The sequence below is a fragment of the Armigeres subalbatus genome, chromosome 2 (assembly GCF_024139115.2).
Source record: "Armigeres subalbatus isolate Guangzhou_Male chromosome 2, GZ_Asu_2, whole genome shotgun sequence".
In the NCBI taxonomy this organism is placed as follows: Eukaryota; Metazoa; Arthropoda; class Insecta; order Diptera; family Culicidae; genus Armigeres; species Armigeres subalbatus.
In genome coordinates, this window is record NC_085140.1 from 314,583,659 (window position 1) to 314,702,610 (window position 118,952).

Below are 118,952 nucleotides of genomic sequence, written 5' to 3' on the forward strand. Positions count from 1 at the left end.
TAAAAGGACGCATGTGTGCATCGAGAAAAAGCGGTAACGCAGCGTCGCCGCACCGATGCACACCTGCGTTTTTTGTGGGCAAAAGCGCTATGTGGGCATCGGCCCTAAGGGTTAAGAAGTGTAAAATAAGTACTCATGCTTCGATATAACGTACAATTCGATATAACGTATAACTTTGAAATCGATATGTGCGTTATATCGAAGTTTACCAGTAATATGTAGATGTATACTGGTAGATGAATCTGAATCAATTGGATTTATCTCGCTCATCTATAGAATCCACTATATCTATAATTTAGAATTTTCAGATTTCATCGCCGCGATTCTCTCGTTGGGTCGCTGCAGGCAATGCTCCACCTACACGGAGATTCTTGTTTACCCATTAATGGATACTTTTTTGCTATCTCTTTCTCTCTGCAGAAAATTTACCCATTTTTCCAAGTTCGGCGACATAACCCATTAATGAGTTATGCCGCCGAACTCCAAAAAATGGGTACATTTTTCTGCAGGCAGAAAGAGATACTAAAAGTATCCATTATTGGGTAAATTGAGTTTCTCCGTGTACGCTTCCATACCAACGGGCCCCAATCGCAGTCACCAAGCGATAGAATCGCCTTGCGTTCGTCTGGGGGGAGCTTTAATTAGTATCAATTGACATTCTTGGTGATTTTTTTCTCACACTAAGTTTGCAGCCTTCAAATCAAATGCTTTTTCTACGCTTTGCACTTCTACAGCTCGAAAGCATCGGAAAGAGTTGACGCTCGCCTGAATTGCGGCGAACAGCGATGCATAATTCTTTGTATTGCCAGCTTTTCGTGTAAGTTTCGGAGTGTTCACCGTCAGATGGCGTTATGGTAGAGCTTTCTTCGAAAGCTTCAAACACTTACCTACACGATCATACAATCACACGCAGATATGTGTTTTGTATAACTTCTGCTGAGATCTTTGCCTAGCCATCATCATACGATGGTAAAAGGTAAACGAGGTAGGGGGAAAGACGGCTTTGGCAGGTTTTGTTCTATTATTGGCAGGGGGGTTTTTGTCGACCAAATTTTATGAAATTTGGCCACAATGTTCTTTGATATGCAAAGAATGTTTAGGCCAAATTTAAGCATAGTCAGACATAAAAAACCCCCCTGCCAATAATAGAACAAAACCTGCCAAAGCCGTCATTCCCCCTAGTTAGTTTCTGCCGTGCAGTGATTTTTAATTAATCCACGTGTGAAAATAGTAATAGTTTGTTCCAGAGATGAACCATTCAAAGGCTCAAAACCTCTATAATGAGGAAAAAATAATAGTTTAAGCAACAGTTTAAGGACAAGCCTCCCGGAATCCAAAATAATTTTACTCGCATTTCCAAGGGCACCCCATTCAATACGGAAGCAACGCACAACTGTCATTTTTATTATTTCAGCTTTGCTGCGTCGCAGTATGCGTTTTCGTTTTATGTTTTTGCTGTATGCTGCCGTAATCTGGCAAAGTGACGTATACGCCATTTTCAAAAAACGGTGGTAACGAGTAATACTCATCGTACTCTTTAACAGAAAAATGAATGAAAAACATGTATGTTGTAAAATGGCGCATACGTCACTTTTTCAGATTACGGAGGAATGGTAACCGATAGTTGCAAACTTAAGTTAATATCTGTAGAAAAGATTGGATTGTTTTTTATTTGTTTGAAAATCTGATTAAATTGATTCTAATTATTTAGAAGACAACTATTCTTCTTTGACAACTTCTCAAATCGTTATAGGAGTATGTGGCGGGACCATGGCCATCAAAATCATCATCAGATGTTGCTGAAATAATTCCGGTACAAGTAAAGATCGATTGTAATAGAGAAACAATAATTCTTTTTGCACGGAAATAATGTTATTGACTCGCATGAAGCTAATTTATAATCGATTCTTTATAAGAGGACAAAGATCTCTATGTTGAATGTTGTCTTCTATGTTGAATGTACTTAATGTACTGTAAAGTTTTCTCCAAATCGTCAATACATATCGTGACCAACGGTAATACAATTCAAGAATATGAATGTCATCCTTAAAAAATATATAAACATAACTTAATTAGTTTACTGTTTTATTTAGATTATTCACTCCTTCAAAGAATTGGTTTTCCAACATTATTTCGAACCGCATAACAGGGAACGTTTGCTTATCTTACTATCTGCTTCATGGTACTACTGCACTAATGGATCGCTCCAAATCTGCCATGCATATTAAATAGTTTCTGGTAGTAGTTTTTTTTTGCATTTTCTACATTGTTTTCAGCGTTTCGGTTACTTATTGTAAACAGCCCTCAAGTTGGGATTCCGGCATGGGAATCCCGTTCGCCCTAATGTCCAAAGACTATTTATACGTTAAAAGCTTTGTATAAAATACTAGGAACATTACAGTTCATGAGTTCAGCATCTGGTTTCAAATTTAAAGCTTCTGCTAGCCCTTTTTCGTAAAACTAATTTGTTTTGGTTCAAGTTTTAAAGTCGAATTCATTGTTTTGTGTACTAGCTTAGAGCAATTGGTTGGAAGACGTTCGCTTCAAAGTGTCATAGGTATCCTAAATTCGTGTTTTATTTATGTTTTAGTTTGTTATTTTTTGCTGTGGGTTTCGATATGGCGGTCTTTTTCTGTCTAACAGATTGTGCTATTTTTATTTGTGTCTCACAAAGTTTCGAGAGTTTTTTTATTGGCTTCGTTTTTTTGTTTATTTTTCCAGTTTGCAAAGCAGCTGCTCAGTTTTAAATAATTGAAACACGGTGTCTTACTTTTGTATTAAAATACTAGAGATAGGTTCAAAATCACAATTGTTTCGGTTCTAAATCTAAATACTCAGCTACCATTATTACAATTAAGACTAATGAAATTCTGCTTCTATGGTTTTTTTTGTTATGGGGTTAATAATATTTTTGGCGAATGAAACAATAAAAAATCGAATTTGATTCGAACAACACTTTATCAACTTGAACTAGCTTTAGTCTTGAATTTTCGAATATAACTTTCAACGTAACAAATAAATTAACGCTTCCCACAAAGGAAGCACAACTGGGTAGAAGTGACACGTGCATCTGATACCCCCGAATGGTCCAGATGGCGAAACTGGCTTCCGAGCAGTTCGGAGGAAAGTCCGTACCTCTCGGCAGCTCACGAGAACCAGTTTCGCGCGTGGGTACTGTTTCGCATGGCGCCGCAGCGCCAGGAAGAAAAAAGGAGATTCGGGACACCACCACGTGCACTTCCGATCTTATACTGCGTGCACTTCCATTCCTCAGCGAACCCGCCAGGTTTGAAAGTGAACTCAATAGGCCCGATGCTGAATGGGGCTGTAAGTCTTCGTTTATACTTCCTCCAGATGCTGCGAGAACTCCTCGATACTGACGTAGGTACCGGTGATGAAGCCTACCACGCCGAACAGGATCAGGAAGATGTTTTTCCAAAGGATCCAGTTGAAGCGACCGTAGCCGGGTTTCTCGTAGAAGGTGACCAACTCGATGACGGCCGGGAACATCATGCCCAGGGTGCTGAGACAAACGGCACCGATCAGCGTCACGAATGGGCCAATGTTGGGCAGAGCCGCTGCTATGATAACGGTGAGGGCCTGTGATTGGAAAAAATGAAGGGTAAATTTTATTACATCATGGAGTACTTATACAGTTTGACATGTTTCGCTGAGCTCAGTCTCTCATGCCTTACACCGTTCAAAGAGCTATACAATACATGAAGTTCATGATACTACATGATACACTTACCACAAGTCCAATTCGAATACCATATTCAGCTGCATTCTTATGTTCGTTGAAGTTGTGTTTAACGTTCTTCCAGATGATCTCCATTGGAACGTAGAATTGCAGCGAGTAAGTCAGGAAGATGGCAACCGCGATCATAATTTTCACCAACTGGGCCAAGCTGAAAAACGATTACAAATATTCTGTTAGCTACTTTCCATACCATTAAAATCTTTCATCTGACTTACATATCCTCCACTGGCAAGTTCAGCGTTACACTGCCCTTGGTATCCTCGCCATACTTGAGATATCCGAGGAATCCAACCAACGCGTACAAAACCACAACCACGGTCATGCCAATGTTCAGCACTCCGGGACAGCCGATGAAGTGCTGCGGGGTCTTCATGTTGTTCTCCAGCGACATCACTACACCGATTCCCTCCAGGGCAAAGATCACCGTTCCGAAGAACATTGGCATGTGATGCAGATCGGCGATGCCTTTGCGCTCCGAGAATTCCGGAAGATCCGTCACGATGTAATACAGAGTGATACCGACGCCCGCTCCGATCAGTATATTTGCGATCATCGAGAATGGTGTCAGATATTTTAGTTTCCTGTAAAGTTTTCCAGACGAATAAGAGCCAGTTTTTATGAAAAAGAGGGATGCGACTCACCTTATCAAGTTAATCAGTATTAGAGGAATCAGCGATGCGATAATGTAGTATCGAACATCGTAATGGCTGTGAGTATAGTAGTCTACCACCTGCTTCACGTTGGTGGCCACAAACACGATATAGATGCAACAGCATCCCATAAGGTCCAGCACGAGGAACAGATTGATGATGAATCGAGCCAGCCGCGAGTATTTCTTCACGCCGTCCGGTCCAGCTAGGAAAGCCGTCTCCGCCACATCGGCAAAGCCCAACGAGGGAATCTGCGCCCTCCGGCAGAGGATGTGCGAACACTTAACTAGAACATGGATACAGTAGGTACAGATGGTACCGATGGCAAGCGTAGCCCCTAGTCCAAACCATAGACCGGCATGCAGAAAGGCCAACGGCATCGCCAAAATTCCGGACCCGAGAGAACCCTTGAGCAAATGCACCAACGTATCCACGTTCGAGGTGGGGTGGGTCAGTTTCCGGTGCTCGAACGGGTTGTACGATCCGGCTTCCTCATCTTCGCGGGGCATTCCGACCAGCGGCAGGGTGGAACCGGCCACCGTTTGGGCGGCCACGTCCGTCATGCTGTCTTTCATGTTGCCGAAGATGTAATTGTTGACGTCGGATTTGCTCGAACCGGTCCATTGCGGTCGGATGGGCTGTTTTGGGGATAAAGATAGAGAGAGGGGAAAATAAACAAATTTATTATTTTGGCAATTGAATTTGATGCGAATTTATGTAAACATGCCTATTAGATGATTTGCTTATTCTTAATTGACCCGTCAGTTTCGCGAATCAACGTCGTATATAAATCATAGATGGGACGCCGTTCTAATGCACATTGCACAATATTGACTAATATAAGCGAATCAGTAACGCTACTACCGGGAACAGACTTCCACAGCGCCATATGCGCTTGACGGCATTGTAATGTGCAATTATCCGGTAGAATGGGATTTACAATTGGAGCAGCTGGGTCGTGGAAGTTGTTGAGCCGCAACTCTCTACACTGATTGTGGTTGTCGCAATAGTCAGTAATTGAATACAATGTAAATCTATTTCAACAATTCCAATGGTGGATAGGGACAAGCTCAATACGCAGTAGCTCAATTATCATTCACTGAATCATTTTGGTTAAAAATTGTAAATAAAAGCTATAACATGTTTAACACATTCTGATCGAATTTGTCAAAAGTTTCCTACATTTTATAGATTTTCTGAACAGGTATTCTATAATAAACCATTGAACAAGTAGAAGCGCACGCGCATCCTTTCCTACATATCATGCGCAGATGCGTAATGTTTCCCTTCCGCTCCCTTCCATATTGATGCCCCTCTAGCGACAACACAATGAGAATATTTCTAGACCAACATTTGAAAAGGGCGTAACAGCCAAAATTTATTCCTTCTGATTCCTTATCTACATATATAGCTATATATGTAGACGAGGAATCAGAAGGAATAAATTTTGGCTGTTACGCCCTTTTCAAATGTTGGTCTAGATTTATTCCAATTTTCTTTAACACCCCACTCAATATTTCGCTCAGCAAATCTAAAATTAGTGCCCTCGTAAACAGTGATCCCACTCAAACGTGAATGTAGCTACCCACCCATAGCGAAAATGTGTTTGCGTTAGGATCAACAAACATTCCGGCTAGCGGAGCATTTTTCTTAATCCTACCACCTAGATCCGGGAATGCAGCGGAGCGCACTTACGGGAAATGAACGGCACGACGCCGGCGCCGCTAGCCGTCGTCGATTGTTTTGCACGTGCGCACTTGTCGGGGCATCTCGTGTCGTGACCACTTGACTATAATACACTGTCGAACTGTCAGTCGGAGTGGTTAATGACCTAGATTTGATCATCATTCCCACAAATCCCGCGCTCGTGCTCCATATGTCTTCATGCACGAACAAAGTACAACTGCAACAAAAGCACTCGTTGAGTGCTTTCATGCACATGAGTGATTTTAGTCAAAATGCGGATCAAAATCAAATCTATAGGGTAAGACGGTATAATGCGCCTCACCTGGCCACAACGTCCCCCTTTAATTTCTAGAAAACTATAACGAACTAGGGGTAAAAATGAGTTGTTACCTTTAAATATTGGTAAAACCATCATACTATGTGAATGTGCAAGTATTTTTGTACAACATAATAAAAATAATAGCAAAATACAAAAAGTTACAATTTGATGTAACTTTTAAGGCTCCCCCAGACCTAAGCGATTTCATCGCCGCGACGGCGACAACTAGTCGCTGCGATTCTATCGTTGGGTCGCTGCAGGCAATGTGGTATTTACGCTTCCATATTACCGACGACAGAATCGCTGTCGCCAAGCGATAGAATCGCGTCGCGACTATCGCATCGCGTGTGTTTGGGGGAACCTTTAATGTTTGTTTGCTCAACATTCTGGAGTGACTCTAGCATGCTGTCCGCAAATTTTCACTGGAACGCTTTTTGGGTAACAAAACAACTTTGCTCATTGGTTAATCTTCTTCTATCTTCTATATAATAAAAATGAAATGGTCTGTGTTCGTATCCACATAACTCGAAAACGGCTGGATGGATTTTATTCATTCCTTCAGCAGCTACAATCGTTATAGTTTCCGACGGGTTTATATGGTATTTCCTCATGCGAAAATTATTAATAAAGTTGAGTAAATCGTGAAAAACTAAAATTAAGATTCGTATGGAAATTTCGCAAGGGCAGTTCACAACGCGCATTTTCGCCTACTATGCAGGACAACGTCTGCCGGGTCGACTAGTATGATATGAAATTGCCTCCATCTTCAAAAAAGTAACGATTTTCGAAAACATGTTTCACTGGCCAAAACGCCCCAGTGTAGGCAGGACGATATGCCCTTACCAACTGGACACAAGCGCAGCGAGCCTGCAGCAGTTGCTTCCAAATGATACAGAAAATATTGAAATGTAATTCAAACCTGGAGTTATGTTGGTTTTTTTTTAATGTCAAACACATAAGGATTTGTAACCTCTTTATTATGTGATAGATAAAATACTAATGAAGGGCTATAAAATGTCTTTGGTTACGGTGGGGCGTATTTCCCAGGCACTTTTTGAAATCCATTTTTCACGATTTTTCAAAAAGCTTTATTACGTGTTCTCAGTGATATATTTAATTACTACACAAAGATAATGCATTTGCGACTTTTTGGACTACCAAATAACACAAAGTTTGCATATATTGCGTTGAAAAGTAAAAAGTTTTCATGGATATTGCTATAAGGGGGGGGGGGCATATTATACCGTCTTACCCTAAATGCCAAATTAAAGGGCAGTCACAGAACTACACAAAAGCTTAAGTATAAAAACATTATGCCAGAGTTTACTCATTTGTTGCTATCTGTGGTTTCTATTTAATCTGTTTTCAACGTAAACTACGGTTAAGGGGGAGCCTCGAATACACAGCGTACATAAAACGAAAATTTCCAAATCCGAGACCCCCACGGAATTATGCAATATTTCGCATACTACTAGCGCCTTTATCTGCTGATGGGTTTTTGAGATTGATTTTTGCCTTTCTCGTATACAAAGTATACGTAAAGGCTATATGTTCGCTCCAAAAACGAACTTTTTATGGGAGCCCCGGAGACCCATAGTGTTATATACCGATCGACTCAGCTCGACGAATTGAAGTGATGTCTGTGTGTATGTGTGTGTGTATGTGTGTGTGTATGTGTGTGTGTATGTGTGTGTGTATGTGTGTGTGTATGTGTGTGCGCAAAATAATCTCACTCATTTTTCAGGCACTTATCATTAACCGATTTGCTTGCAACAAGTTGCATTCGACGCGGAATCTTGTCCCATTGTTTCGTATTGAAAATTGGCCGAATCGGACTATGGGCTTCGGAGTTATGGCCAAAATATATTTTTTTACAACAAAAATTCTCACTCACTTTTTAGACACTTACTCTTAGCTGATTTACTCGCAACAAGTTTCATTCAACGCAGAATCATGTCCCATTGTTTCGTATTGAAAATTGGACAGATCGGACTATGGGTTTCGAAGTTATGGCCAAAATCCACTTTTTCACATGATAAACACGTACAAAATTCTCACTCATTTTTCAGGCACTTATCCTTAACCGATTTGCTCGCAACAAGTTTCGTTCGACGCGAAATCCTGTCCCATTGTTTCGTATTGAAAATTGGTCGAATCGAACTATGGGATTCGAAGTAATGGCCAAAATACATTTGTTGACAAGAAAAATTCTCACTCATTTTTAGGCACTTACTTTTAGCCGATTTGCCTGCAACAAGTTGCATTCGACGCAGAATCTTGTTCCATTGTTTCGTATTGAAAATTAAACAGATCGGTATTAAACAGATATGGCCAAAGTTTATTTTTTTGCCTTTTTTTCACATGAGAAACACGTACAAAATTCTCACTCATTTTTAGGCACTTATGCTTAACCGATTTGCTCGCAACAAGTTGTATCCGACGCGGAATCCTGTCCCATTGTTTCGTATTGAAAATTGGTCGATTCGAACTATGGGATTTGAAGTAATGGCCAAAATACATTTTTTTTTCATTTTTTAGGCACTTACTCTTAGCCGATTTGCCCGATGCAGAATCTTGTCTCATTGTTTCTTATCGAATATTGGTTTAATCAGACTATGGGCTTCGGAGTTATGGCCAAAACATATTTTTTACTTACTCTTAACCGATTTGCTTGCAACAAGTTTCATTCGACGCGGAATCCTGTTCCATTGTTTCCTTCTCGGTTTCCTTTTGAGTGTCTCGAGAAAATAATATTATAGAATATTGCGGCTTCCTGTTGGCCCCTCCGGTAATCGCAACAATCACTAATCAAAACAGAGTCAATGAAAATCTTACCCACCGTATCCACTTGCCATGAGAAATACTCTCGATGTACTCAGTGACATCGGCTGTCATTTACCGAAAAGCCCGCCCCTCGTAATGTGTTTTGTATGGAAGGGTTCTAAAATTTGTATGGGCCGTAACGCTCGCAGAATCATCAAAGACCAGTTATTTATTCCAGTTATTTAGACCCGACGAACTTCGATTCATCTAAAATTGATTTATTCTCTGATTAGTTCTCGAGTTATGCAGAAATTTATGTTTCATTTGTATGGAAGCCCCCCTTTCCTAAGGGGGGATGGGTCTCGAATCATCTTAAGAACCTTCCCAGTCCCAAAAAAACCTCTGCATACAAATTTTCACCCTGATCGGCTTAGTAGTTTCGGAGTCTATAATGGTCAGAAAGACAGAAATTCATTTTTATGTATAGACCTGTACAGTTGTTTTCGAATTCACTCACCCGATGGATTTTTACTGAGCCTGTAACAAGCGCGGTTTCATCATCATCAATAGACATAGACCGCTGTCATCATTGAAAAGTAGTATGAAAAAAAATATAGCCCGGGACATCCTGGCTACGATTTGGCGATGGGCTAAACAATAGCATGACAGTAGCCTGATTTTTACATTTGAGCGGCTCGTCTTCTCGAACAAAAGTTCATTATGCGACCCGCTCAAACGTCATAATTTCTTGGGGGAGTTCATTTTGCGTTAGTCTATATAGAAGATTATCAACGTTTACGAGGCGAACCTGTCCAGGGCCGAAAACCTCATTAATAAAGATATTAATAATAATAATTATCAACGTAATCCAAGAGCAGGTATTTATGGCAATTAATCTAGCCAGAGGCGGCTCTTTCCCAGTGTGGGGATGTAATGCCAATCAGAAGAAGAAGAATCTAGCCAGAAGTACAAAAATGCAACAAAGTTACTCCATTGTACCTTTACTGACCCATCACTCCAAGCTTCCGAAACAGACTAATAACATGTTGATATCGTTTCAATTTAAGGACAACTATGCGTCCATCGTCAGTATTACCGAGTCAATAAATCCATTCAAGTAACCCCCAATTTCCCAGTCCTTTTTTGCAGAGTAATCACTCTTTGTAAGCGCTGTCACTCGTAGAAATGGCACAACGTCAAACCAGGCAATCCGAGATCTCTCGCTGCTTCAAATGGTCGATGGTCATGGTTCGGTGAAACACCTTTTTGATGAATTTGCGATACTTAGTCCGTAAAAGCCCTCCTTAGCCGTGCCGTAAGATGCGCTGCTACAAAGCCAGACCATGCTGAGGGTGGCTGGGTTCGATTTCCGGTGCCGATCTAGGCAATTTTCGGATTGGAAATTGTCTCGACTTCCCTGGGCATAAAAGTATCATGGTGCTAGCCTCATGATATACGAATGCAAAAATGGTAACCTGGCTTAGAAACCTCGCAGTTAATAACTGTGGAAGAGCTTAATGAACACTAAGCCGCGAGGCGGCTCTGTCCTAGTGTGGAGATGTAATACCAATAAGATAGAGAGAGTCCGTAAAAGCAAACGGAAATAAACAATAACTTTTCAATGGCGCTTGGTGCGATTTAGCATAACTCAGACCATATATAGCTATCTCATACACTGGGCTGGAGTAACCTGTAGCCGAGAATAGAACCATGCTGTCAATACAGTGGCCAAGTCCTTACCCGCTAGTGTAACCATGAGGTATAGTTGGTTGGTCACGCTACCCGTTCATAGCTCACATACGTACTAAGTTTCATAAAGAGGTCCTATAGTATCCGCGGTAATATCATGGGGGTTTCCCGAGAAAATGGTAACTGGATATAGATGCGAAAGATTTAGAAGACATTTGGATTTTTGTAGGATTGATTGATATGTCTACGCTCATAAGTTTTTTTTGCCTTTCTCGTATACAAAGTATACATAAAGGCTATATGTTCGCTCCAAAAACGAACTTTTTGCCTTTCTCGTATACAAAGTATACGTAAAGGCTATATGTTCGCTCCAAAAACGAACTTTTTATAGGAGTCCCGGAGACCCATAGTGTTATATACCGATCGACTCAGCTCGACGAATTGAAGTGATGTCTGCGTGTATGTGTGTGTGTATGTGTGTGTGTATGTGTGTGCGCAAAATAATCTTACTCATTTTTCAGGCACTTATCCTTAACCGATTTGCTCGCAACAAGTTTCATTCGACGTAGAATCTTGTCCCATTGTTTCGTATTGAAAATTGGCCCAATCGGATTATGGGCTTCGGAATTATGGCCAAAATATATCTATGTATGAGATAAATTCTTACTCACTTTTTAGCCACTTACTCTTAGCTGATTTTCTCGCAACACGTTTCATTCGACGCAGAATCTTGTCCCATTATTTCGTATTGAAAATTGACGGAATCGGACTATGGGATTCGGGGTTATGGCCAAAACATATTTTTTATAAGAAAAATTCTCACTCACTTTTTAGGCACTTACTCTCAGCTGATTTACTCGCAACAAGTTTCATTCGACGTAGAATATTGTCCAATTGTTTCGTATTGAAAATTGGCCCAATCGGACTGTGGGTGTCGAAGTTATGGCTAAAATTATTTTTTTCACATAAGACACACGTACAAAATTCTCACTCATTTATCAGGCACTTATCTTTAACGGATTTTCTCGCAACAAGTTGCATTCGACGCGGAATCTTGTCCCATTGTTTCGTATTGAAAATTGGCGGAATCGGACTATGGAGTTATGGCCAAAAAACATTTTTCAAAATCTCACTCATTTTAGTCACACATGTACCCTCAGCCGATTTGCTCGCAAGAAGTTGCATTCGATGCAGAATCCGGTCCCATTGTTTTCTGTTGAAAATTGGCCGTATCGGACTATAGGCTCAGAAGTTATGGTCAAAATACTTTTTTTTCACCAAAAGTGCGTAGAAATTACTTACTCGAAAGAAACGAGAAAGGCACCATCACCGCTAGGTGGATTAATCTGGGTTTTTAATCGTTCAGGACTCTTCTGAAATCTTCCAAATCCATTGATTGTCAACGTAAAAGCATTGAAAATTTTAATTTCTTCCAAACCTAGACCGAACCCAGACCAAACCCAAAGCCAAATTTCTTGTCTCTGTGCACAACGCCTTGGAAAAATCGTTCAATACAAAAGTACGCTTCGTTTCTAGCCCACTCTAATTATCTTCTACATACACAGTAGAGTGGCCCAGCCTTGTATGGGGAGAAAAAAAATTGTCGAATTCTACGGGGCACCCCCAGGATTGTGCCTTTGGGTAAGAAAATCAATCTCTGAAAATTTCAGTTCAATCGCTTGTTGCATAAGCTGGCGCATTTGATTTGAAGTTTGTATGGTGGTTTCAGCCGAAATGCATAAGAAAATACACCTCCGTCACTCTTTCATTCAGGAAATTGGTTCGGTATGCCCAATTGAGCTCAGAATTGCAACAAAGGCAGTTGATATGTTAAACATCATTTCCACAGAACATTATACGATGATTCAATTACTTTCTATTAAGTTTTGTATGATTTATTGAAAGTTGGGCTGTGCACTTTGGAATTCATTGATTGTCATGAAAAACGTGCGCATGTTATCAAAGGTGGCTGAGATATGTGCTGTGGCGCGCGTTCCTCTGCATATGTTGGAGCGCGCGCAAAACCACACATCGCAGGCATCTTTGATGGCATGCGTATGTTTTTCATGGCAATCAATGAATTCCAAAGTGCACAGCCTAACTCTCAATAAATCATCCAAAACTTTATAAAAAGTAATTGAATCATCGTATAATGTTCTGTGGAAATGATGTTTAACATATCAACTGCCTTTGTTGCAATTCTGAGCTCAATCGGGCATACCGAACCAATTTCCTGAACGAAAGAGCGACGGAGGTGTATTTTCCTATGCATTTCGGCTGAAACCACTATACGAACTTCAAATCAAATGCGCCAGCTTATGCAACAAGCGATTGAGCTGAAATTTTCAGAGATTGATTTTCTTACCCAAAGGCACAATCCTGGGGGGTGCCCCGTAGAATTCGACAACATTTTGTTTCCTGGGCCAGTCTAATACACAGTGACGGAGTGAAATTGTATCCAGTTTTCCGCGAACGGTTTGCCTGTGGGCTAGTCTCTGATTTGACGTTTGTGGAGGTCAACTGCACCCACCGCTTCGAGCATTCTGATTAATATGGTGAATAAGAAGGTGCTGATGAAGTAGATCACAGATAAAAATATGTTGTGATTTTAAATGTATTTTCATGCACATATTTGGAGCATGCAAATAAACGTAACATTCAATCGATCTCACTATTCTTTTAAATCAAAAAAAAAATCCAAACGGTGCTTGATCGTAAAATTCAATCAAATTTAATTGAATATCGAATGTTAATTCGTTTGATGGGATAAGCTGCAATTTTACACGTCGTTGAATTTTCAAAATTATTTGCCGTGATTCACTCCTTTTTATTTACCACATTTATCAAAATACTAGGAACGGTGGGTGCAGTTGACCTCCACAAACGTCAAGTCAGAGACTAGCCCACGGCAAGCTGGCGGCCATTAGGGCTCGCGGAAAACTGGATTGCCTTCTTTTTTTCCACGAAAATTTTACTCAATTTATATCAAAATCGGGACTACTCATAGTTTTGAGTAGTCTTGCTTTTGACGGAAATTGAATGGAATGGGAAGTGGGAAAAAAGGGCTCGGCCACTGAGTAGATGAAAGTTAGCGTGCCCGCTGTAAGGTTTTAAAATCGGTACCTATATCAAATCATCGAAAAACATGAAGGCCCCAGGCTTCGACAGCATCCTGAATCTCGAACTCAAACATATGAGTGCTCCGTTTTGGAGCACCTTTCGCTGATCTTTAATCAGTGTCTCCGTCTCAGCTACTTCCCATCGTCCTGGAAGTCAGCCAAAGTCATCTCCATCCGGAAACCTCTCCGAAAAGCTATCGCCCCTCCAGCCTGCTGTCTGGGTTATCCAAGCTGTTTGAAAAGGCGATTCACAACTGGTTACTTGAGTCTGCCGAACACCACAACATCTTGCACAAGGACCAGTTTGGTTTCCGGCGCGGTCGTTCAACTGACACCAACTGACCCGAGTTACCAACGTCCTCAAACGGAACAAATTTGTCTCATCCCCCATTACCTTACTCGATGTTGAAAAAGCATTCGACAATGTATGGAATGATGGCCTGGTGCACAAACTACATCGCTACAATCATCCCTGCTACCTGGGGAAAATCATAAACAATTACCTATTGGCCAGGACATCCCAGGTCTCAATCAGCGGAGCGAGTTCCAATGCGCATGCTCCAGGGCAGTATCCTGGGGCCCCTGCTGTTTAATCTGTTTATCTTCGACATGCCAGAACCTCCAGAAGGCGGCATTCTGCCTCTGTTCGTGGATGACACCTCCATTGTCTACCAAGGTAGAGTAATCAGAGCGCTTGTGGCAAAACTCCAACGAGGCCTAGATGCCCTGACAGAGTATCTCACCAGCTGGAAGATCTGTATCAACGCGGTAAAGACCCAGGTCATCATTTTCCCACATGTTCGCCTGGGGCCTGGGACAAATAGTCGGGTCCAATGAGGCCGACTACCTTAGATTGACCCTCTACAGCAAGCTTATTTTCCGACAAAAAGTTGACAAGACTGCTATTTAGACACAACACGTTGTTTTGTTGAAGCTACTGTACCCTTTGATCAACAGTCGGTCGTCATTTTCCCTGAAAAATAAGCTTGCTGTCTACAAGCAAATCATCCAGCATGTGATTGAATACGGCATGCCGGTCTGGGAGAGCTGCGCTAAAACCCATCACCTTAGACCTCAACGGGTCCAAAACAATTTCCTGAGGATGATCTTCAACATCCCTCCCAGGACAAGAACATCTGAAATTATATGAAGATGAAGGGCTTCAAGGCCAACCACTTGTAAATGTATAAAATATTGTTAAAACGCAAGAAAAAATTTAAATAAACAAGAATTTAAGTTTAAAAAAGTTAATTTGATCTCTTTGCTCTTGAACCGTTTTGTTCAACCACATGGAGCGTGCAAGCATTTTTCTCTGTGCACATTAAAACTGTTTTCTCATGAAGCTACATTTATCTTCAGTGTCTGTCTCATTTTGGGAATTAAACTTAAAAGTGCCAGTTCACCAATTAAAAAAAACACCCGGTATTAAGAATGGCTGGTGCTACCAAGCAATTCCAATTAGGACTTCGATGAAAAATTATTCCATACCTGTCAAAAGCAATCTTGCTCTGCGAGCAGGGTTATTTGATAACTATTGAAATATTATTTTAAGTTTGATTTCAGTTTAATTCTCCAAATGAGACAGACACTCAGTATAGCTAGGGCTGAACTGCCCATGATTTCATAGTTGACTTAACAACCATTGCACTTTCGCATGCATTTCGAATAATTTAGGGACAAACATAGCAAATTAAAAAAAATTCAACTCGTAAGCACTCAAATGAGGCAACGTATCGATGTTGCAGCGGTTGAATTACCCTAGTAAAAGCGTAATAAGTCAAACTCGCTGAAATTTCGAATGGTTGATACGTCAACTATGAAATCATGGGCAGTGAAGCATCGCTTCAAATCTTCATTGCTTAGTTCATCGCGACACACAACACACAACTGATGAAAGCAAATAAATCTTGGGATTTTAAAAATTTCTAATGCCACAAACTAAGTAAACATTGTTTGACTTAATATTTCTAATAACGATTTAGAGGAATTTTCGAGCTTTTCTTGGTGGCAGCTCCGATGAAGGAGCGTCTATATAGGGAACTGCACCAATGAATCTTTTTCTCTTTTGTTCTTCACAAAACTTAGAAATCAACAAGGAAGAGATTTGACATGGAAAAGCTGCCATCTGCAAAAAGTGAAATTTTCTCGTAAAATTTTGTTTTTGGTTTTGTAGCTTTTAAACTTCTGTCTGTGCTCCAAAATACTTACGTTGTGCCTTGGGGTGATATTGACTCCAAATTGAAATAGCTACAACTTTTTTATTGTTTGGCCAATTTTGAATTTTTGAGCAGTTTTGAAACATAAATTATGTTTGGACGTTACCAAAGATTGATCATAGGTGAGCGGGTACCTTGCGGGGAGGGGTTTTCGTGAAAAAGGGTTCAAAAATAGTGATTTTCTAAGCTAATTTTGCTTATATCTGAAAATCCTACCTATTTGGAACTGCACCGTTTCAAAAAGGTTATGCAAGAGGGCGTGTGCTTGGACATGAGGCATTGATTAGCTTAGAGCTTGGCCGCTAGATGGTGGTATTAAATTATTAGGCTAACTCAACATATTCCGATATATGGAATTTTCTACATTATAAATAGGAAGCGCACAAATTTGAAATTTGTTAAAAATATGTCTTAAGTAAAGCAACTGGCGGGAATGGACTGTTTTGTGATCCTTCGCATCTACGGCCAAGTTGTATTCGGCAAAATTATTCAGGATGCCCAGGACTCAGTGATCTCAGCACTTCTTCCAAGAGGTGACACTATTATTTATTTAATCAGACTAAGGCCGAAGTGGCCTGTGCGGTATATAAGAGTCTTCTCCATTCGGCTCGGTCCATGGCTACACGTCGCCAACCACGCAGTCTACGGAGGGTCCGCAAGTCATCTTCCACCTGATCGATCCACCTTGCCCGCTGCGCACCTCGCCTTCTTGTGCCCGTCGGATCGTTGTCGAGAACCATTTTCACCGGGTTACTGTCCGACATTCTGGCTACGTGCCCGGCCCATCGCAGTCGTCCGATTTTCGCGGTGTGAACGATGGATGGTTCTCCCAACAGCTGATGCAATTAGTTGTTCATTCGCCTCCTCCACGTACCGTCCGCCATCTGCACCCCACCATAGATGGTACGCAGCACTTTCCTTTCGAAAACTCCAAGTGCGCGTTGGTCCTCCACGAGCATCGTCCAGGTCTCGTGTCCGTAGAGGACTACCGGTCTAATTAGCGTTTTGTAGATTGTCAGTTTGGTACGGCGGCGATCTCTATTCGATCGGAGCGTCTTGCGGAGTCCAAAGTACGTACGATTTCCAGCCACTATGCGTCTCCGAATTTCTCTGCTGGTGTCATTTTCGGCAGTCACCAGTGAGCCCAAGTACACAAATTCTTCTACCACCTCGATTTCGTCACCACCGATGCAAACTCGCGGTGGGTGGCTCACATTGTCTTCTCTTGAACCTCTTCCTATCATGTACTTCGTCTTCGACGTGTTGATGACTAGTCCGATCCGCTTAGCTTCCCTCTTCAGTCTGATGTAGGCTTCCTCCATCTTCTCAAAGTTACGTGCCATAATATCTATGTCGTCGGCGAAACCAAATAGCTGGACGGACTTGTTGAAAATTGTACCACTCGTGTTAGTCCCTGCTCTTCGTATTACCTTCCAGAGCGATGTTGAATAGCAAACACGAAAGACCATCACCTTGCCGTAACCCTCTGCGGGTTTCGAAGGGACTCGAGAATGCCCCTGAAACTTGAACTACGCACATCACCCGATCCATCGTCGCTTTGATCAACCGTGTCAGTTTATCCGGAAAACCGTGTTCGTGCATTAGCTGCCATAGCTGGTCCCGATCGATTGTATCATATGCGGCTTTGAAGTCGATGAATAGATGATGTGTGGGCACGTTGTATTCGCGGCATTTCTGCAGTACTTGGCGAATGGCGAACACCTGGTCCGTGGTGGAGCGTTCGCCAAAAAACCCGCCTGGTACTGCCCCACGAACTCCCTTGCAGTTGGTGCTAGTCGACGGCATAAAATATGGGAGAGTACCTTGTAGGCGGCGTTCAGCAATGTGATTGCGCGGTAGTTGCTACAATCCAGCTTATCGCCCTTTTTGTAGATGGGACACGACACCTTCCATCCACTCCTGCGGCAAAACTTCCTCCTCCCAAATCTTGGTAATGACCCAATGCAGCGCTCTAGCCAGTGCCTCACCACCGTGTTTAAAAGCTCTCCTGGTAGTTGGTCAACCCCAGGGGCTTTGTTGTTCTTCAGCCGGCCAATCTCCTCCTGGATTTCCTGGAGATCCGGAGCCGGTAGAATTATGTCCTGCGCGCGTTCTCCCAGGTCCATCACCATACCGCCATCTTCGTCTGCCACATCGCCATTCAGGTGTTCTTCGTAGTGCTGCCGCCACCTTTGGATCACCTCACGCTCGTTCGTAAGAAGGTTTCCGTTTATGTCCTTACACATATCAGGCTGTGGCACGTGGCCCTTACGTGAACGGTTTAACTTCTCATAGAACTTTCGTGTGTTATTAGCGCGGTACAGTTGCTCCGTTTCTTCACGGTCTCGATCTTCCTGCTGGCGCTTTTTCCTCCGGAGAATCGAGTTTTGTCTGTTCCGCGCCTGTTTATATCGTGCCTCGTTCGCCCTCGTGCGGTGTTGCAGCAATCTCGCCCATGCTGCATTCTTCTCTTCCACTAACTGCTCACATTCGCCGTCATACCAGTCGTTTCTCTGATCCGGGGGCACCGTGCCAAGTGCAGCGGCTGCGGTGCTACCAATGGCGGATCGAATATCTCTCCAGCCATCTTCAAGAGACGCTGCGCCTAGCTGCACTTCCGTTGGGAGTGCCACTTCCAGCTGCTGCGCGTATTCTTGGGCTAGTCTACCATCTTGTAGCCGCCCAATGTTAAGCCGCGGCGTCCGACTTCGACGCGTGTTGTACACCGGTGACACTAGTGAGCAGGTGAGGTGACGCTAGTGAGCAGTTATATTTGAGTACATTGTTCCATGCGATATCGGTGATACTACGCCCTTGGCAAAACTTGGCAAACATGAATGATATAGTAGTAGAGTAGACTCAAGTTTTCTGCTTTCTATTTTGTTTTTTTTCGTATATTTATTTGGAAGGCACTCTGTGTTCTTAACCGCTACTGTGCCGTGATCTACTGTGGTACTCTGCTGTACAGAGTTCACACAGAATCTATTTTTAGATGTCAATAATTCGTTATTGTTGTCGTTGCCAGTCCATATCATCGTGAGTCCATTGTGTTCATTTGTCCATGTGGTGAATCTAGTGATCGTTGCTTTGTTCGGTTGCCATTAATCGAAGTACGTTGGAGGAATGCCTCCGAGAAGAACAGATTTGTCAGTCGTCATTAGGCAGCCGTGTCGGTGAAGCGCGATCCCCAAAACGCCACCGTACGGACTGCGCTTCTGGCGATTTGCAAGGGTTTGGTGGAGGGGCTGGGAATCGAACCCATGATCATTCGCTTATGAGGCGAACGTGTAGCCAACTACGCTACGGGACCCCCACTATTTTGTTTTTGGTTACGCGTGTTTATTCAAAGTCCTTAACTCTAGGGATTTCTAGGATGACGAAGAACATATTCCGAGAACGCATTCTAATCTTGGTTCTACAAAATGGCTGATTTTAGAATAAGCGTGTACATAGACCCAAAGGCCTTAACTCGAGAGTTTTCTTGGAAGACCTAAACATATTCTGTTGAGGTTGAATACGAAGAAAACTTTTGGTAGACTATATCAAGATTTTTTTAGGTACAGGTTATCCGACTTCGTCAGTAGATGGGAATAACCAGCGCGGGAGGGAAACATACATTTTTAGTGCAAAACGTAAACAAACGAGCATAAATTCCATACAAAAATCCAAGATGGCTGAGTTGGGGATATTGACAAGTCAGAACATCCCCCAATAAATGCATCCTGGACTATATTACAACATTCATGTTTGCCAAAAATATACTCAAATAAAACTGCTCACTAGGAAGAAGTTTCCGTTAGTTTTGTTGTCATGGATATCCTGAACAATTTTGCCGAATACAACTTGGGTGTTGGCACGAAAGATCTCAAGCTAGAGCAATATTTCACAAATGCAATGATATTGCAAGCACACTAGCGCCTCCTTATTGTAAAATTCTATCACAAGACAGTCTATCCCATAATCTTTACAAATTTAAAATTTTTGCGGTGAGAATATTTATAATGTTCGGAATTTCTTGAATGAGTCTAAAAAATGATTTCATATATACCACCATTCAGCGGCCAGCTTCTAAACTAACCAATACCTTATGTCAAAGCACGCGCCTCCCAACATAGCATTTTTGTAAAGATGCAGTTCGAAAAGGGTAATCTATGTTTTTGTACCCTTATTTACAAAAAAAAAACCTCCCTGCGAGGTACCCACCCACCTATTATCAACTAAGGTAACGTCCTAACAGATGATTGAATTATCTTATGAAACAGCTAAAAAAAACGATATTGGCCAAACAATAAAAAAGTTATAACAATAAAAAAGTTATAGCTAAAAAAATCCGAAATTGACCAAACAAAGTTTTTTGATAAAAGTACGCTGTAGCACTTATTTTCACGATTTTTCAAGGGAATTTGCTGCTAGGGGACAGACATCGGCAAGTTTTACCAAACTACCAAAAATTAGAAAAAAGGAGCAACAATCATGATGGGGGCTGATTTTCGGAAGTGACCATGATAGTTTCGGCGTTGTGTACAAATGTCTGACCAGAAATTTTGCATTTCTTAGCTCTTAGTGCATACAGTCCGCAACTGTAAATCGGAGACATGGTGGAATTATGGACTTCGCGAGGAATTCAATGTAGAATTTAGTATTTCTGAAACGATAATCAATTACATTATCTGTTTTCTTTTAATAAATGGAATAACAAAAATTACCTTTATTTTTAATGAAAGAAATATCATGTTGCTAATGCTTTAACAAATAAAACCACAAAATTTTCTTTTATTTTGCGACGTCAAATAAATGTCATTTGTCTCACAAACAATTTTTTTTTACACAACAATATAGATTTTATTTGTTGAAAGCCTAATAACTTTAATATGTCCCAACAATGTATGTAGTATATATCCGTATATATGCGAAAACTTGCCTCGGTGTAGTTCCTGCCCGAATTACCTTGAATGAAAATAAATCGATTCTTTTCGGGACCACCATTTGTACAAGAAAAAGTTGATCCTAGACGAATTTTACTCACAGAACAAAACACAATGGCTTGTCAACGGCAGACAGTATTTGGAACGATGCCATCGGTGCGGAATTTAAAAATTTCCGCAATATAGTGACAACAATTGAAAAGAGAGAGTTTTGACGAAGAGAATCTATCAATGCAGTTACTTAAATGCTTACTCTTAGAATGTAAACTATTGCCAATATTTTTCTATTTGGCCGTGTATCTGATACTGAGTATCGCATGCTGGCCCATGTTGTGCACACCAAACGTCCTTATTCTGATGATGTTGTGCTCTTTTTCGAAAACATTTTCATAATGTCGTGAAGGTTTCGGACAGCAGAATGATGGCGCGATCGGCCGAAATATTGTGTTCTGCTTTGCGCGGCCGGTAATAAAAATCAGTTCAGTGCGAGATTTCTCTTGTTTCGGACAGCAGAACGATCGCGCGATCGGCCGAAATATTGTGTTCTGCATTGCGCGCCCGGCAGGCCGGTAGTTGGTTTGTACTACTTTTCGCGCCCGATTCATGGCTAGGTAAAATCACTGTGTATAAAGAATGGCACGGTCGTATCGCTTATCAGAGTGAATCCAGATCCAACGATGCCTACCAATTAACTGATAATCCTTCCTGTGGTTTTTGTGGAGACCTAGAGGTAAACACGGTCTTCAAATAGCAAAAACCACCTACTAATATTCCTTCCTTCTTCCTAACTGACTACAAGGACGTGGCCGGCGCCGTTATTGATCATTTGAATTTTAGAGTCACTGAAACTTGCACACTGAGAATGCTTGAACAATCCCAGTCAATCATTCAGTTGATTCTTTGTGCAATTTCACAGATTCTGGTCAATCACGGAGTAGCAACCATAGATATGTGTAGTCGGTCAAAGCTAAGCTAAGCTAGCATTTTCATAATGTCGTGAAATCCAATGAAGTTACCATTTTTCCAGATTTCTTGTGAACATTTCAAAAATTGGCAATTGCAGTTTCTCAAACAATGTAATTTTTAAATTAAAAAAAAAATCATTTGAAACATTCTCATACCATACCATTAATCTTGGAAAACTATCCATTGAACTTAACGTTTTACTTGCTAGAATAAATGCAAAGTTTATGCACTATATTTGAGAGTCATGAGACGCACAGTCTGCCAGAATCAATGTTGAATAAATGTATAACCAATATCACAGATGAAACATTGAAATTGCTCCAAAAACGCAATTCAGAAACCAACCATGCCTCTAATAGATGGAAATGTTTCATCACTACACCAAATAATGCTTTTGGTTAAGAAAGGAAAGAATGTTTTCTATCATGGGTTATAAAAAACGTTTTTCGGCAGGTTTGCCCCCACTGCGATCATTGAGATGAATTGTTTCTTTGATCCGTATGCTTGAATTTTAAATCGCTTCGCTTTCTGATGTGTAAAATTTAAATCCAACTCGTTTCAAAAAGATCCAATTGTCTATGCTGTGAACGTTCTCAACAGCTGCTGTATTGATGATAAGTCGGAGATCAACCCCACTAACTACCGCGATTGTTGCACTTTTTTCCGTTCAGATGAAAAAGCTCTCGATTTTCCAATTTCCAGTCAGTCAAAGCTAAGCCAAGGATTGTACCATTTCCACACTAATAATGCAATTTCAATATTTTGGTCAGCTATTTCCCAAAAACAACCGGCTGTGCATGGGCTCGATGCCAACCAATTTACACTTTGGCATCGACGTTCAGCCGTCGTCGGTGGCAATATCGCCGCGGTGACAAATTCTTCTGCGATTGTAGGAACGCAACATAAACCGAAAAACGATGTGTTCCGAAAATAAGAACCATCCGAACGATGCGACACTTCCTCGATGCTGTCTGCCGTGAAGGTCGGGGTTACACACATGCTTCGCGTGGATGCTACTACAAGTAGGTGATCATGTTTCATACGATTTGTCCGAACTAAAAAAAAAAATAGTGGAGCAACGACTTACACTGGGTCAAATCGTATTGTGAGAATTTGCTTCAGCTGTGCAATTAATTACACGGAAATCTGTAACTAAAATACTCGAGACTGTATCGTTCAGCGACCTTCAAAGGTATACCGCTCTTGCTCCCATCTGCCGTAGTTTCCCCGCTCGTTAATTACTAGAACTGGTACATATGCCTATACCTACGTAAACGGCGTTGTCGCAGCTGACTCGACACAGAGAAATGCTACCGGCTTGAACCGGTTTTGTGTGCGCTTCAATGTTAGGCGCTTGATTTACTTAATACTACAGATACCTAGATGCCTTTTGGGGGGGCAATTTCAACGAGTATATGGGTTAGTAGTACTATATTGGAACCGGTGTGCGGACACCGGAGGTATTATCGTGTCAACTAGCCATAATGGAACTGATAGTGGCAATTTGGATCAATTAGCGTACCCGTGAGGGGATTTTTCCTAATCGGACAGTGCATTCTAACGAGTTGGCGAGATATTATTTCCTGGATCACGAGATAATTATTTCAAGTACTATTGGAATTAATTATTGAGTACCTAAGGCGCTACCAGATCGTTTGTAGTTTGCTGGTCTGCTATCTTGAAGTATAATTGGATGTTTTGAAACTAAAAAATCACATGATCTGATAAAAACATTGAGTCACAAATTTTTTTCAATTTATTGCTCTTAAACTGTTGTAACTCTTCTTGTCATTAGATTTCACATTCACATTCAAATAAATAAAAAAAACTTTCTTCCAAAGGATCCACGATACAATTTCCAAGTATATGATGAAGCTCAAACTAATGAAGTTTCTATTGAATCGTAGTCGCACTGAATAACAAGAAATCATCTGTGTCCATTCTCAAGAGAATCAATCAACACGGGTTACCCTTAATGGAACACCGCCAGATGTAGTTCAATAAACATTTTCCCCATCCACGCATGGGAACAAACGTTGCGGACCATGCCTGACCTCACGCAGCGCAGGATTGCGCCTAGCAGTGCTCTTCGCTGGGTGGTGAGAGTTGGAAAAACATCTCGTTGACATGTACGTACATTGGTACAAACACCCACTTGCTTAGCATTACAGACCGCCATCACCATCGGACCTATATTACCTCGTTTCTCGGTAACAACAGTCTCCTCCCACATACGTTTTTTTCTCGAACCCGCGTGCCAACTTCCTTCCATTATTTCCATCGATATGTGTTGGTATTTAGATGATTGATAAAATTTGTTGTTCGATGAGTTTTGGGAGAAAGACTTTTATTCTGACATTTCTTTGGTAGTGAAATTATAATAACATGGGATAAAATGCTGAACTCTAGTTTGATCTGTTCGATATTGAGTTTGTTGGGATTGGGATGGGTTGGGATTTTATATTAATGGAAATGTGAGTAGTATGAGAATTTGTTTCGTTTATTTTTATTTTCCAGTCCGTTTCAAATGCCTTCGACAGGGAGATCAAAGTGTTGCTTTCCTCGATAAAACCGTAGATGAAATCCTGGTTGATCTCTAACGGGGAAGGGCCGTTTGGCCGATTGCCATGTGGCTAAAAAGGACCACTGTGAAAAATGAGAAGTGGAAAATGAGGAGTGAGAGTGAGACCATTCCTTCCCATTTTTCACAGCGATAGGTCAGTTAGTAATGAGGAATAAGAAGTAAGAAGTGATGCCTCTCACGTTTGATGTTCCGCTCCTCATTTCTGATTTCTCAAGAAAATATTCGATGGAAACATAACACGAAACCAGTGTTCTCAGAACCTCAGAAGATTCCGTTCAACCTGAATAAGATGGTAGAGGACGAACTGGATATTCTGGGTGCACATTTTTAATTTTTTTTATTATTTATTAGGGTCTTTTTTTAATCTTAAAATTAAGTTCAACGCCATTTGGGCACACATGGAGTGCTTACGAAAGTGGATCAAAGTGAATGGCCGACCCCCATAATTCCATAGTCACGGTGAGAAAATCAGAAATTCTGCGGCGATTATAACAAACCATCAAACCATAACATTACTAACCATGGATGAACACAGCCAGTTTCTCAGCCAGCCTTGCCCCTGTTACCAACAGACGATCATTATCCGCTAGTGCTAATACAAATGAATGTTTGCTGTTTCGAACCTGCTCAAACTGAACGCAATCCAGATGCCATAGATTTAAAAGCCACGCAGAAAGGGTACGTTGGCGTACGTTTTGACAGTTTTCCCATGGAAAAACTGTCAAAACGTATCCATTGTGCTTGGCCCATTAGACTTCCGGCGTTGCGATTTTATCTCTCTCAGTTATAAGCTTTCTACGATTAACGGGGATCCAGGCTCCTTCTACCGAAGGTAATGTTGTCCTATTCTATGACAAACTGTATGAAGTTTTTCAACTGATGGTACCTCGTCCCCGAAATATTAATCACAGTATTAGAAGATATCCTTGGTGGAATGCTGAACTTCGTAACCAGCGAAAAAGACTGAGAAAAGCGGAAAGAAAAGGAAAGATATTTCGCTAACAATACAGACGAAGATACGAATGTACTCCGACTGGTGGTTTATCCTATAACGAGCTTCTTGCCTCTTGCTACCGTATAGACACCTGGACAGTTTGCAGTCGTATTTTAAAAACAACCCTTTAATGTGAAATCTGAGACCACCAAATTCCAAACGCTACCGCCACTACATCTGACGAGGATGTGAACCTTTTTGCGACATTGTTTCAAAGCGTATTCAATGCAACACCAATACCTCAAGCCCACGCATCAGGCCGTCCTAGTCCATGAATTCCATCTTCCACGCTTCCAGTTTCCCTTAGCGGCTCTGCTGCTCTGCTTATGGTGAACTGCAAAATCAGGAAGAATGCAGGAATATATAAAACTACCGCGGTATTTCGGTAGATTGTATAACATTTCACCGAAAACTATTTCGCGGAATTCCTTTTCGCGGTTGAACATTTCGCGGAATAACATTTGGCGATTTGTAACTTTTCGCGGTACGACATTTGGCGGTTTGTCCCTTTTCACCGAATGACTTTTGGTGGAATGTACCATTTCGCGAAATGCACCATTTCGCGGAATATTAATAATAATAATTAATAATAATAAAACTTTTATACCTAAAAAGTCGAAACAATTTTTTTTGATAAATTTCCTAGACCGGCTCAGAAGTTGAACCCAGCCTTCTTCAGCATAGTCTTGCTTGGCAGCCTCGCATCTTCCCGCTAAGGAAGCAGGCATTATCAAGTCTATTCGACTTATACTGGGCAGATGCGTCCATTTAAAGAAGACGTTACTCCTGCCTTCGCCTTATACCGGGCAGACGCGTTCTTTTAAAGAAGGCATTATCAACTCCTTTCGCCTTATACCAGGCAGATGCATCCATTTAAAGAAGGCGTTACCTCTCCCCACGCCGTATACCGGACGGACGCGTTCTTTTAAAGAAGGCATTATTAACACCTTTCGCCTGATACCGGACAAATACATCCATTTAAAGAAAGCGTAGCCCCTCCCTTCGCCTTATACCTGGAAGACGCATTCTTTGAAAGAAGTAATCGCCGGATTCGGGTTTGAAAAATTAGTACAATATCGGATTCGGGTCGGGTAAGGGTTTTTGAGATAAAAATATCGGGTCCGGGTCGGGTACGGGCTTAAGAAATAAAATACTGAAAATTATTTTATTCAGTTTTGTTAATTGTGAGGCGTTGTTTGGACTTACATTTTTACACATATCTACTTTGAGTTTTCCAGGGAAAGCTTTTGTGCCGGATTAAATAATGAAATTATGTCGGGTTCGGGTCGAGTACGGGTTTACTAATGCAAAAATTCTTGGGACCCGTTCGGGCTTGCATTAAATCTAAAAAAATTGCCCGGATTGCATGCAATTAAGCAAAAATCGGTAAATATTTGAATGATAATTATTCTAACTGAATTCGGCCAAATGGCATTCCGCGGAATTATTTTCGGCGAAAAGATACATTCCGCGAAATGTCTTTCGGAAAAAAGATGCATTCCGCGAAATGTGTTTCGGAGAGTTGATACATTCCGTGGAATGTCGAACCGCGAAAAAAAAAATCCGCAAAATATTTTCCGGCGAAATAGTATACAACCATTTCGGTACTATGCTGTCTTGGTAAACTCCTGGAATCTATGATCCACTAAGTCATTTTATCGGCAACTAAACATGTAATATCGGAACACCAACATGATCACGGTCCATGTCGCTCTACTATGACTAACCTGTTGGCTGTTATGTTACTATAACGTGCTGTTTCGTGAAGAGAAATGGCGAAATCGAGTGGATTCGATTTTTCGAAAGGTTTGACTGCGTACCATATCAGCATGGCATGGATAAGTTGCGACACATGGGCTTTCTAGTGTAGAAAGATAGATAGAAAGGCAGATAGAATAAAATCGATTCATTCACTACCCTGTCTGGCAGCTTGCGTTGAAACAAACTCTTCCCGATCCAAGTCATTCAGCATTTCTTCGGATAATCCACTAGCCTTTAATTGTTGTTGTTTACATAAGCAACCTGCGTCTTCCAATCTCCGAAAAACTACTGTATGCTGACTATCTCAAAATCTTCAGAGTGATCAAATCATTATTAGGCTGGAAATGGGATGTGCATTAACATCACGAAGCGTAAGTTGATTACATTATGCCGATGCTTATCATTAATTACCTTCGGCTATACCATCGCGGGAATAGAGCTGGGCTGGAACGTGTCTGGTCTATACGAGACTTGGGAGTCATAATGGATTCTAGACTGCGGTTCAGTGCACATATTTCTAAATTAACTGCAACGGCTTGGACAGTTCTCGGCTTTTTTCGTCGTAATACGTGACAGTTTATTCCGCAGATGTATACTGCCGCTAACCGCAAGTCGAGCACATCTGTATATGGAGGCCCATATACAGATGTGCTCGACTTGCGGTTAGCGGCAGTATAGTATACGCATTGAAGTCACTGTACTGCGCCCTTCTGCGTAGTATTCTTGAGTATGCTGATCTTGTTTGGGATCCTTATCATACTTCACAAGTCATTCGTGTTGAACGCATTTAAAAAACATTCATGTCCGTGTTCCTGGATAACTTCGAAGCGACAGGATTCAAAGATAAGGTATACCGACGTCGACTAGAACAGGGGCTTTGCCGTTTGAGCTACTGTATGTCATAAGAGTCAACAAGGACAATGAATCACCTACTTTGAGCGTGCTTACAGCGGCACACTAGGAGTTAACTTTCAGAAATCAGTATGGTGAAAGGCATCTAAGGTTCGATTTCTCAAAAATAAGCACCTTTATCGAAACAATATTTGGTAGTCGTAACAGCGGACACCTTCCTACGTAACCGGTACCAAATAGTTTTTCATGAAAAGTTCCTAATTTTGAGAAAAGCCGCATTAGATGTCTTTCGCCATAAAAATTTCTTGCGGTTAACTCATTCTGGCTATTTTGCCCATATACCATAGCGCCTGGATGTTTCAACGGCGGGTAGAAAATCAGCCACTGCCAAAAATTCATTGTGTTTTCTTCGCTGAGAAGATTGAATACTGCGGCTACGACATTGACAGAGAGGGTATCTATAAAGGCAAGAAAAAAGTGCGGTGACCGAGAACGAAGAACGAATTCCGGTTTTTTGAGAACCTAAGTACGTTGCTACGTATCCGTTGAATATTTTGCTGAAGACCAACGCGGAGTTCAAACGGGGAGGGGTCGTTTGGGCGAAACCCATTTGGCCGAATGACACTAGACCGAAAGTTGTTTGGCCGAATATACCATTTGGTTGAACAGACCATTAGGCCGAAAGTCATTTGGCCGAATGGTTCATTTGGCCAAAAGGGTCATTTGGCCGACAGGGTCATTTGGCCGAAAGAGTCATCTGACCGAAAGAGTAATTTGGCCGAAAGGGTCGTTTGGCCGAAAAAGTAATTTGACCGAAATGGTAATTTTACCGAAAGGATCATTAGGCCGATAGGGTCATTTGGTCGAATAGGACATTTGGCCGAGTAAGACGTTTGGCCGAATAGGTCATTTGAAAAGTGAGAAATTAGGAGTAAGAAGAGAGACGTTTACACTTCTCACTGTGAAAAATGAAGAGAGCGAAGTGAGTTGTGAGACGTCTCACTATTCACTTCACGCATCTCACTTTTAACAGCCAGAAGTGAGAAATGAGGAGTGAGATGTTTCACTACTCACTTCGCGTTTCTCACTTTTTACAGCGAAAAGTGATAAATGAAAAGTAAGAAGTGAAACTTCTTACTCTTCATTTTTCTCTTCGAACTTTTGACAGCAAAAAATTGATTCTCAATGAGACTACTCACTTCTCACTCCTTATTTCTCACTTCTCTCTGTGAAAAGTGAGTAGTGCGAAGTGGGTAGTTAGATGCCTATCTTCTCATTCCTAATTTCTCACTTTTCAAATTACCTATTCGCCCAAATGATCCTTCCGGCCAAATGACCCTTTCGGCCAAATGACCCTTTCGGTCAAATGACCCTTGCATCCTAATGACCCTTTCGGCCTAATCACCCTTCCGGCCTAATGACCCTTTCGGCCAAACGACCCTCTCGACCAAATGACTCTTTCGACCAAACGATCCTTTCGGCCAAATAACCCTTTCGGCCAAACGACCCTTTCGGCCAAATGACCCGTTCGGACGATTGGGTTTCGTCCAAACTAACCTTCCCCAGTTCAAATGGAGTACGAGCCATCTTTCCAGGCGATTCAGTGCGAACATTGTTTGATGCATTATTCCGAGTTGCATCACCGTACTGGGTTGGAGCGATCTTGAGCCATGTTTACCCAGATGGCTCAATGACCAATTCAATTTGCTTCATCCGGAGACGAGCCAGCCTAGGGCTGAAAGTCTCCTTAATAAAGACAAAACAAAATTTGCTTCACAAACACTCAACAGTACGCAACAAAAGTACAAATACGCAAGCTGATAAGAAAGAATTGAGAAGTATTTTCAGTACCTGTACGGCTAGAAGTTTATGTAGCTCACTGACAGTATTGACCATTACGAAGATTTTTGGTGAACATCGAGGTCTCCCAGTAATGTCGGTGTCACGGATGCAGCATTATGCATCATTTTCTACAATCATTCGGTTACGAAATCTGTTTTCAGCCTCCTGCGGATCACCATCGAGGATTCCGAAGACGCAGACCTGTCCAGAGAATGTTATCGAGCAGTCGATAGTCGTCGAACTATGTTACATCGAAGTTAAACTTGATTACAATGGCAGATGATAAGGCGGTGAGCCGCTTGAACCAAGGATTAAGACGTGAACAATCAGTAGGTCCCAAGGATCGATTCGGAATTGACCAAAGCGAATTCTCACTTCAACGTGGATGCTTGTTAAGGCGCATTCAGGTCTATCATCCTGCAGTGTAGTGTTACGAAAAGGAGTTCTGAATAAGCGCCATTGTACCCACTTCGGCATCACAAGGACTTAACCTCTTGCTGGTAGATATTGCTGGTGGGAATCGACAAGAAAATTGAAAAAATGTTGCGAATTGCACCGGATGTCAGTGTGTTCGACCGGAATCAACCAAGGATAAACCACATTGCAGTGAACCAGGAATGCTCATGGACTCCTATTCTAATACTTGTGGACGCTTATACAAAATGGTTGGAAATCAAGATTTGCAAATCAATCACAGCTTCAGTTGCTCGGCATCTGTCGTATACGACGCATGCGACTACAGATGTGCTCTGCCGGAATTATTAGTTTTTTGTTTCAATTGTTTGCCGATAGCTTTGTTCTGCACCAGTGCATATCGCCGTTTTCTTATCGTTTTCTTCTCTGCTTTACATGACGCAAACGCAACGTCATGAGTGAGGTGTTTATTAATACGGTTGAATTCCGTTTCGCAATCGATTCACCTCGGCCGTCGTGGTTAGAGATAGCCGAATTCGTGAAACAATTGGACTGTGATGTGTCGCATGTGGAAGCTGTCTATAAACTGACGGCCAACAGAAGCATTTGCATCAAGTTTATTTCCGAGGCAGTTATGTTAGAATCGCTTCGAAGAAATGCGGAACCGAGGAAGTTTAAATATGCCAATGGGAAAACTGTGGAGGTGTGCATGATGAAAGCGGGTCGCAATTCTCGTTACGTTCGGGTGTTTGACCTGCCACCGGAGATAACAGACAACGAACTGACAGTGGTTCTCAACCAGTTCGGAAAAGTTCATCGTACAATTAGAGAAAAGTTTCCTCCTCACCTGGGTTTGGACCATGTCTACACTGGTGTTAGGGGTGTATATATGGAAATTGCGAAGGAAATCCCTCCGTCGATTGAAGTCAACTTCCGAAAAGTAAAAGTTTTCCATGACGGTTTGAGGAACACATGCTTTTTATGTCAAGCTACAGGGCATCGTCAAAACACTTGCCCTTCGAGGAAAAATCGGGACCCACAACACGGAATCACCATTCTACCATCGGAAATTGCAGAAGAAGCGAAAACATCGGAAATTGTAGAAAAAGCGGAAGTAGCGGAAGTAATGGAAGGGGAAATCATTGAAGTAGAGGAAGAAATTGTTGGAGACCATCAAGAGGAAGAAAGTCAGATGCAGGAAATAAGAGAGATGCCAGAAAAGCAGAGATCGGATATTGACGACGAGTATATCGAAAGAACGTTCGGAATTCCAAACTGTTCGCAGCTGGTCAATGACTTCAAGGTAGTCATGAAGGAAAAAACACGAAAGCTAGAGGCGAACCAGCGTCGGGCGCAATTTGCTTCTTCTGGGTCCACCGAGCGAGCACCACCGAGAAAGAGCTCTCGAAAGACCGCTAGATGATGCTTTTTGATTGTTAAATTAGCCACTTTGTGTTATTTAAATTGTATTTGGCTCCGTTAAGTTTTGAGAAAACGCCTGAGCTTTAATAAACAAATTTATATATAAAAAAAAAATCAATCACAGCTATGGAGATAATGTATTTAGATATTTTCAGCTCATGTGGCATCTCCGCTGCACTGTATTTGTGACCATGGAATCCAATTCAATAGGATTATTTGCAACGTTTCTTGAAGCAGAATGGTTCACATAATGGGACCATGGTGCCATTTGCAACCAACGGACAAGCGAAGCGGTATGCTCAACATTTTCAGCAAAAACCCCAAAACCATCAAATGTCCGAAATCGATGTTAAGCACGGAGTTGGTTAACGTCTTACTTTCCTATCGGAGGACAATTCATCCCTCAACCAGACATTCGCCATCTATGTTAATGTTCGGACAACAGATTCGTTCCCGACTCGACTGATACTTCCCAAGAACTACAAAAACGAGTCATCGAGCTTCACTGTACAAGTATTCAACGATAGAGGCCGTGTCTCGTGTTCGGGATTTCCTAACAACAAACAAGTGGCAGTTCGGACGAAACATGTAGAAAATATGAAAGCTTTGATACCAAATACGACTTGACGATAGTAAAGTATGGGAGAGGCACAAAGATCACGTCGTTAGAGTTGGAGACCTATCCGGAACCTATCCGTTCGTTCCTCAAGCTGCTTTAACGACAGCCACGAAACTAACCGTACACCAGAACAGAGATGCTGCTGGTGCTGATCCGGTGGGTCGTGGTCCATCGAGAGCCGCTATGAAGTCATCTTCAACGAATGGTACAGAACGGTCGAGTAATATTAAACCATAACAGGCGTTCCAAATCGAAATTCAGAATAAATGTTCAGCCCTTGAGATGCTCTACTCGAATTATCAAGCTTCCCCTTTAAAGCCTTCACTTTGAAAAAAACTACCATGTTCCGGGAACTTTATTCAATAATTAAAAATATTCACAAATATCCATATCCACAACAACAAAAAAAGCATAATTTACTTTTTAATTCTATTCATGATGTTCACGGTGAAATAAAAAAAAAACAAATGGTTGATTTCAATGCAAGTAAAGTCAATATTGATCTATAGAATAAATTTTGAATTAATTAAACTTATTAGCCATATTCAATGCATATCCCTGATTTGAGCTGCATAATGATCAAAGATGACATTGGATCAGGTATCAGGTATCAGAACGTCGGCTCAGGAGGCACGTTCCCCTCAATTTGGGAGATTTGTGCCATCGCCTTCACTGGCCTTTCTCATCATTTACCTGACGGAGAAGGAAGTGAAAAGGGGAAAGGAAGAGGAAGTGAAGTTGGAAAGGAGAATGGGACCATTTATAGGAATGCCAATTATGTAGACTCACACGCATTCAGCTAGGGACTAAAGAGAGGTGTCACAAAAACATAGAGGACATAACAATGGACGAACGTCAAAGACGAAACACAGAGTGCACTGTGAAAAACGCATAATGCGAATCCATATAGGTGACAATCACAAAGTACATTGTAAAAATCGCATAATTCGAATCCATATAGGTGGCAATTTGTTAAAAACTTAGTAAAACACATATTCATAACCCCATTCTTATTGAACCTCACGTTGAGATTGAACAAGAGTAGCCGAACCCGAACGTCAAGAACGAAACACAGAGTACACTGTGAAAAACGTATAATGCGAATCCATATAGGTAACATACACAAAGTACAATGTAAAAAAACGCATAATGCGAATCCATATAGATGACAATTTGTTGAAAACTAAGTAAAACACATATCCATAACCCCACTCTTATTTAACCTCACGTTGAGATTGAACAAGAGTAGCCAAAGCCGAACGTCAAGGACGAGACACAGAGTACACTGTGAAAAACGCATAATGCGAATCCATATAGGTAACATACATAAAGTACATTGTGAAAAACGCATAATGCGAATCCATATAGGTGACAATTTGTTAAAAACTAAGTAAAATACATATTCATAACCCCACTCTTATTTAACCTCGAGTTGAGATTGAACAAGAGTAGCCGAAGCCGAACGTCAAGGACGAGACACAGAGTACACTGGGAAAAACGCATAATGCGAATCCATAAAGGTAACATACACAAAGTACATTGTAAAAAAACGCATAATGCGAATCCATATAGGTGACAATTTGTTGGAAAAAACTAAGTAAAAAAACATTTTCATAACCCCACCCTTATTCAACCTCAAGTTGAGATTAAACAAGAGTAGCTGAAGCCAAACATCAAAGACGAAACACAGATTACACTTTGAAAAACGCATAATACGAATCCATATAGGCGACAAACACAAAGTACATTGTAAAAAAAAAAACATAATGCGAATCCATATAGGTGAAAATTTGTTGAAAAACTAAGTAAAAAACATATTCATAACCCCGCCCTTATTCAACCTCGAGTTGAGATTAAACAAGAGTAGCTGAAGCCAAACGTCAAAGACGAAACACAGAGTACACTGTGAAAAGCGCATAATGCGAATCCATATAGGTGACAAACACAAAGTACATTGTAAAAAAAATGCATAATGCGAATCCATATAGGTGGAAGTTTGTTGAAAAACTAAGTAAAACACATATTCATAACCCCACACTCACGTTGAGATTGAACAAGAGTAGCCGCAGCCAAACGTCAAGGACGAGACACAGAGTACACTGTGAAAAAACGCATAATGCGAATCCATATAGGTGACAATTTGTTGAAAACTAATTAAAACACATATTCATAACCCCACTCTTATTTAACCTCACAATGAGGTTGAATAAGAGTAGCCGATTATCTTGGAGAAGTAAAAAGTCAACTACGCCATAGCTCCGGTTAGCGCAGCGAGGGCTAAAATACTGTGAAGGGTGCCCTGGTGCTTCACAGGCTCCGTTTGCGGTTAGGTTCTTATTAGACCCCCCTAACCATTCATTCGTAGGCACGGTAAGCATAAAGCCGCATCACACCGAGAATTAGGGGTCACCTGTATGGTGGACTTTTACCACTGGAACAGGCAATCCGTAATGTTATTCTTAGCCAGATAACCAGCTGCCGACACCACACGGCTATCTAGGCTGTTCGTGGAGAGAAGTTGACATTGACTTCACGTCAACTCTCAATGTGGCCGAACATGCTAGTAAATTCAATATTGATCTATAGAATAAATTTTGAATTAATTAAACTTATTAGCCATATTCAATGCATATCCCTGATTTGAGCTGCATAATGATCAAAGCTGACATTGGATACTTTGTGGTGTTAAGCTTTTGCAGGTTTGACGTACGTTATTTTCTGTAGGTGTTGGTGCTTGCTACGCTCAAAGTAACCTCGTCATGGACCTGCTTTTTTTTAGTTAGTTCATGACAATCCTGGGTCGGCCAAACTTTACATAGGGGCGGAAACGAAATCTGTAAACAAGCACTAGACTGGAACCCAGCTGGACATCGCAGCAAAGGCTGATCCGAAGGCTCTTGGTCGACCGAATTTTAATTTGGCTGGATATCACCCTGGATGGAGATTTTCCAAGTTGGCCCTCTGCACTCGGGGTGCACAGGACCCATAAGTAATTGTGAAGCACCAAGGTTGGTGACCAACTGGTTGGTCGCCAAACAGTGTGTTCAATCAAAGAGATTTATAATTCCAAATGTTTCAGTAACCAAAAAGCTCTTGGAGCTGAACAAGAAAGCTCTAATATTGGCCGTATTCAGAATGAAATTTGTCGTTTCTGTAACATGGAAAGTGAAACCTCGGAACATCTGCTTCACAGTTGTGATGCATTGTACAAGTGTAGATCGAAATTTCTAAATAATGGCTTTATGCAGCTTGGAGAAATTTGGACTGCAAATCCTGGAAAGGTGGTAGGTTTTATTAATTCAATTTTGTCGGCCTGGAAAAAGACGCGTCTTACGTTGTTTACTTGATAAATGGTGACCAACCTACAAGATGCGAATAGTCAATAGTAATCAGGGGTGTACCACAAAAGTTCAGTACCTTGAAGAAATTAAGATTGCCAGACATTGAAATACACGCTCAAAAAATGCATCTGCAACTTTGTGCTGATGTGTTCAGTGATCTTTTGTGCTACTTTTGCTGTATTACGTTTATTCCAACTGTCTCATCTTAAAATAACCTCACCAATTGTCATACTTTAGTCATTGTCCAACGATCACCGACCATCTGTTCCGAGTATTGGGATGCAACCGATGCAAACTCAAAATGTTACTTTGTAAGTTGTTTTGTTTTGATACAGTAGTTCGTGATTTAGGTGAAACACGTTTTTTGTCGATTACTATTTTCCAAAAAATGCTAAAAGCTGTAATGTTATATTTTTGTTATTTTCCATTTATCTGGAATGTATAAGAAGGAGTAGAGGATCTGCACCGCTATAAATATTTCTCGCTTTGCTTTTCAAAGTGCCAGAACAATAATTGGCAACTGCAGCGTGAAGCCAAAAATGTACATTTTACCAACGGAGAAAGTACATAGGATTCGAAATTGAATGTTTGTTTGCAAAAGCGGGTCCGTAGTTGACGAACCAGAAAGCACCCAAAGTCGTATCCCATGATCGTTAAATCGGTTCTTTTCAAAAATAAAACAAATTTTGTTTTGTTGCAGCTCGTTGAACCCTCCCATAGAAGGTGTCACACTCACACGAGCCGACGACGATGGTGACGCGGATGGCGTTAGCGCCCATCCACGTCATCGCGATGTGAACTTTCTATTTTCGGCCTTTTTATTCGCGGCATCCGATTTTATCGCGGTAGATGTTCCTGCGGAGTTGGCCGGATCTGCCCGTTCGCGATATTGTTTATTATTGGTGACCGGCTGACCACACATTATTCGCAACTACGCACCAGGTCGGCACTGATTGATGACCGCCGACTGAACGACGATGGGTTTGGGGGTGTGAAAGATATATCTTTGCCGTGCAGTGGCTGGCTTCTACTTTATATTCATTATAATCAATTAAGGTAAAAAAAAATTATTCTCGGATGAACCGGGCCTTTTTGTTACAAAACAAATAAGAAACCGTCTAAATATTTGACAAAGTGATGAAAACAATGGTTTCCATCCTGCAGTGGCCCATCGAGATTTGTCGGGGGCTGGATTGGGTTGGTTGATGGTCTGGGAATCGAACCCATGAACATCTGCTTATGAGGCGAATGTATAGTCAACTACGCTACGAGACCCCGGAATTTGAATTGTTGATCAGTTTGTTCCAAATCGTTTTGTTATTAATTTACATATTAATATCACATTGTATTCGCAACTTTTTTCGCTTCATTGTATGATTATTTTAATACGTAGTTAATCGTCTATTTAGTTTGGTGATGATTCTATAGTTTTAAATGCCTATCGCACAATGAAATCATCAATCAACCAGCATTGCAGTCGCTCCCCAGTGTGGTAACATGCACTCGACAGAAATCCGGCATGTAATCATTATTATCTAAAAGGTAAACATTCCGGGAGCACCCCCATTTATTGAAGCTTGAGTCATTTCCTCTCACTTCCCTACGTTCCCAGTGACGTAGCTAGAGACTTTTATATCTTATCATTTTCATATCTCCACCAACTCAGTTCGCCAATCAAAGCCCACGATAGGCTCACGTGCGCCAGTTTCCACACCTCATGCTTGGTGTGTGTCATATCGATCTTCACAAGTAGTGTTATCTGGCTCCAAGAGTTGCACCAAAACGGTATGGGTACGAATGCAAAAGCTGTGTAAGCAAAGTGCACCCATTAGATTCACTTTAGTTTGTTTCCTCGATAAACATTTGAGCTCAGTAGGTACCGAGGTAGGGGGCAAGTTTTTGTGCACACACCTCATGAACGTGGGGGAGCCCTTCCTGGTTGGGCGGCATCGTCAGTTGACAGTCTAAATAGTACCTTGTTGAATGGTTGATTAGGAATGGAAATTTCCATTCGCGAAAGAGTCAGTTCAGTTCGTATGAAACTGTAATGTGAGCAAGCCGTTGGTGGTCAACCCTTGCAGGGTTGATATGTGCTGAGTACAAAAAAAGTATTTAGTTGACAAACTTTTGGGTTTTAAAGATTGTGTCTCCAGTAGCCTCGCGAGCACAGACGTAGGATCTCCAATCCGGAGATGGTGAGTTCGATTCTCGGTCTGATCTAGGACGTTTTCGGGTTGGAAACTTTCTCGACATCCTGGGCATAGTGTACGCATTGTACTTGTTACACATACTCATGCAATGGCGGGCATAGAAAAGTTTTCAATTAATAACTAAGAAAATGCCAATAGAATACTAAGTTGCAAAGCCGACCAAGTTCCAGTTGGAGTGTAGAGCCATTGAAGAAGAAGAAGTGACAAAATACCAGAAAGTAAATTTTGAATCCCATAATTAAAATTATCTTTATTTTTACTTCAGAATTGCTTCAACTTGGTTTAAGATTTCAAGGAATGTGATGTAATAGGCCCAAAGAGGGTTAAATTTATGCATTTTGCGTTGCTGATGTAATTTTTACACGTACTTTTCTGTGTTCTAGCTATTCGAGCTCCGAGTCACTATTTGTAAACCGGACCGAAGGTGTAAGCACCGGTGATGACGTCGAACGCTGCTTGAATCGCGCGAAAGTTGCAATGCCTAGCATTGTGTTCTGATATCTGAAGCGACTGGTTCGTGTTAATGTCAACCAACAGCAAATACCTTATGCAGAAATATGAACCTACGGTGTGATGAACGATGCGTGTATTTTCAGTTGGTACAACAAGGGTTAGACGTCGAAGGTTGGCTGGAGTAAACTTAAAGGAAATAAAGCGAAACATGATGTTCAGTTTACGGCATTCTTTGTCACACGAGCTGATAATATGAGAACATTTAAAATCAAAATAATCATTCGTATCATGTGGTAGGAATTTTACCACAATGAATGGAAGTTTCCGTATAAAATGATATGGCCGGAATCTATCAATAAAGGAAATAGTCACAGGACCGAAGCAAGATAGCGATAAAAAACTCACATTGCTTTTTCTCATGTACATCATCTATGATTTCCAGTTGAACGAAAAAAAATCTCTGCTACAATACACAATTTTCGTAATTATTATTGTCCAATGAATAGTTATAAAGCTACCATAGTATCAAACTATAAAAAAAACATCATAGGGACACGGCAGGTATTTTCGTCTGTTCGTCATAGTCTCGAAAACGAATAAAAGAGACGCTTTTTTGTAAAACTCATACGTACCAAATCGTAAGCTCAGGAGGAACGTTCTGCTATAGTGGAGTTCTAGCAAATGTAAGTTGCTTTCATTGGCTTTAGCCCCTATGACGATGGACGGAAATACCTGCCGTATCCCTATAATGAAATTGGTTGAAGCAACTGCATGACAAATTTTTATTTTCGAGAAAACCAAAAGGTAAAAAGGTAAAAATACACAGATAAAAATATGTTGTGATTTTAAATGTATTTTCATGCACATATTTGGAGCATGCAAATAAATGTAACATTCAATTGATCTTACCTTTCTTTCAAATCGAAATAAACTTAAACCGTGCTTGCTTGTAAAATTCAATCAAATTCAATTGAACATCAAGTGTTTATTAGTTTGTTGGAACTAGCGGCAATTTTACACGTCGTTGAACTTTCAAAATTATTTGCTGTGTATGTCAAACTGTAATATTTGGGGAAGGACCGTTTGGCCGAATACCGTTCGGCCGAATGCTATTTCGCCGAAAGCCACTAGGCCGAAAGTTGTTTGGCCGAACATACCATTAGGCCGAATAGGTCATTTGGCGGAATAGGACATTTGGCCGAATAGAACATTCGGCCGAATAGGACATTTGGCCGAATAGGACATTTGGCCGAATAGGACATTTGGCCGAATAGGACATTTGGCCGAATAGGAAATTTGGCCGAATAGGATATTTGACCGAATAGGACATTTGGCAGAATAGGACATTTGGCCAAATAGGTTATTTGGCCGAAGAGATCATTTGGCTAAATAGGTCATTTGACCGAACATGTTATTTGGCCGAGTAGGACATTTGGCCGAATAGGTTATTTGAAAAGTGAGAATTGAGGAAGATGTCACACTAATCACTTCGCGCATCTCACTTTTAACAGCGAGAAGTGAAAAATTAGGAGTGAGAAGTGAGACGCCCCACTTCTTACTTCTTACTGTAAAAAGTAAGTAGTGAGAAGTCGGAAGTGGGACGTCTCATTTCTCATTCTCACTGTAAAAAGTGAGAAGTGAGAAATGAGTAGTGAGGCGTCTCACTTCTCACACTGAAAATGAGTAGTGCGAAGTGGGTAGTAAGACGTCTCACTACTCACTTCGCTCTTCTAAATTTTTACAATGAGTGAGAAATGGGGAGTGAGAATTGACCCGTCTCACTTCTCACTGTGAGAAATGAAAAGCACTACTCACTTTTCACAATGAAAAGTGAAACGTCTCACTTTTCACACCTCATTTCTCACTTTTCAAATGACCTGTTCGGCCAAATGTACTACTCAACCAAACGTCCTATTCGGCCAAATGTCCTGTTCGGCCAAATGACCTATTCAGCCGGATGAACCGTTCCACCAAAATGGCTTTCGGCCGAATGGGTTCCGAGCAAACGACCCTTCCCCGTAATATTTAAGGGTCGTGTATGGGAATGAAGAATCCGAATCAGGATTGGCGTTTTTACCCCAATTTTAACCTTGCTTGCCCTCAAAAGGTTTGATGAAGCATTTTAACCCTTATTAGGTATACGTTTGACAGGAGGGATAGAAATCAACTTAAAATGCACGTCAATTAATACTTTAACGCAATTGCTGAGTAGAATTGCCAATTAGGCGTAAGACCAGGCTATTGAGAAAAGTACAAAAATCTACTTATCATATCGGCATGTTCCGCAAAAACACAATCACAAATATAGATAATTTTTACATTTGATATTGATCAGTACGATTTCACGCCGAGACGGCATTCGCTTCTGACATCCAATTAGAGGGAGGCCAATATTTATCACAGATCGATATTATGTCTGCCACTTATCAATGCTAATCATCGCGCAAACACACCGAACCTACCTTATTTTTTTCCTGATACAGAAATCAAAATATTTTCAGGGCTCCATACACCCTTCGGAAGCTTTTATCTTGTCCAAACGGGCGGCGACAGTCAAGGTTAAGGAAGACAACAAAACGGTCGCGGTATTTCGTTCAAATTTTAGATAAAACCTCATACACAAACTACGCGTTACAACGGTCGTGCTCAGGCTCGGGGAAGTGTTGCGGTCGTAGAACCGCGTGTAAATGTGATACACTTAAAACGTTACAAGAACGAATGATTACAACACACTCGACAGACACGTGCTGGAATGATAAACACGTATCAACGCGGGATTATCACTGGATTGTTCTAAGAACTGCTTCAAACTGGTTGCGACAGTAGACGCGGGTTGCACATTGTTGGTGCTTCTATTTGCTGGTAGAACTGGCGACGCAGAAGTGGACGGTTTTGCTAATGATGATCATAAGTGATATCTATTAGCGCAAAAAATGAACGTAGGGGAAAGGAACCCTTCGTAGACTAAACACATTCCACTAATGGGTATTGTAAGTGGAGTGTAAACAGAAATGGAAAAGGTGCTCATCCATGATTGCCAAACGTGAGGTTTCCGTTCCAGTAGTATATGAAATCGCTCCATCACTATTGCACAAATATTGCCAGCAATATGGGACATAAAATAATTGCGATATGTGTCACTATTTAAACAGAAGAGTCTCCTGTCATTACAAATTGAAGGGAATGGCACCGATAAGATGGCACAGTCGGAATAATTATTAAAACTTGAACAAGCGCACCTTTATTTCAAATTTTATATGTAACAATAACCACGTAAATTTAATAAAGTAAGTTTTATTGAAGCGAGCTTAGATTGACTGGTTCGCATTTGTTTTTTAGTGAGGTTTAGTTCCTAAATATTTGAAAAATTGCTGGGTCGTTTCCCATGAATAAATGTATATTATTGTTACGATTCTGTAAGAATTTTAAACAATGTCTGCACTGATGTTCTCCAGTTTCCAGGGTCTCCAGTTATTCATGCAAGCAAAGGCGTAGGATTGCCAATGCGGAGATGATTTAGAACGTTTTTTTGGGTGTGAATTGGTAGAAATTTACACCCTACAAATGGTTTTCTGGTGGGGATTCTCATCGATTTGTTTTCGGCGAAAAATGACAAAACAAAACTTTGCAGGCTGTCCGGACGTTTCGGTCGATTTACTGGTCTTCGACCATCTTCTGCGGACAAATCCTTCAGTCACTTATTTTCTAACAGACAGCCATTAGTAATGTTTTAGTAATTGGCTTCTAAGCCATTAGTAATGGCTGTCTGTTAGAAAATAAGTGACTGGAAGATTTGTCCGCAGAAGATGGTCGAAGGCCAGTAAATCGACCGAAACGTCCGGACAGTCTGGCAAAGTTTTGTTTTGTCATTTTTCGCCGAAAACAAATCGATGAGAATCCCCACCAGCAATTTCGCGGCGATTGATCCATTGTAAACAACAAATGGTTTTCCTAATTTGAAAATTATAACACCAGACATTGATTTTTAAACTAAATTGTAATTTTTGTGGATCAAAATCTCGATTCCTAGCGATTAGATTGATTCGAAGTTACAATAAGTCCATTTCAATTGGAAACAATATTATTATACCACACAACTTGCATGAAATCCTTTTAAGTACATAGTTTAAAGATATCGTTTTCTGATTCACTTCTATATTCTAATTGATGAGAACGAATCCTTTAATACCAGACCGCAAAACAGTAGCCTTATCCGATTGCGTCATAATCGGCACGAGGAGCAAATAAAAAGACCGTTAAATATTGAACAGCGTCTGCCGAAGATGGACAACAACCCACAAATCAGGGCAATGGAAGCATAACAAGCTACAGTCAGTGACAACTGTTTTTCTATCTACTTGACCATCGTCGGACATCTCGTATACCTACATAAATACTAAGGCATAGGAATGTTCTACTATTTATAGGATCGCACTTTTGCGTGGCTGATGCTCGTGCGAACGCCGCCGTCGTCGCCGATGATGATGTTGTTGTGACTCAATTGACTAGCAAAATGCTCATCCTTCTCCCTAGATAGGAGGAAAAAACGGAAGTCAACAAATAGCGGGCAAGAAAAATGAGGACCATAGGACTATACTTCTGACATTGCTTCTTTTCAGGTTCCACTGTATCTGATAGCAAGAAAAAGCGGCGGCCAAAATATCAACAAAACATAACCGGCGGCGACGGACAGCCGTTGTTACACAATTTGTCTTAGCGATGACAGTCGATCCGAAGATAGTTTTCAGCTATTTTTAAGACGGCTTTTCGGATGGAAAAATGCCTTTTCATCTAGTTCTATTTGAATCCGGATTCGGTTAAACAAGGGATTCCGCAACGAGACCGATTGTCCACGCCGTCCTATGAGCAATGTCGCGACGGCTTTGGCGTTGCTGGCGACTACGCAATCAAAATGTTTGTGTTTTTATAATTTGAGTCTAACGATGCCGAATGATGCGAGCTAAATTTAAATTTGATGAATGCGAATGAATTGTTTTTTCTTTTCTTTTCGAGGATTGCAGAATGCGGAAGGTGATAGAAATAGAATGCGTTGCCAAAATACATCGAGCCCTTGGGCGGAGTTCGAGATTTAAAACAGAGGAATAATTAGTAATCAAAGAAAATTACAAATCTAATGAAGCAAATAAAAGGAGATGACATTTCAATTTTCATTATATCGTTGTAAAATGTTTGAAGCCTGAACATTTTACATGACTGTATAATTAAGGCAAATCATTAGAAATCTGGAGAGATAAATTAACATTTCCAACAAATCAGATGCAAATAAATATCTACGCTGAAGCAGCAGATGCAACATTTTCTTACAATTTCATATAAGAACCTACCGAAATTTGTTTAAAAACTGGCCATATACAAAATTGCTGGATTCTCGTAAAGAGTCGCCCTTCCACATCTCTATATTGAAGGGACCATCGAGATAAGGAGGGATGGAGAGATGGAAGAATAATTTAAATGGGCATTAGATTGAAAATGCTGAGAATGCACCAGAATCATTAATCACGGTTGTAGCTTTTGAAACAATTGAGTTATTAACAAAATATAAAAACGATTAAGAGAAATAAACTAAGCGCGAGATATGCACATTGAGAGAGTAAATCCTGAGCAAAATATGACCAGAACATAATTATCGAGATAGAGAGATATCGAGATGTAGAGAGTCGACATAATTCGTATATACGAGATTCTTATAAGTCGTATACAGGCATTGTATGTAAAACTTGAAAAATGGTGGAGTCTTATTAAATAATTGAATCATTTGTTTGAGAAACTGCATATCAAGCTCTATCTGGTAAAAGGGCGAATGTCGTAATGAGAGAATTCTCTTCGTCGACTTTCCCTCTTTTGAATAAAAGTGACAAGCAGAGAATTTCTTTCAGTTTATTACCTCAGAATGCATGTTTGCATTGTTTTCTATCGTACTGAGGTGATAAGCCAAAAAGAAATCTTCTGCTTGTCACTTTTATGTAAAAGAGGGGAAGTCGACGAAGAGAATCCTTCTTGCGACATTCTGTTTTTGAACAAATTGGCACCGAATCTTTTGATTTCTTCGATACAGATCAATAGTTTTTGACAGAACTCAACATCCTGAGACATTCAGTTTGAAAACTGCAAGCAGTACTTCATTATTGCTCTTCAAAGTGCGTGTACATATGTAGTCTCTCAAACAAACAAAAAATTCTTCATACATTTCCGAACACAATTTTTTTTTTCGTATTTTCTAGTTCTGTGTAAAGCAGAGGTGAGAGGAGAGAAAAGCGTGTTTCACGATTTTTCCATAACAAATAATTATGAAAGGAGTTCGAGGACAAAAATATGCCTCATCTCTTTCAGGCAGCAGAAAAATAATTAAAAGTTATAAAAGTATTATATGTTTTGTTGTTCTAAAACCTACTGAATTATATTGGAAATGAAAAATTGATTTTATTGTTCTATTTTTCCTCTGCTGCTTTTACTTACGTATTAACTGAAGCACGATTTTTCTGTAGACTAGCAGGTTACTACAACATTTTTACGAAACCAACGGGAAGCTTACCTGAAAAAGTAAACAAAAGAATATTCATTAGATTATAAAATTTTCCACAATACATGCGCTTTACAAGTTGAAAAAAAAAATATTGAAAGAATAATATTTTGTTACAAAGAAATTACATGACGGTAACATAATGAACCATATTGATGCAGGAACATGTTGTAGAACATCTGCTTTTTGAAAATGAATTTTCAATTTATTTCCCCAAAAGCTGTCTTGAAGTTGAGGTCGTAGTAAGCTGCGTCATAGGAAGGACGCATTTTCATCCGCATGTTAAAATAATGCAAAAGGGCAAAAATACAAAACCATAAAAAATGCACTCTCCAAAAGTAAAAGATGGCGAACACACAGTTCTCAATTTAAGAAAGCCATCCCAGTCAATGACTCGAAGCTGCGATAATCTTTTCCAAGGCCGTTTAAGAGAGGAAAACATCGAAATAAAGCTAAAGTCGGCAGTCAGAAGCCCATGACAATGGCTAAGGTGAACTTTAAGGCTGAATACTCATAAGGATGAACTCAAAAGGCTGAAATCTCGAAAGACTGGAAGTCTCAAAAGGCTGAATGTATCAGAAGGCTGAAATGTATCGAAAGACTGAAATTGAGGGGATGAAATAAATCCCAACCATTTAAGTTGTTATACCAACTAAGTTGATTGGTTGAATAACCAATAAAGAAAAAAAAAGAATAAAGAAGAAAAATAATAAAAAGAATAAATAATAAGAAGAATAAAGAATAAAAAGAATTAAATGATTAAAGAACAAAAAATAAAAAAGAATAAATATAAAAAAAGAATAAAGAATAAAAAGAAAGGGGAATAAATAATAAAGAATGAAGAATAAAAAAAGAATAATGAATGAAGAAAAAAGAATATAAATAATAAAGTATAGTGAAATAGAGAATAAATAACAAAGAAAGAAGGAAGAGGAAGGAAAATAGAATAAGGTAGTGAAAAGTAGAAAGAAGGAAAAAGGAAAAAAAGAAGACGGAAGAAAACAAGACGAAAGACTGAAGAAAGAACATAGAAAAAGGAAGAAAGAACATATAAGAAGGAATAAGGAAAAAGTAAGAAGAAAGATGGAAAAATGAATGAAGATTAACGAAGAAGGAACAATTAAGAAGAAAGACAGGAGATAGAAGAAGAAAGATGGAAGAATGAAGATAGAAAAAAGATGAAGGAAGAAAAAATAAAAATAAAAAGCAGAAAGAAGACAAAAGAAGGAAGAAGGAGAAAAAAATGCAAGATTAATGAAAGGATATTACAGAAGAAAATAAGAAGGAAGGTGCAGGAAGGAATAAAGATGAAAGAAGAAGAAATACAGAAGAAACAAGGAAAAGATAACAAGAAATAAAAAAAGGGAGAAAGAAGAAAAGAGAAAAAAATGAAGGAGAATGAAGGAGGGAAAACGGAAAAAGGAAGAAAAATGAAGGAAGAATAAAACAGGACGAAAGAAGAAGGATGAAGAGAGGGAGAAGGTAAGAAGAAAGATGAAAGAAGAAGGAAGAACGAATAAGGAAGAAGGTAGAAAGAAAAGATGGAAAGGAACAAATTAAAAGGAAGAAGGAACTAGGAAAAGGAATAAGAAAGAAGGCAGAACGGAAGAAGAATGAAGAAGAAAGAAAAAGGAAGAAAAAGCCATGAAAGGAAGAAGCAAGAAGGAAAAAAGAAAGAATAAAGAAGGAAGATCAAGAAAAAATGCAGGTGGAAGAAAATAGAAAAAAGAAGTAAGAAGAAAAACTAAGGAACAAGTAAAAAGAAAGAGATAGAAGGAAGACAGAAGAAGCAGAAGCACACAGCCAACACAAAGTCGCATATGCTAGCGAATAAGTGTACAAGGTGGAGGCGATATAGGCGCATTCCTCCATTTGACTGCATGCAAAGTGCACGTATATGGCCTCCACTTTGTACACTTATTCGCTATTATATACGATCTTGTGTTTGCTGGGCAAATAAGATCAAGGAAGAAGGACAGAAGAAAGAAGGTTTATGAAGGAACTAAAAAGAAGGAAAAAAGAAGGTAGAACAAATAAGGAAGAAGGGATAAGGAATGATTGAAGAAGAAAAAAGGAAAAAGGAAGGAAACAGAAGAACGAAAAAGAAAAAAATATTGAAATAGGAAAAAGGGAAGCTATGGCCATCCGGAAGATGCTCCCTGACGAACCACAACTCGAGCACGATGCTACGCAATACCGTTAATGACGTCAAATTCCCGAATGAGCAGCTGTAATACCTCAAACCTAAATCCCAACCTCGTCCGTCCTAAAATTACGCAATCTAACCTTGAGTCTATGCCCCTTTCCCCTTACTAACTGTTGATAATAAGATGATATCGATTGTAAATATCGTAAAGAGTCTCGGCTCTGTTAAGTATTATACACGCCTGAGCCTGTCAAATAAAGGCTATAGATAAAAAAAAAACCCTGATTAATCCACCTAGCGGTGATGGTGCCTTTTTCGTGCACTATAAAAATAGTATTTTGGCCATTACTCTTGAACCCATAGTCCGATCTGGCCAATTTTCAATAGGAAACAATGGGAGAGTATATTGCGTCGAATGCAACTTGCAACGGTAAAGGATAAGTGCCTGAGCTTACCGGAAATGGCTGAAGTTTCCCTTTATTTCTGATACAACAAAAGGATTTGTATTTTCGAATATTTGTCCGTTGTATAAAATTAAAATGATTTTAAATGACCTCGATTTATATATTTGGTAATTTTAAAGCTTATTATACATGAAAAACATCAGAACATATGATGGTCTTATAATGAATCTAATTGCTGATATAAAATTATTTGCACTTTCTTCAATGTTTTAATAAATATCATCATACTATGAATATTAATTCATTCTTCATTCGTAAGCTTCTGTTGACTATTTATTTATTTTCTGTTGGCTTAGAACCTTTCGTCGTGCTGCAAATGCTCCAATTAGTTTGAACTAATTTACTTTCTTTCTCGTTTCAGAGAGCGAACAATGGCGCTTGAAGCTAGGCTCATTAGCCAGGGCAAGTTTAATAGCTTCGCCCCATCCTATGGAAATCATCAATGGAGTGTCATAAACGTTTATTCACAAATTTTATATCATTCGCTTATGATGATATTCCTAAACTATATTCCTTACCAACTCCTTGATATCTATGAGAGTGTCTGTAAGTCACTGGCCTCTCATTAAGTAGATGTCATATCATCATTTCCTTCCCTGCCCTAGTAACGGAGAAGATGGGCGTGGCCGGCAATTGTAGTTTTAATGATTTATCATTCTGGACCTCCAATTGGGTTTCCATTAAATCCCAAATAGTAATCCATAAGCAGTTGTGGTAAGGAAGTTAAAGAATATACATGACAGCTATCAGTATGCAATCTACGAAATACTCCGTTACAACGCAACGCAATGCTTTTTCCTTTATACAAGTGTTTTTTAAGGTATTCAAGGTTCAACACTACAATGTCGGTTTTTGAAATTGGATGAAAACGTATTTCATCATCTGAAAATTTTTCGGAGTCCCAAAAAGACATTTTTCAATCAAACAATTTTGAACAATTTTTTTTGCAAAACATCAGTTTTTGACATTTAATACATTTTAAAATTTTAAATGAACAGTAGGAAGTAATGAAGCAAAAAGTAAGAACGGAGAAGTGGTGAGCGATGAGTGAAAAAACATGTGAAAGAAACATGTAGTCAAAGGTGAGGCATGAACAGTAAGATGGGAGAAGCTAGAACTCGGAATAAGAATTGAGAAGTGACAAATAGGTAGAAGTGAAGGTTAAGGCGTAAGAGAAAAGAATTACATACGTGAATATTAGACTGGCACAAAAAGAAAAGAAAACCAGAAAACAAAAAGTTGTCGAATTCTACGGGGCACCCCCCAGGATTGTGTCTTTGGGTGAGAAAATCAATCTCTCAAAATTTCAGCTCAATCGCTTGTTGCATAAGCTGGCGCATTTGATTTGAATATGGGGATTTCAGCCAAAATATATAGAAGAATACACCCCCGTCACTCATTCGATCTGGAAATTAGTTCTGATTGCTCAATTAAGCTCAGAATTGCAAAAACGGCAGTTGGCATGCTACATAAAAAAATCACAGAACATTGTGTGATGATTAAATGAGCTTTTATATAGTTTTCGATACAAACTTCAAATCAAATGCGCCAGCTTATGCAACAAGCGGTTGAGCTGAAATTTTGAGAGATTGATTTTCTCACCCAATGACACAATCCTGGGGGCCATGCCCCGTAGAATTCGACAACATTTTTTTCTCTCCTTTTCTCCTCCTTGGAAATTTTCCATGGACCGTTAGGAAATTGTCATTAGAGAAATCAGGTTAAATAAATATGAAAATATGCTGCATCGACAACTTTGGAATTGTTGTAAACAATCGTAATGTTCCCTGTTCATGCACATGTGAAACATTTCAAAAATGGTCTTTGAATGCATTATTTTTATCAATCATCGTATCGCACTGTGTTGCTCTATTTTCTTCTATTTTTCCGTGTTCCGTAGAATTCGACAACATTTTTTTCTCCCCATACTAAGCTGGGCCAGTCTAGTGAATATTGAGAAGTGATAAAAGGAATGCGAAAGGTCAGAAAAAGGTCATTCCCATTCCAAGATGTTGAGGACCCAAGGAGTGACATTACCCTCTTAGCTAAGTCACCCCAATGATTCAACAAACATCATCTAATAATGTGACGAAGCGGTTGATACGAAATATGGCTTGATTTTGAAATGATTAAAATATAAACTCGCCCTAGAAAATTGGAAATTTTTCATGAACCATTAGGAAATTGTCGTTAGAGAATACAATACTTAAAAAAATCTAATAAAAGGAAAATTTTCCATAAAGAAATCAAAATGTTCCATTAAAAAATACAAAATTAACATAAATAAATCAATAATAGCAATAAACAATTTCAAAATCTTCCACCAAATAAAAACTTTTTTCACAGAAAATAAAAACAATTACCACAAAAAAATCAATAAACAATATAATCTTCTTCAGCGGATTCATTCCCATGATTCTTTCACGAACTGGCTGTGTATATGTAGACTAGACTGGACTAATGTGTATAATAATCTTTTTCAGTGGAACACCACTTATCATTATCATCACATTTTGTTTAATTCATCTAGTGTGTTATGCTGCATCGACAACTTTGGAATTGTTGTAAACAATCGTAATGTTTCCTGTTCATGCACATGTGAAACATTTCAAAAATGGTCTTTGAATGCATTATTTTTATCAATCATCGTATCGCACTGTGTTGCTCTATTTTCACATTATAATTTAGAGCACACAAATTGGATGTAAACAGAATAACGATCTCAATGGTACGCTATCAGCACGCTTGTCCATCGCATTCAAGTAGCTGCACAGATACCAATCCCCCCTCCCTTCCAATTTAATGTCAATGGCACTACCACCGCACCGCGGCCGGTGTTGCTGCCGAACGTCATAAAAGTGAAGTGTGGGCACGTTTTCAGGAGCACTACGGCGCAATTTTGGCGCCAGCAAATTACAAGCTGTCGTCGCGGGAAAACTCAACATTATGACAGGAGCTGTCCGTCCTGCTAACGAGCAGCAACCCACAATATTGGTAGTCACACAACAGCAGATTCCTGCCAACATGATGCATAGGAGTATATTCTGCAGTTAGCCAGGGGAGGGTGGGCCAAAATCTTTTTCAACATTTTAACTTATTCGGTTAGAATCAGAATGTATCTTGATCTAATTACATATTACATCCATGAAATAAAAGGTGTATCGCAATTCATCCATCCACTCAAAATATGGAATACGTATTACAACAGTGAAATTGGGAATCGTTTTGCTTTATGGGTGCCGTTTTGGTCATTCTTTTCTACCTACATCGCCCCAGTTAGAGTGCTGCAACAACCACGGTCTCTGCAATGATGAATATGATTGACGGTGGCGGTGACCTTTAATACTGCGAAGTAGAGCTTTTCCAAGCATTGTGTTACCTTCTGATTTGTTATACACGCATGGAATGATGATTACGACGAAAACACAACAGTCTTGCATTGCATTAAAAACAACAACATAATTTTACTTAATTATCATTTATTATCACTTATAATAAATTGAACAAAAATGTTCATAGGCAAATGTTTCAAGATATCACATTGAGCTTCTAAACACAAAATAATAAATTAAACATTTTTAAATCCTTATTTTGTATTAGTTTCTATTTACTTGTTTATGATATTAGCACCTATAATTTTAAACGCTTTGACTTAACGCTATCAATTGTCGCATTCAATTGCTTTTTTCTCTCCATTTTGAAGTTTTCAACCTTTAGCTGTTTTATCTTAGATTAAAATTGTATTTATTCAATGAAGTGGACAGTTCATACTGTACTGTGAGGCGTTTATTTTCCCGCAAACAAAAACCATCGAACTAAATATTTTTCGAAGATGAAGAAAAGACGAATAATTCCTTTCATATGCAAATACCCTACCGCTATTTACAACGCAAAAAATCGCAAATCAGAACAATGCCATCAAAGGATTGAAGCTCAACCAGGTGGACGAGCCTCCTCATAGTCGCAAACAACTAGTCCTACCTAGGCAGGCAGGTTTAGTGGATTGAACCAAGTCGAGCAGCAAGCAGCTGCCCGGGAGAAGAAAACCAATGAATGAAAATCACCCCCTAGGTACCCCCCTCCCCCGTCACAACTGACTTCTCGCCCGTGCACATTGTGTACCATTATGTACGAGTATGCGCGTGTTGCAGACAGGAACGCGCGGGAAAACAAGAGAGTCACGAGACATTCACTCGGCGAGGGGTAGGTCGTCGTCGGTTTTGACGGCAAGCTCGGAACTTGGAAATTGCAAGCGCGCGGTGTGGTTTTGCGTCGTAGAAAAAAGTGAGTTGTTTGTAGTCCCTCCGCCAGGATACCCTTTGGAGGCGATCGATGATGTTTGGTATAAGACATTCAAGGTCATTTCCACTCCGGTTTGTCTTAGGTTGTTAGGAGGGGTTGTTAAATGCTTTGCATTATGAGCGGTTGGTGATTAGTGGAATAAAGGTGCTTGTGACGGAATATTAACTAGGGGGAAATGTTGGTTAACCTAGTATGTAGGAAGCTTATGGTGTTTCATGATCCGAAAGGTCGTTCAATTGCATCACCCAGTTATGAACGTTGGAAAAGTAAATCCACTACCTTGAAGCGGGGGCCCCACGGTGGGGCCAGCAAAATGGCGCATTAGAACAGTAGCTCTGATTTGCCGAACTGCTAATTGAACAATGTCTAGTTGAATCTTACAATACATAATATCCCATTTTTTATAACTAAATGGAGAATTCGAAGGTGATCACGGTAGTTTTTCATTGATGGTATATTGAGTATACGTAAGGGCTTTATGTTCGCTCCAAAATCAAACTTTTTATAGAATGGTATGAGAAAAGAAAATTTATCTAAACTTTTTCCGGTAAGATTTGGAAAGATCTGAACCTATTTTTTCTTACTTTTCGGTGGTGGATCTTAAGGTCTGGGTTTCCAGAAGTCTTTGGATAGCATAGCACATAAAAATTTGATCTTCAAAATGAATTCGACGTTCCAAAATTACTCTTTGTCGAAATTTTTAGCGCAATCGAATATTATTTCAGGTTTTGTCCGGCATTTGTATGAAGGCCCGCCAATGTGCACTCCTGCCACCAACAGTTTCACGATTTCTTTTGGGAATTGCGAATAATTTTCCAATGAAACTTGTAAAAATTTGCTGAGGAAATTTCAAAGAATGTGCTGAGGAAAATGCGAAGAATTTCCCAAAAGAACTGCAAAGAATTTGCAGAGGAATTACGGAGAATTTCACAATAGAATTTGCCAAAGAAATTAAAAAAAAATCCGTCGGAAGTTAGAAAAAAATCCCGAGGAATTTCTAAAATTTTTACCGAGACACTTTAGAAGAATTTTCCAGAGGAATTCCACATAATTTCCCGAGGGAATTGCGAATAATTTGCCGAAAGAAATAACGAAGACTTTGCTGATGAAATTTCTAAGAATTAGCAGAGAAAACTCTGAAAAAAATCGCAGAGGGAGTTGCGAAGAATGTGAATTTCCAAAAAAAAATTGTGAAGAATTTGTAGTGGACATTTTTTAGGAGTTTGCCGATGAAATCACGAAGCTTTTACAACGGATTTTCTCAACAAGAAAGAATTCCAAAGAAGTTGCCTCAAAACTTTGGGATAATTTTTATATTATAATTCTCGCTCAACTGTTCAAAAGGTCCAAAGTAACATTTTTTTCATGAATTAATTTGAGTACTGCAATCAAAAGCTTTCATATTGGTCTTTTGATTGGGCTATTCAAATTAATTCATGAAAAAAATGTTACTTAGGACCTTTTGAAAAGTTAAGCGAGAATTGTGGGGTTTGAGTAAAATGCCTTCAGCGTGTGTTAATAGATTCACACATCAGCGTGTCAATCGGCGAGCAGCAAGCCATGACTTGGCCTCTTCTAGTCAGACCTCCGCGGCGTGCACACGCATCCACGGAGAGTCGCTGTCATAACTTCGTTCCGGCCATTTAGGGTCACACATTTTGTCGATCCTGCCTATTTTTTCGAAGACGTCGCTGATTTCATGAGGTGAGTTAAATTCAAATGGTTAAACTGTGACGAGTGATATATTTTAGTTTGCAAAATCACAAGGCGCGTCTCGAAGACCGTCGGAAAATGGTTTGTGGTTTTTTTTTTTCTTCCTTATTAAAGAGGCTTTCATGGTTTGTGGTTTGCTAAACCACAAGACGTGTCTCGAAGACCGTCGGAAAATGGTTTGTGGTTTGCTAAATCGCAAGACGCGTCTCGAAGGCTGTCGGAAAATTGTTTGTGGTTTGCTAAATCACAAGACGCGCCTCGAAGACCGACGGAAAATGGTTTGTGGTTTGCTAAATCACAAGACGCGTCTCGAAGACCGTAGGAAAATGGTTTGTGGTTCGCTAAATCACAAGACGCGTTGGATGTGAATTGGATTTGGATTGAATTTGGATATGATTTGGATTTGGATTGGATTTAGATTGGATTTGGATTGGACTTGGATTGGATTTGGATTGGATTTGGGTTAGATTTGGATTGGATTTGAATTGGATTTGCATTGGATTTAGATTGGATTTGGATTGGATTTGGATTGGAATTGGATTGGATTTGGATTGGATTTGGATTGGATTTGGATTGGATTTGGATTGGTTTGGATTGGTTTGGATTGGTTTGGATTGGTTTGGATTGGTTTGGATTGGTTTGATTGGTTTGGATTGGATTTGGATTGGTTTGGATTGGTTTGGATTGGTTTGGATTGGTTTGGATGGGTTTGGATTGGTTTGGATTGGTTTGGATTGGTATGGATTGGTTTGGATTGGATTTGGATTTGATTTGGATTTGAATTGGATTTGGATTGAATTTGAATTGGATTTGGGTTGGATTGGATTTGGATTGGATTTCGGTTGGATTTGGATTGGATTTGGAATTGATTTGGATTTGGATTGGATTTGGATTAGATTTGGATTGGATGTGAATTGGATTTGGATTGGATTTGGAATGAATTTGGATATGATTTGGATTTGGATTGGATTTGGATTGGATTTGGATTGGATTTGGATTGGATTTCGATTGGATTTCGATTGGATTTGGATTGGATTTGGATTGGATTTGGATTGCATTTGGATTGAATTTGGATTGAATTTGGATTGGATTTGGATTGGATTTGGATTGGATTTGGATTGGATTTGGATTGGATTTGGATTGGATTTGGATTGGATTTGGATTGGTTTGGAATTGGTTTGGATTGGTTTGGATTGGTTTGGATTTGATTTGGATTGGTTTGAATTGGTTTGGATTAGATTTGGATTGGACTTGGATTGGTTTGGATTAGATTTTGGATTGGTTTGGATTGGTTTGGATTGGTTTGGATTGGTTTGGATTGGTTTGGATTGGTTTGGTTTGGATTGGTTTGGATTGGGTTTTGGATTGGTTTAGATTGGTTTGGATTGGTTTGGATTGGTTTGGATTGGTTTGGATTGGTTTGGATTGGTTTGGATTGAATTTGGATTGAATTTGGATTGGTTTGGATTGGTTTGGATTGGTTTGGATTGGTTTGGATTGGTTTGGATTGGTTTGGTTGGATTTGGATTGGTTTAGATTGGTTTGGATTGGATTGGTTTGGATTGGTTTGGATTGGTTTGGATTGGTTTGGATTGGTTTGGATTTGATTTGGATTTGATTTGGATTGGTTTGAATTAGATTTGGATTGGTTTGGATTGGATTTGGATTGGTTTGGATTGGATTTGGATTGGTTTGGATTGGTTTGGATTGGTTTGGATTGGTTTGGATTGGTTTGGATTGGATTTGGATTGGATTTGGATTGGTTTGGATTGGTTTGGATTGGTTTGGGATTGGTTTGGATTGGATTTGGATTGGTTTGGATTGGTTTGGATTGGTTTGGATTGGTTTGGATTGGTTTGGATTGGTTTGGATTGGTTTTGATTGAATTTGGATTGGTTTGGATTGGATTTGGATTGGATTGGATTTGGTTTGGTTGGATTTGGATTGGTTTGGATTGGTTTGGATTGGTTTGGATTGGTTTGGATTGGTTTGGATTGGTTTGGATTGGTTTGGATTGGATTTGGATTGGTTTGGATTGGTTTGGATTGGTTTGGATTGGTTTGGATTGGTTTGGATTGGTTTGGATTGGATTTGGATTGGTTTGGATTGGTTTGGATTGGATTTGATTGGTTTAGATTGGTTTGGATTGGATTGGTTTGGATTGGTTTGGTTTGATTTGGATTGGTTTGGATTAGATTTGGATTGGTTTGGATTGGTTTGGATTGGTTTGGATTGGTTTGGATTGGTTTGGTTGGATTTGGATTGGTTTGGATTGGTTTGGATTGGTTTGGATTGGTTTGGATTGGTTTGGATTGGTTTGGATTGGTTTGGATTGGTTTGGATTTGATTTGGATTGGATTTGGATTGGATTTGGATTGGATTTGGATTGGATTTGGATTGGATTTGGATTGGATTTGGATTGGATTTGGATTGGATTTGGATTGGATTTGGTTTGGGTTTGGATTGGATTTGGATTGGATTTGGATTGGATTTGGATTGGATTTGGATTGGATTTGGATTGGATTTGGATTGGATTTGGATTTGATTTGAATTGGATTGGATTTGGATTGGATTTGGATTGGATTTGGATTGGATTTGGATTTGGATTGGATTTGAATTACATTTGAATTGAATTTGCATTGGACTTGATTTGGATTAGCTGGATTTATTAGGTTGTTCTTAAATCTTATTAGTAATGTAGTTCAACATCGCTTAGTTTTGGATTGCATTCGGGTGTGATTTGGAATGTTTTTTAGAAGAAATTGATTTTGTATTTGACAAACAAAAGAAGGCCATTGGCTTCGTAAACTTTTTGTTCTCTAATCATCCAACGAAAGTATGAATCACGTTTTATCTTTCGCAACCTACAGTTTGGGAACCCACACTCTGAATCATTGTTTTGGTATTAAAACCATGATGTTGAAGAGAAGTTTATTTTGGTGTGCAATTTTTAATGCAGTTATCCGGTTGCTCAAATGCAACCGATGTTCACCTTCGTCTCATTTAAATAGCCCAGGACTCCTTTTGTTCTCAGATTTGAGTTTCTATCAGATACAAAAACACAACTGTCTGTACCAGCACGAAACGTGTTATAGTTGAAAATAAACAAGAGGAAATGACGTTAAAAGTGCTACTAAAATGCAAAAATACAAATTCAAAATTATATTTTTGCTTTTTTAGTAGCACTTTAACGTCATTTCCTACTTTGTCTTGCCTTTATGATGTCATTCGATCTAACAATAATTATCTGAAGCGTGTGCTAAGAACATATCCATTATCCCATGCATATGGATCTTAGTATTCTATTAGTATTTCCTCAGTTATTAATTGAAAGCTTTTCTATGTCCGACATTGCAAGGCAAGCACAATGGATACACTATGCCCAGGGTGTCGAGAAACATCCTAGACCGGACCGAAAATCATACTCGCCATCTCCGGATTGGCAATCCTACGGCTTTGCTTGCAAGGCTACTGGAGACCTCACACCGTTTTGAGAACAACTGACAATGATATTGAGCTTTACCACATCATACATTGGGTACTTAAATAAATTGATTATTATAACAATTGGAACCTTCGTGGGAAAATATTCATAGAATTTATATGCACATTGAATAAATAATAATCAAGCATATGGGCGATGGCTTTGTCTTTTACTTATTCATAGACAACTTGGCTCCGCATCGTCATCATCGAGCAAAATGTTTCACATTTTTTTGCTTTGGCAAATTAATTAACGTCCCGTAAAATAAATCTCTACAGCCTCATTACTACAAGACAAACAGATGTGCGTCACTATAATTTGCGAGATCACAGCACGAGAATAAAATTACAAATGATCATTTTTATCCCTGCCGATTTGGTCTACGATTTCCTTGCTACACAGTTTCCTTGTGTTTACTCCTACATCTCCTTCTTCAACGAATGTTACTTTCCAACATTTGACCTACTTTTTAAATTTTCAACTTTTCTATTAGAATTTATACAGTAATTCATTGAAGCTTATCTATGCCTGCCGTTGAATGAATATGAATCTTGTGTGGCAAACTTTGCCTAAGAGATCGTAAATACTCGCCATTTCCGAATTGCCAATCTTACGCTCTCACTCGCAAGGTTTACCGGTTCCTACAAATTAAGGGCTCATAAATGATTCCTTGGCGCAGGAACCTTTCAGTAAGACCACTGATGGGATACTAATTATGAGTTAATGAAGTCCGAGCTAGGTGATGCGGCTTAGCCAAATTTAAGCAGCAAATATTATATAATATTACATCATTGTGACGAGTTAGTCCTAGTACGTAATTATTCCAACCATTCATTTGAAATTAGTTTTCCCACCACACTACCATTTACAACTTACTTCCCTCAAAATAAATTGTTCGCGTGTGTAATTATACCCACAATCTAGAATCATCCGTCCAATCCAATTACTGTCGCGACCACACTGCAGTCACCGCAGCACTGACTGTGTAGAACTCACCCAATTGCAGCTGCACTCGAGAGCAATTGCAGTTCTAAGCAGAATACTAGCGACGAACCTGTTTGCATTAATGGGAGATATGCAATTTTCCGCTCTACGTTTTTCAGCTGAAACAACACAAACCACATATCATTTTTCGCTCGTCGTAATGCGAGTCGGGCGCTGCCTGGTCAGTGAGAAAAACACCGATGCTACATTTTCGACGCTCGCTGGCATCCGCTTACGTCTGCCAAAGCCACTATCGGTTCTACTTGCTGACATATGTAAGTAGTTACATGCAGCGAAAAGTTATCGTGTGGAATTGAACGAAAAAATTTACAACTGCGCCATATTTGGCACGTTCTCTTGGAAACAGTCTATGGTCTCCTAACGGAAATACCTTCCGTCAGCTTTCTATAGTTCAACACTTTTAAATTAACTAAGAATGGCAGTTTATAAGAACTTTTGTCAAACGCAAAAGATTCTACGGCAGCTCGAAAGTTGAAAATTTTCCATTACACATTCAACGAAAGTAGAAGATATACTTTTGTGGTTGTGTTGTGATTGAGATCACCAACTCGATGCGGGGGAAAAGGCACCCGACAATAAATGATAGGATCACGTGAATCACATTGCATTGACGCACATTCGTTTTTCCTTTTGATACGGGGACATTATTGCTGGGTGTGTCGCTCGAAGTGAAATGTGCTGAGCGAGATTTATGGTTCGCGTGTTTGCATTTTTTTCCCGATCTTGATTTTCGCGAAAACGATTTTGTGCGACTCTTGAGTTTTCTGCGATATGTTTTAGATACCGAATGAAATCATGTCGCTCTTAAGAAATTGAAGTGATTTGTGGAGACTGAAGGAAATCTTGACTTTTCATCAGATTTTTCTTCATAAGACTGCTCTCGAAGGACTTCGGAACTTTTATGAGCTGCTTGTGGATAATATCTTGGATGGACGGATGGAATCCCGTCCAACACGTGTTAATATTTTTTTGTATATCAACAGAGCCATGAAATATCACTCGCTTGTTTTCTTACATAGGCTAGGTGTACCAGTTGTGGCTATAGCACCAGTTGTCGCACTAGTGCTTTATATGCCAAATGACCAATCAAATCACCGCAAACCAAGTTCATATCGATAAAGCATATTCATATGACACGATAACACCTTTGATTTCCTCTAAAACAAGCAAAGCATAATTGTAAAAATTGATTTTGCTTAATTTTTAACGTCCTTTGCACCAGTTGTCGCACTAGTGGTCCTAATTTGAATATATTATATAATAAATTAAGAAAACAATGGGAATTGCCAAATAAGGAACCAAAATTAAGAATAGTGTCACATCTGGTGCATGCGTTCTTAATATAGATTAAAAAAATTTTGAGGATAATAACAAATTTTATTGTGGTTTTCACAGCTGTTCTAAGGAACAGGAAGTTAAGCCTTTCGATTGATATATAAAGTCCACCCACATGCCTTTTACCTATTTAAAAAAAATAGTTGTTCTTATGTATGGCGACAATTGGTACACCGACCCTATTCCAGATAGCAATTTGAGACATGCCAAAAGTGTAAACAATTTTATTTTTCAAAATTTTATTGCAGGACTGTTACAGCACGGCAACATTTTTTACTCTGCACAAAATTTTTCACATATTTCTGCAGGTTTGCAAACAGCAGAGCTTTCATAGAAATCTCGCGATTTTTTTTTCACTTCTCAAGTGCCAACATTACCGAGAATCTGTAGAATTATTTACTAAACAGTTTCACGATTAAAAAATTCTTTAAAATATTACAGAGATCTGCAACTAGCTTGTCACATCCTACTCGGTTTAATCGCCGACGGCGGATCTATCCCACTCCGACAGAGAACTCCCCGACAAAGGAGTTTCTCCCGAAACCGACGCCAACCAGCCGGGTGCCAAGGTCGCATCGGTCCAGCGGTGAAGCAGGACGCCCGGTTCACTGATGCCTCAACTAGTGGTATTTTGTCGCGATCTACTCGGTATAGTACCCGGCGGAGGATCTAATTTACGCCGACGGAGAGTTCCCCGACGAAGGCTTTGATCATTACGCCATTTCCTTTCCATCCTATCCAATTGTTTCCTATAGAAAATTGGACAACTGATTAAATTAGGAAATAGTGAAAATAGCTTTTTGGCGCTTCTACTAATCCCATTTTCTAGCAACAAGTTGCGTTCGATGTAGATTCTTGCAATGAGTTTAACCAAATGTGAATATTGGGCTATCCATTTAATAGTGCTAATAACACTTTTATTGTATAAAATTAACAATTTATAAAGCATGTGAAAGAAACTAACACTGCTAATCAGGTTTTGTTTTTCGATCATTAACATTTTGTGCATGTTCTTGCCCAGACCCAAACCAGCCCACTTCAGATCTCTGTTCATTGCGCGCTAAGTCCTATTTCAGATCCAGTCCAGTCCCTATCCAGTCCCAGTCTACTAGCAGTCAGGTCCCACTACAGTCCTAGTGCAGTCCCAGTCCAGTCCCAGTCCAGTCTCAGTCCAGTCCCAGTCCAGTCCCAGTCCAGTCTCAGTACAGTCCCAGTCCAGTCCCAGTCCAGTTCCAGCCCAGTCTCAGTCCAGTCCCAGTCCAGTTCCAGTCCAGTCTCAGTCCAGTCCCAGTCCAGCCCCATTCCAGTACCAGTCCTGTCCCAGTCCAGTCCCAGTTCAGTCCCAGTCAAGTCCCAGTCCAGTCCCCGCCCCAGTCTCTTCCCAGTCCTGCCCCAGTTCAGACCCAGTTCAGTCCCAGTTCAATCCCAGTTCGGTCCCAGATCAGTCCCAGTCCAGTCCCAGTCCAGTCCCATTCCAGTACCAGTCCTGTCACAGTCCAGTCCCAGTGGAGTCACAGCCCAGTTCCAGTCCAGTCTCAGATCAATCTCACTTCAGACCCAGTTCAATCTCGTCCCAGTCCAGTCCCAGTCCAGTCCCAGTCCAGTCCCAGTCCAGTCCCAGTCCAGTCCCAGTCCAGTCCCAGTCCAGTCCCAGTCCAGTCCCAGTCCAGTCCCAGTCCAGTCCCAGTCCAGTCCCAGTCCAGTCCCAGTCCAGTCCCAGTCCAGTCCCAGTCCAGCCCTAGTCCAGTCCCAGTCCAGTCTCAATCCAGTCTAGTTCCAGTCCAGTCCCAGATCAGTCTCACTTTAGACCCAGTTCAATCTCATTTCAGTCTCAGTCCAACCCCAGTCCAGTCCCAATCTAGTCCCAGTCCAGTTCCTGTCCAGTCCCAGTCCAGTCCCAGTCCAGTTCCAGTACAGACCCAGTCCAGTCCCAGTCCAGTCCCAGTCCAGTGGACTGGGACTGAAATGAGATTGAACTGGGACTGGACTGGGACTGGACTGAACTGAACAGACTGAACTGAACTGGACTGGACTGAGACAAGTCTACTGGGACTGGACTGGTACTGGACTGGGACTGGACTGGGACTGGACTGAGTCCCAGTCCAGTCCAGTCCCAGTCCAGTCCCAGTTCAGTCCCAGTCCAGTCCAGTCCCAGTCCAGTCCCAGTCCAGTCCCAACATTTTGTGCATGTTCATGCCCAGACCCAGTCCAGTCTCAGATAAGTCCCACTTCAGATCAAGTCCAGTCACAGTCCAGTGGCAGTCCGGTCCCAGTACAGTCCTAGTCTAGTCCCAGTCCAGTTCCAGTCCAGTCCCAGTCCAGTCCCAGACCAGTCCCACTGGAGTCATAGGCCAGTTCCAGTCCAGTCCCAGTCCAGTCTCAGTCCAGTTCCAGTCCAGTCACAGTCCAGTCTCAGTCCAGTCCCAGTCCAGACACAGTCCAGTCCCAGTGGACTCACAGCCCAGTTCCAGTCCAGTCTCAGATCAATCTCATTTCAGTCTCAGTCTAGTCCCAGTCCAGTCCCCGTTCAGTCCCAGTCAAGTCCCAGTCCAATCTCAGTCCAGTCGCAGTTCAGTTCCAGTCCAGTCCTACTCCAATCAAAGTCTAGTCAAGTCCAGTCAAGTCCCAGTCCAGTCCAGCCTCAGATCAATCTCACTTCAAACCCAGTCCAATCTCATTTTGATCCCAGTTCAGTTCCAGTCCAGTCTCAGGTCAGTCCCCGTCGAGTCCCAGTCCAGCCCAAGTCCAGTCAAGTCCAGTCCCAGTTCCGGTCCAGTCCCAGTCCAGTTGCAGTTCAGCTCCAGTCCAGCCCCAATCTAGTCCTGTCCCAGTTCGGTCCTAGAACAGTCTCAGTGGAGTTACAGCGCAGTCTCAGTTCAGTCTCGGTGCAGTCACAGTCCAGTCCAAGTCCAATTCCACTTCATACCCAGTCCAATCTCATTTCAGTCTCAGTATAGTCCCAGTCCAGTCCCAGTCCAGCCCAGACTTTGGAAATAAGTACACGTTGTCTGGCATCGTAAAACGCTTTGAAGAACTTCTGGCTGCTGATCGGACGCAAATATCCGGAAAAAAGACCATCAGGTCAAAGAGAATGATCACAAACGTGTGGTTGGTGCTTTCAAATGGTAACCAAATGCCTCAGTTCGAGATGTGGCAAAAATATTGCATGTGAGCAAGACTTCCTTGTAGAGCTTGAGCTTGATTGACTGCTCATTTGCTACTTAATTATGGCCAAATCATCTGTTCTTGCACAGAGAACCGATAGATGTATGCTTAGGACTAGCACTCATCTTTAATGCACAAGTACTGGTAATCTCATTTGTTAGATTACTCTGGCGTCTGCCACCGCAGAATGCAAGTCAATGTAGGTAAGGGGAGGAAATGATGATGCAATCACACGCTCACTGCAAGCCGAATATACCTCTGCACTTGCCACGAGTTCATGCTAAGTTTTATTGGATTTTTCGGGTGAGGTTGACGGGTAGAGGTTCGTCTTGGTTAACGAGTTTCTAATGTGATAGGAAAGAGCAATTGATGATATTCTAATTGGACGGGCTTTTCCATTCATTTGCAATTCAAGCAGTAACTGAGAGCTAGAATAGTCAAGTTTAAGGTATTAGATAGAAATGGAAATGGTATGGAAGTCCATTTACAGTTATAGTGATTGTGATTACAGAGAAATATACAAAGCCTGGGACTGAACCCACGACCCCCTGCGTATGGGGCAGTAGCGATAGCCATATGACTACGCATGTAAACAAGATTTTTGTGTCGAATATCAAAACTCGAGCTAGACTACGAAAGATCGACCTTCAGAAGTCCCCAAATCGTGACGAGAAACAGAATACGGTCGCAAAAAGCCGTGCCCAGAAGTTGTACCAGAAGCCAACGAAACCACACTGCTGAGTAATGGATGACAAGACATATGTGAAGGCAGACTTCTATCAGATTCCAGGAAAGCTGTATGTGACTGCTAAGGATAAGTCAAGACAAAATTTTCAAAACGACTTATCTGCTTTTGTAAACACAGATTCAAACGACGATTTGACGAATCTGATAGCTCACCCACGCAAACCAACACCATCAATAGGTAAGGGAAGGATTCCGCTACCTGTTGATGGTGTTGGTTTGCGTGGGAGAGCTATCAGATTCGTCAAATCGTCGTTTGAATCTTTGTTTACAAAAGCAGATAAGTCGTTTTGAAAATTTTGTCTTGAAGTGTAATGTTCCCGAGAACCTCTGGACACAGAAGATGTCAAAGTTTGCCAAGAAGTTCTTAATTTGGTAAGCGATCTGTAGCCATTATGATGCAGCGCCTTCTAAAACGACCTTAAGAGGTAAAGAACGTAGAAGAAATTAAGAAACCCAAGCAGCACACGTGTCATACAAGAGTTTCTATAACTTATGTAAAACTAAATCAAGTCATATATGAGTTGCTTCAACCAAATCAGTTTAAAATGTGCTACTTGGGAAACATGGGTTTATGTGCAAAAAATTCTCGATTCTGAGGTCGTGCGGAACTTTATTTAAGGCCAAGGTTCACGCACTGGGACATAAAAGCAAAATTTTACTCCCTGAAAATTTGGTAATAATCGGATAAAAACTCGAATTATGAGAATAAATTTTGTGTAAGCGGATTTCAATCGATACACCCTTTATATGGGCTGTCGTGAGATGCAAGAGCATAGTACGAGGCCTTCCTGTGCTGCACAGCGCAGTCTTGTCCATGGCATAATGGTCGTCCCATTGGCGAGATTTTGGTAGGTGCGATTGATTGTCATTCAAATCATGGACTGCTATGTTAGCCGATAACCATGAAGTACCTGAACTCGGATTGGCTTATGACGTTGCGTTTCCCTAGCAGCACAATTCAGATCAATTTGGTTGCAGCAACTCAAATGTGACTAAATTCGATTGTATAGGGGTTACAGCAACTTTTGTGCAACATCGTAGCCGAACGGCACTCATTTGCAGAGTAGAGAGCGGTGCAGAATGGATACGTTTGCGTGCGTTTGGACAGTTTTCCCTTGGCAAAACTGTCAAAACACACGCAAACGTATCCATTCTGCTCAGCTCTTAGGGCCGATGCCCACGTAGCGTTTTTTCAAGCTGCGTGCACGCCGCGTCCACGCAAGGTACCCAGCATCAAATGTAGTCGTGCACACGTTTACGTGTGCATTACACCATTTGATGCTGGGTACCTTGCGTGAACGCAGCATGCACGCAGTGTAAAAAACCGCTATGTGGACATCGACCCTTAAGGTCTACGACCATGCCGAACGACATCAGCGACATCACTAAAACCAAATCGTTAGTTGTAAACAAAGTGGGTCAACCAGTGGATATTTGGCAGTCATATGGTATCAGGCAACGGAAAGGAGGAGCACGTGTTTCAGCTAAAAATGGCAAACAGACAGAATTAACGCACCAGAATCCCATCGTGAAATCTGCTATACGTTAGTGGAGAATACTTTACGACTACTGGTGTTCATCAACAGATGTTTATGGTACTAATTCGTATCTGGTGGCCTCACGATTGGATCTCAAACACCATTTTGCATTGTCGGTGCTATCAAAGGCCGATAACAACTACGACCTGGAACGGAACTAAGGCGTAGGGACTGAAATGAAAGGTACAAAGAAGCATTCAATTGCAACCCAGCAGGACGTCACAGCAGATGCGGCGTACTTTCGTTGTTATAAATTCAGCGTAGGTGGAAATGTTACAAAAACATTTATTTTGCATTCAACCTCTCCACGCCGAACGAACTTCCCACAGCTTTTAACTATTCTTATAAGAATCCAATCAGATGATCATAATTAGAAGAGAATTCTTTTGGCGATACCTCGAATTTTCATTTGCGAGTTTTCTATAAATTTGTTTTTGGATTTTGAAGCCAATATGTGTCTATAGCTTTTACGTACGTACACATTGTGAATCTATATAATTTTTAAGCAATTATTTCCGAACATTGCTTTTCCAATTTAAAATAATGCCTTATAATTCTTCATTTTGATCCATTCATCAGAAACGAGAAGAAATAAACATGGTTTTGATTTCAATTCCAAACAAAACTCCCTTCCTTCTATCCAACATCTTTTTTCATCACCCAGCAAAAAAAATCAGCCCACACCGGAAGAGCTTCCTCTCTTTTGTCGTGGCGGCATCGATTTGGCAATCGTGTTCACTTCCCAGATGCACGCTGCTCCACACCACCCATCCCAGCATCACCAAACAATGCACCCTCAAACCACCGAAAAACACAATCTGTTTATCACGGTGTCTTCTTTCCGCCGCTGGCTGGCGCTGCTCGGTGCGTTTTTTTTCTATCACTTCACATTCACAAGCAGCGTGATGCCGAGCGTTGTTGGCCAGTCACGGATCTTTACAACCGACAAACACGCCAACCTGCGCGCTCATAACAAGAGTGCGAGCAGCAAAATCCTAAATTTATCCCCAAGTTCACGTTCCAACTGTCGATTGTCGGTCAAGTCACGACGACGACGACGCGCTTGCACAGAGCTCACGCAAAGCCGGGTCCCGACGACGAGAGGATCAATGTCGGCGCGCAAATGATCATCAGTTGGGCGGCTGTGCGTTCACACGTTTGGTCCCATTCACGAACGCTGCACAAGGGAGGGTTCTTTCTTCGAGCTCGCTTGGCCGCGCTCCGAACGGTGAACAAAGGGCTTAACCTTGACTTAGAACCCCGGAGGACGGCTGACTCAACTCGTCGGAACGTAGACTAAATAAACTAAATGGCCAAATTAAGTCGTTTTACTTACCGTGTATTCCAGGTTGGGACGATTTGTCGATTTCTTCTTAAAGTTATCCATTCTTGTTGGGACAATCCTATCCGGGGAGGTGAATGATGCACACAACACTTGGTTAAGAATTCTGACACTCACCGATCACCAACACTTTACAACCGTTCGTTGATAGTCTTTAATTTCGATTCAAAAATTCAAAATCAACACAAAAATCACTCGCACGCACTAGGAAGGAAATATAGCTTTCCGGGAGCTCAAGTCCTATTTTGTTTCGTTCGAAAGTCCTTCAACGCTTTATCGGTTTCCGGCAAACTTAATCTTTGCGATTTGCGATACGATTAATCGTCCGGATGGTTTTACACTTCGGTTCGGGCGGGCGTTGCGGCAGACAGTGAAAAGTACGTCCGTATGGCACGAGCTTTCCCAAACGAATAAGGGTGGCGAGCGAGCGGATTCGAATGCCTCCGCCACAGGGAAGTCCAACCAACCTGCGATACAAAATAGATTGGACGATATGGCGAGCGGCAAGAGAATGGCGCCGTTGTTGCGTGACGGCCGATGGGGTGGAGAGAGATTTCGTCGCGCAGCAGCGGGTGTGATACATGCGGAATTTTTGCGACACGACGACGCAGCAATTTCTTCGGGTTGTGGGAGGATGTCACGTTGGTTGTCGTACAGGACGAGCATTTGAAGCGTATGGTGGGTCAGTTTACTGGTGGCTTATATGTGAAAAATTCCGATTGCGTTTGTACACACGGGCGCTTTTCGTTTGGTTTTTATTTTCGTCCGTATACGTCGTTATTTAAAAGAAAACTCAGATCTCGTGACTCTTTCCGTAGATAACAATTTCAAATGTATTACACAATAGGCTTAGTCTGAACAGTTATGAAATATCAACATCTTCGACAACTTAACAGTTTTTATATTTTCTTACATGTTTTTAAATAGAATAGGACGAAAACGTTCTTTTAGATTCAAACGAATATGGCTTAGTTCGACAATTACGCCTATGTGTTCTACTGTATTTATGCATCGACGAACATCATTTGACGAGAAAAAAAACTTCAAAAAAAATTAACAAGCTTGTTTAGCCTGTCTCTAAGACTGGATCGATAGAAACGAAAAAAAACTCGATAGAAAGACATCAGTGAGGCTGTACTACCTTCGGCTTACGGACATTTTTACTTCATGCGACTGTCATCGAACAAGCTGATGTCGTCTCAAAATGTCAGAAAATTCAAAGAATATTAATATCATTCGTATACGAAAAAGTGGTGATGCTTTCCGGCCATTATTAGGGAACGACGCGACGTCCCACGCATTCATTTCCCTCGTTTTGTTAATATGAACAGTACGTTGATGCGTGTGGAGGCGCATGGTGCATTATTGATTAGTATCACTGGTGACACTAAAGCGTTTCGCTTTGCAACTTGATAGGGGAAAGGAAAGTCCTGCTTGTAACGACTTCCATGAGTCTTTTGCTATACAATTAAGTGGTGGAATTCAATGGGATTGTATAAACTCGTCTTATGACAGGTGACCTTTAATCTCCATAATCCATATCAAAGAAATCATAATTGTAAAAAATGATTTTGCAAGTATTGTCGCACTAGTGGTCCCATGATGGCCAATCCCAAATGAAAACAATGGGATTTTCCATAATAAGAACCAAAATTAAAAATAGTGCCGTTCCTATTATAGATTACGCAATTTTGGGTACTATCACGAATTTTAATGCGGTTTTCACATTTGTTCTAAGGAGCAGGAAGGGAAATCTTTCAGTTTGACATATCAACACCACCCATATGTCTTTTATTTATATTTAAAAAAACAGTTGTTCTTAACTATGGTGACGATTGGTACACCCACCCTATTGCATATATGGAAATCAGTATGATTTAGAAATTTGGACAACATCTAAAAAGCTGTTCGTGAGTTTAAAATCAATATGCTGAAGAACTATTAAGTAAATAATTCATTTGTCATTTGAATCTCATAGATCGCAAGATATCCTACACACCTGACCATGTCATCATGTGTTGCATATATCTTTTTTATTTAGCTTACATCTAAACAGATAACAATGAATCAAAAATTTGACGCCACAATACACGGTTCGAGGCCGCATCTCTCCACCCTCGAATGCGCCCCACGCTCGCGCGTCGTTTTGCGCCTAGTCTGCCCACCTTGCTCGCTGTGCTCCACACCGTCTCGTACCTGCCGGATTGGAAGCGAACACCATCTTTGCAGGGTTGTTGTCCGGCATTCTTGCAACATGCCCTGCTCATCGTACCCTTCCGGCTTTAGCTACCTACTGGACACTGGGTTCGCCGTAGAGCAGGGCGAGCTCGTGGTTTATTCACCACCGCCAAACGTCGTCTTCTTGCACACCGCCAAAGATGATCCTAAGCACCCGTCTCTCGAATATTCCGAGTGCTAGTAAGTCCTCCTCGAGCATTGTCCATGTTTCATGTCCATAGAGGACTACCGGTCTTATTAGCGTCTTGTACATGACACATTTGGTGCGGTGGCGAATCTTATTTGATAGCAGTTTCTTCTGGAGCCCGAAGTAGACTTCTACAGATGATTTATTTTATTTATTATCAGACTAAGGCCGGAGTGGCCTGTGATGCACATAAAAGTCTTCTCAATTCAGCTCGGTCCATGGCTACACTTCGCCAACCACGCAGTCTGTGGAGGGTCCGCAAATCGTCCTCCACCTGATCGATCCACCTTGCCCGCTGTGCACCTCGCCTTCTTGTTCCCGTCGGATCGTTGTCGAGAACCATTTTCACCGGATTACTGTCCGACATTCTGGCTACGTGCCCGGCTCACCGCAGTCTTCCGATTTTCGCGGTGTGAACGTACCGTCCGCCATCTGCACCCCACCATAGATGGTACGCAACACTTTCCTTTCGAAAACTCCCAGTGCGCGTTGGTCCTCCATGAGCATCGCCCAGGTCTCGTATCCGTAGAGAGCATTTTGTAGATAGTCAGTTTGGTACGGCGGCGAACTCTATTCGATCGAAGCGTCTTACGGAGTCCAAAGTACGTACGATTTCCAGCCACTATGCGCCTCCGAATTTCTCTGCTGGTATCGTTATCGTCGGTCACCAGTGAGCCCAAGTACACGAATTCTTCAACCACCTCGATTTCGTCACCACCGATAGAAACTCGTGGTGGGTGGCTTACATTGACCTCTCTTGAGCCTCTTCCTATCATGTACTTCGTCTTCGACGTGTTGATGACTAATCCAATCCGTTTAGCTTCGCTTTTCAGTCTGATGTAGGCTTCCTTAATCAACCGTATCAGTTTATCCGGAAATCCGTTTTCGTGCATTAGCTGCCATAGCTGGTCCCGATCGATTGTATCATATGCGGCTTTGAAGTCGATGAATAGATGATGTGTGGGCACGTTGTATTCGCGGCATTTCTGCAATACCTGACATATGGCGAACACCTGGTCTGTGGTAGAGCGTTCACCCATAAATCCCGCCTGGTACTGCCCCACGAACTCTCTTGCAATTGGTGTAAGTCGGCGGCATAAAATTTGGGAGAGTACCTTGTAGGTGGCGTTCAGCAATGTGATTGCGCGGTAGTTGCTACAATCCAGCTTATCGCTCTTTTTGTAGATGGGACACACGACACCTTCCATCCACTCCTGCGGCAAAACTTCCTCCTCCCAAATCTTGGTAATGACCCAGTGCAGCGCTCTAGCCAGTGCCTCACCACCGTGTTTAAATAGCTCTCCTGGTAGTTGGTCAACCCCAGGGGCTTTGTTGTTCTTCAGCCGGCCAATCTCCTCCTGGATTTCCTGGAGATCCGGAGCCGGTAGAATTATGTCCTGCGCGCGTTCTCCCAGGTCCATCACCATACCGCCATCTTCGTCTGCCACATCGCCATTCAGGTGTTCTTCGTAGTGCTGCCGCCACCTTTGGATCACCTCACGCTCGTTCGTAAGAAGGTTCCCGTTTATGTCCTTACACATATCAGGCTGTGGCACGTGGCCCTTACGTGAACGGTTTAACTTCTCATAGAACTTTCGTGTGTTATTAGCGCGGTACAGTTGCTCCGTTTCTTCACGGTCTCGATCTTCCTGCTTGCGCTTTTTCCTCCGGAAAATCGAGTTTTGTCTGTTCCTCGCCCGTTTGTATCGTGCCTCGTTCGCCCTCGTGCGGTGTTGCAGCAATCTCGCCCATGCTGCATTCTTCTCCTCAACTAACTGCTCACATTCGCCGTCATACCAGTCGTTTCTCTGATCCGAAGCCACCGTGCCTAGTGCAGCGGTTGCGGTGCTTCCAATGGCGGATCGAATATCTCTCCAGCCATCTTCAAGAGATGCTGCGCCTAGCTGCTCTTCCGTTGAGAGTGCCACTTCCAGCTGCTGCGCGTAGTCTTGGGCTAGTCTACCGTCTTGTAGCCGCCCAATGTTTAGCCGCGACGGACGACTCCGACGCGTGTTGATCACCGTTGAGAGTTTTGAGCGCAGACATACTGCAACGAGGTAGTGGTCGGATTCAATATTCGCACTGCGGTAAGTGCGTACGTCCGTGATGTCGGAGACGAATTTACCGTCGATTAGAACGTGGTTGATTTGATTTTATTCCACAGATGATGCGCCTTCGTATTTCACGACTAACATTGTTATCAGTCGTTAGCAAGGATCCAAGGTAGACGAATTCCTCGACCACCTCAAAGGTATCTCCGTCTATCGTAACACTGCTTCCCAGGCGGGCCCTGTCGCGCTCGGTTCCGCCCACAAGCATGTACTTTGTCTTAGATGCATTCACCACCAGTCCAACTTTTGTTGCTTCACGTTTCAGGCGGGTGTACAGTTCTGCCACCTTTGCAAATGTTTGACCGACAATGTCCATGTCATCCGCGAAACAAATAAATTGACTGGATCTGTTGAAAATCGTACCCCGGCTGTTACACCCGGCTCACCGCATGACACCTTCTAGCGCAATGTTGAACAACAGGCACGAAAGTCCATCACCTTGTCTTAGTCCCCGGGGCGATTCGAACGAACTGGAGTGTTCGCCCGAAATCTTCACACAGTTTTGCACACCATCCACCGTTGTTTTCATCAGTCTGGTAAGCTTCCCAGGGAAGCTGTTCTCGTCCATAATTTTCCATAGCTCTACGCGGTATATACTGTCGTATACCGCCTTGAAATCAACGAATAGATGATGCGTTGGGACCTGGTATTCACGGATTTTTTGAAGGATTTGCCGTACAGTGAAGATCTGGTCCGTCGTCGACCGACCGCCAACGAAGCCGGATCGATAATTCCCACGAACTCATTCATTAATGGTGACAGACGTCGAAAGATGATCTGGGATATCACTTTGTAAGCGGAATTAAGGATGGTGATCGCTCGAAAGTTCTCACACTCCAGCTTGTCGCCTTTCTAGTAGATGGGGCATATAATCCCTTCCTTTCACTCCTCCGCTGCCGTAATCTGAAAAAGTGACGTATATGCCATTTTCCAAAAATGGTGTTAACGAGTACTACTCATCGAGCTCTTTAACAGAAAAATGAAAAACATGCATGTTCTAAAATGGCTGTTACGTCACTTTTCCAGATTACGGCAGTCCGGTAGCTGTTCAGTTTCCCAGATTCTGACTATCAGTTTGTGCAGGCAAGTGGCTAGCTTTTCCGGGCCCATCTTGATGAGCTCAGCTCCGATACCATCCTTACCAGCTGCTTTATTGGTATTTAGCTGTTGAAAGGCATCCTTAACTTCCCTCAAGGTGGGAGCTGGTTGGCTTCCATCGCCCGCTGAACTGACGTAGTCATCTCCTCCGCTGCCTGTACTCTCAGCGCCATTCAAATGTTCCTCGTAGTGCTGCTTCCACCTTTCGAACACCACACGTTCGGCTGTCAAGATGCTCCCATCCTTATCCCTGCACATTTCGGCTCGTGGCACGAAGCCTTTTCGGAATTCGTTAAGCTTCTGATAGAACTTCCGTGTTTCTTGAGAACGGCACAGCTGTTCCATCTACTCGCACTTCGCTCCTTCCAGGAGGCGTTTCTTCTCCTGAAAAAGGCGAATCTGCTGTCTCCGCTTCCGTCTATCTCGTTTCACGTTCTGCCGGGTACCTTGCTCCAGCGCGACCACCCGCGCTGCGTCCTTCTCCTACAGAATCTGTCTGCACTCTTCGTCGAACCAATCGTTCCATCGACTTCGTCCCACATATCGGATGTTGTTCTCCGTTGCGTCGTTAATGGCTGCTTTGACTGTATCGAGCTCACCCTCTTCCGGCAACGCTGCCTCGAGATATTGCGCGTATGCAGTGGCGGCATCAGGTTGCTTCAGTCGCTCTAGGTCCTACCGCGGCGATTGTCGGTACCGAACATTGTTGATGACGAATAGTTTTGGGCGCAGTTTAACCATCACTAGATAGTGGTCAGAGTCGATGTTAGTGCCACGATATGTCCTGACGTCGATAATGTCGGAGAAGTGCCGTCCATCAATAGGAAACGTGGTCGATTGCGATTCTGTCTGCAGTGGTGATCTCCAGGTGTACCGATACGGAAGGCTGTGTTGGAAGTAGGTGCTGCGAGGAGGCGGCGAAATCAATTAGTCGTAGGCCGTTTTCGTTCGTCAGCCGGTGAGCGCTGAACTTCCTAATAGTCGGTCTAAACTCCTCCTCTTGGCCAACCTGAGCGTTCAAATCTCCTATGATGATTTTGACGTCGTGGCTTGAGCAGCTGCCGTACTCACGTTCTAGCTGCGATGGACAAATGGAAAGTTGCAAATAAATCACAATAACTTATATGTGACCAGATTCAGTCACAATTAGGTTGCTGTAACCAGTTTTACTTGACTTGTGCTGCATGGGCCTTTCATTGATCGGCCACCACCCGATCACGCGCCTTTGCATAGGGTAAAAGTTCCGATAGTCGTGGGTGCTCCTATAGTTGCGGTAGTGTTGTTTTTACACAATCTACGTATTAAACGCAGCAACCCATGTAGTCTATCAGTTTGTTGACCTGTCATTACACGAAATACAGGAAAACAGGTTGAGAATTGCGTCAAAATTGGTAAAGTATCACTAAAATAACTTTTCCTTTTCTCTGCTTTGCACCAATAGTTGCGGTAGTGTTCCTATAGTTACGAGTCCCATATGAAAACAATGCGATTCGCAACTATAGGAACACGAATTAAAAAATACCGCAACTATTGGAACACTGCACCAATAATTGGAGGTACCATTTTAGGTAACAATGATGGATGCAACTGCAATCAGGATCCCTTTCGCATCAAATATAATTAATAATCTTCCATGTGCACCCTTGAGGTAAGTACAATGAAGTATAGGCTTGGTGTGAACCAACAAATAGTGGTGGAACATGCTTAGTTCCTCCACTATTGGGTCTTTTACCCTATCACCCATCACTATGAAAGCTGTTCCCAGCTCGTGTGTGTTGCCGGTGCTCTGATAGATGGTATGATTAGGGGAGAACGGTCCAAAATGCACCCCTGGGGCAAAATGGCCTCACTCATAAAATCACTCATATAATCTGTTGTAGTACATTTATGAACGAATATTACCATTACAATTCATAATTAGTTATCCATCATTGAGCTCCGTTGGAAAAAATTGGCAAAATCCTTTCATATTCACTCAAATTTAACGATTTGCTATTCTTCCACCACATCCGTAAGATTGTAGTTCAATCCATTAAGAAATAACAAACAACTATGCGTTCACCATCATTTTACATGCAATTGAGTCATTTTAGACCACCATTCGGGCGTTTTGTCCCAGGCCTATTTTTAAAACATTTTTTAAATGCGTTAGAAAGTCAAGTCATGAAAACCTTATTGTTTTGAATAGGAGATCATTGTGAAATGTAGCTGGGTTTGTAAATTTTACACCTATACGTTGAAATGGTTGGGTATTTTTGTTTATATGGGCGAAAACATCGAAAAAGCTTAAGGGGTGCATTTTGGACCGTTCTCCCCTACCTCTAAACGTTCGCACCATTGCTCCCTTTCAACAAACCTCCTGCAGTGCTACGATGCTGAACCCACGGTCTTTGAGTACATCGGCGAGTATGCATCTGTTCCCGATGAAGTTGAGAGATTTGCAGTTCCACGAACCGAGTTTCCAATCGCTAGTCCGTTTTCGTCGCAGTGGTCTTCGCCGGGTCGTAGTAGTTTTTCATAGACTGGCTTGGAGGGCCTGACACCAAACCCCCTAAATTTCCGGAGGACCATTCCTCCTTATTTCCGGTGGACCATGGTGCACAGTTTCACTTAGAGTCCCTCGCTGGCACTCGAACGATGATCAGCCGCCCCTTACATGGAGAACAGACGCTGCACAGTGGTGCGTTTGGCAAAAATCGTGAACTTTTTTTTATCTCTTCAGGGCAGCGGTTCTCAACCTTTTTCTTGAGAGGTACCCCTTCGAACTTTTGCATGATTTGAGGTACCCCCTCTCGAAAGTAGACTTCCAATCCTCTCGAAAACATAATTCCAAGCCCTTTGAAGGGAAGCTTCTTTAAGCTTTTGAGTCCCTTTAGAGTAGGCTTCCGCGCATCTTTATTAGAGGCTTCTGAGCCTGTTGTAGAGAGGCTTCCGAGCCACTTAAAAGGAAGCTTCCGTTGCATCTTGAAAGAACGCTTCTGAGCCTCTTGATAGTATGCTTGCAAGCCTATTGAAAGAAAAATTCTGAGCTTCTTGAAGCGAGGCTTCCGAGCCTCTTGAAAGGAGGCTGCCGAGCCTCTTGAAAGAAGGCTTTTGAACCACTTGAAAGTAGACATCCGAGCTTCTTGAAAGCAGACTTACGAGCCTCTTGAAAGAAGGCAACCTAACCACTTGAAAGGAGGCTTCCGAACCTCTTGAAATGAGGCTTCCGAGCCTCTCGAAAGGAGCCTTCCGATCCTCTTGGATAAAGGCTTCAGAGCCTCTTGAAAGGAGGCTTTTGAGCCTCTTGAAATGAGGCTTTTGAGCCTCTTGAGAGAAGGCTTCCGAGCATCTTGAAAGAAATCTTCCGAGCATCTTTAAAGGAGGTTTTTGAGTCTCTAGAAAAGGAGGCTTTTGAGCTTCTTGAAAGGAGGCTTCCAAGCCTCTTGAAAGGAGGCTTCCGAGCCTCTTGAAAGAAGGCTTCCAAGCCTCTTGGAAGGAGGCTTCCGAGCCTCTTGAAAGCCTCCTTCCGAGCCTCTTGAAAGGAGGCTTTTGAGCCTCTTGAAAAGAGACTTTCGAGCCTCTAGAAAGGCTCTTGAAAGGAGGCTTCCGAGCCTTTTGAAAGGAGTCTTCCGAGCCTCTTGAGAGGAGGCTTCCGAGCCTCTCGAGAGGAGGCTTGAGCCTCTTGAGGAGGCTTCCCAGCCTCTTGAAGGAGGCTTCCAGGCCTCTTGAGGAGGCTTCCAGGCCTCTTGAGGAGGCTTCCAGGCCTCTTGAGGAGGAGGCTTCCGGGCCTCTTGAGGAGGAGGCTTCCGAGGCCTCTTGAGGAGGAGGCTGAGGCCTCTTGAGGAGGAGGCTTCCAGGCCTCTTGAGGAGGAGGCTTCCGAGGCCTCTTGAGGAGGCTTGAGGCCTCTTGAGGAGGAGGCTTCCAGGCCTCTTGAAGGAGGCTTCCAAGCCTCTTGAGAGGAGGCTTCCAAGCCTCTCGAGAGAAGGCTTCCGAGCCTCTTGAGGAGGAGGCTTGAGGCCTCTTGAGGAGGCTTCCAGGCCTCTTGAGGAGGCTTCCAGGCCTCTTGAGAGGAGGCTTCCAGGCCTCTTGAGGAGGAGGCTGAGCCTCTTGAGAGGAGGCTTCCAGGCCTCTTGAGAGGAGGCTTCCGAGCCTCTTGGAGGAGGCTTGAGGCCTCTTGAGGAGGCTTCCAGGCCTCTTGAGGAGGAGGCTTCCAGGCCTCTTGAGGAGGAGGCTTCCGGGCCTCTTGGAGAGGAGGCTTCCTGAGGCCTCTTGAGGAGGCTTCCAGGCCTCTTGAGGAGGAGGCTTCAGGCCTCTTGAGAGGAGGCTTCCGAGGCCTCTTGAGGAGGCTTCCAGGCCTCTTGAGGAGGAGGCTTCCGGGCCTCTTGAGAGGAGGCTTCCAGGCCTCTTGAGAGGAGGCTTGAGGCCTCTTGAGGAGGAGGCTTCCAGGCCTCTTGAGAGGAGGAGGCTTCCGGGCCTCTTGAGAGGAGGCTTCCAGGCCTCTTGAGGAGGAGGCTTCCGAGGCCTCTTGAGAGGAGGCTGGGCCTCTTGAGGAGGCTTCCGGGCCTCTTGAGAGGAGGCTTCCAGGCCTCTTGAGAGGAGGCTTCAGGCCTCTTGGAGGAGGCTTCCAGGCCTCTTGAAGGAGGCTTTCAGGCCTCTTGAAAGGAGGCTGAGGCCTCTTGAAGGAGGCTTCCAGGCCTCTTGAGAGGAGGCTTCCAGGCCTCTTGAGAGGAGGCTTCCGGGCCTCTTGAGGAGGAGGCTTCCAGGCCTCTTGAGGAGGCCTGAGGCCTCTTGAGAGGAGGCCAGGCCTCTTGAGGAGGAGGCTTCCAGGCCTCTTGAGGAGGAGGCTTCCAGGCCTCTTGAGAGGTGGCTTCCAGGCCTCTTGAGGAGGGCTTCCAGGCCTCTTGGAGGAGGCTTCCGGGCCTCTTGAGGAGGCTTCAGGCCTCTTGAGGAGGCTGAGCCTCTTGGAGAGGAGGCTTCCAGGCCTCTTGAGGAGGAGGCTTCCAGGCCTCTTGAGGAGGAGGCTTCCAGGCCTCTTGGAGGAGGCTTCCGGGCCTCTTGAGAGGAGGCTTCCGAGGCCTCTTGGAGGAGGCTTCCGGGCCTCTTGAGGAGGCTTCAGGCCTCTTGAGAGGAGGCTTCCAGGCCTCTTGAGGAGGCTTCCAGGCCTCTTGAGAGGAGGCTTCCGGGCCTCTTGAGAGGAGGCTTCCAGGCCTCTTGAGGAGGCTTCAGGCCTCTTGAGAGGAGGCTTCCGAGCCTCTTGAGGAGGAGGCTTCCAGGCCTCTTGAGGAGGAGGCTTCAGGCCTCTTGGAGGAGGCTTCCGGGCCTCTTGAGAGGAGGCTTCCGGGCCTCTTGAGGAGGAGGCTTCCAGGCCTCTTGAGAGGAGGCTTCCAGGCCTCTTGAGGAGGAGGCTTCCAGGCCTCTTGAGGAGGCTTCAGGCCTCTTGAGGAGGCTTCCAGGCCTCTTGGAGGAGGCTTCCGAGCCTCTTGAGAGGAGGCTTCCGGGCCTCTTGAGGAGGCTGGGCCTCTTGAGAGGAGGCTTCCGAGCCTCTTGAGAGGAGGCTTCCGAGCCTCTTGAGAGGAGGCTTACGAGCCTCTTGAGAGGAGGCTTCCGAGCCTCTTGAGAGGAGGCTTCCGAGCCTCTTGAAAGGAGGCAGCCTAACCAAGTGAAAGGAGGCTTCCGAGCCTCTTGAAAGGAAGCTTTTTACGCCTCTCGGAAGCCTGCTTGTAAGAAGGCTTCCGAGAGGCGTAAAATGATGCTTCTAATCCTCTTGCAACGAAGCAACCAAGTTTTAGTGAAAAAAAAATCATTTTGTTCATTCAACGTTTTGTTCGTTTGATCTTTTGTTCCGCAGCCCTTCGTACACTGTGCTGGTTGTGGAAGGCAGGATTCAATTGGGATTTATTCATCGCATTACATATTATGTACAATATAAATTTTTGAAATAGAAAATATACAATTATCAAAACTTTATCAATGAATTTTGATTGAAATTGTAATATGTCCGCCATTACGCATTTTTGTTCGAGGTACCCCCTAAGGACAAGCGAAGGTACCCCCAGGGGTACAGGTACCCCAGGTTGAGAACCGCTGCTTCAAAGTGTTATTTTTTTTGCATCGGTGTCTTCGGGAATAAATTTTACAAAAATATGGCGCATCGAATGACGGAAAGTTGTAGTTTCAATTTTTTGTCGCAGGTGGCGCTGCAAAATGTAACTTCTTTAATAAACGATTTTTAAATATGGTATCTTTGGCAAAGTTGTAGTGTTGGCAAAGACACCGAGTGTCCATCTACCATCGTTTTTGAAATACGGGCGTTTTTTATGGAGAGACCCTAGAAAAACAGTATTTGAAGATATTTTCGAAACTAACAGTTTCAGGCCAATACAATGTTCTACAAAAATATATATAATCAAAATAGACCACTTTCTGGATAATACCAGGGATGTTTTTTTGCAAACATGAATTGTTATCGGCGATTTAAGGTCGAAAATAGTGATATTTGAAGACTTCATATGCAACAGAGGGGAAAATTGGGACAAGGAAATCCCCACAGGATTTAACATATCTGGTCTGTTGTTTCATATGCGCATAATTATGTCTGTCTCCACGTGTATCCAAACAATGATTTCTAAATTTCGTAAATCGACATAAATTTTTGCCAAATGCATTACTGTGGCGCTGTTATGAACCGCTCCTGTCATGGAGCTCATGTATTGGCATCAATGTGTTTGATACTACCAATGGGGCTATACAGGGATTAGACAAAAAGGTTGAGATAGGTAAAATTATGTCGAAATTTAAATCATCATAACTTTGCGTAGAATGATCCGATTTTGATAAAATCAGAACCATCAGAACCGGACGCTTTTCTAGTATACTGCCCCCCTGCAAAACCTAAGATTGGTCCTTGGCCACCGTAGATGTTCCGGGTTTTCCGAAGGTATGTTCAAGATGCATTTTTTCCACTGCTTGTCATTTTATGCGACGTTTACTTTCATCATGTTTTATGCTTTCCCCAAAACTAGAACTAATATGCCGGCCAATGGTGGCTGTAGATCGAGAATCCATTAAAACTACGCAGAGATATGACCATTTCCGGTTCCGGGAACATAATGAAATGATAACATATCGGAATAATGCGAATATGGGTATCTTTCTTCATGGCTTTGCGAGACGATGATTACAGAAACATTTCCAGAATGATGGTGTACACTGCCACCCTTATAGCAGGTTCCCTGGGCCTTCTAGGAGGGGCCGGTTTTGGCACCGCTTGGAACTACGCGTATATGGGTGTCAAAATTCATGTTTTCCCAAGCCGATGAATATAGGATCTTTACTGAAGGTACATTATAGTGACTGTAAGACTCTCTGGCCAATTTGTAACAGGCTCCGGGTGTTCTGCGAAAGTGACATTTGTTCAGGGTGTATGGCCAATCCCGTACCGATTTTTCGAAAATGGCCATATTTTTGCGTATACCAAACGAATTTTCGATCTGCAGCCAGCATTGGTCAGCATATTAGTTCTAGTTTCCAGGGAGAGTGTAAAACATGATGGCAGTAAACGTCAGATAAAACGACAAGCAGAAGAAAAAATGCATTTTTAACATATCCTCGGAAAACCCGGAACATCTCCGGTGGCCAATGGCCAATCTGAGGTTTCGCATGGGGACAGTATACTAGAAGAGTTTCCGCGTTCAAAGGTCCCGGTTTAATCGAAATCGAATCATTCTACGCAAAGTTATGATGATTTGAACTTCGACAAAATTTTGCCTATCTTAACCTTTTTGTCTAACCCCTGTATATCTCGGTACTTGTGAGATTTGGAAAGTTGATATCTTCTGCAACATACCTATGAAGTTGGGGCCCTCCTTAGCCGTGCGGTAAGAAATTGTCTCGACTTCCCTGGGCATAAAAGTATCATCGTGTTAGCCTCATGATATATGAATGCAAAAAATGGTAACCTGGCTAAGAAACCTCGCAGTTAATAACTGTGGAAGTGCTTAATGAACACTAAGCTGCTAGGCGGCTCTATCCCAATGTGGGGATGTAATGCCAATAAGAAGAAGACCTATGAAGTTATGAATAACTATGTAGAAAGTCTGATTGTTTTTGCGGCATCTATACCGATTGCAAGGGATAGATGCCATATCACTATAATTTTTACTCAAAACATAAATTGCTTCCAAACATAACCTACAAGGGTTTTAAAGGATCCAAATAATGAAATAAACATGTGCATTTGTAAGAATTTTCCCAAACCCGCACAAAAAAATCTTTATTAAAATAGCGTTAGAAATTTTACGGCCTCTGCGGCGTAGATAAAAGTGTATAATAGGGTGGTTCAAAAAATCGATTTTGCTCCACAGTGCTCATCTGATTCTTTATCATGTTCTGAGTGTCCTCTGAAAATTTGAGCTCATTTGGATTAAAACTGATTTAGCACAAGCGATTTCAAGTTTGCATGCAAATTAGTATGGGGAAATTTATTTTTTCATTATACTGTTGATGACGCTTCCCCATTAAGCGCAGGTGAAAAGAAAACCTACATAGCTAAAAGGAATACTCAACATCTTTCACTCAGTGAAAACTGCATCTTAATTGATCGTTCCAATAATTAGTAATCGAATTTAATCTATACCATAGTTTTCTGGAGCTAATTGCATAACTCCTTAACAGGCAACATTGCTGCTCGTGGCGCGAAAGATAGCACATACAAATTCTGGCTACTATGTTGCACTGCACATTTCAGTGATGCCCTCAAAGAAGTTTAACAATCATGACTAAAGATTCGCAACCTGTATTAAAATCGATTACTAATTACTGGGGCGATCAATCAACATGCGGTTTTCGTTGGGTGAAAGCTGTTGAGTATTCCTTTTAGCTATGTAGGTTTTCTTTTAACCTGCGCTTAATGCGGAAGCGTCATTTACAGTATACTGAAAAAATAAATTTTCCCATACTAATTTGCATGCAAACTTGAAATCGCTTGTGCTAAATCAGTTTTAATCCAAATGAGCTCAAATTTTCAGAGGACACTCAGAACATGGTAAAGAATCAGATGAGCACTGTGGAGCAAAATCGATTTTTTGAACCACCCTAGTGTATAACCGTCATATTACTGTTTTGGCTGATAAGAATGAGCAGTTACTACTTACGTGTTTGCTTTCGCTTCAAAAGATACCCTATCACGCCGCCAGATGCCGTTCCTCTGTTCACCGGCGAGTATTGTCCGCAGCACCTTACGCTCAAATACTCTGAAAGCTCAACGATCAGCCTCCTTAGTATCGCCGGCAAACCATCTTCTTGCATAATTTGCCATAATTAATTTCGATTCACTGAATCGTACGTTGCTTTGAAATCAATAAATAGACGATAGGGGTATTCACTTAACGGCGTAGGTTGCTGCGTATCTGTTTATATAAATGTTTCATAGGCGTTTTGAAATATGTCCCTAGTGATTGTGTATGAAATATTTCGATAATCAGAAGCTGCTCACGCTGTCAAGTGAATACCCCTGATGTGTCTGCAGGTTGTATTCCCAGAATTCATCAAAGATTTGTCTCATGATCCTTCCCCATAGCTCTTTTGTGGGTTTTCTAACCTCATCTGGGGCCCCATACACCCTCCGACATGTTGTACAACTTTGACTCCGCCCCCAGGAAATTTGGTCCGGTCGGAGTAAAGTCGGACCGTCTGTGGGCAAGTTGTACTGTTCAACAGTCGTACAACTTGCCCACAGACGGTCCAACTTTACTCCGACCGAACCAAATTTCTTGGGGGCAGAGTCAAGGTTGTACAACATGTCGGAGCGTGTATGGGGACCCTTTTAGATTGGAGATTGCGCTGTCTTTCTCTGCAGGCCATGGACAGTCTCATGAATTATCCGCGTATTGTTCTGATTACAACAAAAAAAAACACAAGAGCTGCGGCCGCTCGAAAGATGCTAGGCTAGAATGTAGGCAATGATGATCCAAATGCATGCCTAACTCGGTCTCCAATTAGCCTTGTCAGCAAAGAGTAGGATTGCCATTCAGGAGAAAGTTTGATTCTCGATCCTATCTATGTTTTCGGGTGGGAAACATTTTCGACTCGCTGGGCATGGTGTATCCATTGTACTTGCCACACAAGATACATATTTATGCAATTGGCGGGCATAGAACAGCTTTCGATTAATAACTGAAGAAATACTAATAGAATACTAAGTTGAAAAGCTTGCACAGTCCCAATTGGAATGAAGAGCCATACCAGAAGAAGAAGAAGGAGTCATGCTCTACTGGACTGTGACGGTACTGCATGTTGACATTATTTTGTTCTGTAGAATGTGAAGGAGGTGCTTATAAATTTTAAATGATGTTTTATTTTTAATTTACGTGGTGAGATAAATTTATTACCCTGAAGTGGAAAATAGAACAGTTTCCTCATTATGACCTAATGTTTGTCATGCTTATTTTTCCATCAAGCTCAATAGTCACGTATTCATGATTCATTATTGTATACATTCATGACAGGTATAATACTGAACACAAAAGGTTTGTATGACGTATGCGTATATCTAGGCTACCGTGGGAGAAATCGCAACCATGAGCATCACATTAGCTCAGAGTTTGCAGTTGGTTGTATTCTTCCACTAACGATAAGATAATTTTTATTGTATCTGTAGGCAGCAGCCCGGCGATAGTCAAGATAGTACTCATAGAACACTATTTGCGGAATTATTCCTGTTCTTTCCTTTTCGGATGCAATACGCTGATTCAGAATAAATGACAAACATTTTCATTTGCATTTCCAATATTGGTATTTACAATTCGCGAGTGTTGAATACCACCATCATTGTGAAATTCTCACTGTAACATCGAATAGTATTCCGACCTAAAATTAATCAATCATGATCAATTTTACAATTTGCCTGCAATGCATTATCGTATTCACAAAACAAGATCCTGCTTTGCAGTGACTCGTCTTACCGCTGTACTGCGGAAAGCTCCTGTTTCAGCTTAATAAGCGGAAAATATAATCACTTACGTCTGGTTAGGTCGTGAGTGAGTCAAATATCAACAGCTATAGAGATGTATCATGCAATACACGTGTGTCCGGCCATAGCTTGTTGCGCAACACTCGAAACACGTGCTCCAGGTTGGTTCGCGCTGGCTCGCGTAAGAACATGAAAGGCACGTTTCGTCGATCTCGAGCGAGGGATGCTGCGCTTCACATCGACACATCTGTAGCACGCTCAGCGTAGGATATGTGAATCGAAGAGATGAGATGAGCGCCACTCGGTGGGTATTTCTGCTGTCTGATGGAACCGTTGCGTTGGTTGGTGGAAAATTACCGAGATGCCGAGCAGGTTTTATTTTTTGCATTATGTGGTTCGGTGTCGAGTGTATTCGGTTTCCTACCGTGAGACTGCAAATATTTGCCGTGATATTTGGAAGGGGTCGCAGGCCAGTGCGCGAAAATGGATCAGCAGTATAAAATGCAATCAATTTGCCGAAACGAGACATTTGGTTAGGATAATAAATTAGTGAGCACATTTTGAGCCGTTACAATGAGTTGCCTGATGTGACAATCACTTGAGGCATTCATATGATAACGAAAACATTGTTAGCAGCACAGTCTATTATCAATTATCGGTGTAATCTCGATCAATGAATTATTGGAAGTGGCTGATTTCCTACCCGCCGCTTCCACATCCAGGCGCTATCGTTTATGCGCCAATAGCCAGCATGAGTAATCCGCCAGAAATGTGTATGGTGAAAGACATTTAACGCGGGTTTTCTCAAAATTAGGATCTCTTCATGAAAAACTATTTGGTACCGGTTATGTTCGCTACTACGCCTACCAAATATTGTTTCGATGAAGGTGCTTATTTTCGAGATATTAAACTTTAGATGCCTTTCGCCATACTAGTTAATCCGAAAGTTAACTTCTAGTGTGCCGCTGTAAGCACGCTCAAAGCAGGCACAATGGACAATGAATCGACTGCTTTGAGCGTGCTTACAGCGGCACACTAGGAGTTAACTTTCTGAAATCAGTATGGTGAAAGGCATCTAAGGTTCGATTTATCAAAATTAAGCACTTTAATCGAAAAAACATTTGGTAGGCGTAGTAGCGGACACCATCCCTCATAACCGGTACCAAATAGTTTTTCATTAAAAGTTCCTAATTTTGAGAAAACCAGCGTTAGATGTCTTTCGCCATACAAATTTCTGGCGGTTAACTCTTGCTGGCTATTTTGTGCATATACTATAGAGCCTGGATGTGGCTGCGGCGAGTAGAAAATCAGCCACTTTCAATAATTGATTATAGCTCACCAGCTCAGAGTGAGTGTTTTAAATCGGGATGCCAAACATGTTACTGTTTTTGTTATCCAAATGAAAAGTTTCTTTAATTATACCGTTTTTCCTCATATTACATAAACTTAAGCACATTTTGCACTTCGGATTCCTTATGGCATATGAATTAAAATATATTAATAGATCAATTGGTCGGGGTTCTTCCAAAACGCACCAAGAGCCAACAAAAATCAGAAGGGTCATGTACAAGACACGACCGCACGACGTAAACTACGTGAAACAGTTCAGTGCATTCAAATTTGAAGTGCCATCAGTAAATTACAAATTTCGGCTCCGAAAAGTTATTGCGGTATTTACCCAATTTCATGGATCTTTGAAGATTGGTAGAAACAAGTGAACTAGCATTATTTTTGTCACTAAAAAATGTTGAAGAGTTAAGGGAACTTCCTCTTACTTACTTACTTATGGTCCATGTATACCTTCGGTGGTGCCAAGGGCCGACTTGAAAGATATACGGGAACGGTTCGGCACTCCATCTCATGGCTCCCATTTCTATCCCATCAAAAACAAAGTAATGAAAAGGTATATGATTTGTTATTTATTTTTGTGATTTTTTTCAGCGTGAGCACTCATGTTAGCAAAAAAAGCGACAATATTGGTGCTTTTTTTCCTGTTTTGCGATGAGTTGAATATATGTACAGTGAGATGGAAAACGGAGCAGTTCCCCTACAATCATCCTGAGCAATGTCCAGCTTAGATTTCGGTCGATTTCTTTTATTTCTTTATTGAGGCTTCGCCGCTGGGTTCCAGTCCAATGCTTGTTTACAGATTTCGTTTCCGCCCCTACGTAAAGTGTGTCCCGAATTTCTGTTGCTATCGGCCTTTGGTGACAACGACGATGGAGCTCGATATTCGAAATTTACTTGTGAGGTCATCAGGCCCGAATTATACACCGCAGGCTTCTGTTGATGAACACCTGCAACCGTTGAGTGTTCTCCACTGATACACACTATGTTTCACTAGCGTATAGCAGCACAGATTTCACGTTAGAGCTGAAAATTCGTACAATTTTGGTGCGTTCACTTATCTGCCTATTATTCCAGATATTTCTAAATCTTTCGATCTTGGTACCGCCGTCTGACGCCATTTGGCTACCAAGATATTGGAAGCTTTCAACATTTTCCACTGGTTGCCCGGCTACTGTTTTGTTGACGCTGATGACTAAACCTGCCGAAGAGGAGCGTTCAGCAAGGTCATTTAGCTAACTCTGCATATCAGAACGCCGTTGAGCGAGGAGTGCAACGTCATCGTTTAGGTGCTCCATGGTTATGTGATGAAATAGCAGCCCGTGGTTTGGTTCACGGTCAATCGCACCTCTCTACTAATCTCCTCGATTACGATGAGGAAAAGTAACGGTGATAGAATACATCCTTGCCTCACACCAGCTATGACCCGGATAGGGTCGGACAAGACCCCATTGTGCAGCACTCTACACGAGAAGGCCTCGTACTGTACCTCGATGAGGCCGTTGATTTTTTCAGGAACCCTCTTGCGTTTCAGGGCGCCCCACATATTCTTGTGATTGAGACGGTCGAAAGCTTTTTCGTAGTCAATGAATACCAAGTATAGGGACTCTTGGACTTCGCTGACATGCTTTGGGTCTCTCTCTCTCTCTGGGACACGGCAGGTATTTCCATTCATCGTTGTAGGGGCTAAAACCAACGAAACAACGTACATTTGCTAGAACTACACTATAGCAGCACGTTTCTCCTGAGCTTACGATTTGGTACGTATGAGTTTTACAAAAAACGTCTCATTTATTGGTTTTCGAGACTATGCCGAACAGACGAAAATACCTGCCGTGTCACTAGATGTGGTCGATTTGAATTACGTTACGGGAGACCCTCTTGACCTTGGAAACCGGTTGATGAGGAAAGAGTGATCCCACAATCACCATGTCGTTATTACCACAGGATTCTTTGAACAGCTCTCCGTTTTCGCTCATTTATCCGAGACCATGGCGTCCCATAATGCGTTCATGGTTCGAATTGTCGGATCCGATCTTCGCATTTAAGTCGCCTAAACAGATATAAATATCGCCCTTCGGAATTCTTTCTACGTCAGCATTGCAGATCGGCAGCATCGGTTGGCGCATAACATTGGATTATAGTTAGGTTTCGGACCGTGTTCTAAATCTGGCAACGATTATTCTTTCACTTGGCACTAAGATGTAGAATGTAATCCTTCCCTGGGCCCGTAACCTGTTGAGCAGATAAGGAAACCTTATTATTGTCTGTTCTTGGTGAGTGAGTTCCCTTCTTCTACCCAACAGGGTATGAGCCAAGGAATGGTTTCGGTTACATCTAAGGTTTGCCGTTGAATTTTCTCCAGTCATCATTCAAGTAAATTGATTGCAGCGTCTTCCTCCGACGCGTTCTTGTTGATCCGCTACCGATGCCAACTTTCTGTCTTTGGCATGCGATAATGTTTTGTACTTTGGAGAAAGTTCGTCTTGGATCAATTTTCTCTTGTATGAAATTGTAGCTCTCATGAGAACCGATTTATTTCCAATAATGCGCCTAACAATCAGGCAATACTTCAGACGCTCCCACTAAACGTCTCGTGAACTCCCCATGCACCACATGTGCCACTACAATCGCTTGGCGGAGCGCCAAGAGCCCAGCAAAGCATTTATAAGTTGAGCAACAGTTACATTGCAGTTACAAGTACGGCACTGCTAGGCCCTAGACGCCTCGACAGTCCTCACGCATTGTGGAACCCTCCTTGACCAGTAACAGAAGGCATCACACATCTGCCTATCAGAAGGTGCCTAATGGTTAATTTATTGGTACCTGCAGCGAACTTAGCGACACTCCTAGATCAAATTTCATTTTTTTTTCAAACCCGCTCCAAAACTTTTCCAAAACCCCTTCTTCCTCTTCTTGACTCAAATTTCAAACAGAACAAAGTCAAACTAAACAAAATCCCAAAAAAAAAACATTTTGATACAAAAATCAGAGGATTAACTGTTTACGGCTGCTGTAATCAGATCTCGTAATCAACTAATTGAATTTCCGGTAGATTCGATTCCCCCGAGAGGTGTGTGCCAAATTTGTAGAAGTCAGCAGAATTTTGAAATTTCGAGTAAATTTCTGAGAAAATTTAAAATATTTTCCTAAGGTAATTTTAAAATTTTCGTGGACATTGCGAAATATTTCCCATGGAATAAAAGAATGATTTCCCATGCAAATTTGGAGCAGTTTTCTGTGGAAATTTTGGTGGAAATTCTAAAGAATTCCCAGAGGAAATTTACTGTAGAAAATGCGAAGATTTTTTATGAAAACTCGAAGAATTTTTGATGGGAAGTTAGAATAATGTCGCTTTTGTGCTGTGCTCAGTAGACATGTATTCCTACAATACCTTGGCCAAAATGCGTTGCAAAATCAATTCAAAATTCAACCATCGGCAACCCAATACTTTAACAACTTTAATTGAATGATAAAGTAGTTTCAGATCGTTAAAAGTCTGATTTGACCCACGACAGTATTCAAGCTGAAATGGATGAAAGTGATCAATTAACACATTCAATCAGCACAGCACTACATTTAACAAGATTCGTTTTCCCAGTTAGTTCTGCCCGTCTGATTGAATTGAATCAAAATTGGCAAACCGGAGCTATTCTGGTGGCTTCAGATATCACAGCGCGGTATACGCAGCAAGACTGAACGACACCCAGTCGAAACGAGATCAATTTATCGCAATTGGTGCGAGTTGATACAATCTGGTTTGACAGAGATGGCTTCTGCAATGAAGGATGGCGCTAAAAAGTTGCGCTTATTGATTCTTAATCGAGTCACACAATCGACTCGGAAGACCGCACTATATGCGCGGTGCTAAAATTTGAGCTCTAATTCAGTGACGCGCCGGGAAATGACTGTCGTCAATGTCATTTTATTGCGTAGTCCAAAGAGCAGTTATTAGACTGGCTGCATGGCGTCATGGCGATTGATCATATTGAATTTTCCATGTTCTTAGATATGAAGCTTTGTCAAATTTTAGAATTGTGGAAATTTACCATGTCTGCTAGCCAATCACTCGATTCGTACAATTGTTGGTTGATATTGGAATAGTTTGATAGCTATTTTCTTTTTGGTAAATAATAAATTATCCGGAACATGTATTAGAATTATATATTCGATTCAATGATTAACTGCGCTTCTATGCAAACGTTAACACACAGACAAACAGACATAACATTCGTGAAATTTCCATCGATCACTGATTTACTGGTCGATTCAAATAATCATTAGATGGCCAATCGCTCACTAGTGGCGCGCGCATCGGATTTGCTCGAGTTTGACGTTTGTTCACTGCGGCCATCTGGTTCGTGATTTGCCCAACTAACTGAAATCAACAGATGTCGTTAGTGTTTGAACGACGATGAAATTGATGAGTGAATGTTCAATGTGTTATGTCTGTTTGTCTGTGGTTAACATATTTTTGACAATTTAGGGATAATGGGAACATTTTCGCGATATGGTGGCGATTTAGATGGCATGACTATAATATATTTGCTAATAGTGTAGTGAGTCGATTATAAAGTTTGTCAAATGCTGACGCAGATTTTCTGAGCATTACGAAAGCAAAATCAAATCGTATATCGCATTTCTATTTATATTTCTTATCCGCTTTTTGTTTTCTGGATATGTTCATGAGATTAACTCATACACAGTCAACCAAGATAATATAACTATAATATAACCAAGATAATGCTAACTTTCTAGTAGTTAAATAGACTATAAAACTTGCAAAGCAAAAAAACATACATCAGTCAACTGCTTTATTCTATAACATCCATTTTTCTTAAGAGCATCATCTCTGGCAATTTGAAGGCCGCAACGTATTTATGTACAGATCATCCCACAAAAAATGCTTTGCCAAGCAAAGCGACGGAAAACCCGCACCCTTCTCCCTTTTCCTTTCCACCGGGCAAACATGTCGGTGCAAAAAATTCCATTCCGCTGAAAATAGCTGTCGCTAACGTTCTGTTCATTCTCCATCCATCAAGCGCGCACCGCATAATCTCGATCACAACTTCTCACGTTTTGCATTCCCACTATGCGGTGGAAACCAAAACATAAACAATCAACGCTCGCGGTTTGGCCCTTCTGCCGTACGGATACTGTAAACCAGTCCATCGTAAGAGTCCGAGTGCCTTTGAACTAGAACCAAGTGCGGCGCGTGGACCAGTCAGCAAAACACATCGACTATCGGTTGATAAACAACTGCTAGCCGGTGCACCTTTTCACCCTCAACGCCACAACCATTGGACATCCGAAATATTCCATGACGTCGTCCGTCGGACCCCGTGCGTCACATACACCATTAACGGTTTGTGCAACATTCGCAGCATAAATCAGTTATCGACAACCACCCTCACATGTTTACGAACGTATTCAGTCGGATCGCCGCACGTGGGCCTGTGCATAAACCGGCGATGGCGATCTCGTGCTGCGAAAATTTAGCAATCGTGGGCAACGTGCTCTGATTGTGTGATCTCTGCATGAATGAAAAGCTCTTGCTTTTCCACTACTACTCAATCTTCATTGGTGCGTGGTTTTGAGCTTTTGAGCGCAACACAGAGAGCGATGGGTGGAAGCTATGATGCGAGTTGCCGATAAGCTTTCAACTTTTTAGTACACATTATTGAGCAATATCCCCTGCGTGTAGGCAATAATGCAAACAAAATGCGAATATACACACTAAATTATTTGTTGGAAGTAGAGAGAATTTTTTCAATTTTATTTGCATTGGTAATGAAGTATGTATTCTTTCACACGAGTAAAATGTAACAACTCATTCATGTTGAAATACATTTTTTGTAACAGAGGGACATTACACGCTTAGCTTGACCTACTCAAAATTGAGTCTAATCCAACTAATTTTTATTAAAAGTGGGACAACTTAAAATTTCAGTAAAATTTAAATCTTCCACCATTTAATGATAAGACTTGTTGGCAAACAAGTTTACCTATTTATTCGGAAACCGAAACCGAGTCCTAGTTTTAATGCATTTTATTTTTAATGAAAATGAATCGAATTCACTCATTTTTGAATATGCCATGCTTAGAGTGTATATTGACCAGTACATGCAGCACAAGCACAAGACCCCAGACAAGAGAAATATTGAGCGGATGCTTTTCTCAGTAATCTTTTCATCAATTTTTCTTCAGCCACAGCCACAATTTTTTCTTCAAAAAATTTTTTTTTGAAATGATACGAACCAAATAGTAGTAGGGTTACCGCGCCGGGACATCATCTCATAGCTCCTATGTCCATTTTTTCAGCAGTGAACAAGCATGTTAGCCAAAAGAAGCGACGAAATCGGTGCAGTATTTTTTAGTTTGGCGATGAATATATGCTCAGTGAGTTGCACAAGACAGCAAAGATCGAGAGATTGACTTCTCATCATTAGTGTGCACAATGCAAGATTTCAATTCATCGGCCACGTTTGAGAAGGAAAACCGTTGCTATTACAGACCAAGTATACCTTTGCATCTTCACGATTGAGCTGGATTTCGTAAGGATTAAAGTATTAAACTAGATCTATGTGGAGTAGAGACTTTCTCGCTGCCTCATTGTTAAACGATCACATTTTCCAAGTGCGCACTTCCAAATCTTATGCCAATTTGATTGCCATTTGACTTCTCGAACGTCATTTCAAGTTTGTATGTGAATTACTATGAAAATAGTAACGATTGCAAAGGACCGATCTGTGAGGTCGCTCATTTTTCAAACAAATCGACTCGTAATCGACTATTTTCGGCGTAGCACCAACTTACAATTCGGAAGTTGGGACTTCTGAACCGAACTTTTATTCCAAAGTTTTATCTTACAAACTAATTAATGCGTTGTTGAACCGCGAAGTGGACGTAGGACTTGACTTGACCATGCCTTTAAAGATACATAGTATGTCCAAATCTCACATCAACTAATTTGGATAAAAAATTGTCGTTGTATACCATTCTTTGGAAACACGTTTTTATTAGCCGACACAGAAAACTACGTTGAACAAAAATAATCAAAAATTATTAAACAAAAACCGTTTTGACTAAAATTCTGAACATGACTCCTATTTCGAACACTCGCTTGTAAATGACCATTTTTGATTCATAAGTGTAGTTTTCTCCATTACAAATCCAAGATCGTTTGTAGTCTTGATCCTCAGAGTGGAAAACCATTGAAAGTATCAGTTCGGAATATGAGTCTTGTTCGGGATTTGAGGCAAAACGTTTTCTGTCCGGACCCGGACGGGTAGCGGAGGAACTGTCGGAATATCAGCCTCAACAGCAGCAATCTTCCCACTGCCCGAATACAAAAGTCCAATAGAATTACAATAGAAATTATTGTAACAATACGATACATTTTATTGTATTTACAATAATCTCTATTGTCGCTCACAATAGAATAACAATTAACAATATTGTTTTCCACCATAAATCCTATTGTAAATGGCAGTTTTACAATTAAAACCAAACTTAATTCACCGAGTGGTGATACTGCCTTTCTCGCATTTAGCCAAGACACCAACCTTATATGGCGTTAATATGGTTCGATGTACCATTTTCTTAATAACTTTCAAACGCAACGGTCAATCAATATAAAATTCAATAGTAATCAACTAGGCTTTGCCCCCTATCGAATGAAACTTGTTGCGAGAAAATCGGTTAAGGATTACTATATGAAACTTTGTTGTACGAGAAAGGCAAAAATAGGGGTTGTTAGTTACCGTAACAATAAAAAAAATCATTTTTTTCTCGAACAAATTTTTTGCCATTACAATACAATTTATTGTTATCCTATTGTCAATATTATTCTGTCAATAGATTTTATTGTAAGTTTATTTACTTACTTACTCATGGATCCTGTACACCTCTGGTGGTGCAAAGGGCCGACTTGAAAGATCTCCATCCTGAGCGTTGCCCGGCTATCGCTTTAACCTGTTGCCAGGTTAGATTTCGGTTGACTTCTTTTATTTCTTTGTTGAGGCTTCGCCGCCATGAGCCTCTGGGTCTGCCTCTGCTGCGATGTCCCGCTGGGTTCCAGTCTAATGCTTGTTTACAGATTTCGTTTCCGCCCCTACGTAGAGTGTGGTCGACCCAGCCCCACTTCCGATCCCGAATTTCTGTTGCTATCGGCCTCTGGTGACAACGACGATGGAGCTCGTTGTTTGAGATCCAGTTGTGAGGCCACCAGGCCCGAATTATATACCGCAGGCATTTGTTGATGAACACCTGCAGCCGTTGAGTGTTCTCCACTGATACACACCATGTTTCGCTAGCGTATAACAGCACAGATTTCACGTTAGAGTTGAAAATTCGTATTTTGGTGCGTTCACTTATCTGCCTGTTTTCCAGATATTTCTTAAACTCGCAAAGGCAGCCCTTGCTTTCTTGATCCGTGCGCCTATGTCGATCTTGGTACCGCCGTCTGACGCCATTTGGCTACCAAGATATTGGAAGCTTTCAACATTCTCCACTGGTTGCCCGGCTACTGTGAAACTGGAAGGGGTCACCGTGTTTACATCCAACGATTTGGTTTTGTTAACGTTAATGACTAAACCTGCCGAGGAGGAGCGCTCGGCAAGGTCGTTGAGCTTACTCTGCATATCAGAGCGCCGTTGCGCGAGGAGTGCAACGTCATCAGCCAATTCGAAGTCGTTTAGGTGCTCCATGGTTATAGGCTGCCATAACAGCCCGCGGTTTGGTTCACGGTCAATCGCATCTACCAGAATCTCATCGATTACGATGAGGAACAGTAACGGTGATAGAATACATCCTTGCCTCACACCAGCTACGACCCGGATAGGGTCAGACAGGACCCCATTGTGTAGCACTCTACACGAAAAGGCCTCGTACTGTGCTTCGATGAGGCCGATGATTTTCTCGGGGACCCCCTTGCGTCTCAGGGTGCCCCACATATTCTTGTGATTGAGACGGTCGAAAGCTTTTTCGTAGTCAATGAATACCAAGTAAAGGGACTCTTGGAACTCGTTGACCTGCTCCAGAATTATGCGGAGCGTGACAATATGGTCCACATAGGATCTTCCGGCACGGAATCCGGCTTGCTGCCGCCGGAGAGTCGCATCGATCTTCTCCTGAGTCCGGGCTAGGATAATTTTGCACAGAACTTTGAGAACGGTACACAGCAACATAACGCCTCGCCAGTTATAGCATACAGTCAGGTCAACCTGTTTGGGCACCTTCACTAAGATACCTTGCATCCAGTCGACCGGGAAGTTGCGGTGTCCCAGATATTACGAAATAAACGATGCAGTAGTTGAGCGGATGTCTTAGGGTCAGCTTTGAGTATCTCGGCTGTTATGCGGTCGACCCCTGGGGCTTTATTCGATTTCATGCTTTGGATGGCTGTTTGAATCTCTAGCAGTGATGGAGCTTCGGTATTGACGCGTGTTATACGTCGGATCCTAGGCAGATCATGCCGAGGTGGTGATGGCCTGGCTGGCACTTGAAATAGTTGTTCGAAGTGCTCGAACCAGCGTTTCAGCTGGTCAGTTGGGTCGGTCAATAACTGATCATTCGCGTCTTTCACAGGCATCGTTGCATTCATCTTCGCCCCGCTTAAGCGTCGTGAGATATCGTAGAGGAGGCGAATGTCCCCGGTTGCGGCGGCTCTCTCTCCTTCGTCGGCCAGAGAGTTTGCCCACGCTCGCTTATCCCGTCGACATGAGCATTTTACTTCCTTCTCAAGAGCCGCGTATCGTTGATGGGTTAAGACTTTGGCTCCTCTGGTTTTCAATCGCTCTATCGCGGCTTTGGCTTCTCTTCGCTCCTCTATCTTCCTCCAGGTCTCATCGGTGATCCATTGTTTTCTCTGGGTGCGTAGTTCGCCCAGATTGTTCTCGCTGGTGGCGATGAAGGCATTCTTGATGGCGGTCCATTGGTCTTCCACGCTGCCACCTTCCGGAATATCTGCAGCACGCGTCTCCAGTTCTTCAACGAAGGACCGTTTCACCGTGGCATATTCCAGTCGGCGTGTGTTGAATCGTCGTCCAACTCTTTCCTCCTGCCGACGAATCCGCGCAATGCGCATGCGTATTTCGCCGATGAGGAGGTGATGATCAGACGCGATATCGGCACTACGTTTATTCCGTACATCAAGAAGGCTCCGTTTCCATTTTCGGCTTATGCAGATGTGGTCGATTTGATTTTCTGTAAAGCCGTCACGGGAGACCCACATGACCTTGTGAACCGGTCGATGAGGGAAGAGCGATCCCCCGATCACCATGTCGTTATTACCACAAACTTCTGCGAACAGCTCTCCGTTTTCGCTCATTTCTCCGAGACCATGGCGTCCCATAATGCGCTCATGGTTCGAGTTGTCGGATCCGATCTTCGCATTGAAGTCGCTCAAACAGATCTTGATATCACCCTTCGGAATTCTATCTACGACGGCATTGAGTTGACTGTAGAAGTTCTCTTTGTCTTGCAGATCGGCAGCATCGGTTGGCGCATAACATTGGATTATAGTAAGGTTTCGAACCCGTGTTCTGAATCTGGCAACGATTATCCTTTCACTTATAGGTTCCCACTTCATAAGCGCAGAGTGTGCCTGAGCGCTTAGTAGGAAGCCAACTCCGCGATGCCAGGGAGCGTGTTCACCTCGTAAACCAGAGTATAGCAGAACTTGTCCCGACGGCGTTCTGTGTTCTCCAAAGTTTGGCCAACGGACTTCACTCAGTCCCAGGATCTCAAGCTTTATGCGGCGTGCCTCATTGGCAAGTTGTGCCAATTTACCCTGCTGGGCTAGGGTTAAAACGTTCCATGTTCCTATTCGTGTCCGTTGTTTCGCGCTAAGAGTCGTCGCCGTAAAATCAGTCCGTATTCTTTCATTATCGGATTCTCGAACAAATTGATGTTTCGGGAGCAGTAGGTTGTTGGCCCAAGGTTCCCAAGTTTATTGGAAGTTTATTGGAACAACAATAAGGCAATTTAATTGGTACAATAGAAGAACAATAGAATTGAATGTTCATCAATAAAATGTATTGTAATTTTAAGATTTTTTAATGTAATTCTATTGTATTTTCTATTCGGGTGGCTTCCGACTGTCTGGAATGAGCCACTAGTTGGCTCAGCATGGGAATGTGAACTGTATCTCTGCCCTTCGACTGAAGGGCCTCCGAGTCCGTTCGATGGCGACTGAAGGAGAAAATTATTTAACTCTTATATGAGACCGCATCGTGCTTTCGTGCTGTGCGGTTCTTTTCTCTCTTTTCGGAAGGAAGTTTTTAATACTACCCGAAGCTATTTTAATTTCAACAGTGCTTCTCAGCGCTATTTGTACCTACTGATCCCATTACGATCTTTGCAAGGACCCGTGCCTTCGTTTTACGTTGGACTCGTTTGCGGAAGTAAAATTCCGACAAGCGGTGGTAATCCTGCAGGGACACCGTTCTGGGAAAAAAACCTCTTAGAAGGGCACGTCTCCACGCTCAGCAATGAGCATTAATAAAAACAAGAGGGAGTCAAGGGGGAGTCTCTGCACTTCCTTCTAAGAAACAAGGTTTCAAGACCGTCCTGCCAAAGCGCGGAAAAAAATAGAAGGAAGCTGGAGACTTCAGATGTTTTCTCTAACTCTAATATTGGAAATAATTCTTCTCCTATCGAACTGAGCAATCAGTTCGATTTGATTAATGACGAAATTAAGCAAATTGAATCTACCTCTAGCCCAGGTGATTCGATCCATGCGAAAAAGCAAAGGATTCCGCCAATTATGGTATTTGTTGCCGAGTTTTCTGGCTTTAGGAATGAGATTTTGAGTAAACTTCAGGGGATCAAGGTTTCCTTTCAGATTGCCAGAAAGGGTGACTGCCGCGTTTTGCCAGGATCCTTTGACGATCGCAAACGTCTTCTTCGGCATAAATTCTTCACATACGGCGACAAAACTGAGCGATTGCTCAAAGTCGTTTTGAAAGGTCTCCCCAGTGACGATAAATCACTGGATGAGATTAAGGTCACTCCTGACGGAATCCAAGATCCAAGATTCTTTTACCTCTCACCGGGTAACAGTTCGACAAATTCTAATTTTTCAAACACGCACGCCTATGCAAGCATCGCTGCATGTTGATGAATGTTGTTCATACCCAGTCTCCAACGGGAAATAACGTTCGTTCGGACGACTCAGGTAGCATGTCTGCTACCGATTTTGGTTTTTTAACTGAACAATTGCATCACATGATTGATGCAATGTTCAAAGCAAATACCATACGTGAAGCTGTTCAGGTTGGTATAAAGCACACACAAAAAATTGTTATCGGACTCCGTTTTAATGGATCCAAATAATTGTGTGAAAATTCTAAATTGGAATGACCGCTCGCTAAAGGATAAGGAAGATTAATTATTCAACTTCCTATCAGTTCATAATGTGCACATTGCCATTATAACTGAAACGTATTTAAAACCAGGACTCTCCATTAAAGGCGATCCAAATTATTTTATCTACAGAAATGATCGTCTTGACAGCGCCTGCGGTGGGGTCGCCATTGTCATTAATAGACGTATCAAACATAAATTATTTTCTTCGTTCGAAACCAAAGTTTTTGAAACCTTGGGAGTTTCTGTTGAAACAAATTTTGGACAATTTTCATTCATTGCAGCCTACTTGCCTTTTCAATGCATTGGGCAGCGAAAGAATTTGTTGAAAGCTGATCATCAAATTCTGACTCGCAACAAATCAAAATTCTTCGTAATTGGTGACTTCAATGCCAAACACTGTTCATGGAATAATGCTCAAAGCAATTCCAACGGTAACATTTTATTTGAAGATTGTTCTGCGGGATATTATACTATTCAATATCCCAATGGCCCAACTTGTTTTCCATCCACTCGAAAGCCTTCGACAATTGATTTGGTTTTAACTGATTCAAGTCAGCTGTGTGACCAATTGGTAACTCATGCTGACTTTGACTCTGATCACCTTCCTGTGACGTTTGAAATCTCACAAGAAGCCATTAATAATCCAATCAGCTCTACTTTTAATTATCATAGAGCTGATTGGGATTTATATGTTGATATTCCTCTCGATACCAAAAGTGATATTGATAATGCTCTCGTATCTTTGACAAATTCAATTGTCGAAGCCAGAGGCATTGCAGTTCCTAAATGGGAAATTAAATTCAACTCCATTATTCTTGACGACGATCTTCAGCTACTGATCCGTCTTAAAAATGTGAGACAAAGGCAATACCAAAGAACGAGATTTGGCGAGATTTGCAAAATTAAATTAAAAAACGTTTCGCTATTCTGAGAAATACCAACTTTGAGAATAATGTCTCGAAGTTGGATCCCAGTTCGAAACCCTTTTGGAAATTAACGAAAATTCCTAAAAACCTCAAAAGCCAATTCCAGCGCTTAAAGAGGGAAATAAAATTTTATTAACAAATGGCGAAAAGGCTCAAAAACTTGCTCAGCAGTTCGAGAGTGCCCATAATTTTAGTCTAGGTCTCACTAGTCCAATTGAGGATCAGGTTACACGGAGCTTCGAAGACCCTCTCAATCAAGAGAATAATTTATTTAACAAATGTTTTCAATTGGCATACTTCCCAGATAAATGGAAAAACGCCAAAGTTGTTCCAATTTTGAAGCCGGACAAAAATCCAGCTGAGGCTTCTAGTTATCGCCCAATCAGTTTGCTTTCTTCAATAAGCAAACTGTTTGAAAAGATTATTTTAAATAGAATGATGGTTCATATTAATGACAATTCTATTTTTGCTGATGAGCAATTTGGTTTTCGCCATGGGCATTCAACCACTCATCAGTTATTAAGAGTTACGAACTTAATTCGGCTCAACAAATCTGAAGGATATTCGACTGGAGTTGCTCTTCTTGATATAGAGAAAGCATTTGACAGTGTTTGGCATGAAGGTTTGATTGTAAAATTGATGAATTTTAATTTTCATCTTTATATTATTAAAGTGATCCAAAATTCCTGCAAAATCCTGCTCACTTCAGGTAAACTATCAGAATTCCAAATCTGATAGATTTCCTGTAAGGGCTGGTGTCCCCCAAGGCAGCATACTGGGGCCCATATTGTATAACATTTTTACTTCTGACTTACCTGATTTATCACCAGGGTGTCAAAAATCTTTGTTTGCAGGGCGAAGCCTTCGTGTAATTTGTAGTATATTGCAAAAAAGTTTGGATATTTTCTACACTTACTTGCGAAAATGGAAAATTTTCCCGAATGCTTCCAAAACAGGAAGGCATTCAAGCAAAATGTAACAAATATATTAAGTGTCTATATCCACTTATAAACAGAAAATCAAAACTTTGTCTTAAGAACAAACTTTTGATTTACAAACAATTTGTTGCCAGGTTAGATTTCGGTCGACTTCTTTTATTTCTTTATTGAGGCTTCGCCGCCATGAGCCTCTGGGTCTGCCTCTGCTGCGATGTCCCGCTGGGTTCCAGTCTAATGCTTGTTTACAGATTTCGTTTCCGCCCCTACGTAGAGTGTGGCCGACCCAGCCCCACTTCCGATCCCGAATTTCTGTTGCTATCGGCCTCTGGTGACAACGACGATGGAGCTCGTTGGTTGAGATCCAGTTGTGAGGCCACCAGGCCCGAATTATATACCGCAGGCATCTGTTAATGAACACCTGCAGCCGTTGAGTGTTCTCCACTGATACACACCATGTTTCGCTAGCGTATAACAGCACAGATTTCACGTTAGAGTTGAAAATTCGTATTTTGGTGCGTTCACTTATCTGCCTGTTTTTCCAGATATTCCTTAAACTCGCAAAGGCAGCCCTTGCTTTTTTGATCCGTGCGCCTATGTCGATCTTGGTGCCGCCGTCTGACGCCATTTGGCTACCAAGATATTGGAAGCTTTCAACATTCTCCACTGGCTGCCCGGCTCGTGTGAAACTGGAAGGAGTCACCGTGTTTACATCCAACGATTTGGTTTTGTTGACGTTGATGACTAAACCTGCCGAAGAGGAGCGCTCGGCAAGGTCGTTGAGCTTACTCTGCATATCACAGCCCCGTTGCGCGAGGAGTGAATCATCATCCGCCAATTCGAAGTCATTTAGGCTGCCATAACAGCCCGCGGTTTGGTTCACGGTCAATCGCATCTACCAGAATCTCGTCGATTACGATGAGGAACAGTAACGGTGATAGAATACATCCTTGCCTCACACCAGCTACGACCCGGATAGGGTCGGACAAGACCCCATTGTGCAGCACTCTACACGAGAAGGCCTCGTACTGTGCCTCGATGAGGCCGATGATTTTCTCAGGAACTCCCTTGCGTCTCAGGGCGCCCCACATATTCTCGTGATTGAGACGGTCGAAAGCTTTTTCGTAGTCAATGAATATCAAGTAAAGGGACTCTTGGAGTTCGTTGACCTGCTCCAGAATGATGCGGAGCGTGACAATATGGTCCACACAGGATCTTCCGGCACGGAATCCGGCTTGCTGCCGCCGGAGAGTCGCGTCGATCTTCTCCTGAATCCGGGCTAGGATAATTTTGCACAGAACTTTGAGAACGGTACACAGCAACATAATGCCTCGCCAGTTATCGCATACAGTCAGGTCACCCTTTTTGGGCACCTTCACTAAGATACCATGCATCCAGTCGACCGGGAAAGTTGCGGTGTCCCAGATATTACGAAATATACGACGCAGTAGTTGAGCGGATGTCATGGGGTCAGCTTTGAGCATCTCAACTGATATGCGGTCGATCCCTGGGGCTTTATTCGATTTAATGCTTTGGATTGCTGTTTGAATCTCTAGCAGAGATGGAGCTTCGGTATTGACGCGTGTTATACGTCGGATCCTAGGCAGATCAGTTGTTCGAAGTGCTCGAACCAGTGTTTCAGCTGGTCAGTTGGGTCGGTCAATAACTGATCATTCGCGTCTTTCACAGGCATCGTTGCATTCATCTTCGCCCCGCTTGAGCGTCGTGAGATATCGTAGAGGAGGCGAATGTCCCCGGTTGCGGCCGCTCTCTCTCCTTCGTCGGCCAGAGAGTCTGCCCACGCTCGCTTGTCCCGTCGACATGAGCGTTTTACTTCCTTCTCCAGAGCCGAGTATCGTTGACGGGCTAACACTTTGGCTCCTCTGGTTTTCGATCGCTCTATCGTGGCTTTGGCTTCTCTTCGCTCCTCTATCTTTTCTCTGGGTGCGCAGTTCGCCCAGATTGTTCTCGCTGGTGGCGATGAAGGCATTCTTGATGGCTTTAGTTTAATTCATTAGTTTAATGAACTACATAGAACTTCTAATATTGAGACATTGCAACAAATGTCCAACAAAATAATTTCTAATTTTAATTAATTGCATATTATTAGGCAACTCGGCCGTACGAAAACCATTTTAGACAAAAATCATTTAAAGCGAATAGAGAATTATTGATGGAGTTTGTTTAGTGGAGCGTGGACTTTTGTATAAGACGGGTTAACACTATTCTGAATAAATTGCACTTTGTATTCCGTATTTCGTACAGTATTTTCTCAAGTCAAATCGAGTAGTCTTGTGAAAAGTGATTTGGCTCACATGTTCAATAGTAAAAATGATGGAATCATTCCTCCAGTTCTATTGAATTGAACCCAAATTATTTTTCTGATCGTGCATAGCATGAATATGTGCTATGTACATCAGTGCTCGAAATCTTATCACTTACTGATAATAGCTGATGTTTAATGATTTATTTACTTATGGCATGACTGGTGATGAAAAACGAAAGATCTAGAACACAAGGGTACATGAGGGTACGCAAAACTGAAATTAAGTTGAAAACTCAACTAGGGTCATATGACCAACAGGTAATTTATGAGCCAGTCTTCTTTTGCCAAACGATTTTCGAAACGGCGCGGATAGTTATCAAGCTATGAAGGCAAATTACCTACCTAGTTTATGTATTTTCAGGCTTACTTGCAAAAGAAATATTTTTCCATACATTCCATACAAATCACGAATCATTCTCCAAAGAATCAATTAGATATAACACGCAGAACTCATTATGAGTTTATTTTTTAATCAAGTCATTGCAAAATTTGTACTAGAAGTGAAAGGACACGATCTGAATTGAATCATTTGTTGGAGAAACTCCATATATCCATTTCACACAATTCCGAGATAACAACAAAAAACTGGTTTTGGACGAATAGGCACCGAATCTTTCGATTTTTTCGATAGGCAAAACTCAATAACCTGGGTCACATTTAGTTCAAAACCTGCAAACAAAACTCCATAATTGCCATTCAAAGTGCATGTACAGTGTACGGGCTTGTAGCTTCTTAAACAAACGAAGAAAATCTCATACATTTACAAACAAAAAAATCGTGTTTTTCGCTAGAATACGTATTTTTGGATATATATAGATCTCATTTTGGTCACAAATGTTACATATGCAGTTTCTCAAAACAACGGTTCAATTATGTTCTGACATCATTGTACTAACCCGGTAAGTTTGGCTCGGCTATGATCTTTAGTTGTATTCAAGATGAAGTTATTCATACAATAATACCATATGGGATATACCTACTCAATTATTATCTATTGAATTCAGAACCAATCGACGTTCACTTCATTAATTCCAACGCCTGGAGCGTGAACAATAAACTCCTTGTTCTGATTTTCAAATAGGTTTTTATACCTGCTTACATTACCTGTGAGTCTTTCCCGGCGGTCGACGTGATCTGGTTCTGCTTTTGGCATGAATCGACGTTTTTTGTCTCTTCTGACATGGTTCCCAATCGTTCCAATCCAATCTTCTGTACAGCTGCCTTTTTATTATTCAATCACCAAACGCATCAGCGATTTTTCACTTAATCACTTCCGACCATTGATGAGTGGTCAAGGGCAAGGTCTTTTCACAGGTGCACACACGACGGTTCTGTTCGCGCGAGGACCGGTTGTAACAATTATGCTCGGGCGACCTTGGATTAGTTTCCAACTTCTCGGCGAGAACTGGCGACTCGATTTACACTGAGAACGTCTCGGTCTTGCGTTAAATAGCTATACCAGCCACACCAGAATGACGTGCCGACAGCAGATTCTACAATATGTTGTCCGGATCACGTCTGAATTGAGACTGGAAATGCGCTTTGTATCAAATTGATCAAAGTATCGTCATGCTGATCCGTTGCTGGTCTGTTACCCGTGCGAAACCTATCCGACCTTACAGCAGTCGTAATATAAATATCATGAACGAACAAGGGGGGCGCCGCGCGATGCAAACTTTTATGACCAAAAACAGTCAGTTGCGAATTCTGCGGCGTTCGAATTCCGAAACTGCAGTGTGCAGCGCGCACTGATGATTGTGGCTGGTGCACATGGGGTGACATCCGAGGGGAAGGGGGACTTCACCGACAACCATCGTTTTTGCTCGTTTTACCTACAAACAATCCCAAATATTTCAGGGCTACACAAGTTCATCAGCCATCAACAATCAGCAAAATGTGGAGTGACTGCCGAACTTGGTTTATGAATGAAATCTACCAAAAGGGCCACTATGGGTTACAGAGGAAAATCTGATGGGACAATAGGAATACATAATGGATGTTTAATGCTATTATATCCACATACTTTTTGATAAACCATTCCTAGAGTGACGGGTATTCCTCTGTGGGGCACGAGACTACTCGCAGGCCGCAGCCATGAGCCGGGTTGAATCCAACACTGTTGGTACTGTTTCCAGCAGTGAGCCGAAGTTAATAAACTTGTCGGCCTACTTAACCTCTTTTTATTATCTTATTTTCTTTAAATAAGATACCATATCATCCATTACTCACCCTATCATCCATCACGCATGCTTGAGCGGTTGTATAGTAGCACATGGAAGTTTTCCCGGAAATCCATATGAGTGCATTATCTGCGTCTATTATTATTATTATTTTTTTGGTTCAAGAATCCAACTCATCGTCTCCGGAGAGTTTATGTTAACTATATCAAATGCATGTGTTATATTCATCGCTTACGTTATATTATTCATTAATATATTATTCGACATACTCTTTCTAATTATATATATAACTAGCCGACCCGGCAGACGTTGTCCTGCAAAGTAGGCGAAAATGCGCATTTTGATCTGCCCATGAAAAATATCCTTACGATTCTTAATTTTAGTTTTACACGATTTACTCAACCTTACTCAGGATTTTCGCATGAGGATATATCATATAAACCCGTCGGAAACGTAAACGAACATATTTGCTGAAGAAATGAAGGAAATCCATCCAGCCGTTTTCGAGTTATGCGGATACGAACACAGACCATTTCATTTTTATTATATAGATTTTCGTAATACTCATCACGGTCGTCTTTGTTGCTGCATCGATGGTCTTTGTGTATACGTACGTGTGTCCGTTCATAGCTTGTTTGGCTCATGGAGGTTCAACTACATGTTTATACCGACTGGAACGAATAAGAATATCCGTTATGATATCGTGGTCCAAGTCGTGATTCAAGTCCAGCACATATTTGAAGAAGAGGCAAAACTGGTCAATAAAGTTGCTTTTAAAACAAAATGTGGGTACAAAATTTTAACAATTTTGTTATAGTAACCGAGGTATCCGGATATCCTATAGCCGATCGTCTGTACTAATGAATTTTGCTTCCTAAATACTAACTACACCAAGTTTTTATGCAATATATCCCTAGCAGCACACATGTTACTTCAACTCATATGTTACCAGATTCAGTCACAATCAAGTTGCTGTAACAATTTTTGTCTGATTTGTGCTGCTCGGCTTATATTCATATGTATCGTCTAAGAGTATGCGATAACACTATTTTTCCTGACGAAACGAAACGAAACGAAATTAGAAATGCAACTGTTGGATCGGAACGAAGCGAAACGAAATTCAAATTTTCTTCCGAAACTTCGAAACGAAACGAAATTCGGGTCCATGTAATTCGAAATTTTACGAAACGAAACGAAATTTAATTCACTACTAATTTCATTCTACATAATTGTTACCCAAATGCCATAGGGCTGGCTTAATTTTACAAAAGGACATAGGTAAGTAACATATCACTTTGGATCTATTCACCATTTTCAAAAGTATGCCCCTCACCATAAACAACGTGAGAATATTCATCGCTTAATATAGCTCAATATTTCCAACAGATTTCATATTGATTAGATCCGTTCACCATTTTGAAAAGTATTACAGTGCCACCCAGTCTCCAGGTAAATTTTCGATCAAATTCATGAAGATTTATTGAATATGTAAAATTTTCCAAAATGGTATTTTCAATAGATCTAAGCAGTTGATTGCAATACAAAACTCGACGACTTTTTCAAAATTTTTACTAAGGTCTGTTGGAAATATTAACTTTTAAATTTAAAGTAATTTTTTTACGTTGTTAGTTTTTTATGATGAGGGGCATTTTTCATCCATCACTTTTTTTATGGAGCTGGCCTTGGAAGGTAAACGAAAATCGTGACTGCTAGATGAAAACCTTTTTTTGTTCCATGACTTTTTCACAATTTTTTTGGTGCGTGGGATGCGCTGACTCTAGCAACACTTTCAAGCTATCTGCATATAGGCATTAGCTTACAGTGGCTAAACGTCTCGGATTATGTGGAACAGTTTACTTGCGTCGCATTTCCTGGTGCCCTGGAAACGTTCCGAATTCCATGATGAATCTGTAAACCCGTTATTCCTGCAGCTCAGCAAAATAAAGAACAAATGTCCGTAAAAAATACGGTTATTTGCTGATTTTAGTAATAAAATGAAAGCTAGGCAGAGCCATAGTGTGGACTTCCAGCGCCCTTGGCAAATTGTTTATTGGAGAAAGAGAAATCAAATACGTAAATTTTACGTTTGGAGAACAATTTGAATATCAATACCTAAAAAATGTTTAATGGTAGCAATGGTAGCATTCAATATTCAGAGATGTATTGGAAGCAGATACCTGAAATCCACAAAGAAGGATTGAATAAAACACCCTTAAATTATTTGAAATTTTGTTGTAGTTTTTTACGCAAATAATGGAAGGAAACTTACAGAGTCTGGTTAGAATCTCATAAAAACGCTACATTTTGTTGTATAGCATGTAAATCCCTGAAGAAGGTAATGAAATATACACCGACACGTCGGAAAATAGACGTGACAACGTTTCAGCTGCTTTATGAGACTGAAAGAGACGGTAATAGTCATACAAAATAGAGCATAACAGTCGGAAGCATCCCATTAAAAAGATAAAAATTTAGATATTTAGACAGATATCGCGACGAAGGAGTCGAGGGGAGGAAGTTCAAAATCAATCATTTTTGCGTGATGCACTAAATGAATACTTCCTTTATGGTTTTTGCAAGCATCTGTAATCTGTGTTCGGAAATGAGATTGCCAGAATTGCTATCGGAACTAGTCGAATTATGAAGAAAAGTTACACTAAAGTGGATTGGTTGAAGACCGGAATCGCCATCTGGAGTAAGCCCTTGGATGGTTTTTAGATGCCACTGGACCTAGTTGGGTCAATGAAATAAGGTAGGTTTATCGGTGTTCGGAGTTGGTTGGAATCACTATTAGACCTCTTCGATCAAGTGGGTTGGATGGTGGATAAAATCAACATCGGATCTATTCAGATAAAGGAAAATCCTATTCTGGATTGGGGCTGTTGGTGGTCTCGAGGCTCTTATACACAAAGTTTGGTCAATAGAATCCAACTCTGAAACAATTTAGTCGAGGGCCGGAAACGCCATCGGAAGCAGGAGGACGAAGGAAAATATCCAACTCTTGATTTGATTAATATAAAAAAGGAAGAAAATTCTCCTAGCAACAATTTTAACAAAGCAAATATTTAGGAGTTATCGATATTCTTCGATACAGCCGCCGATATAACTCAATGTCATTCAGACTACATGGAGTTTTTCTAAATTAAACAAGCAAATTGATATCAAATCGCAAAACCAAACCACCACTAGTACAAACCTAGGAGCAAAAGGACCCTTCGAGATTTGGCTAATCACTTGTTTATGAATGTATTCCTTTGAAGGAACCTACAGGGAAAAACTGAATCATTTCTTCACTAATCATTCCTCGGTCCCGGAGGACTCTCGATGGCCGTAATAGTGCCCAAAAACTTTGCCAATCGCAATGTGGGTATCAAACATTATAATTTTCAACTTTATAAGATACTATCAGATTTCTTCTTATTTAATTGCCTTTTTCAACCCGGTTTCAGAAGTCCCTGAGAATCCTGAATAGTAGTCAAAACTAAAACCAACACTTATAACATGTGGATGCACCCAGGTTTTTTTTTACACGGATTGGTTTTAGTCGTTTAAGACCTTCAGCATCAATGAAACAATGAGTTAACCCCACGAAAAAATTCACAAAAAATCAAAAAAAATCAGGGGGTATTGAAAAATCAGGTTACCCGAGAAATTAATGAATTCCAACCGTTTAAAAAAAAAACCTGGGTGTATGTAATGAAAAAATATTCTTAGTTTGCTCTATGGATTACTATAGATTACACATCTCTGCTATATACCCACCCATGGATCTTTGGACCAACCCATACTCGGTTTGATAATTACAAGACCTATAAGTAATGAAACTGTTTTATTTATTATAGAGTAAACATTGATTTTGGCGCCCCCCTGAAGGCTGGCGCCCTTGGCGGGGGCCAACCTGGCCAAACACACGCTACGGCGCTGAAGCTAGGACATGATATAATAATTCAATTGAGACTGCCTTGTTACTTTTCAGTCGGTAGCTCTGAAAAGGTGATCGCCAGTGTAACCTAATTAATTTGACACAGATCTTCCAAATACAGGTCGGGCTCGATTATCCGGATTATCGATTTTATTTTCACTACGGATAATCAAATCCTCCGGATAATCGAATCACCATAAAAAATTAAATCTGCATTTAAAAAACCTATGTTTTATTTCACTTGCAGCGGTGTAGTCAAAAATCATTTAGAAAAAAACCCAGAATAATCTACCTGCGGTGACTTTCTGGTGTATTATGGAAAAATAGTATTTTTGCCATAACTTTTGAGTCCATAGTCCGATCCAGCCTACTTTCAATATGAAATGATAAGACAGGATTTCCATTTGAATGCAACTTGTTGGTTGAGAATACGTGCAAAAAAAATGGCTGGACTATTTAGGCGCTTTTTGTACAAAAAATAGTATTTTGGCCATTACTCATTTTTTGCCAACAACTCGAACGCAGACCTTTTCGATTATTGCTAAATATTAATTGTTAAAAGCAGCAGCACGTCCAAACTAACAACAAACTGCCTTACGGTAAACGCACCCAACCGGCACGACTGTGACAGTAAATCGGGACGATTTTGAAACAATTGAATAATCTGGATCTGAAGGATCTAGAAAATGTGAGAAAATTATAGATTTCCATAATGTACGGAATCAAAAATATCTGAAGGTAGAAGTTTAGGTCATGACAGTGATCTCAATCGGAAAGATATGAATCAGTTCCAGAATCCGAAATAAATGAGGTACTAGAGAATGTCTCAAATCTGGAGCATTCTTAAATCTGCAAATATCAATCTACTAAATCAGGAAAACTTCTGAAACGTCACCATCTCTATTTCATTGCTTTCAAACAATGATTGTTTAAAATGAATACTTTCAAAATACAACGGAAAACTAACAATACTCAGTAGTCCAGTGAGGATTATTTCGCTACTCGAAGAGTTTCTACCACTAGAAGAGCAGAAATCGAACAAGCGAACACAAATCAGTTAATTTAAATAAAAATAAAGCATACCAAAACGATGAGATCTACAAATTATTTTACTTCACTGAACAATAATATTTAAATTGACAAATTGAAAGCTAAATGCGTTTTTGCTGAAGATACAGAATTGTATTACGTAGTGAGATTTAGTGAAAGAATTTATATGTATAAAATATTGAGTAGAATTTAAATGATTTTATTCAGCGGCGCAGCCGATTTTTTTTATTTTATAGAAATTAGAATTATTAAAAATTAATTTCGAAATTCCGCGAAATTTCGTTTAATTTCGTTAAAAGAAAGATTTTTCAGTCGAAATTTTTGAAATTTAACGATACGGAACGAAATCAGAAAAACAGATTTCGCCATACTCAAATTCCGCGGAATTCCGCGAAATTTCGTTTCGAATGCCCTAAAACGAAATTTTTCGAAATACCGCATATGCTTAGTATCGTCTTGCTTATCTGTTCCTATGTAGATAGGTACTTTTCCACACAGTTTTAATGGATTTGACGGGTCCGTCACTCCTGTTTTGGCCCTTCATACAACAGTGTATTGAAAGCAGAATGATATTTAAATTCGACATTACTGTTGTGTAGAACCGTATGCAGAGCAAGACTCAAAGGATGGTGGATAACTACATACATACTACATTAATAACAGGCCAAAAGGCTAAGTTATAAAATCAATGTAACTTACGATCAAAACGATTTGGGCCTACCAAGTGAACCCTATTCGAAAGTTATAGTCTTTGTCTTTTCCACTTGTCAAAACATATGAACCCAGGTCCCAGACATATGAAAAAGACGACCTGTTGCCCATAGTGGGATGACGTGATTTTAAGTTGTTAGATATTTGCAAATGCTTTTAAGCAGTGGAAGGGAGCACATGAAACAGTTGCAACGTTGTCTGTTGATTGAATTTAACTTCCATATGATTGAGCTTATCTGCGCATTGGGTCACTTGCTGTGACTAAATGTGTGAATTGGAGAATGAGGAGATATGCCCATGGAATGAGCTTCCAACAACTATGTGGGCGGTCAACGGTCAACGATATGCTTGTTTGTGAAGCTAAGCTTAGGTTGCAATCCGTTGTAGAGATGATAATTTTGATAAATACCAATTAGTTAGTAAGTATGTTTTTGCATATGTGACATAACTAAAATACTGTCCCAAATATGAATTTTGAATTTAGGAATATATTAAAGTAGGAATATTTTTATTATCATAAGGAATGTGTCACTCGGCAAGCCTCTTCGGATAAAAAATGTACTACTCGTGCTGAAAAAAACATATTTTTGCAACTAGTTGCACCAATTACTATACAGTCCCATCCCGATTTTGGCAACACCCGTTTTTGTCTACCCCCGATTTTGGCAACACCCGTTTTTGGCAACATTTTCTTCCCGATTTTGGCAACAATCTCGAAAATATTTTTTTTATTACTTTTTAGAGCTAAAACCCTTTAATAAATATGTAGTAGGATAAACAAAACCAAAAGTGAATATCATTAAGGTTTATATGCGTATTATGGGCTCTGTACGAATAGTGGGCACTTTCACTGAAATAATGAATCACCACTCGTATCACCGCTAATTGCAAACAATTTCTATTGAAACTTTTCTGCTCTTTTTATCCACGTTTTCCATGTCCCTATTCACACTACCCTAATATAACCAGCCCACCGTAGAATGTCAAGCCTACTCACACCATTGTACATAGTACAACATCTATTAGGCGAAGCCCGCAGTTTACATCACAATGCAACCGATACTGCATGAGTGATCCAGGAGCAAGCAAACCCCAGTAGGTTTAATTGCTAGTGATTAGCACATTCGATTTTCTAAATACGCTATATAGCCACACAAATTTGTCTAGCGAATAATATTAGAACAGTTAGCTTTTCCGCTTTGCATAACGAGCCTTTTGATTCCAGCATGGTTGCCAACAGTTCAACAGTAATGGTAAGAGTGTGGTAACATGTAACCATAAGGCTCTCAAGCAGGCATATTGGAAAAAAAATCAAATCAAGAGAAAAAGTCGGGTTAATCTAAGCCAACTTGATGCACTGCCGCGGGCAAGTTATGAGCTTCCTAAAATCATTGAAATTGGACGTTCGATTATTCACCGTTTATTGATCTTCAACGCTCACCAATGGAAGTCTATTAAGTGAAACTTGGTAACACAACAATGAGCGTCGTTACGGTGCGCTATTAGAAGAAGCCATTCAAGAAAACGTGGTACTAATGCAAAAACCGTTGCTTACATGGATACCTCACCATGGCTTGGCTTGTTAGACGGTGTTGCTCAATGTTTATCACAACAACAATTGCTCCTACTCGTTGTTTGGTATCCATTTGAGCGAGACAGTTCACTCATTGGCTATAGATGCTACGATTGCAATAGATCAATGCTCACTCACACTTCCAATGCCTGCTTTCGAATGTTCTTTTTGTGATGGCGAAGTATCAGAAGTGCAGTACCTCCTGTAAAGTTTCCATGAGATCGCAGGTGTAATTCTAGCTGCTTCGATGGTTGTGGTTTTATTATTATTTATTCAGCCTAAGGCCGGAGTGGCCTCTTCGGTACATAACAGTCATCTCCGTCCACTGCTGTACGTTACCAGTCACGCAGTCTACGGAGGGTCCGTAAATCGTCTTCCACCTGATCGATCAACCTTGATCGCTGCACACCTCACCTTCTTGTGCCTGTCGGATCGTTTTAGAAAACCATTTTTACTCCAAGTGCGCGTTGGTCCTCAACAAGCATTGTCCGGATATCGTGTCCAAGGAAAACTACCGTCACCGGTTTAATAGGGAGTCTGGTTGGTACGGCGGCGAACTCTATTCGTTCGGAGTGTTTTTTGGAGTCCAAAGTACGTACGCTTCCCTGCCACGTTGCGTCTCCGAATTTGTCTGCTGGTATCGTTATCGGAGGTCAAGTGAGCCCAAGTACACGAATTCTTCAACAACCTTGATTTTGTCGCCATTAATACAAGCTCGTGGTGAATGGCCGTTGTCTTCTCTTGAGCCTACTTCGTCTTCAACGTGTTTATGACTAGACAGATCTGCTTTGCTTCCCTCTTCAGTCTGATGTAGGATTCTACCATCTTTTCAAAGTTATACTGATGAAAGTAGTGCATGAAGACCTGTAGTCCAGTGTAGTTAATCCATACTCACACTACATTGGATTCGCCGACCAATGTGCAGAATGCAGATTTCCGTTAGGGGTCGTACACATATTACGTAAGCACTTATGGGAGGAGGGGGTCGTTTTCTTACGCACTATATAAATAAAATACATTTGCATGAAAAAAATCTTACATGGGGGGAGGGGGGTCGAAAATTCCATAAAAATTGCTTACGTAATTAGTGTACGATCCCTTACCATTTTTAAAACAATGGCATGTCTTATGCCTTGCGTTCATTTTTTCCATAATGTCAGCGAAAATTGGACACAGATCTTTACTCTTAATCACACCGATCACAAGAAAATTTACATACAATAGAAACGTTTTTTTTATCACCACAATTTTTTGTAACGACGTGGCCGACGCTATTGTTAATTTCAAATATTATTTATTATTCAATTTGTATTATGAAATTGGCTAATTAGTTACATTATCGTTTGATTACCATTCTTGAGTTTGTTTCAATTTTGTTTGAACTACAATCTCCGAGTTATGAATAATATCGCAAAAATGTCAATTATGATGCACGTGCATCACTTAAACACACTCCACATACTTTGTTGTACATTTTCTAAGTATTTAGCTTCAATCATGCAAACAAAAAAAAATGAAATTTTGTATGAAATTTTTTTCCCGTTTTTGGCAACATCCCCATTTTGGCAACATTAAAATCCGGTCGTGTTGCCAAAATCGGGAAGGGACTGTAATACCACTCAAAATCATACAAAATGCTTCATTTCCTCCGGCATGATATATGATATTATGCATCTATTTGAATTACGGCCGTCAACGGCTCGTCCAGATCTCGTGTTCTTAGAGAGCTACCGGTATAATGAGCGTCTTATAGATAGTCAGTTTGGTATGACGGCGAATTCTTTTCGATCGTAGCGTTTTGCGGAGCCCAAAGTTAGTGCGAGCGACTCCACTGCTATTGCCATATTGTCCTAAAATGATCGATTAATTGTTGAAAACTATGAGAATGATTTCTGTTCAGTTCGAAAAGCGATAACTCTTTCTGCAAAACGTTCACCAAGTCATGACCATCAGTCGGCGAAGATTCAGCATCTGCTCTCGTTTAAAGTGCTATACCCAGACGAGCTCCGCTATGTGCTACATTATTTCTATAATGTTCACATTCTTTCTTGATATGGAGAAAAATACGGCTTTGAAAGGATTTGTTAGTAGATAATGAAAATATTTAAAAAAAATAAATTGTCCCAGAAAAAAATCAGACGAGTGCCTAATGGTCGTACCATACTTTTAAGACAAACGATTCTTTCAGTCAAACTAAGTTTGAAATTCCGATGAGCACAAAAAACGCACACAATCGCATAAGTTCGGTTTTTGTAGTTACACAGTTGTCATGAGCTTACATCAAAGACCTAAAATCTGTTTACTTGTATAGTTTGACATGTCCAGATAGTTAATTCTCTTTGGCTCATCATGGTTTGAGAAAAGCCGATGAAATATTTCAGACATATCTCAAAACATAAAATAGTGTTCTGAATCTAACACAAAATATTTTAGCATAATAAGGCCGATACATTTTTTTTGTTAGCTGTACCATGGTGCATATAAGAAAAAAGCAGTTCCTCTGATGAAGAAAGAAGATTCGATTGGGAATTTTGAAAAGCTAGAAGTTTGCACCAAATCATTGCTGAAATCTGATGGGTGGTAACAAGTGTTAACGGATTTGATACAACTGAAAGCTTCTTTGGCGGACTACATCCATCATCTGGAGAATGCCAATGATGAGTATGTGGTTGCATCAGAGTCCACCATCAACGATAACCTTTCTCTAAAGTCAATTCCTCCCAATTGGAATCGTACAAGTATTGTACAATTGTCATCATATATATAATAGCCCTGTTTGTCTGTCCGGTGACTAGCCAACCAGACGCAGCACGCGGGGAATTCCTAACAAAAAATAAAATATTTGACACTTCAATTCTTTTTTACTATCAGATGCAGAAAACAAAATCAGTGACAACCATAGACAACCAGACAAAGCATTTGATGAATAATCACAGACAACAGACGTTGACAATTTTGATTAAAAAAAACACTTGCCATGGGATGGGCGCTACTGCGTCCACAAATAAACTAGTTATACATAACACTTGAAGACCAATTGATCTCCGTGCCGGCTTACACCGAGTAAAATCTGATCATTTTTGCATCATTTGAAAGACGTGCCAAACAAAAGTTCATAACAGGTTTGGTGTTTGATTTACCAATACAAATTTACAAGACTTAAGCCGAATGCTTCGTTTGTATGGAAAACAATTCAAGAAGAGTCCGCATCTGCCGTAATTATTTCTCGAAACGTAACATTCATGAGAAAATTCTTGCCGACAAATCCGAAAGATTGTCACAGACATACGGAAACGTTCCTAGTTGGACTGCCGAAAAAGTTGGTGAGATCGTAAACGCAATTTCAGGTATCTTTTCGGTTGGACCATTCTAGGGTTACTGTACCAGTTTTGGCCATGTTCCTAATTTGGCCAGCTTCTCGCATAACTCCAAAAATAAAGCAATTCGAGGGATTTATTAGCCGTACCAGGAGATACATCCCTTCTTCGCTATTGAAACTAATCGTTATTTAAAAAAAAATAGCATTTTTCGGAGTTGGACAAATTAGGCACTAAAATTATAGTTTCTAATTTGTATTTCAGTAGACGACGATCTTTCTCCGGAACACATTCAGGACAGCAAAGAAGGGTTTCAGTTTTTATTTTAGGAAGGATTTTCTGTCCCTGAAGCAGTGCATATGGAACAATAAGCACGTCTTACGAATATTTTTATCTGCAGTTCGTTCCAAGGAACAGTCACAGACGAGTTTTGAAACGCTACTATGAGCACCTTAAAAACGTTCCTTGCATAAAGCACACGTAGATCAGCATTATGGCACTAAACAATCTGATTTTTTGCCTTTCTCGTATACTAAGTATACGTAAAGGCTATAGCATTGCTCCAGAACAGAACTTTTGATAGAAGGCTCGGAGACCCATAGTGTTATATACCAATCGACTCAGCTCGACGAATTGAGGTGATGTCTGTATGTATGTATGTGTGTATGTGTACAAAAAATGTGAGACACACTTTTTGGCACTTCGCATTATCCGATTTACTCGCAACAAGTTGCATTCGACGCGGAATCCTTCCTTATTTTTTGCTATTGAAAATTGGCCAAATGGACCATTGCGTTCCGGAATTATTAGAAAAAAATATTTTTTTCCACATTCTTCCCAAGGGTCCCCCTAGGAAAAAAAATTTTCAAATTCGAAAACTTTTTTTTTCAAAAACTACGGCAATGCATTTAGTAAATGCAAATAAATGTGAATTGATGGAAATAACTGAATCTTTCTCCCTAAAGTGCAATTTTGACCTCTCTTATGAGCTTTTCTTTTTACTCTTATGTGTTTTCTTGTTTTATAATATGTACACGCGAAAGGCAGCCTCCCGTGGAATGGTAGTCCGAAGCACCTTCTTTCCCCGCAAAAATATCCACAAAGCCACATGGAAATCACCTAACCAAGAAACGGAAAACCAAATCGACCACGTTCTAATCGACGGTAAATTCTTCTCCGACATCACGAACGTCCGCACTTACCGCAGTGCGAATATTGAATCCGACCACTACCTCGTTGCAGTATGCCTGCGCTCAAAACTATCGACGGTGTACAACACGCGTCGAAGTCGGACGCCGCGGCTTAATATCGGGCGGCTACGAGACGGTAGACTAGCCCAAGAATACGCGCAGCAGCTGGAAGTGGCACTCCCAACGGAAGAGCAGCTAGGCGCAGCGTCTCTTGAAGATGGCTGGAGAGATATTCGATCCGCCATTGGTAGCACCGCAACCGCTGCACTTGGCACGGTGCCCCCGGATCAGAGAAACGACTGGTATGACGGCGAATGTGAGCAGTTAGTGGAAGAGAAGAATGCAGCATGGGCGAGATTGCTGCAACACCGCACGAGGGCGAACGAGGCACGATATAAACAGGCGCGGAACAGACAAAACTCGATTTTCCGGAGGAAAAAGCGCCAGCAGGAAGATCGAGAAAGTGAAGAAACGGAGCAACTGTACCGCGCTAATAACACACGAAAGTTCTATGAGAAGTTAAACCGTTCACGTAAGGGCCACGTGCCACAGCCTGATATGTGTAAGGACATAAACGGGAACCTTCTTACGAACGAGCGTGAGGTGATCCAAAGGTGGCGGCAGCACTACGAAGAACACCTGAATGGCGATGTGGCAGACGAAGATGGCGGTATGGTGATGGACCTGGGAGAACGCGCGCAGGACATAATCTTCCCGGCTCCGGATCTCCAGGAAATCCAGGAGGAGATTGGCCGGTTGAAGAACAACAAATCCCCTGGGGTTGACCAACTACCAGGAGAGCTATTTAAACACGGTGGTGAGGCACTGGCTAGAGCGCTGCACTGGGTCATTACCAAGATTTGGGAGGAGGAAGTTTTGCCGCAGGAGTGGATGGAAGGTGTCGTGTGTCCCATCTACAAAAGGGCGATAAGCTGGATTGTAGCAACTACCGCGCAATCACATTGCTGAACGCCGCCTACAAGGTACTCTCCCAAATTTTATGCCGTCGACTAGCACCAACTGCAAGGGAGTTCGTGGGGCAGTACCAGGCGGGTTTTATGGGCGAACGCTCCACCACGGACCAGGTGTTTGCCATTCGCCAAGTACTGCAGAAATGCCGCGAATACAACGTGCCCACACATCATCTATTCATCGACTTCAAAGCCGCATATGATACAATCGATCGGGACCAGCTATGGCAGCTAATGCACGAACACGGTTTTCCGGATAAACTGATACGGTTGATCAAGGCGACGATGGATCGGGTGATGTGCGTAGTTCGAGTTTCAGGGGCATTCTCGAGTCCCTTCGAAACCCGCAGAGGGTTACGGCAAGGTGATGGTCTTTCGTGTTTGCTATTCAACATCGCTTTGGAAGGGTAATACGAAGAGCAGGGATTAACACGAGTGGTACAATTTTCAATAAGTCCGTCCAGCTATTTGGTTTCGCCGACGACATAGATATTATGGCACGTAACTTTGAGAAGATGGAGGAAGCCTACATCAGACTGAAGAGGGAAGCTAAGCGGATCGGACTAGTCATCAACACGTCGAAGACGAAGTACATGATAGGAAGAGGTTCAAGAGAAGACAATGTGAGCCACCCACCGCGAGTTTGCATCGGTGGTGACGAAATCGAGGTGGTAGAAGAATTTGTGTACTTGGGCTCACTGGTGACTGCCGAAAATGACACCAGCAGAGAAATTCGGAGACGCATAGTGGCTGGAAATCGTACGTACTTTGGACTCCGCAAGACGCTCCGATCGAATAGAGTTCGCCGCCGTACCAAACTGACAATCTACAAAACGCTCATTAGACCGGTAGTCCTCTACGGACACGAGACCTGGACGATGCTCGTGGAGGACCAACGCGCACTTGAGTTTTCGAAAGGAAAGTGCTGCGTACCATCTATGGTGGGGTGCAGATGGCGGACGGTACGTGGAGGAGGCGAATGAACCACGAATTGCATCAGCTGTTGGGAGAACCATCCATCGTTCACACCGCGAAAATCGGACGACTGCGATGGGCCGGGCACGTAGCCAGAATGTCGGACAGTAACCCGGTGAAAATGGTTCTCGACAACGATCCGACGGGCACAAGAAGGCGAGGTGCGCAGCGGGCAAGGTGGATCGATCAGATGGAAGATGACTTGCGGACCCTCCGTAGACTGCGTGGTTGGCGACGTGTAGCCATGGACCGAGCCGAATGGAGGAGACTCTTATATACCGCACAGGCCACTTCGGCCTTAGTCTGAATAAATAATAATAATACACGCGAAAGGCACCATCACTGCTATGTGGATTATTCTGGGTTCTTTAAATTATGGTCGGTAAGAATTGAAAAAATAAGACTGGGCAACCTGTACCTGCAAAAAAATCTAGCTCACTTTTTGGCACTTGGACTTAGACTCGACGGAAATGGAGATCGAAGTGTGCTACGGTTGTCGATGGACGTAAAAATGTCATCGCTCTGAAAAAATCTTTTTCATCTCCCATATTTAAAAGTATTTATGAAAGTAGAACTTGTCGAAGACAATTTAGACATTAGTGAAAATAGTTTATAGAGTGAAAGCTATACTGGAGTATCGCGTTCTAGAAAGTTTTAAAAGGAGTATCCCCAATCCCAACACTAGCAACGTAGCAACGAAAGATGATTCTTGGGCCTTTAGATGGACAAAGTTTGGAAATTTGTGATGAAGGGAAAATGGCACTAGACGCTACAGGCGGTGAAGTTTTCGAGTTGCTATCTTGTGGCGGCTTGCAGGTTGCCGGAACTTGAGCAAATTTACAAAATGACAAAATATCATCTATCACAATTGACGCATGACGGATCGGAGAACATTGTTCTGAGTGATGCAAGGGTGAGGGTATTCCGGATGTATAGGTAAGTTGCAGGGATTGATCCCTGAGCGAATGCCTTAAGATGTTGTCCCGCAAAATAGGTAATTGGATTTTTCATTTGTAAGACGTTTGGTATAGCAATAAGTGCGCAGCCTACAGGTTGTTGCTGCGGATACATCTCGAGGAATATATTATCATGGTTTCAAATTACAGTATACCCCCTCTAAACCGACAAATTTATGCCCGGACTATCGAGATTTTTCTCGTTAATTTGACTGTCAAATCCATACAAATGAACCAAAACAAAATCACAACACAAACATGAAAATTGACAGCATATTGTGTTTGAATCAAATGTGTGCTGATACTTTTATTCCGGAAAATTCTGAATGAGCGAGATCCGGACTAACAAATCGTCGGATTAGCGGGGAGATACTGCATCTATACTGCATCTGCATAAGGGCCCTCCTTAGCCGTGCGGTAAGACGCGCGGCTACAAAGCAAGACCATGCTGAGGGTGGCTGGGTTCGATTCCCGGTGCCGGTCTAGACAATTTTCGGATTGGAAATTGTCTCGACTTCCTTGGGCATAAAAGTATCATCGTGTTAGCCTCATGATATACGAATGCAGAAATGATAACTTGGCTTAGAAACCTCGCAGTTAATAACTGTGGAAGTGCTAATTGAACACTAAGCTGCGAGGCGGCAATGTCCCAGTGGGGGATGTAATGCCAATGAAGAAGAAGAAGAAGACTGCATCTTTTAGAGAAGATGCTGTGCGATGTAAAAATCCCACATGGAAGAATCAATTAAAACATTTTCGAAAAATTGGCAAATTTCTAGCAACAATGAGCATTACGTTGTGCGATAGTGTATAATGTGGATAACAGTTTGAGTAGTTAATAAAACACTACCCGTTGAGCCTCCGTGAAATTTAGTGTGCTGCTTCCATTGCTGTTACTAATTAGTTTTGTGAAGCAAGTGGTGTTTTTTTGGTGAAATTAGTTTTATAAGTTTAATTCTCTTTGATAATACTACTCTGATTATGTTTGAGACAAAAAGTAAATCCCTGGCATCATATAACATTCTTGCCTATTCTTTTCTGTGTTTTATAAGTGAATTTAAATTAGACGGTGTGTCTAAATGGATGATCGAAATATACCGCATTTCAATAATGATTGACCGATTTGTGTTTTATTTTTCATTATACTTTTGGCTTAGACTACGCCACCGTTATACGAGAAGGATGAGTCAGGAAATTAAAAAGTTGGTGATCTGTGTCTAATTCTGTGTCTTATTTTCTAGAAGACAATCG

The 118,952-nt window shown here is 41.5% G+C and overlaps 1 protein-coding gene across 2 annotated transcripts; it reads right to left on the reverse strand.

The window, feature by feature from the left end:
- Window positions 1–2,068: 2,068 nt before the first annotated feature.
- On the reverse strand, window positions 2,069–102,354 carry LOC134212629 (proton-coupled amino acid transporter-like protein pathetic). Of its 2 annotated transcripts, none has more exons than XM_062690643.1 (5): window positions 101,961–102,354; window positions 4,402–5,048; window positions 3,976–4,341; window positions 3,752–3,908; window positions 2,069–3,600 (listed from the first exon to the last, which is right to left on the reverse strand). In XM_062690643.1, the coding sequence occupies exons 1-5, from the start codon at window positions 102,036–102,038 to the stop codon at window positions 3,340–3,342; spliced, it is 1,509 nt and encodes a 502-aa protein (XP_062546627.1). In that variant the 5' UTR covers window positions 102,039–102,354; the 3' UTR covers window positions 2,069–3,339. The 2 variants fall into 2 exon arrangements, with proteins under 2 accessions (XP_062546627.1, XP_062546628.1); XM_062690644.1 differs by lacking the exon at window positions 101,961–102,354 and adding an exon at window positions 66,362–66,806.
- Between the last annotated feature and the right edge of the window lie 16,598 nt (window positions 102,355–118,952).

Excerpts from the sequence above, each read along its gene's own strand:
- LOC134212629 (XM_062690643.1), bottom strand. The coding sequence starts at position 102,038 with ATGTCAGAAGAGACAAAAAACGTCGATTCATGCCAAAAGCAGAACCAG. Across the intron at positions 4,342-4,401 it reads ATACTGATTAACTTGATAAG|GAAACTAAAATATCTGACAC; the intron begins GTGAGTCGCATC and ends AAAACTTTACAG. Across the intron at positions 3,601-3,751 it reads GTATTCGAATTGGACTTGTG|GCCCTCACCGTTATCATAGC; the intron begins GTAAGTGTATCA and ends TTCCAATCACAG.